Genomic DNA, 144,179 nt, shown 5'->3' on the forward strand with positions numbered 1-144,179 from the left:
TAAAAATTCCAGGAACCTTGGAGTTTCTTGAGGGCAAAAAACATGTTTTACTAAATTCTTCGCACTGAATTATTGAAGAAATTCTTGTCTCCAAAAATATTTCTTGAGTGGTTACTATGTGGAAAAAAGAGCTAGCTTAATTCTGAGCATCTCCAGAAAGCAAAATTTGGAAGAATTATAGAGAAGTAGATCTTGGTTCAATGTCAAATGGTAGAAGGGCAAGTGCTTCCAAATAGGCCATGTACAGCTTCAAATTCCATTTTGGGCATTAGCTAGGCATATGAACTAAACACAAACAAAAGTGTTCCAAACCCTTGTTTTCTTCTCTGTGCAGTGGAAACAATACCAACCTCATCAAGGTGCTGCAGAAAAATTATTTCCGAAAATATATGGAAAGCATGTCGCACAGTGTCTTTCACATAGTAGACACTCAATTAAAAAAGTGAATTAGTAGATAACTCAGTAACAGGGATGCCCACTCATGTGCTAGGCTGTTGCAAGCAGAGGTTTAATGGAGAATGAGTGATTTGGGCAGAAGGACCCATATCATCCACGCTGGAGCTTTGTCTACCCCATGATTGCTCCATTTTCACCCCCTATCATGGATAATTGAGAGGCCCGGAAGTTTCCGCAGAGGGACATCTGGCCTGTATCCCCATTTATTCTGTGGTCCTGACATATAATCGCTTTCCCTGCAGGGATCAGGCATCCTTCCCCTCCCCACTACCCCTAGCCTCCTCTCCCCTCATCCCCTAGCCAAGGAGCTTCAGCTGAGGTCAGCATACTCACAAGTCAACACTACAGAATCCCTTTGAGTTCTGGGACAAACAAAAAGGATGCCTGTGTACCTGAAATGAACCTGCCGCAGTATCTGGCAGATTTTATATTCATATTAGAAAAAAGGAGTGAAATCACCTCACCTTTCTATAATAATAACATAATTTGCATTTATCTGCAACCCACACTACTAAAGGTTAAAAGCTAAAACTTTAAAAATCACTTGGCTGGGCACTGTGGCTCACGCCTGTAATTTCAGCACTTTGGCAGTCCAAGGCGGGTGGATCACAAGGTCAGGAGTTTGGACCAGCCTGACCAATATGGTGAAACTCTATCTGTACTAAAAAATACAAAAATTAGCAGGGCATGGTAGCAGGCATCTGCATTCCCAGCTACTTCGGAGGCTGAAGCAGGAGAATCACTTGAACTTGGGAGGCGGAGGTTGCAGTGAGCCGATATCGCGCCACTGCACTCCAGCCTGGGCAACAGAGCGCGACTTTGTCTCAGGAAAAAAAAAAAAAATCACCCAAATAAATGTAAGTTACCATTGCTGTCAGCATTTCATCATTCTTCTCCCCACCTGTGTAACCCTCATGATGCTTTTACAAAGGGCTTCCAGATCCATCATCTCATTTGACCTTCAAATTAATAGGAATGAGGGAGGTCAGGCATCATTTGTTGTTTTTCTAATAAAAGGAAATAGAGACTCAGAGAAGGGAAGTGAGCTGTCAGTTGTCAGTGGCCTCACAGCCTGCCGAGCAGGGGTCTCCTCCCTGTACCACAAGATTTTGAGCATTGAAGCAGGAATTCACTAACCTGCAGCTGGACTGAGACAGGGAGTCTGTTAGTTATCAAGATATCAGGCATGGTTTATTTCTTTCTTCTTTTGTAATGCAGCGGAGCTGCTTTTCAAAGAAAAATTTTGTTGAATTCAGCTACCTATTCTGTTTGCTGTAGAGTGTGGGGCCTGTTGATTCAGCTTTTTCTGGCATTGTAGGCCCTGATCCCTCGGTTTTCTAACGTATTCCAAAGATTGTGTCTGGAGAGCCACTCAGGTTACCCAGCCTTTCATTTCACAGACAGGAGAACTAGATTATTGGACATTACACAGTGAGTCAGTGGCAGGTCTTTGAATACCCAGTGCTGTGTTCTTTGCACACCTTCTTTCACTGAAGAGATGTTTTATGCTTCTGATGAGGGTTTTTAGTACCTGAGACCAACATTAACCAATAGAACTTTTTGCAATGATTGAAATGGCCCTTGAGAATTTGAAACGGGATTAGTACTTTGAATAATTACATTTTTAATTTAATTTAAATTTTAAAAGCCACATGTGCCTACTTGCTATCATGTTGGATAATGTAGCTCTAAACCAGTGGTTCTTTACTTTGGATGTACAATGGAATCACGTAGAGAACTTCAAAAATACTGATTCCTGCCTTTAAATTGGTTTAGAGTAAGGCCCGGGCAATTAGATGTTTAAGGTTTTTTGGTTAATTCTAATGTGCAGTCGAGTTTGAGGGACACTAGTCTAAATTTTGAAACTCCCTGAGGGCAGAAACCATGCCGTCTTTGTATTCTGTTGACTCCTGTGACAAGGAATTCAGTGAGGAGTTAGCTGTTGTCCAGAATTTCAGGGAACTTAATATATCCTGAGGAAGAGGAAGGCAACCAGGGGCAAAGAACCCTTATCAAATTTCACAAAAGGACAGTGTGGTCTAAAGGAAAGGCAATGTTTACTTCTACCTGAGAGGGGAAAGAGCAGAGTGGTCTTCTTGCTGTAATGATTCTGTCAGAGGCATTCCAATCAGAGTCATTCCATCTTGGACGGGACTGGGTAAACTGAGTCTGAGACCTGCTGGGCTGCGTTCTCTGGAGTTCGGGCATCCTTAGTCACAGGATGAGAAAGTGGATCAGGTAAGACTCGTTTCACAAGGTACAGTTCACAAAGACCCTGCTGATGAAGGGAGATGGAATAAAAAGAAGCTAGACAAAATCTACGGAAACCAAAATGCTGATGAAAGCAAACTCGTCATCCTCACTGCTCATTATTTGCTAATTGTAACGCATTCCAATGCTAAAAGACATTCCCACCAGTTTACAAATGGCATAACAACTGTCCCAAAACTACCATATATGGTCTAAAAGGGAGTGAAACCCTCAGTTCCAAGAACTCCCCACCCGTTTCCTAGAAAACCCTTGTTTAGCATAAGATGAAGAAATGACATGTATACTCAGTCAATTAGCCCATGCCACTGCTCTGCCGAAGGAGTAGCCACTCTTTTTTTCTTTACTTTCTTAGTAAACTTGTTTTCACTTTACTCTGTGGACTTGCTCTTAAACTTCTTTCTACAAGAAACCAGGAACCCATGTGACCTCCCAGGCTGAACCTCAATTTTGGGATTGACCCTGTGACATCTTTTCTGGCCACCAATGAAGGGGCAATGTAGACCTCCCATCTGGACGCCAAATTAAGACTCATGGGTACCATACAGACCTGAATGATGGGTGGCTGAGTCTCCCTTTGTCCAAATTAAACTCACTACTTTTATTTCCCTTCGCTTTGGGCACCTCTGTCCTTTTCTGTCTTCTTTATTTTGGACAGACAGGTAAGTGTCTATGAGGCCTTTGGCTTGCTAGACTGATGCAGTCTTCTGTTTTCTGGGTGTCCTGGACAGAGGCACACCTGGCTGGTCACAGCCTTTGTAAACCATGTTGTTGCCCTTCTCTCAGATCTTTTTTTCTTTAATTATTAACAACTGGCCATTTTACTTTTTTTCTCTTAATGCCGAAATGCATGCTTATTCTTACTTTTTGGTCACATTTGTAATCTTTGCTTTGACTCTTTGGGCAATTGTTTACGGAAGGACCTTTGGCTGTATGAGGTCCTCTGTTGTGTTGATCCTGAGACACCAGAGTCATGTTGTTCCGTGGCTCCAGTTGTGTTAGGTCTTGTGTTTTGGGGGTTCACTGTTGGCTGCCCTTGATGCATTTGTTGTGGGGACCCTCGCTGGCCAATACTTGGGGACTCTGTTTTTTTTTTTTTTTTTTTCCGCATTTGGTGCTGTTGGCCACATCCTAACACCACCCAGGATGCCCAAAGGAGTTTGGAATTGGCATTCCCTTTAGGATTGTGGGTTAGAGGTTCACCCAAGGGGAACCTTAGCCTTACCTTTTCTTGTTATGCCCTGAAATTATCATTTTCTGTAACCCCATTTTCTTTCCTTATTGTCACTTTAACACTTTGCTACAGGAGGTGAGAATTTGCAGGGGAAGATAACTGGGCTTTCACTAGACTTAGAAAAACTTGTGTTGAGTGGAGATCCTTGCGAGACATGAGGACAATGGTGAGTCCTGAAGGACCCACTGCTAGGGCGTCTTTGAAGCAACTGGAGCAAATGCAGACTAGCAAAATTTAGCCACATGAACAAGTCCCGATTTTGTCAAAGAGGATCTTTTATAAAATAGAGAACTGTGTTACTGTTTTGTAGCTAGAGTTCCAAAGTAAAAGCTATTCGACCATCTAAGTTTAGGTTCCCTACGTTAAAACACGTTTGTTTGCTTGCTTTTAAATTGATTTTCTTTCAGTAAGATTGCAAGAAATATTGGCTATTCATTCTAAAATATTTTTTCCTTTTAAGACTTCTCATATTTGTCCTTTTAAGTTTTCTCAGATTTATTTGTATCCCTTTTCCTGTGAAAAGGTGTATCCTTTGCAAGCTCAAAAATGTCTGTTCTAAACTCCTTCTGGGGAAAGCAGCATGGTGCTTTCCTCACACTATAGCTTAGTAAGTAAAGCTTTGCTCTTTCATGTTGGAGGCCTGGGTTCGATTTCTGCCTTAGAGAATGAGATTTTTTCTAATTTGACACTTGCGGGACTTTTGCAATTTATTTAAACATTTCCCTTCCGTGGACAGTTTCTGACTTCCTGACTTGAATGTTTCCTTTTTTTTTTTTGTCTCTGAGTTACTTTCATGGTGATTCTAGATCTTGTAAAAAAAACCACTTGCAATCTATTTGGAGACACCTCATGGGTCCATGGTTAAGCCATAACCTTAGTTAAAGCTTATTGGTTTTACTTGTGAAAATAATTTTGCAGAAAAACAAAAAACAAAACAAAAACAATAAATAGCTTAAAAGCCAGAGGAGTTAGCTATTTGTCCTGCCTAGAGTCTGGTGTTAAGAGATTTAAAAAGATTTTTTTTTTTAAAGAGCTCTATTGTTGAGAGTCAGCTTAATTAAACATAGATATATTATATATAATACATGTATATATCAGATAAATTAATTAAACATGGATATCAGATATATATATATATATATATGTACACATATATGGTATTTATGCTTGTTTTTCTCTTCTTGAATTTTGTTTTTCTGAAATTAAAAAAGCTTTTTTTGCTTCTCAGTTGACTGAATTGTTTTTCTCTGTTTTGTCTTCTTAACATTCTTGAGACCCATATGAGAGGATGTGAGATAATTTCTAACATTCTGGAAGTCCTTGGGAAAACGGAGGAGGACCCCCCGACCCCCATTTTGGGGAAAACCTCTGTTTTCCTTATGGAACCCTAGGAATTGAAAATGGATAGATCCTCCCAAAATCTAAGGCCCTGTTCTGTTTTGCATTGAGTTTCCAGTGTTTTTTTACTTTTGCAGGTATCAGAAATTACTTTGCATTGTGAGAGAGCTTTGGTGTGTAATAACTAGGTAGGGAATATACTTTTAGAGATGGCTAATGGTAGTTATGGAGGATGCACTCTGCTCTTGGATCAGAGAAGCATGTTCTCGGTCACCTAGAAAGTATAAAAATGTCCCCACCTTCCACTGAAGGGTAAGACTCCTAGGGGGAACAGGCTGATTCCCTTTTTGGGGATCCAGGATTTGGTTAAAAAAATGAGATTATTGATTTTTGGTGTTTTGCCTTCCAGCTGTGCCTGCTTGTTTGGTCCTAGAAACTGCATGCTCTCCTGTCCATGCTTCTGAAAGGGCTCCACCCTGAAGCCAGTAATTCAATTAAGAAAAAACTAAAAACTGGCAAATGAAAAATTTTACAACTGCTACATCTTCTCCTCTCTATTTATAAGTGTTGTGTGTGTGTGCTATTTATATAAAAGAGCTCTGATTGACTTAAAGAAAAATAAGCCCTTAAATATTTTATCAAAAAAATGAAAACTTTAATACCATTCAGTTCACATGACTTTAGTAATCTTTTGGAAATAAAAATAGTTTTAAAGATTATTAGCTGGATGCAGTGGCTCACGCTTGTAATCTCAGCACTTTCAGAGGCCAAGGTGGGCACATCATTTGACGTTGGGAGTTCGAGACCAGCCTGATCAACATGGAGAAACCCCATCTCTACTAAAAATACAAAATTAGCCAGGCATGGTGGCACATGCCTATAATCCCAGCTACTCAGGAGGCTGAGGCAGGAAAATCACTTGAACCTGGGAAGCAGAGGTTGTGGTGAGCCAAGATTGTGCAATTGCACTCCAGCCTGGGCAACAAGAGCAAAATTTTGTCAAAAAAACAAACAAAACAAACAAACAAAAAAACAACCCATAGTTTTAAAGATTATTGTGGCTGGGCATGGTGGGTCATGCCTGTAATTCCAGCGCTTTGAGAGACCAAGGTGGGCAGATCACTTGAGGTCAAGAGTTCAGGATCAGCCTGGTCAAAATGGCAAAACCCCCTCTCTATTAAAAATACAAAAATTATCTGGGTGTGGTCCTGTAATCCCAGCTACTTGAGAGGCTGAGGCAGGAGAATTGCTTAAACTCAGTAGGTGGAGGTTGCAGTGAGCTGAGATCATGCCACTGCATTTCAGCCTGGGCAATATAGTGAGACTCCATCTAAAAAAAAAAAAAAAAAAAAAAGATTTCTGATAAAATAAAAATTTCTTCAAAATTTATACATTTGTTCTAAATTAGGCAAGTCAGATATTATGTTTACTAAATTACATAAACTGCTTCATTGTCTTTTGATAATTATTTGACTTACCTGCTTTGGAGCAATTAGATTCTACATAAGTCCTGAGGATGGAAATATGTTATTAGCCCTGTCCACGTCTTTGCTAGAAAGAGTCAGACCTTACTTGCACTTCTGTCTGGTGTTCTAGGCTCTGCATCTGGCATGTAATTAACATCACTTATCAGGTTTTTAACCAAAAATAAAAATTGCTAATAGTTAACATTGTAACATATATAATTGAAACTACTGTAGGAAGAGTTCTACATTCAAGCTATGTAAAGGAAGTGGGCTGTGTTTTTGGTAAAAGATTATAAGAAGGCATGGGAAACTGGATTTTATGCCTAGTTTAAAGAATTGAAAAATTGTTTTAAGTGAGATAGGCTGAAGCTGAAGTTTTGAGCAATTTGTGGAAGGTTCATGGAAAATTAACCTTGTAAAGTTTAAAAACTAACCTTGTAAAGAATTCCGTGCATAAGTTGACTAAAATTAAAAGGATATTATTCAACATCTTCATAAATTAAATATTAAAATAAAAGCACACTGATACAAAATCGGGGCCCATGTATCAGAATAATGGGGCATTTTGGAACATTAATATGCTCCTTAACAGAAAATAATAAAGAGTTATAAAAGGTTTATGGAAATTTTACCTATGGTCAAATAAACTAAATTTGAATAAATTTGTTTATAATGTTTTATTTAAAATTAGACTTAATGATGCACTAATGCAAAAGTGAAATTTGGCTTTCTCTTTTGAACAAAATTTTCATCTAATATTAAAAGATACTGAAAGACTTTTATTTGTCTTTTGAATAAGCAATGGGAAAAGAAAGGAGAGAAAGGAGACAGATTGTTTGGAAAATTAAGTATCCCATTTATCAATGAGTAAGGTTATTGCAGTTTTGAAATTTTGAGTTATTATTTTGGATAAATAAATGATTTATGACGACGTGGAATTCTATCTTACAATATCAAATGTTTTACACCGTTGTTATTTGACAAAATTTCCAAAATCAAATTGTAAATTATTTTCTGGTCTTATTAATCCTTTTAAATACTTAGTTCCCTAAAGTCCAAAAATGACATATTTGGGTTATCTGTTATATTAAAATCACACAGGAAACACTGTATAATATAAAATGGTGTTTGGCTTTCTTTGGATTTTGTTTATATAACTGTGTTATTGGTATATGTTTCCAAATTATATAAAACTACTATAATTCTTACATGAATTAGTGTATGTTATCAATAATGTTCATAACTGGTATGTTAAATTGTTGTATACCACAGAGGTTACTGCATTTTCTTGTCAATAGCATCTTTGACTGTGGCTACTGTAAGACTTTTTGTCCTCAACAGACAATGAATGGTGTGTTGCTTGGGTTCTCTTGAAATCATGGTTTATAGTCAGTTATAGGACTCTGATAAGTACTTTTAAATGCAGGTCTTTAATAAGTTGGGAAAGTGTACCAGTAAAACAGAGATGAAAAATACTTCCAAGACACTCTTGGAAAACTGTGTTCATACATATCGAGCAAAACAGGAATTAATTGCATAGACCAAAGTAATAAAAGACTGAACTAATTCTTTCATGACTTTTTCCTTAAAACATTGCTGATCCTTTCTGTTTTTTATTCAGAGCTGAGAAAACTTTCTTCTTAGTTATTTATGGTTTCTAGCAATTGAGAAAAGTATATTATTATGAGCAAATTTGGAGCACATTTGTTTCTCTCTCCCCCATTTTTCCAGAATTTGGAAACTGTATGAGTATTCTTACTTTATAGCAATATAATTATTTGCATAAGAGCAGTGAGAGTCTGTTTTCTTTTGTAACCAGGCAGGCAAAATTGAAAAACACTATTTTTCCAAGGCTTTGGCTGGAATGCTGTGCTTTTAGATTCAAACAGACTGCTTTAAGAAATCAAAGCTGACGTAGAGAGCCAATAAAAGCCACTTGGGTAAATTGGCCTCATACCTTGTCTATGGAGTCCCTGTACAGGGTTCCTAACCTGTGGAAAATAAAGAAAGTGACTTTCTGACAGGCCCAGAAGCCCCAAGTTATCTTGGGTTCTTCAGTGGAGAGGGTTTCCAGTACTTGTAGCCACAAATAAATCCATGACTGAGCTTAAGGCTTTAAAAAGTCTAATTTAAGATTCCTTATTGAACAAAATTCCATCAAAACCAATTTTAAAAATGCCACTATATGGCAAATAATTATTCTTGCTGTACTTTATACAGATAATTAAGCCAAGTATAATAAGACTAAAACTTATTTTGCAAACAAATCAATTCTACCATGATTTGTTTGTAATAGAAGTGGGAACCAGAGAAAAAAATTGTTTCAAAAAGTATAATATACCTGTTATTAGGTTCTGGTCTGGTGTATTGTTTTTGAGTATTTTCTGCAATTTAGACTGACTCTGTTTATTCCTTGAACAAATTAGTGACCTCTGGCTGCTGATCAGAAGAAATAAGAGGAATGGATAATGTAAAGATCTAGTGGCGTATTCTAATTCTGGGCACATATTGGAATCAGCTGACTACTCCATATTAACTTAGTATGAACAACTGTCCAGTTCATGGAAAGCCTTCTTATTTAGTTTACTTGGGATAATTTTATTTTGTGTTACTGTTGTGGAAAATATTTCTGTAATCCTCTTTGTGTAGGAATACAAGATACACATACTCAACATTTTCTTAAATTGAACACTTACTAATCTTTCATATTTCCATTTTTCTCAAGATTCAGTTATGAATGGCCCTCACCATATTGACATTGTCTGACTGAGCTATGATCTACCCTGAATGAAAGAGACCCTAATAGTTAGACAGGAATATCATTGCTTCTATTCAGCCTGAAGAAGTTATGAAAGATGGATCTTTATCCCTCTACAACCCTCAGAATTAAGCATTCCTTTGCAAAAAAGGAGGGGGGAAATACATCAGAGGCATTTGAACAGGAGTGACTCCATCTTAAATAGGTGATAGGTAAAATAAGAATAGATATGCTAGGGTGCTTTGCCAGGAGGTTAGGCATTCTTCACCACAAGATGAGACAGGAGGTCAACAGGACTGATTTCACAAGATACAGGTCACAAAAACCCTCCTGATAAGGGAGATGCAGTAAAGAAGGTAGCCAAAGCCCAATAAAACCAAGATGGCAATAAAAGCGACCTCTGATTATCCTCATTGCTAATTATTTGCTAATTATAATGCATTTCCATGCTAGAAGACACTCCCACTAGCACCATGACAGTTTACAGATGCCATGGCAACATCTGGAAGCTACTCTATATGATCTAAAAAGGGGAATAACCTTCAGTTCTGGAAACTCCTTAGCCTTTTCCTAGAAAACCATGAATACCATCCCCTTTGTTTAGCAAATAATCAAGAAATAACCATTTGTATACTTAGTATACTTGTATGCTGCTGCTCTACCTATGGGGTAGCCACTGTTTGATTCATTTACTTCTTAATAAGCTCACTTTCACTTTACTTTCTGGGATTGCTCTTGAATTCCTTCCTGTGTGAAGTCAAGAACCTAGGTGGCCTCCCAGCCTGAATCCCATTTTTGGGTTTTCCCTGTGAACCTTCTGGTAATAATTTATAAATAAAGCATTATTTTTTCCAGAAATGCATTTGTAGCAGTAGGTATTTCTGTCAGGCAAGTCAAAATTCATGTCTGTAATTCACAATAGGATTACCTGGAATTATGGAAAATCTAATTAAGTGAGCCACATTATCTGAGACCCACAAAAGATGCTTAATGTTGCCTTTGAAAGTCCTGCCTGTCTAAGAGGTGTTCCGCATATGCTTCAGAAAATGCTCTGCGTTCGTACTAAGCACTTGACTAGTTTGCTGTATCCCATTACTTTTCTTTTATCCTTAACTTGAAAAACTCCCATTACTTTTGATAAATGACACTAATACACCTGAAAAGAAAGAAATAGGCTTCAAAGATTGGATTATTTGAAACAACAATGAGATCATTATGAGGCTATTGTTGATGTCTGCTTTCTTAAAATAAGGGGAGGTGGAAACACTCTGGTATATATAGATATACAAAAAGAAAAAAAAAGCCATTTAAAAATGTGGCAAAGTTTAGTCTAATCTTAGTGTGATGGAGTGGTTTGGTGAGGTACGTTAGAAAGGAGTCCTTCAGAGCAGCCCACCCACATGCTGGCGAAAGCCAAATATCTGATAATTGGAAGCAGTGTGACTTTCTGCATTCCTCCTTGCTGTTCAGCGGCATCCATCCACACAATCTGATTAAACTGCATGGATGCATGGGGACCCTGGTGGATTATGAGCACAGGATGGATATCTCAGAATTCTAAAGGCTCTTGGCAGTGGTGATTTAAGGCACTGTCTTCCCTGGCTTTAGCAATTATTTTGAAAGACCACATCAAGCCCTTTTCTGTTATTAAGGCCACTTTGGGACAATTCTTCCTCTCATTTTTTATACTTTACAAACCAGACTGTGGAGAGTGGTTCTCTGCAGGACATTAGATTCCAGGGAGAATATGCAGATTGTTATTCTTAGTTCAGTTCTCCACTGAAAATCTTTAAAGAGCTCTCTCAGTTCATTACTTATGAATGTTTTTTTTTTTTTTCCTTCCCCCTTATAGAACCTGCACTGATTGTTTCCACAGAAATAGTTTAAAAGGGAGGACTGTTTTTAAACCAGGTTTTTGGGAGAGAGGGCAAGGTAGATGCTATAAGAGTAAGCTTTTCCCTCTTGATGCTTCCCCAACCTCTGTGCTTTTTTCTCTAGGTTTTCAGGGTTGTTGTTTTTTTTTCCACTTTTTATTTTATTTTGAATGAGTTAGTTATCATCTCTGTAACTCAGTTTTCCCATTGGTCTATAGAAGTAAAGGACCAATAGCTCAGTGTCTCTAGAGTGTCATTCAACTCTGGGATTCTAGAATTTAATAATGCAGTGAAATTACCAAACTTGAAAAGACATGATATCATTGATAATGCCTACTCTTGAAAGAACAGAGGAACCTAATTGAACTCTGAACTTTTCCCCTCCATGTCTTTCCACTGTCTTCTGAAAGCCTTAAATGTTTAAAACCAAATGTTCTTTATTCCCCAAACAGCCCCTTCTCCTGGTGAGGCCAGGAACAGCACCACTGTCTTTTCACTGTCCCCTCATTGACGCCTCATTCTCTAACCTCAATCTTTTCAATTCCTAAAGCCATCTATATCTGCATGGTTTCAAGAATGGCCCCTTTTCCTCAACCCAAGCCTTATGTTTTTCTGGTTCAGAACCAAATTACCTCTCACCTCAACTATTGCAATGCTTCCAGAAAGTCTTCCTTGACTGCACGCCCTACTCTCTCAAGGAATTTTAAGTATCCTCCTGTGCTGCCCATATGGTAGTCACTAGCCCCATGTGGCTAGTAAGCTCTTGCAATGTGGCCGGTCCCAACAGAGATGTACTTTAAATATAAAATATACATTAGGTTTTGAAGGCTTAGGACAAAAAAATGTAAAATATCTTGAGAATGTATATATTGATTCCATGTTAAAATGATACAATTTGGGGCATACTGGGTTAAATAAAATACATCGTAAAAATTCACAGATTTTTCGAACTTATTAAAAATATGGTTTCTAGAAAATTTAAAATGACACGTGACTCACATTATGTTTCTATTGAACAACACTGGTCTACTTTCTCTCATCTCCTCACATATACCTATCATTGCATTTAGCAACCTCTATCATAATACTGGTTTCTTGTTTCCCTTTAATAGACGGTGGACTCCTAGAGCCCCTTTATAAGGCTTATTCTTTATTGGATTAGTTCATGGTGTCCAGGGGTTACGATATGTATGTATGAATTCTTGATGAATAAACAAAACTCTTAACTCATCTTCTTAGTCACCTTCTGAGGACCAGACTGTGTTCTGTGTTAGAGCAGTGAGCAGCTAAGGAAAGGTCCCTGCCTTCATAGACTTTACATTTTGTCAATGATTACCATATGACAGGTACTGTCTAAAGTACACGCATCGTCTCTTTTGCTCTTGGCACTCCCCCTTAGAGACTGGTCCTAGGGTTTTTCTATTTTCTTTTTCTTTTTTTTTTCTCTCTCTCTCTTTTTTTTTTTTTTTTTTTTTTTTTTTTTTTTTTTTTGAGATGGAACCTTGCTCTGTCATCCAGGCTGGAGTGCAGTGGCATGATCTCAGTTCACTGCAACCTTCTCCTTCCGGGTTCAGGCAATTCTGCCTCAGCCTCCCAAGTAGCTGGGATTACAGGCACACACCACCATGCCTGGCTAATTTTTGTATTTTTTTTTTTTTTAAGTAGAGTTGGGGTTTCACCATGTTTGCCAGGTTGGTCTCGAACTCCTGACCTTGTGATCCACCCACCTCAACCTCCCAAAGTACTGGGATTACAGGCGTGAGCCACCATGCTTGGACAGGTTTTTCCCATTTTCAACAGGGTAGTGAGTAAACTGCAGAGGCTGACTTCCACCTCTATTTTAATGAGTTGTAGCTGTTGAACTCTGACCTTCCAACTCCTTCTGACTCCTGAACTCATCCTTTTAACTGATTTCTAAGAACTGCTACTTCTCACCTCCATTTCTCCTGCACATCTCTGACAGCTCAGCTCTTATCAACCTCCTGACCAGAAATCGTGAATGGATTCCCATTATCTATCCAGTAAAGTCCTGATTCTTTCTTTCTTTCTTTTCTTTTTTTTTTTTTTTTTTTAGACAGAGTCTTGCTCTCTTGCCAGGCTGGAGTTCAGTGGTACGATCTCGGCTCACTGCAACTTCCATCTCCCAGGTTCAAGCAATTCTCCTGCCTCAGCCTCCGGAGTAGCTGGGACTACAGGTGTGTGCAACCACGCCCAGCTAATTTTTTTGTATTTTAGTAGAGGCAGGGTTTCACCATGGCCAGGATGGTCTCCATCTCCTGACCTTGTGATCCACCCACCTACGTCTCCCAAAGTGCTGGGATTACTGGCATGAGCCACCGGGCCTGGCCCAAAGTCCTGATTCTTAATACTGGGATTTAAGGACCTGTCATAGTAGCTGGGCCTCTGCATTGCCTAGCCTGAGAAGGCACGATTCCCATGATATTCTAGGTCACTAGGGCCTCAAGTTGTATACAGAGAAGCCCTGCCAACTGTGACCTAGACCTTCAAAATGAGATGAAAACTTCTATCTAGGCAAGGTCACTTATTCTCAGCACAGCACAGACTCACGAGCCCCTGCAGATATGCATGGCAGACTTTTATAGGCTATTTCCCAGCCTCCTATTTTATAGAAGGAGAAACTTAACTCACAGAGAAAAGAAGTTTTTCTAAGTTTGCACAATGGTTCAATGGCAGAACCTAGGCTAGATCACTGTAATCCTGACTTTTGGTCTAGAGATTCTTTTTCTTGTTTCAGTCTTCTTAGAAATTCAGAGAAGGCATTGTCTGTATCTGAACAAGTGATTCGTACAGCTACATTATTTTAGTCTCAACTAGAAGAATCACCAAACTTTTTTTCCTCTTGATTATAATAGTTTACTGGATTTGCTGTTTTGATAATGAAAGAAATCACACAAGTGAGTTTACATACAGGAAGCTTGGTGTTATTCAAGGGCATTGCAAGTGATCTCACAGAAATTCAGGAACAAATCAGTAGGGTGGGCTCCATGAAGACAGCTGCTGAGGGCGTCCTTAATTGCCAACCTCTTCAGACGCCATGTGTTCTGCTATTTACATGACTCAGAGACAGATGTCACGTTTGTTTCTCTTTAGTCTGTAACTTGCTCTAAGCCTTGATTTCATTGAAACATTGGTCATCAGATGTCACTTAGTAGCCACTTGGTAGCTATGCCGTTTCTCAAGTACTATGTAACCTTCCTATTTTAGTTCCCTCACTGACTGCAAAAGGTTCTTATTTTCTTTAATTGAAGTTCCCAAAGGTATGTGATTCACCCACAATATTGTTTTGAAGGAGGCTGAAATAATCAATGATTGGTTCATGATTTAGCTGTCACTGAACTGGGTATGATTTAATAAGCCAGGGCCCAAAGTGGGAATGGAAGCTCCAGGCACTGGAAGTTGTGGATGTGGGAGTTTACTTGCAAGAGGTTTTAGTAGGCAAGTATAGAAACACAGACTGATACTTTACAAATTTGTCTGCAGAAGTGTAGTCATTGATTCCTTTGTGCTCTTGTACATAGTCCTATCTGTACTGAACACATCATATCATCATTCATCTGCTTAGACAGCAGTCTCACTATTGTTTGAGAAAAGTCTACAGATTGGTGGTACATTGATGCCTGTGCATCCTCAGAGTTCAACCTAGGCCTAGAACTGTTGAAAAGTTATTACCAAGTGAAGACACACACAAATAAAAAAAGCTTGATGCATATTTACTGCTTGGAGACAAAGGGAGGTTTACATATAGGCCTTTGCTATCACAGATGACATTACGTTATGTTAAGCATCTGTTTCTCATCACCACTTTGCTCTAATCTTCCCTCAGGTATCTTAGCTCATCCAAAAGAAAAATTGAAAATAAAATCTATCTCTCTTTCCACACACTCATATAGTTATTCATAGTCAGAAATGACACCGAAGTCAGTGTTATCCTGCGTGTGCTGCTATATTTTATTCATCTTAATGATCGACATTTAAAAATACAACAGTAAGAAAAAGGCTGTCTTATGGACTGAGTAGAGTACCAATAATAATTTATTCATTGCACACGTTGTATTTAACATGTTGTTATTTGAAGATGATATAGTTACTTAAAGAGATACATAGTTACTGAGTGAATATGCAAGTGTTATGTCTGGGGCCTTACATTGGATTCCTATAATACTTTGTGGCCATGAGACCCTAAGAATATAAAGCCCGATTGTATTTACTGAAAAAATAAGCGGAAGTCACATCTAACAAAGATTATTTTAAATAGAAAATAAAATTTTTGGAGCTGAGATGATCTTTGGAGTTGGTCATGCAATATTATTGTATTGAACATTGGGAACCTGGACTTTGAGACACCAGTAGCCAGGTAAAAGAGTCCAAAGTCAAGCCTGGCTTTTGCAGTCCTATAAACTTGCACTGGAATTACAGCATTGTCAATGATTCAGGATGTACTTAGGTGAGTTACATAAGGACACTGAGCCTCACTTTCCTCCTAGATAAAGTCTGAGTGATATTTATATGCAGTTATGGTGAAAATGTAATAAAATAATGTGTACCAAGCCATGAGCATACTGTCCAGCACTAGAAAACTCAAGCACCTAACCAAGGATAGTACCTACTTTTATGACAATTTAATGTAAATCATGAATGACGGAACATGGATTTGAACCCAGGTTTGCCGGACACATAGGTAGTGAATGTTCTTTCCACTTTCAAAGCTGAAGCTGAACTTCTGTCATTCTCTATTTCTCTAGAAGCAGAAACTCAGACCTTCATTGAAGCAGTTTTAAATTTTCCACTCACCTTTGCAGAGTGCTGGGGTCTTTGATAAGGGACCTTATTTGCTGCCTACTTTATCATTTGAATTTGGTATTAGAAATTGGAGCAGCATATACAATAACCTTTTTGCAGTCTCTACTGTGTATTTTGCACCTAAGAAGAAGTGATTACCCCAAGCTTATGCCTTGCTGCAAGTCTAGAAATCAGGGGAGAAGAATTATTGAGAAGTGTGACTCAATAATTCTTGTAACACTTCTCCCTATTCTCTATGATTTCCACAGACGTGGCATAATTCCTGTGATTTGATTTGAAATGAGAGACCAGCTCAGTGCTGAGTGATGAAATCTGAACAGGGAATAAAATATGCTTGAATTAATTTGCATAATAGAATTGGATTGGTTACAAAGCTGTGTTTGTTGAAAGGGATGCCAGAGCCCCTGAGCTCACCAACAAGGGGACTTTGCAGATACAGAATCGGGGTTTGAGCTCTGGTGTGGGCCTTCATAATAGTCTTGATGTAATAATAACCTGTGTCTAACTGTAAATTAGCTACCTGAAAATGAAAAAAACAGGTCAGCCAGTCTGATCCTTCCAGCTCTGTGGGGAGGGGACAGCTGAAAAACCAAATTTGCTTGCTTTCTGCTAAGCGCTTTCGTCTTTCATTCTCCACCCAATAACAATTTCCAGCAGGAGTCCAAATATACTTAAACACTCATATATGTCATTTTCTTTTACGGAGACAAAAGCAGGCACAGCAAGGGAGTTTTATGCTCAAGGCACGGTAGCTTATGACAGGCTATCTGCTCTCAAGATAGAGGGGTGAGCCTTCCCTTTAGAGCTGGTGGCTTTGCACATCTATTTTCCTGTCATGTTATTACTGCTGTGACTTTCAACAACATTTATTTTTCCCTCCAAGCAATATGCTCCCATCGTAAAATAAAGTTCTCCTATATGTTTTAGTAGAACCCCAATGGTTAGGCATCCTGGCATACTGCTAAAAAATGTTTTAATGGAAGGATTCTTCAGGAACTGCCTTGGGTGTCTTTATTAAAACCAATTAGAACATTGATATATTTCCCTAATTATTACCAACATCAAGGTCTTCTTAGGAGGGCAGCGTCCTGTTAATTTTCATGGGAGATTCCTACTAAGTCCCTACCACTGAATGCATCAATCAGTTCACTAAATTCTAGAAGCATTCTATAAAACAAAACAAAACAAAAAACAAAAACCACTCTGAATACACCTTTTCTAACCTGCACATTTAGAAATTCAGAAATAGGAATTTACAATAAAAAGCAAAGGTCAAATTTTGAGTAATATGTTGCTTAAGGACATGATTATACTATGTTATTGATGGTTATTGATGTGCTTTTGTAATTACCTCATGTTCATTTTCTCTTTGGCCATTGATATAGAATGCTTTCTCTTTCTTTCTGGTTTGGATTTTTCTTCCTTTCTTTCTTTCTTTCTTTCTTTCTTTCTTTCTTTCTTTCTTTCTTTCTTCCTTCCTTTCTTTCTTTCTTTCTTTGTTTTTTTGCAGTCTACTTCTCAATGCTACCAAAATTTAAATATTCATGTTAAGGCTATTGTGTCTATTTGTATATGTGTGCCTAAATTTGGCTTGCAGCCTTCTCTTAGGTAAAATTATAGAGAGTAAGAATGAAAGTCCTCCAACCAAACATTCAGGGTTCAATCCCAGCTCCTTCACTGGCTGACTCTGTAACCTTGGACAAATTACTTAATTTTGGTGTGCCTCAGAACACCTACCTGTAAAATGGGAATAGCAATAATGCTACTTTTTAGGGTTTTTGTTAAGGTGTGATGACTAACTCATGGAAAACACATCCAAGAATGTTAGGTAGATAACACCTGACAAATATTACCTATTATTAGTATTTTCATTCTAATCCTGTTATTAGTATATACTGAGTTCCAATAGTAATTTACTTCCCACATTTAGTTGGCTTCTAAGTTATTGCCTTTCATCACAATGTCCATATAATTTTCTTATGAAATTCAAACCCAAATAAATGACAAGAGTTAGGACTGTTCACTGGTTAAGAACATGGACTCTAGGGCCTGATGCCATGGGTTCAAATCTCAGGTCTGCTATTTACCATAAGTGTAAGTCTGAGTAAGTTGTTTAATGTGTCTGGGACTCAGTTTTCTCATCCTTTAAGAGAAGAACATACATGACACCTATTCATAGGATTGTTACAGAAATTAATAGGTGCATTACTATTTGTAAAGCTTTTAGAACAGTAGTTAAGAAAAATAACTTGCTAGATAAATTTTCATTCTGAAAGTGAATTTTTTTAAAAAGATTATGTCTTAAAATTCGTCTTATACATACCTAAGATTAACCATTAAATGACTTTCTGTATTACATACAGTCATATAAGCATTTAAAATAGTGGGCCATTTCTCTTAAAAGCAAGTTGATTCAGTATCTATTCCAAAAGAACAAAAGAGATAATTTCAGCTTTTTAACAGATTGAATGTTATTGTTTATTGATCATGTGGAACCCCTTAAATTCATTAGTATTAAGCTAGACATTTTTTATAAAAGGAAAAAAGTTGTCATTTTGTTTCAACCCTTCTAGTGTTAGAAATAATTGTGCTTTACAGCAAAATGGCAGCCAGAAGAAAGAGATGCAGAAATATCAACTTTAATTAAACCCTTTCTTTCAAATACACTTCACGGCTTATATGCAAGAATAATTTATCACTGTGTGAATGAGTGTTTAATACTTGGCATGGTGCAAGATGGGCAGGGATCGTGCCTCAGCATATGTTGTTTCCTTTTTCTTTCTTCTTCTGGAGTTCCCACAGAGACAATGTCAAGTTTGGAGTTGAAATGTGAGATTCAAATCATATATTCAAATTTTATGGATGGCCTGCTTTGCACTCAGGAGCCAGACATGTAAATGTGAATAAGATATAATCCCATTCATTCAGAAGCTTCCAGTCTAGTAAAGAGACAGTGTATGAATCAGAAGAAACGCCCTCTCAGTAGCTCATTGAAACTCTTAACTGTGAATATGAAGCTGGGAACCCCTTGTAGAAAACTTTACACAGGTTTCATTTTACGGAATGAGAGAGGCTGGGCGTGGTGGTTCACGCCTGTAATCCCAGATCTTTGGGAGACCGAGGTGGGCAGATCACTTCAGATTAGGAGTTTGAGTTTGACACCAGCCTAACCAACATGGAGAAACCTCATCTCTACTAAAAATGCAAAATTAGCAGGCATGGTGGTGCATGCCTGTAATCCCAGCTACTCAGGAGGCTGAGGCAGGAGAATCACTTGAACCCAGGAGGCAGAGGTTGTGCTAAGCCAAGATCACGCCACTGCACTCCAGCCTGGGCAACAAGAGTGAAACTCTGTCTCAAAAAATAAATCAATAAATAAATAAATAAAAGTGAGACAGAACCTGTAAGAGTAGAATCAATGAGTTCCCATGGCAAGTTAGTGCCCCATTCTCCACCAAATCTCAAGTTTCCTGACTTCGGCCCAGAAATCTTCCTGTTGTTTCATATTGCCTCATTTTAGCATCCAACCCCTCCTGGGGCCTTCTCTGTGCTCTTACCACACAGTCAGTTTGGCTTTCTAGAAACAGCATGTGATGTATTTTATTAAAGTGCCTGAGTCTGTGGATGAAACTGCTAAATAATGACACTGCCTTTTCCATTTTTCTCTCTCTCCCACATAGCCTTTCACATATCCCCAAGTGTCTGTCGTACTACCAATATTAAATGTTTCAATTCCCCTATTCCTTGAATGAAGACTAACATAATATCATCCCAAAGTGTTATTGAGAACAGTGACAGTCGCCAGGCATTAACTGCGCATCTGTGGCCCCCCCAGATACCACTTTGCCATGTTACAAAGGAATCAGAAAGGCTTGGGTTGGTAAAGTCAAAGGCCATCAGAAGGGAATGGATTTGTATCTACAAATTACAATTTCATCAATTCTTTTATTTTCTAGGTTGCTGAGGTCAGATGGCTATGGTATCCCAAGTAACTAATTTTTTTTCTTAATTCCTATCTTGGAGAAAGCACCTCATCACCCTCTTTGGGGCATCTCCATGTGCGAGGCATGGGTACCCTTACAGTTCTACATGGTTAGAGAAGCCTCACAATTAAGGTGGAAGGCAAGGAGGAGCAAGTCACATCCTACATGGATGGCAGCAGGCAAAAAGAGAGAGTTTGTGCAGGGAAACTGCTCCTTATAAAACTGTCAGATCTTTTGAGATTTATTCCCTATCACGAGAACAGCATGGGAAAGACCTGCAACTATGATTCAGTTACCTCCCACCAGGTCCATCCCATAACACATGTTGAATTCAAGATGAGATTTGGGTGGGGGCACAGCCAAACTCTATCAGACCTTGTCCCATTAATTCTTCTGTAAATATTTCAGTAACCATCAGTATTTTCTTGAGATCTTCTCCTATGTTGTGACACTCTAGGGAAAGAAGAAGGAATCTAGTGTGTGCCCAGTTCCCAACTCTGTGTTCAGGCCTATATAGGTACAAGAATTCTTGTCATCTTCATTGTTCATATGAAATCATGGAGCTTCCGAGTGATTGATTGGCATTCCCAATGTAACTCAGATTGTAGAATATGGAAATGATATTCTCATCCAGGTGTACCTGATTTCCAAGTCTATGTACCTTCCACTATGCCAAGATCCATGCTGTTTCCTTCTTGTTCCCTTCTTCCTTGAACCATTTCACCCAAACCAGGCAGCAAAAAAGTTGATGATGACAGTGATTCCTACAATCCTCAGTGAGTTTTACAGTTTCATTTAGACCCAGATGCTGAAACAGAGTATTATCCTCAATATTAATGTGTCATCCCCCTGCACAAGAACTTTCTGAGATTCCCTCACATTTGTGGTGAAGTAATCTGATTCTCTGGAATCTGGGTGGCACACCAGAGAGGGAAGTTGATTCTCCAGAAAACAAGAGTATGGTTCTAAGAGAGGAGAACAAGCAAGGAGAATTCCTTAGAGAAGAATTAAGTTTTCAGCATGAGAAAGTCCAGTGAAGAATTCTAGAACCTGAGGCAGAACTTAAGGACTGCTGATGAGAACCAGAGTGCTGGAAAGAGGATAGGAGTGACTATGGGTCAGAAATCTGTGAGGAGTGTAGAGAGGTGAAAGGCATTACTGGCTTATCCTTACTGGTGTTGAGTAGCTGAGTAATGACTGGGTGCCGGGAACATGACCATGGGCTGGTTGGTAGGGCATACTGGCATACTGTTTTGCTTTATTTTCCTTCTTCTGGTTATTGAAAGCTTATATAATATCCTTTCTGAAACTTCCAGGCTAAGCAAGGTAGGATCTTTGGCTTCGTGGATGGGTCTTTGCCAGACGAGAACAAATCTTCCTCCTTGAATTGACATTATACCCTTAACTGATTTACCAAAGAGACCTTGACACATTATTTCTCTGGTAAATATTTCAGCAACTATCAGTGTTTTCTCAGGATCTTCCCCTACATCCCTTCTCTAGCAGGATCCATTGCCTGCCTGCATTCCTCATTACTACCTCCAGGCATGCTGAACGTCTTGGAGCACACTGTGCTTTTGGATGTGCTGCTACTTTGCATGGAATCCTACAGCACTTTCCTTTCTTATTACAGCAACCTCACCAAAGGATTGAGTCCAGCAGTCCATCCTCTCCCTGAACTGAATCCCCCCGAGGTCTACATGTTCCTCATGTGGGCTCCTTTAATTCCCTGTTTCCTGTTACAAAATTATGTCTAAGAAATATTTTGGTCAATTATAATATTAGATAAATATGGAGTGCTTACTATGTACCAGGCATTGTGCTAAGAGACTTATATGCATTACTCATTGAATCCCTGTGACAGCTTTGTAGTGGGTACATTCTTATCCCCACTTCATAAATGAGGAAGCTGAGCTCACATCAGTCAGTGAGCTTCCCCAAAGCCCATAGCTCCCACCTGATAAAACTGATGCCCAGTCCTCTGTAAGAAGGCTTACAGAGTGGAATGGAAATGAAGTGGGGATTTGGCCTGCAGCTAATCCAACCTCTCTCTGATTGCAGAAGCTGACTGGGGATGTGGGCAGGCCTGACGTGATGAGCTCAGCCAGCGGAGACATTCCATTCCAAGAGAGGTCTGCGTGACGCATCCGGGAGGCCACCTCGGCACGACCACCCCACGGTTGGTGGAAGGGGTGACAGCTGCATTCTCCTGTGCCTACCACGTAACCAAAAATGAAGGAGAACTACTGTTTACAAGCCGCCCTGGTGTGCCTGGGCATGCTGTGCCACAGCCAGGCCTTTGCCTCGGAGCGGCGGGGCCACCTGCGGCCCTCCTTCCATGGGCACCATGAGAAGGGCAAGGAGGGGCAGGTGCTACAGCGCTCCAAGCGTGGCTGGGTCTGGAACCAGTTCTTCGTGATAGAGGAGTACACTGGGCCTGACCCCGTGCTTGTGGGCAGGGTAAGGATGCTTTCCCTCAATCCCCAGCTCTCCATCCTACCTCTGGAATAGTCATCTGTGTCGAGAAAGAAACAAAAGGCCCACAGGCATCTAGGAGAGAAAACGCCAATGGCCTGAACAGCCAGTAAAACTCCCCAAACATTGTACATAGTATGTCCTTCCAGATTTTTTTTAAAAAAAATAATAGACTTACCCATGTTAAGAATACTTCTTAGGTTATTCCATTTAGTTTAATGGAGTTACATCCTAAAACTCCATTTTAAATTTATCATTATTATTTAGATATGGGGTCTCTCTCTGATGCCCAGATGGACATGCAGTAGTGTGATCATAGCTCTCAAACTCCTGGGCTCAAGGGATCCTTCTGCTTTAGCCTCCTGAGTATCTGGGATTACATGCTCATGCAACCTGGTTAATTTTCATTTTATTTTATTTTTTGTAGAGACAAGATCTTGCTACATTGCCCAGGTTGGTCACAAACTCCTGACCTCGAGTGATCCTCCCTCATCAGCCTCCCAAAATGTTGGGATTACAGGTCTGAGCCACCACACCAGGCTCAAACTCCACTTTAAATGGCTGCTTAATAGCCCATTAAATGGACATAGCCATAAATTATTTAACCATTTTCCAATTGGAGGCATTTCCCGGACCACACCATAACCCCAACTTAAATGTCCCTCCTTTAGACCCTTCATCATAGCTTTCCTTTTTGTATTCAATGTATCTACTTATGAATCTGTCTGCTTCATTAGACTTCAAGCTACTTTGTGTCAGGGACAGTGTCTTCCTTGTGTACTTAGGTCCTCAAGCTAGACCCAGAGATGAATGATTATGTATCAGAAGGTTGGTGTGATTTTATCCCTGTTTCCACAGGAATGGCAAAACCCAGTGAGATGTCTTCAGATTCCAGGCTCTGTGGTCTCTGTGTGTCCGTTCCAGAAAAGTGCAAGTGCAGAAAGAGAGTCCAAAATACAAATTCAAGAGAGTTTGGAAAATTACCTACCCACTAGAATTTGTAGTAAAATATACAGTTATCTTTCAGATGATAGTGACATTAAAACTGCAAATAGATAGATGTGGCCAGCACAGGGGCTCACACCTGTAATCCCAGCACTTTGGGAGGCTGAGGCAGGAGGATCACTGGAAGTCAGGAGTTCAAAACCAGCCTGGACAGCATGGTGAAACCTCATCTCTACTAAAAATACAAATATTAGCCAGGTGTAGTGGCAGATGCCTCTAATCCTCACTACTCCAGAGGTTGAGGCAAGAGAATCACTGGAACCCAGGAGGAGGAGGTTGCAGTAAGCTGAGACGTACTACTGCACTCTAGCTTGGGAAACAGTAAGACTTCGTCCCAACAAATAAATAAACAAACAAACAAATATAATAAAAAAGATGATTATCAGTGTCATTTAATATTAACAATATTAATAGTGTTATTTATTACTAAAGTCATTTCTTATTTTTGTTAAAGTATTTTTTATTATTTCAGTTTAAATTATTATTATGAGATAAAGGCCTCCATCTCAAAAAAAAGATTAAAAGAAAAAAATGGATGCTTAGATACATAAGAACTAAAACCCTACCATGTGCAGCTGCTGTGCTAGGCAAAATGTAAACTAGATTAAGATAGCTCCTGACCTCAAAGAGGTCTAATGGAAAAGAGACAGTTACTTAAGCAATTTAAAAAAAGGAAAATGAACAGTTGAATAATGAGGAAATTCAGTGTAAATGATTGTGAATTTACATGGTAATATTTGGGAGGGATGTCAAAGGAAGGTTGCAAAGAGAACATGGTAATGACTGTAACCTAAAAGATGAACAAGAATTATCCAGTGAAAGGGCAAAAGGAAAGAGAGTAGGTATGAGGGGTTTCTGAACAGTACTGATTTCTACAAAGTTATCTTAATGATTCTTTTACCTGAGAAGAGCACTTCATATTCACATAACTGACTTACTTGAAGGAACTTCATGTTAGAATCTCAATTCCAAACATTGTGTTAGTTTGGAAAAATTCTTCTTGAAGAGACATACCAAAGGAATTTCATTCATTTTTATCCCAAATGGAAAGATGTGGAAGTCGATGTGAGAAATGGAAACAGAAATAATTGGCATATGGAATTCCCTAAGTAGAGGGGATGGGCTGTGTGCCCAGAGAGGAAAAAGATATCTCAGCCATGGCAAGGAATATGGAGCTTGAATGATGTGAAGGGCTGTGCATGAATCATTCTGAGATATGAATAGAGCCTTCTGCCTTGGGGACTTTCTCAATGGGAAGCAGTGTGTGTGTTCAGGATGGGGGTTGCAGAAGAAACAGGATCTGGAGAGTCATTTCGGCATTTCTGTGGAGCAAGCAATTGCCATGCCTCCTAGAAGAAAACATAGGGATAAAAAAGAGGGAAAAGGAAAACTCTAGTATCATTCATGCTGTGACTTTCAAAAGCTAAGCATATGAGAGTGAAGCTGATGTCGGGTTGGCTAGGGGAAAGACAAAGTGGTTGGTCCTGTGGATCTTTCTTTTGAAATATGCTGAGACAGTTCTCTAGAAATAGGAAGGATGGAGTATATGGTTTGTTTCCTAACAACCTTTGATTTGATGACATTCAAGGTTAAACGCTTAAGATGCCCTGAAAAAGTGAAATTTGGCAAACCATGGACTTTAAAATTTCTTGTAGAAATACAGCCTGTGTCACGCTGTGCTATGCAGAGAGGGAAGCCATTCGTCTTTGGAGTTAAGAACTGGCTGTGTATGCCTCAGTAACTGGATTCCTTGATAGCACTGAATGGCTTCTGAAACTGGTGTGTGTGTGTGTGTGTGTGTGTGTGTGTGTGTGTGTGTGTGTCTGTCTGTCTGTCTGTTTGTGGGTGTAGTCTAGTAATTATTCATGTCAGTTGTATAAATCATCTTTGTTAGAGACAAAAAAGGGAAGTTATATCCAACTTTCCAACCTGAAGACAAAGTAGGAAAATAATAGGAAATGTTTTAAGTTTTTAGTTATTTGGCTGATCATGGAATAGGTCTGTTTAATTTCCAAGAAGCTTGCCAAATTCATATGTAACGTATGAAGGCCTCTAGAAAGATCCAGTGTCTGGATACGCCCATTAAAGTAAGCATTTCGTTTCTATTTTCTTGTTCTCAGTTGCTCATCTTTGCCCTTAAGTTTGCCAGGTCTGCAGCAGGGTAAATAGAGGAACAAACAGAAGCCTCCCCTGGAATTGGGGTGGGGACAGGAACCTTGCCTTCATTAAGGAAACTTGAACGAAGGTTGGGGCAATTCTGTTCATCCGTCATAGGGCATCAAACAGCTTTGTAGTTTACCCTCAAATGGACTTTATTCATCAGAAATGTGTTAGCAATAATTTCATGATAATGCATAATTTGTTCTGAATAACAAATTCTGCAGGAAAGTATGTTTATTTATCCCCTGAGAAACAGAGGGGACTAAAAACAAAATGGTTTTTGTAATTCGTACCTACAGGTAATCCCTTGAGCTGAAATAATTAAGGTTTCACTGAAGCACTGCAAATCAATTAGATGTCTTTGGGAAAATTGAAACAATACAAAAAATTTTAAATTCAATGTATTCAATCTTCCTTTATAAGCCAGGTCTCTAGGCCTCAGTCTCATAATAATAATCATGAAGTAAGTTCTCCAGGCCTTAGTCTCAATAGTAATTTAAATTGAAATAATAAAATACTTTAATTTTAACAAAAATATAAAAATGGCATTAGTAATAAATACTATTAATATTGCTAATATTAAATGGCATTGATAATCATTATATTTTTTATTTTATTGTTTGAGTCAGAGTCTCACTGCCTCCCAGGCTGGAGTGCAGTGGCAAGATCTTGGCTTGCTACAACCTCCACCTCCTGGGTTCAACGGATTCTCCTGTTACAGCCTCCCGAGTAGGTGGGATTACAGGCGCACCCTACCACGCCTGGTTAGTTTTTGTATTTTTGGTAGAGATGGGGTTTCATCATGTTGGTCAGACTAGTCTCGAACCCCTGACCTCAAGTGATCTGCCTGTCTTGACCTCACAAAGGGCTGGGATTACAGGCTTGAGCCGATGTTCCTGGCCTCTTTTTTTTTTTTTTTTTTTTTGACAGAGTTTCACTCTTGTTGTCCAGGCTGGGGTGCAATGGTGCAATCTCAGCTCACTGCAACCTTGCCTCCAGGGTTCAAGTGATTCTCCTGCCTCAGCCTCCTGAGTAGCTGGGATTACAGGCACATGCCACCATACCCAGCTAATTTTCTTTTTTATTTTTAGTAGAGACAGGTTTCACAATCTTGGCCAAGTAGGCAGATCATCTGAGGTCAGGCGTTCGAGACCAGCCTGGCCAACATGGTGAAACCCTGTCTCTACTAAAAATACAAAAATGAGATGGGTGTGGTAGCATGTGCCTGTAATCCCAGCTACTTGGGAGGCTGATTTAGGAGAAATGGCTTAAACTTGGGAGGTGGAGGCTGTAGTGAGCCAAGATCATGCCATTGCACTCCAGCCTGGGTGACAGAGTGAGACTGTCCCTCAACAAAATGCCCCAGAACAGAAAAAATTTAAAAAGATAATAGACTCCATACAGTGGATGAGGAAGATCTAGAGTTATAAATGTGGAATGGTCATCTGAATTTATTGTTAGAGGAAAATGACGAGGTGAAGAATGATGTGTATACTCTGGCACTTTGTTGTAAAACAATAAACTAGAGCACATATGTATCTGTGTAGATTTTCTTGCATATGCATAGAATAAAATATCTCTTGTAGGATTCACAAGGAACCAGTAACAGTGATAGTCTCTTAGCACAAAAGAAAAGAAAGGAATGGGAAAGAACTGAGAGGAAGACTTACTTATTGCATAAATGTTTGCTTATATGTTTTTAAATAAACATATATTTACTTCAAACTATTGACAGATATGTTTAGGTATTTATATTTTGTATCTGTGCATATATATGGAGAGAGGTAAAGGGAGATCATGAATCGTAGAATTAAAAAATCTATCTATCTATCTATATATATGTATTTGCACTCTGGCTTCACTGTTCTGCAGTGTGGCCTTGGCGAAGGCTGTGATCTTCTCTGAGGTTGCCTTTCTCCTGTCGTAAAATGAGGATGAACATCTCCCTCTCATGACATGTGTATGTGCAGCAGGTTGTTGCAATCGCTTGTAAGCAAGTTACTATGCCACCACTGCATTCCTCACGGAATTGCAAATCTCAATTTCTCTTTTTTCCAGCTTCATTCGGATATTGACTCTGGTGATGGGAACATTAAATACATTCTCTCAGGTGAAGGAGCTGGAACCATTTTTGTGATTGATGACAAATCAGGGAACATTCATGCCACCAAGAAGTTGGATCGAGAAGAGAGAGCCCAGTACACATTGATGGCTCAGGCGGTGGACAGGGACACCAACCGGCCACTGGAGCCACCGTCAGAATTCATTGTCAAGGTCCAGGACATTAACGACAACCCTCCAGAGTTTCTGCACGAGACCTATCACGCCAATGTGCCTGAGAGGTCCAATGTGGGTGCGTACAGTAGGGGAGGCCTGCTCTGCTTCCAAGCCTGCTGTCTCTGTGGCGGGTGGGCTGAAGTCCCTTCTCCCAAATCAGGAAGTAGAGCTGCTTCTGTATCTTCTATGACAAAATAACAAAATGAACGAATATTCTTATGTTCCTCTGTAAAATGGAAGTAACAATTTCTGGTCTTGCAGGAATAGAGATAATATACACCCAGACACTAGGGCATACTGATAATGTCTAATAGGTAATGACAATGGTCATATCTGTTGCATGTAGGCACTGTGCTAATTAATAATGACTTACATGCACTATTTTATTTAGTTTTTGCAATGATTAATCTTTACCATGAGGTAATTCCAACTCACCCTATTTCTCAGATAAGAAACCCACACCAGAAACAAGATAACTAATTTCTGTAGGGACATTTGAGCTATTAAATGTATCTAGAATACACATTTAACCACAGCAGTATGTCACCATGTATTCAGAAGTAGGTATAGCTTTTCAACAAGATTGAAGACACATTAAATTGCTAAAGGATAATTTTTCTGAAGGATTTCTTTAAAGAATTAGCCATTTCTGGCAATAACTTTCTTTATATCATGCACATAATGAAACATTTATATAATGTTTCTTTTGAGAAACATTCCTCATATTAAGAAAGTTTTGTCATGCAGACAGAGAGTAGAACTGTTCTATCAGGGAGTAAGTCTGCTTAAAAGAGATTTATAGCTCAAATGAATTTGGGATCATTTTACAAATGAGAAAATTCAGCACCAATATAGGAATCGACTTACTTAAGAAAGGTAGATGTGACTCTAGAACCCCAAGATCCTTTCACTGTGCATACAGAGCTTTTTATGCCAGAAAATGGTGTATTCCTTCTCCACCAGGAAAAGTCAAGTACTTATCAAAAGCCAGCCTGAACCATTTTCCATCTTCATCTCATCCATTTTCCCTGCCCAGTCCTTCAGCCTCTTGATGTTTAGCATGTGTATTACAATGAGAAACAACAAATATCATATAAACCCATATAAAGGAGACATCAATGTCAGCAACTGAGTGGCAGGCAAAGGGATGGGGTGGAAAGGCAAGTCATCAAAAGATATAATCCAGGGAAATTTTTATTATTCTCACCTTTGCAGGCTCACTGATGTTTAGGGCTAAACATTCAGGCTTTTTTTTTATGGAGACTTCCTCTGTTGCCAGCCTAGAGTGCAGTGGCAGGATCTCGGCTCACTACGATCTCTGCCTCCTGAGTTCAAGCAATTCTTCTGCCTCAGCCTCCCAAGTAGGTGGGACTACAGGTGCACGGCCCCACGCCCAGCTAATTTTTGTATTTTTAGTAGAGACGGGGTTTCACCATGTTGGCCAGGATGATCTCGATTTCTTGACCTTGTGATCTGCCCATCTTGGCCTCTGGAAGTGCTGGGATTACAGGCATGAGTCAGCACACCTGACCCATATATATACATATTTTTTTTTAGTTTCAACTTTTATTTTAGATTCAGGGGGTACATGTGCAGATTTATTTATTTATTTAAATATTTTATTTTATTTTGAGACAGAGTCACCCAGCCTCTGTCACCCAGGATGGAGTACAGTGACACCATCTCGGCTCACTGCAACCCCTATCTCTCAGGTTCAAGCAATTCTCTTGCCTCAGCCTCCCAAGTAGTTGGGATTACAAGCACATGCCACCATGCGTGGCAAATTTTTTATGTTTTTCGTACACAGAGGGTTTCACCAGGTTGGCCAGGCTGGTCTTGAACTCTTGACCTCAAGTGATCTGCCCACCTCAGCCTCCCAAACTTCTGGGATCACAGATGAGAGCCACCATGCCTGGCCCAAGCACAGGTTTATTACATGAATATACTGTGTAACACTGAGGTTTGCGATATGAATGATCCCATCACTCAGGCAGTGAGCAGAGTACCCAGTAGATTTCAGCACTTGCCCTCTCGCCCCACTCTAGTAATCTCATGTTTATTATTCCCACTGGGTAAATGTTCGGTCCATTTATATCCAATGCTTAGCCTCCAGTTATGAAAGAAAGCATGTGGAATTTGGTTTTCTGTTCCTATGTTAATTTGCTTGGGATAATGACCTCCAGTTGCATCTGCGTTGCTGCAAAGGCGTGATATTATTCATGCCACCATGCACAGTATCCTATGGTATATATGTACCACATATTGTTTATCCAATCCACTGTTGATGGGTACCTCGGTTGACTCCATGTCTTAGCTATTGTGAATAGTGCTGCAATAAACATACAAGTGCAGGTGCTTTTCTTGCAGAACAATTTATTTTCCTTTGGGTCTAAAGAATAATGGGATTGCTGGGTTGAATTGTAAATCTGTTTTCGTTCGTTTGTTTCTTTGTTTGTTTTCCTGAGACAGAGCCTCACTCTTTCTCCTAGGCTTGAGTGCAGTGGCGTGATCTTGGCTCACGACAATCTCTGCCTCCTGGGTTCAAGTGATTCTCCTGTCTCAGCCTCTCATTTAGCTGGGATTATAGGCACCTACCACCAGGCCTGGCTAATTTTTTTGTAATTTTAGTATACACAGGGTTTTGCTATATTGGCCAGGCTGATCTGTAACTCCTGATTTCAGGTGATCCACCAACCCTGGCTTCCAAAGTGCTAGGATTCTAGGAGTGAGCCTCCGCACCCAGCCTTGAATTGTAACTGTTTTATTTGAGACTTCTCAAAATTGTTTCTCACTGTGAACTAATGTACATTACAGCCAACAGTCTGTATGTGTTCCCTTTTCTCCACAGCCCCACCAGCATGTTATTTTTTGACTTTTTAATCACAGCTATTCTAATTAGTGTGAGATGGTATCTCATTATGGGTTTCACTTACATTTCTCTGATGTTTATTGAAGAACAATTTTTTTTATATGTTTGTTAGCCATTTGCATATCTTCTTTTGGTAAGTGTCCATTCATGTCTTTTGCCCACTTTTTAATGACATTATTTGTTTTTTCGCTTGTTGAATTGTTTAACTACTTTATAGATTCTGGTTACTAGACCTTTGTTGGATGTGTAGTTTGTGAATATTTTCTCCCAATCTGTAGGTTGTCTCTTTATCCTTTTGATAGTTTTCTTTGTTGTGTAGAAGTTCTTCAGTGTAATTAGGTCCTACTTGTCAACTTCCACTTTTTTTTTTTTTTTTTTTTTTTTTGCAATTTCTTTTGAGAACCTAGTCATAAATTGTCTCCCAAGGCCAATGTCCAGAAGGGTGTTTCCTAGGTTTTTCCTAAGATTTTTATAGTTTGAGGCCTTACGTTTAAATCTTTAATTCACCTTGAATTAATTTTTCTATATGGGGAAAGATAAGGATCAAGTTTCATTCTTCTGCGTAAGGCAAGCCAGCTACCCTAGCATTATTTACTGATTAAGGAATACATTCCTTATTGCTTAATTTTGTTAATTTATTAATGATCAGATGGCTGTACATATGTGGCTTTATTTCTGGGCTCTCTATTCTGCTCCATTAGTCTATGTGTCTGTTTTTGTACCAGCACCATGCTGTTTTGGTTACTGCAGCCTTGTAATATAGTTTGAAGTTGGGTAAGGTGATGCCTCCAATTTTGTTATTTTTGCTTAGGATTCTTTTGACTATTCAGGCACTTTTTTATTCCATAGATGTTTTAGAACAATTTTTTTTTTCTAATTCTGTGAAAAATGACGTTGGCAGTTTAAAAGAAAAAGCATTGAATCTGTAGATTGCTTTGAGCAGTGTAGCCATTTTAATGATATAGAATGGGAAAACATGCTATGTTCATAGGTTGAAAGAATCAATATCATTGAAAGGATTGATATTCTATTTGTTTGTGTCATCTATGATTTCTTTCAGCAGTGTTTTGAAATTCTCCTTGTAGAGATCATTCACCTCCTTGGTTAGACGTATTCCTAGATATTTTATTGCTTTGTGGCTATTGTGAATGGCACTGGATTCTTGATTTGGCCCTCGGCTTGAGTGTTATTGGTACATAGGAATGTTGTTGATTTTTGTACCTTGATTTTGTATTCTGAAGCTTTACTGAAGTTGTTGATCAGTTCTAGGAGCCTTTCAGTGGAGCCTTTAGAGTTTTCTAGGTATAGAATCATATCATTATTTCCTATTTGGATGCCTTTTATTTCTGTCTCTTGCCTGATTGCTCTGGTGAGGATTTCCAGTACTATGTTAAACAGGACTGGTGAGAGTAGGCATCCTTGTCTTATTCTTGCTTGAAAAAGAAATGCTTCCAGCTTTTGCCCATTCAGTGTGATGTGGGATGTGGTGTCATGGATGGCTCTTATTATTTTGAGCACTCGTATACTGTATTATGGTATACGACAGTATAGTCTTTCTTGTCAGACAGTACTATGAAGTATGGCTGTACTCCTAACCAGACATGCGAACCCAGGCAACCCATTATACCTTTCTAAGTTTTTATTTTGCCATCTATAAAATGAGAATAATATAAACTATGTTGAGGGTTAAATAAGATAGATGTGAAATACAAAAGCATTGTAAAGGATGTAGCGAGTTCTAGAAGGAAATTAAGCATTAAAAATTAATGATTTCCCTAGCCACACCATGAAGACATTTTCTTTTATAAATCTGCCCTGCCTAGAGTAGGGACTGACAAATGGGAAGAAATCCAAAGAGGATTTTTATTCTATGAAATAATGAATTATAGAAGAGTAACTAGAAAAAAGTGAGATGTACACCACACAAAAATCACTGACAACCTTATAAATTAAAGGTAGTGAGAAGCTGTGCAAACTGGCTCCCTTGCCTTTCACATAGAACCTTGCCCCTCTCCTCTGCTAAAAATGTTACAGAAAGAACTTGAGTTTTGCTGCGTGCTAGATCGGGGTCAGACTGGCAATTACCAACTTTGTGAAATAGATTATAAAGCTTCATATCTCTCATACTCAATTTCTTACAAATACAGTGGATGTAAAAAATGCCCAACAGAGTAATGCTGGTAAAATACATGGAATGTGCCCCAAGACCATGCTGGCACAGAGAAATTCGATAATTACTGCTTTTCTTCTTCCAGCTCCTTTCTCCCCACCCTGACGTCCAATACGTCATGCCCTAGATACTTGCTATTTGTGACCAGCCAGAAACAAAGCTTGTTTTTAGAAAAATCAGAACCCCATCTTTCTTCAATTTCCTGGTTTCCCTTCAATCTGACCCATGAAAGCTCCCCTTACCTCTTGCCAGATGTCTACTGGTGATTTCTATGGCTACCAGACCAGCTACAGGTGGGAAGATGCAATTTTCATGCCAGTAGGCAACAACATTCTGCTCAATATTTATGGCCATAAATTAATTAAATCGTAGTATTATCAGCAATTTTATTACATGGAAAGCAACAATAAAATGATGTATTTATTGTTCTGCTACAGGTGGAAGATTGTACTCTGTCCTTTCATGAAAAGCAATTTATTGTTAATTATCATTTATTATACTCTTTGGGAGGATTTTAATGTAATTATTTGATATAGTGAACATTTGAAGTGCATGAGTTTTAAGATATTTTTGCAATAATGTCTATAATATTATTTTAATTACCAACCAATGCAGGATATACTATTATATACAAAAAGCTCATTTTTAAACTGTGGGCATTTTTATAGAAAAGGAAGGAAGGGAGGAAGGTTGGTTGTTTTGTACCTCAACTCCAGGAAAATGAGAGCATATTGAATAATTGTAGTGCCCTCTTCAGGGTTAATTTTAAAATGAAACTTTGTAAACAAGAACATAATTTGAAAAGCTGAAGGGATGTTTCTAATTAATTTATTTCACTTTTCAGGAACATCAGTAATCCAAGTGACAGCTTCAGATGCAGATGACCCCACCTACGGAAATAGCGCCAAGTTAGTGTATAGTATCCTCGAAGGACAACCCTACTTTTCTGTGGAAGCACAGACAGGTACTGTGGAATGTCACTGTGATTTGTGACACATGGTGAATAGGAGGTCCCAGTCATGATAAAGTAAAGCTATTTATTTCTCTGTTTTCTCAAATATAAAAAAAGAATAAAGAGGGGCTGCTTTACAGGGATAATGTGAGGATTAGACTCTTGGCCTGTGCCTGGCATGTAGTTAGCACACTATGAAACATTTATTATTGTTTTTCCCATATTTCACGATGACCAAAAACAAATGTCATCTTAAAATTAAACTTTAATGTCAGAAGGAGGAGAACAATAAGGACTAAGGCTTCCACAATGCTCTCTATATTTCTCACATAAATGTTGTCATATCTACAGAGAGAAAAAGCTTTCAAATGTCTCCTAAAGATTTAAGTCATCATGCCAGTCATGGGTCAATATCCAGCAATCATGTAGAATTCAGTTATTACCATTGTTTTCACTGACAGGTGATAATGGACAGCACATGCTTGTGTAGGCATCATACATATTTTAACCCATTGGTTCATTCTTTTAAAAATTAACATTTACATTTTAATGTATTGCAGGAAATATGAACCTCTTACTTTAAACTTAATATGCACCATCAAAACATTTCTATAAATTGTATGCAGCAATAGACTTACAAAAGATTGTGCTGGAAGTCAAAAAATATGAGTTTAGTCATGGGTATCCATGTAATCACCACACAAATATTTCAGTCTTTAGGGTATTTATGTCTGAGAAGAATAAGGTTATTATTTGCATGTACAACAAAACATAAATACAAGTGTTGTATAGTAATTTTTATGATTTGCTTGAAAAGACATAACGATGCTTCCGTATGGCTGCCTTTGGTCATAATTATCATTTTGAAATGATTCTTGCTGAGGGCATGGGCTATTTTATTCAGCATTGCTTCCTCAGTGCTCAGAACTTTCTTGTTGTCATAATGTTGTTATAAACGAATATCTGTGATGTTTTCTGCTCTCCTGTCCAGGTATCATCAGAACAGCCCTGCCCAACATGGACAGGGAGGCCAAGGAGGAGTACCACGTGGTGATACAGGCCAAGGACATGGGTGGACACATGGGAGGACTCTCAGGGACAACCAAAGTGACGATCACACTGACCGATGTCAATGACAACCCACCAAAGTTTCCGCAGAGTAAGTAGGTGGGCTTGGCTTTCACTTTTCCATGGTGTCACAGCCAGCTCTCCGCCTCCTCTAACCCATTCCTGCTTTACTCAGATATCAAAAGGAAAATCTAGAAAACTAGAGGCAATGCATGTCATTCTTACAGAAACAAAACAGAAAAACAAGACGACAAAAACAACAAAAATGCCTGTGGAGTAGAGGTAGCAGGAGAAAGGAAAGACAAAAGTTCTACAACCCTGGAAATAAAGTATTATTTTTGCTAAGTATTTTGCTAGGTACTAGTGATGCAGTCTAGTAATTAATTAACCTTTTTACTGTCTCAGTGTCCTCATTTCTAACCTGGATAATAACAATAACAGTACCTGCATCAGTTATCAATTGCTGTGTAACAAATTCCGGGAAAACTTAGTGTTTTAAAACAATAATAATAATAATTTGTTTTTATCATGAGTCTGCAATTTGGGCAAGGCTTGGAGGAGACAGCATGCCTCTGTTCCCCACAGCATCGCCTGGGACAGCTCCGCTGGGGTTGGAGGATCCACTTCCAAAAGAGCTTACTTGCATGGCTGGCAAGCTTGTGTTGATTGCTGCTTCCTTTCTGTGTGGGCTGGTTTCTGAAAGTGTGATCCCCAAGGACACCAGGCAGAAACTGTGTTGTTTTCTGTTAACTAGCTTCAGAAGTCGCATCACATTGTTTCCACTGGAGTCATAAGGCTGCTCAGATCTAAGTGGAGTTCATGTAGACCCCCCCCCCACTTTCAATGGAAGACCTGTCAAAGTCATGTTGAAGGAAAAGCATGTGAGATGGGGGAAATTGTTTTGGCCATGTTTTGGAAAATGCAGTCTTCCATAGTACTTAATTCATAGGATTACTGTTTGTACTAAAGGAGCTAGTGTAGAATATTATAATGACAACTGGCTATACGTTGTCAACAAATTCTAGCCATTGTTATCTGGAGGATTATGGCTGTTCTACAATATTTATAAAATTGCTGTGGGAATTAAATTTTAAAAATGATTTTGAAAGGTTGTGATTAATAATTGTAATTACAGCAACTATCAGCATTTAATAATAGTCACTACTATTGTAGATCTCTGCAAGAGCCTATATTTTACAGATAAAACTTGCTTCTGTGAAAAGTGCATAAGATGCCTGAGAGATGTGGGAAAATCAGAGTTTGAACACAAGTCTGTCCATGTACATATAGATGTATACGAAAGGACAGTATGACTGTGGTGCTGCTGGTGCTGTTGGTGCATGGCAGGAGTGGGTCATCACGGAAGTGTCTTTTTCATTTAGAGCCTATGAGCTTACTATCAGAGAGATGGATCTTTTTGCAAATGAGATAACAAGAAAGGCAACTAAATGTGGCCCCAGAAAGGCACTGTGGTTACTCAAAGGAATTAGAAAGGAAAGAATCGACCCAAGACCTCTGCCTGGCCAGGCACAAGTTCAGCATCCTCAATAAGCCTGAGGCTCATATAACATTGTAAAACTGCATGCTCCATTATCCACACTGTACAATTGTCTGGTGTGCTGGAAAAGAAAGGTCAAGCAGAATTATTAGCAGGCAGCCTTTACTGCCCTTGGTCATAGACAATCATATAGTAAAGTTGCATTGCTACTGTACTGGTTGTCTTAGTTTCACAGCCATGAACTTGAATGAGATTTGTAGAAAATCCATATAAGACAGTTTTTCCCCCCAAAACCTTCAGAGTAATTGGTAATTGTCTACAAGGGACTCCCGCTTCTTACTTATCCTTTAATATGGAGGGTATGGTGAGATTAAAAAATATGAGTCCAAAAGAAAGTTGCAAAGCAAAGTACTATTGGTAAATATAGACAAAGTTTTGGAACTGATGAAATCTCTGTAAGGGAAATTAAAATATAATGAGCTTAAGTAACTTGCCCAAGACCACTTTGCTTGGAAGTGATAGAGGCACGATTTTCAACCCTGGATTCTCTATATTGTATCTTACACAGAGCATTAGATGTGTAAAGCAAATAAGATAATGTTGAATCTTAACTCCTTACTGAAAACCTTCCAATGATTTACCCAAGTTAAAACAAAACCTGAAGTCTTTTCCATCACCCACAATGATGTTTTACACAATTTGGCCTCCACTTCCCTACATGCCCTTATCTCTCACCAGAAGGCTGTAGTCACTATCCTCCTCTTATTCCTCTCTAGGTATTCAGGATCTTCTCATCTTGGGGGCTTTGTCATTTGCTAATCACCTGGCCTGTCGTTTTTATACTGCAGATACTCACATAATTGTCTTGCTCAGTCTTTTTAGATTCCTTTTTCTAAAGAATGTCTTGTCCTACAACGCTACTGAAAACCAGTCTCTCTTTCTGGTTTTCAGCTTCTCACCCACACATGCATTCAATCACACTCATGTACATACACAAATTCACACAAATAGCTCACACACTCATACACTTACACTCTTGTACAACATATTCATACTCACACAATTACAACCACTCACACATTTACACCTTCACCCTCACACGCAATCATGCACTTACACAACCACATACTCCTTCTCTCAGAATCTTAACCGTTTTACTCTATTTTATTTTCCTTTTTCATTGCAATGACATCAGAATGTGTTCACATTTGTTTTTATATTTTCTTTTTAGACTGCTTCATTGAGAGGAATCCTGACTGTTTTGTTTAGTAATAAACAAAACAACTAAATAAAACAGTGTCCTGACACTAGGACAGCACCTCCATGTACAGTATTAAGCTCCCAGTAAACATTAAATAAATGTATAAAAGAGTCACACTGCAGGAAAGCTTTCTGGAGAACGTAATACCTGACCAAGTTGTAAAGGAGGTGAAAAAAGGGAAGTGTCCAATGTAGAGTTAGATAGGGAATGATGTTAAAGTTTGCATTTTTAAAGTAAATATGGAGCTGTTGAAGGACAGCTTTTAAATAGAGATATTTTTTTTTTTTCTGGGCACTTGGCAATACCATAAGTGAGCCTTGGAATTAGTTCATGGACCATCCTGAAGACATGAAAAGAAGCCTCAGCTGTTTTAATAGATGAAGACATGTTTCCTGTTCCCCATTACCTGATGGGAAATATAACAGGGCATTGTTTTCCTCCCTTACATGTGGCAGGTGACCCCAGCATTTCACCTGGACCCAGATGTTGTTTTATCATCCTTTGTAGAACACATCCTTTTGACAAGCAGGCCATGTGGGATCTTCCTCTACACATCCATTCATTTCTTTCATGTTTTCAATCAATGGAAAGTTCCATTTCAGATCCTTTGAGAAATGTATCGGTATTCAATGAAATCTATAGTCTTACAGCTGCCAAATAAAAGGGAAAATAAAAACAGATGTCTTCTTCTTCTAGGCGTATACCAGATGTCTGTGTCAGAAGCAAGTGTCCCCGGGGAGGAGGTGGGAAGAGTGAAAGCTAAAGACCCAGACATTGGAGAGAATGGCTTAGTCACATACAGTATTGTTGATGGAGATGGTATGGAATTGTTTGAAATCACAACGGACTATGAAACACAGGAGGGCGTGATAAAGCTGAAAAAGGTGAGTTAGGGTAAGGAATCAGACGTGTCAGTGGTATGGTCAGCTCTGCCAAAGCAACACTGCAAGAAACAAGGAGGCAATGGTTAAAACAATCAGAATTTGTGAAACTGGGGGATAACTCAACTTTGTAGTTGAGCCCTGAGCTCTGGAAGATCACAGAATTGTATTCCTTTCTGTTACTGCAGAGAAACTGACAAAAGGGGTTGGTGATACCTGCCTGAGATTTCTAGTTAGTTCTTAAATATTTTCCCACAGAGGGAAGGACAATGAGATAAATCTAGATTTTGAAGAAGCCCTGAGCATGCATGGAATTCCTCTCCCCCACCCCCTGCCACCCTTTAGCCCTGCCAAGCTGAATCTCTTAAGTAGGCTGTTCAGAACTTTTCCTGTTTCAACATCCAAGGTTCACTGCATTGCTGGACCCTCTGTGAAACTTAAGCCAATTCTCTGCTCGTTTTTATCTCAAGTGAACCTGGAGAAGCAGCAATGATGGACCTCCCCCCATAGTCAGTCATTAAAAACGTGTCTCTGGGATTATTTCATTACAAAGAGAAGTCTAGTGTTTCTTCTTTTTTATGTTTACTCAATACTAACTACTGGCCAGACATAGCACCAGATTCTTACAAACATCATTTTATCTACTTTTCACACACACAAAAATAGTCATACAAAGTAGGTGGCATTGTCGCAATGGGCAAAGAGACTTCCACTTAATTTTGAGGAGAACTGTCACACAGCTCAGGCATGCAGACCTAGAATTCAGACCTGGGTTATTCTAGAACATCTTCCCTCTCAAGACATTTTGAAAACAGCTGGGCCAGAAAGCATTTGTAAAAAGAACCAGGTAAGATTCACTTCCAAGTGACGAAATAGTTCCAGTATCTTCTAACATGATTTCCCCCTGTGATTTACCACTTGAGAAATCAACACCTCTCCATCATTAGAGTGTATGGAGCATTAAATCGAAATTGAAGGATGGAATTACCTTGGTTTTAATCAAGCATTCATTTTCAACTTGGTTTTGTAACATGAATATTAAACTCCTTGGTGTGATGGAAAAGATTGGACTGTAACACTGATAGAAAATTAATTTGAAAAATCAATAAAGAGGCCAGTAGCTAAAGAGGCACCAAGGACTAGTGGGCGAAGACTGGTCCTGAAAGGAATCTTTCAGGTAGTGAGCAAGGAGTGACCTGTGCTAAGAAGCTGACCTTTCACAGCATTTTAAAGTATGTTGGGGTTGGGGAAAATATTATGGGGCACAAACCAAAGAGAAGGTAGGGGGTGACTCTGTTATAAGAAAAATAAAATGAAGGATATGGAAGTTGGGGTGAAATTTGTATACTCGGAAAAGTCTACATTAGTGGATGAATGGTAGGAATAAAGAAGCCTAACTATCAACCACGGGGAGCCAGTGTAGTCACTAATTCAGGTTTCTCCTCTGGAAAAGTAGCTGTGTGAATTGTGTGTTGCCTAGAGCTGTCAACTTACTTCGTTAATTAATACTACTATCTCTTCTGCTTGACACTGACATACGAACATTGACATCAGCAATTCCTGCCTCCCATCCTTTGCTGTTCCTGTAATTGAGTAGTTGGTTATGCTAAGGTTGTCACCTGTTTTCAGTGTATTCAGGGAGTAAACACACACTTTATCTCTGAAATCTTGAAACATTTAAGTGACCCCAATGGAACTTACACATTGCAAATGAGCTCTCTGCATGTGATTAATTTGCACATTTCCCCCCAATTTGGTGTGTTTATTCTAGGCAAAAGAATAATCTTCTATAAAGCACTGACATTTAGGTTTTAAACAGTGCAAGATGTTATTTCATTTGTAAAAGAACATTTGCTTAAACTTGTAGCACAAAATTCCAAATGTCCACCAAGGGAAAAGAAAAGAAAAATTAGCGATGGATTTAACAGAGTAAAAATATGACTCCTTGTAAAAGTCATTATACTCAATTTAATACCATAAAAGCCTACAGGGACATTATAGCAATATTTTTGCGTTTTAAAGCATTTTTTAACTTAGTATTTTTGTTTATTTCTAACTCATTCACCCATTTTTCCTCCAAGAGTTATTGAGTTCTTATTATTTGTCAGGCAGACCCTTTGCCAGAGACTGGAAATCTAAAATTGAAGAGATTAAGTCCTGACCACAGGGAGTTCACAATTTAACAGGACAGTGAAGTGAAACAATAATTAAAACCAAGTGCGTTTTCTCAGCCTTGGCAGTGTTGATGTCTTGGGCTGGATAATTGTTGCAGGAGGCTGTTCTGTGTATTGTAGGATATTTGGTAGCATTCTAGGCTTCCCCTCACTAGAGATCAGTAAGCACATGCTCTACCCACCCCCAACAGTCCTGATAATAGTAATAAAAATAATTATCCTAGACATTGTCTAATATTCCTGGAGTAACTGGGAGCAAAATCACTCCCCAGTTGAAAATGGACCGTAATAGTATGATAAGACCTATGAACATGGGTCGTGACTGACTTCTTAGGGGGCGGTTCTCAAGCTGAGTCTTGATAGATGAGGAGGAATTTGCTGGATAGTTAAGGACAGAAAAGGCAGAAAAAAAAATAGCTCATAAAGGGCTAGTATCAATGGAAACAGGACACATTTAAGAAACTTCAATCTTGAGTCTTAAGATAGATACAGTAAAATCAATGGACAAACTAATTCAAGGGCAATATTACAAAGAATTGAAGAAGGTAGAAGAGGCAGTGAGATGGTAATGAAGGAGAAAAAGTCAAGAAATAATTACTAGATAGAGTCATTCATTTATTGAGTATTTTAGAAAACAAATACTGCTTGAGTTCTGACTCTGTGTCTTAGTTTAAGGTGGACAGGGGAGAGAGAAACTACCCTTAGAGTATTTAGACAATCTCTATGTGGTTAGCTGAGGAAGAGCCAGGTTTTAGAATGAGAATACTTGGGCACAGGGAAGGGAACAACACTCACTGGGCTAGGTGTAGTGGGGGGTGGAGAGGAGGGGAGCGGAGGGACAGCGGTGGGGGGAGGGGAAGCACGAAGAATGGGAAGGGATAACACCTGGAGAAATACCTTATGTAGGCTATGGAGGTCAGGGGATGGAGACAGCAAACCACCATGGCATGTATGTACCTATGCAACAATCCTGCAGGATGTGGAATGTGCACATGTTCCCCAGAGCCCAAAGTACAATAAAATAAATAAGTAAATAAATAAATAAAAATTAAATTAAAACAAAGTGAGGTTTTAGAGAGCTTAGTGGGCTTCGAGAGGAAAATCCAATCTGTTCACGTAGCACCTTTGACTAAATGGGAATCCTATCTATATCAGAGAAATCTCAGCACAGTGTCTGAGCTATTTATTTTCAACCAAATAAACTCCTTGTAAAGCAGTGTGAGAGCAGAATTGTAAGGCATTTTTAATATTCCCTATTTTAATAAAACTCTTTTTATGTCTGATTTTTCTTTATATTCTTTTTCCGCATGTATATAGATGTGGATACATCACATTTAACACGGTTGCAATCAGAGGGTGATCTGATTTGTTAACTTAATGTCACATCATAAACATTTTACATGCTGTTATATAATATGTGTAATCATTTTTAATGGCTACATAACATCCCATCCTATTGACAAATCATTATTTCCTTAATAAAATCTCACAGTTGGATTTGGTGTTTTGTGTGTACATTTCCACAGTTTAGATATAACCTTCTATTGTATCTAACACATATCATGCATTTTTGAATATTGTTTGTTTTGGTTTTCTGTTGAATTAATCCCTCAGGGAAGATTTTCAGAGGTGGGATTAGTAAACTAGGGGGTATTAAGATTTTTATGGCTTATGCAATGTGTTGCCTCATTTAGCTTTATTTCAACTACTCATAACATGGACATAAATGTTCACATAGGAAACTACCTCGCATCTTTTTTTGGAGGGAGGAAGGGAAGGAATTGTAAGAAAATGTCTAAATGTTATGCATCTATCAGCCGTACTCCAGTCAAAATGATGGATGCATATTATCACTTGGTACAGTCATTCTTGCATACTGTGGGACAAAGATAAGCAAAGAGCAATAAGACTCTATAGACTGCTTAGGGATGCTCTTCTCCATCTCACTCCATCCTTGCCTCACTGGGGAGAGAAATGAAGGGCTGCCAGCAGGCCACTAGGAGACCACACAAATCTACCTGGGCCTATTGAGGAGGACTTCACAAGGCAATGAGGCTTAAACTGACTACCAGACTTGGAATCTTGCCAAACTGGGAAAGGCCATCCCACGCAAACCTTTGCAAAGACCTGGAGAGCCTAGCTTGGGATGTGAAATGTATCAGCCACACTGCAGCGTGAGGATAGTATCCTCAACACCAACAGGGCTTTCTGTGGGAAAATGGCTCCAGGTCCTTAGGCATATGCCTAAACCACGTACAAAAGATTCTGGCTGTACCAACATCAACAGAATATCTGTTATCAGAAATTTTCTACTTTTCTGATTATAAATTACCCAGTCTCAGAACTATCATATTCCAGTGTTTGATGCTAACAATTGAAGGGATTTTTGAAAAGTTGCAGTAATCTTGTATGTTCAGCCTATAAATATCATTCCTTTTTCACTGCTCTGTAACCTGGCCAAGAACAGCTGGGCCGCAGGTTGATGGAAAGGCTGGGGGCAGATTTAGATTTAGGAAAGGTTGTGTTTCCTGACTGGGAAGATGGAGGTGAGAAGATGATGGAAAAAGTGTCAAGGATATCCAACGTGTTTAACCCTGCTGAAACTGCTATCGGCCTTAATTTAGAGTACTGCAAAATTAGGTCAGGAATAAGCCACATGCCCATTCAGAATAATGTTTACCGGGGAAATGACAACAGCAGGGCAGGCAGATGCTCACCTTAAAAGGTGAAACTCTTTCCAAATATCTGGTAGTTCAGCAACATCCAGAGTGCTAATGAGAAAGCTGTTTTCTAGGCATCAGGGCTTGTTTCTCTGCTACAATGTTACTTTCCACCCTTTGCTGACTGATTCACTGTAACTCCTCTCATTCAGAATTAGGGAGTGTTTACCATCAATTTTTCCATAACTGCAGCCATTCAAATGCTACTACTCCCTTTTTTCTTTCATATCTGTGTAAAATTTTACTGCTTACATTTGTTTTTCTTTAAATAGACCATCTTTAATATATATGCATTCTTTTTAGAAAAAAAAAGGAAGCATTTCCCTTATTATCTTGTCACTTGCCAAAAATAGAAGGTAACTTAAAAATAAATGCAATCAAACCAAAACGATGCCATTGCATTCTAACTAGAGTTGTAATCTCTCACAAAAGAGATTGCGAAACAGAGCAGATATGTTAAAGTGGAGGTGTCCTACTTGGTGTGTTAAGGATTTAAAGATTTGGAAAAGAAATAATTATCTCAATAGGTAAGTTAATGTCATTTGACAACCTCACCTATCAAAATTACCTGTAAACCACCCTAAGTCATCTTCTGGGCCGCTGCTGCTAAGAGTCCCAGACACTGGGAAACACAGTGTCACCAGGAAGTTTAAACATGAAGCCTTCCATCTGATCAAGCTGCATGGTTGGGTTTAGGAGAGGTATAAGGCAATCAACAAACAAGACATGCTTTTTGGCTGAAATTCAGCAGCTATTTTTGTTACCAAGATACTTAATACTTTTCACAATGAGCTACCAAATGTGCTCTTGTAGTGTTTTAATTCCCTTCCTTAGATAATTCTTAGTGATTGATTTGGGCAACATTAGTGTTGCTATATAAAATAAAGTTCATTTTAGATGACGTGGTCTTTCTGTGTCTGTCATGCACTTAGAATGACTCACTAAGCACATTCTAAGTTTCAGCAGTTGATTTGTCTGATTTTCTGACCAAATGGCTCAGGTAATTTGATACTGAATAGATTTTTATTTCTCTCACTTTGAAGAACTATTCACTCTGCCCTATAAAACAATCAGGTCTTTCTCTTCCATTATTCTTTCAAGGAATTGGTTGTCAATCTTCTCTTCCTTCTTGCCAGCCTGTAGATTTTGAAACCAAAAGAGCCTATAGCTTGAAGGTAGAGGCAGCCAATATGCACATTGACCAGAAGTTTATCAGCAATGGGCCTTTCAAGGATACTGTGACCGTCAAGATTGCAGTGGAAGATGCTGACGAGCCCCCTATGTTCTTGGCCCCAAGTTACATCCACGAAGTCCAAGAAAATGCAGCTGCTGGCACTGTGGTTGGGAGAGTGCATGCCAAAGACCCTGATGCTGCCAACAGCCAGATAAGGTACAGAAGGATTTATTTTAAGGGAATGGATGGGGAATTTTAGAGTCAAGAGGTTCTGGGAAAGCCCTGTAGGAAACACATTCTTCAGTTTCGAAAAGAGTCCATGTTTATCAGGTTCAACAGAATGTAAACAAGATTAAGATTTAGAAGACATGAGCTTAACTTGACCTCAGTTCCCGACTTTTTGGATAGGGTTGTTCAGGCTACATGACTTTTCTCTGGAGCAGATTTTTTTCAGGCATACTAGGTGATATAGCTCTGAGCTGGGCCTGTCTGCCTCAGGGGACTGGTGAAATATAATGCTTGTGAAATAATTAGAGTAATTGCAATTTGTTGACTACCTTCCCATCCTCCAGTTACTCTATGAAGAGGTTAGATATGTGATCTAATCTATCCCGTCAATGTAAGTGATGCATGAATTGTTATCCCTTAAAATGAGAGGAAATTGGAAGCGATGCAAGACAAAATGACTTGCTTGGAATGACACAGCCACTGAGCAGGAGGCAAGGAAAACCAGCTCTGTCTAAGTGATGCTGAATACTTTGTGAAAGTAACAAAGTGTCTAAATAAATTCCAGGTGCTGTTCTTATTATGAATACGTTTGTGTGTTTGTGTGTGTGTGTGACCAAAATATGTGATCCAGAACTGTGGCCAGCACAGTGGCTCACACCTGTAATCCCAGCACTTTGGGAAAGCCAAGGTGGGTAGATCACCTTAGGTCAGGAGTTCAAGCCCAGCCTTGACAACATAATGAAATCCTGTCTCTACTAAAAATTTGAAAATTAGCTGGGAATGGTGGTGCATACCTGTAATTCCAGCTCCTTAGGAATCTGGGGCAGGAGAATTGCTTGAACCTGGGAAATCGAGGTTGCAGTGAGAGTTGAGATCAAGCCACTGCATTACAGCCTGGGCGTGAGATCCGATCTCAAAAAACAACAACAAAATAAATAAAGAAAAAGAAAAAAGGAAAAGTGATCCAGAACTCCACTCCTCCACTCATGAGAAGGTGATGAGAAGGAGGCTGAGAAGGGGTTGAATCACAGATTCAACATTTTTTTTTTTTTTTTTTTTTTTTTAGACAGAGTCTCGAACTGTCACCCAGGCTGTAATGCAGTGGTGGGATCTCGGCTCACTGCAGTCTCCGCTTACTAGGTTCAAGCAATTCTCCAGAGGAGCTGGGACTACAGGAGCATGCCACCACACCCAGTTAATCTTTTTTAATAGAGAGGGTTTTTGCCATGTTGTCCACACTGGTCTCAAATTCCTGGCCTCAAGTAATCCACCTGCCTCTGCCTTCCAAAGTGCTGGGGTTATAGACATTAGCCATTGCACCTGGCCTGAGCATCTTTTTATATGCTTATTAACCATTTGTATATCTTCTTGGGAGAAATATCTATTCAAATATTTTGCCCATTTCATAATTGGATTATTTATCTTTCTGTTGTTGAGCTGTAAGAGTTCTTTATGTATTCTGAATGGTAGGGCCTTATCGGATATATGATTTGCAAATATTTTTTTCTCATTCCATGAGATATCTTTTCAGTTTTTTAAAAGTGTCCTTCGAGGTGTAAAAGATTTTGATTTTGATAAGTTCCAATGGATCTATTTTTTTTAATGTCTATAATGAAATAATTGTCTAAGGTCATGATGATTTACACATTAAGTTTTATGGTTTTAGCTTTCACATTTAACGTTTTTAAATCAGTTTTGAGTATACTTTTATATATGTTCTCAGGAAGGGGAGAACATATTATTCTGCATATGCATATCCAATTATGCCAGCACTATTTGTTGAAAAGACTATTCTTTCTTAAGTGAATGGTCTTGTCATTAATGTTGGAAATTGATGACGGTCATAGAATCTCGGTTTGTTTCTGTACTCTTGATTACATTCTATCGATTATATGTCTGTCCGTTCGGCAGTACCACATAGTCTTCCTCACCATACCTTTGTAATATGTTTTGAAATCAGGAACTGTGAGTTCTTCACCTTTTTCCCCACCACCTATTTTTGTAGATAATGTTATATGGCAGGACAGTCACACCATTTGTTTGCGTATTCCCTATGTCTCTTGTCCTGCTACAAGGGCAGAGTTGAGTAGTTGAGACAGATATTCTAATTTCTGCATGAGCTAAAACATTTGCTGACTAGCCCTTTGCAGAACATGTTTTCTGGCCCCTGTTATAGCTCATCATTGCACCTACCACTAAACAGAGTACACGGCCCAAAGTCAATATCTAACAAATATTTATAGAACAAATAAGTAAAATAACTCCCGATTTGGCTTAGAACGTCAAGCTCACAGTTTCTGAGGGTAAAATAGGAAGTGTAATAGAAGTGATGACATCTTATTCACACATTTATTTGACAAATCTTCATTGAGCACACACTGGGGATTCCCAATGTACTTAGGGAGGCAGACACTTACTAAAAAGTAAATGGATCTAAGTATAAAAAGTAATTACATGGACTATGGAGTTTGTCCATTTCTATCAAAGAAAACAGTGGCAGGGAAGAAAAAATTCCCAACTATCAGTGTTGTTGTGTTGCTTTTGGATCTTTGAACATTGATTCTTCTGAGGAAAAGAGAGATAATTAACATTTACTGAACGTCTTCTCAGCCTCATACAACAGGTTTTACAAGGTTATTTCAGTCAATTCTCAGTGACATCCTTTGTGGCTATGACTGCTCTTGAATTGAATAGGTGGGAAGACTAAGGCTCGGAGCAATGATGGGACTATTTTAAAGTCACATGGACAGTCAGTGTTGAACACTGGATTTTAACCCAGATCTGTCTTGAGTTCATTCTGAGATTTTTACTTTAACCCAGCAGCCTCTAATGGAAAGATTTCCCGAGAAGATTTGATTACTGTATTCCCTCTGTGCAGAATGATACATTACATAATGACTATGGACTCTTCTAACACCTTTAGACTACTCAAAAATGTCCATGGTATGAATTTTAAATATCTTTGGCCTAGAATATCGAGGTGCATTAGAAACTTTTTAGAAGAGCAGTGACTGTGATGTAGAAACACTCACTCATTTCCTCTGCACCTCATTGTCTTCAAGGATTCACGTCTGCAGTTGATTATTTGGGTCATGTTTATTTCATGCCTACATGTGGCTCTTCTGCACATGTAGGCAATTTCCATGTCTATAATTATCCAAGGATGCTCAATATCACACTGGAACCAACCCCCCACTCCCACCTACTTGGGTCTTTGTTCTTTAGAAATGCCAGACGAATTATAAGAGAATAGTCAAAGCTTTTCGTTTGTTTGTTTTTGAGACAGGATTTCCGTCTGTCAACCAGCCTAGAGTGCAGTGGTATCATCATGGCTTACTGCAGACTTGAGCTCCCTGGGCTCAGGTGATCCTCCCATATCAGCCTCCCAAGTAACTGGGACTACAGGTGCATGCCACCATGCCTGTCTAATTTTGTTTTTGTTTTTGTTTTTTTGTTTTTGTAGAGAAGGGGTCTTACTATGTTGCTCATGCTGGTCTCAAACTTCTGGGCTTAAGTCATCGTCCTGGCTCAACCTCCCAATATGCTGGGATTTCAGGCATGAACCACTGCACCTAGTCTATTCAAAGCATTTTTTCTGATGGGTCTTTTATTCTCCCTACCTAATTTCCTGGTTGCTTCTCTTCACCTCTGAGGAAATTCGTGTCCTTGGACATATAATAGAGGCCTTGAAATATCACCCTAACTCAGCTTCTTGGAAATTTCACAGATTTTTTTTTCTTAGACTGTAGCATTAGACACATTTTTGTTTATGATTTTCTTTCTAAAATATTCTCTCCCTTTAGTTTTCTTGGCATTAATCTCATATGCCTCTGATAACACTGTACCTGGTACCTGATGTCTTCACTAGTCTTTAATCCCTGTCCAGGCACTGACTTGGTTCTTTCTCTCTCTGTGTCCAACCACCTATCAGGCTTTTACCTATGCCGTAATTGACCTGAGTTGCTGCTTCAGATTTCCTGCTCCTTGGCTGATCTTTCTCCCCGATTCTAATTCTGCATTTACAATGTTGTCTGTTGTGCATTTTCACCCGTTTGCTTTTTCTTTCACTGGCTCACTTATTTATCCAAGACATATTTTTGATCTTATAATGATTGTGGCATACTTTAAAACAGAAGCAGCTGTTTCCAGCCTGACTTCCTGAAGCCTACAATCGAGTTGAGTCTTTGCTCTCTGAGCATTTTGACATATCCCTAATTAAATGCCAACCTGTCCTTCCTGGTAATTGACTTTTTTTTCTTTTTCTTTTTTATTATTTTTAATTTTTTAAGTAATTTTAACTTTCGTTTTTGATTCAGAGAGTACATGTGTAGGCTTATTACATGGTTATATTGCATAGTGCTGAGGTTGGAGGTATGATTGATCCTGTCTCATTATAGGGCATATATCCAAAGGAAAATCAATTTTATAAAAATTTATTTTACAATTTTATCCAAAAGAAAACACAAAGACATAAGCACCTAGATGTTCATCACAGCACTATTCACAATAGCAAAGACTTTCTTTTTCAGTGTCCTCAAGTCTCCCTGTCTCAGACACGCAGGTGAGAAACGCCCTTCTCTCAGCCTTCCCTAGATGTCCCAATGTCCACTAAATCCTACTGGGGCTTTTGTCATCATCTAGGATTCCATTTCCTCTGTCACCCCTGTACTTCTCTCTCATCACCTCGTGTATTTAAAACGACATCAAATCCTTAAGTTTCCTCTGCTCCTTCTTCTACTCTATTCTACTCAGACCATCTTGCCTATCATATGGTATTGATCTCCTTGAGAGCTTGCTGCCATTTATTTGTTCTTCTGCTCAAAGCCTTCCATGATTTCTCTCTGGCTATGGGATGAAGGTCACACTCTTACATTTGAGAGCTTCCACAATCTGTTCTCAGTGTGTAATAGCAGCATCAACAACAAAAATAATAGCACTTACTGTTGGTTACAATGCTTACTATGTGTGAGTCACTACATTATGTATCTTAAACCTTTATTATTTTATTGAATTCTCACAGATAACATAAAAGTTAGGCACTATTAATATTCCAGTTCAGACAGGTTCCTGCCATTCCAGCTACCCAGGAGGCTGAGGCAGGAGGATGACGTAAGCAGGAGGTCAAGACCAGTGGGGGTAACATAGTGAGATTCTATTAGAAAAAAAAAAAAAAGAAATATATATATATATATATATATATATATCACATACACACACACACACATATGTGTGCGTGTGTGCATTTTAAAAGATAGATATGCTAAGGTTCAAGGAACTTAAGTGGCTTTTCCAATATCATCCAGCTTATATGTAGCAGATCATGAAGTTGTACTTAGCACTCTAAAACCCCAAAACTCATGCCCTTTATTTCTATAGAATAATGATTGAATTTGTAGTGATCTTTCTTTCTATGTGTGTGTTGTCGTGTCAACTAAATAGTGAGCTCCCTCATGGAAGGAGAAAAGTCTTTGATTATTTTTTTGATTCCTTTCCACTTAATGTTATCCACTGATGGCTCAGTTGCTGAGCCTCTCCTGACGTTGAAGAGATGTGTGAATATCTTTGGTTTGGTCACTGTGCAAGGGAACTCATCTCATTCCATTTTTATGGGGACCTGTGAACTTAAGTGGCATAATGAATGAGCTCATGTTTGTATACTGTGAAGAGCCACTCAGTGTGGGTCCCTCTTTCCTGAGAAGAACATGATATGAAATTAGAAGATCTGGGTTCCAATATTGTCTCTTCCAGAAACTAGACATAGGACATTTGTAAATTTCATCTTTTGTAAATCTAAGTGATTAAACCTTCTGATATTCCTGGTCTCTGCTATCTCTCACAGCCTTTGGTTTTCGACCATCACTGAATGCCTTCTGACATACTCATTTTGTAAATTTTTGAAAATCATAACTTAGACCTCTAAGAGCAGAAAACCACCCACTTGTGAAGCTCAGAATATTACCTGAATTAACATAACCAATTTTTGTTCTTTTCTATTTTGAAGTTAGTAAAAGAGAGTAGAAAGGGAAAGATCTTTGGAGCTCAACAGACCCATTAAAACAACATTGTATCCTGGGCAAGTTATTTTACAACTCAGTAAAACCATTCTTCCCCCATCTCCCACCTCACGTTGCCATAAATGCAGCCCAATAAAATTATGATTTTTTTTGTTATTTATTAGTAAAAAGTTAATTTAGTGGATGGGAGCAGCTAAAATCTTCAAGCTATGCTGTTATGCACAGCCTGGAGTCACTAAAATATGGGGGAAAATTCCCTGCAAATAAATGGCCAAGCTTACTTTGGACATTGCACACTGGAATTCAGATGCAAGCAAACTGAACCAAATAAAACCTTAAAACCAAATAAACTAAACAGATTTACTGAAATATAGTTATTTTTTTTCTTTTTTGAGACACAGCCTCGCTCTGTCACCCAGGATGGAGTGCAGTGGCATCATCTCACCAACTGCAGCCTCCACTTCCCATGTTCAAGTGATTCTCATGCCTCAACCTCTTGAGTAACTGGGATTATAGGGTGTGCCACCACTCCCAGCTAATTTTTGTATTTTTTAGCAGAGAGGGGATTTTGCCATATAGGCCAGGCTGGCCTTGAACTCCTGGCCTCAAATGATCCATGCACCTCAGCCTCCCAAAGTGCGGAGATCACAGAAGTGAGCCACCACACCAGGCTACAGTTTTCTTTAAATAAAGACAAATGGATTTTTAGGTCTATACAGGATCTTGATAAGTTTTAGTACACTTGAAAGTATTTAGTATTTCATATGCAAAAATCTGGCAAAGGTTTGATACATATGTGACTTTCTGAGTAGTTTGGGAGCAAGGCAAACTCACTTCCCAGATGCAGTTTCATAAATATTAAGAGGATGGGTGATTGTAGTAAATATGGAGAAATATGCACCATGTTATTATACTTCTCAATCAAATATGCTAAACAACTCTTTCATTCATTGTACTGAATAAGGAATTCCAGTGTGGCAAAATTATTTCTATAAAAGATTCATGTATGAAGTTTCAAAAGTAAATTTGATTAGAAAAAAAATCTAGCTTAAGCAATTCATTGAGAAGCTTGCTTTAAATATAGCAAGGAGGAAATATTCAAATATTAAGCTGCTCCAAATGTCTTGGTCTAATTGCTTCATTTGCATTCTGCTTAGGTATTCCATCGATCGTCACACTGACCTCGACAGATTTTTCACTATTAATCCAGAGGATGGTTTTATTAAAACTACAAAACCTCTGGATAGAGAGGAAACAGCCTGGCTCAACATCACTGTCTTTGCAGCAGAAATTCGTAAGTTTTCTCCTCAGGGTTTTGATTTTACTTTACCAAGTATTAATAGTTCAGACTTTATATTCTGGACAATAAAATAGCTGAGATAGCCTAACTTTTTTGGTCTTAAACAGATTTTTCAGTCTTTAACATGCAATTTTGGTTATCTCTCTAGGAAGACACATAGGCAAAGGGAGATGTTTTTGTTTTCTCTGACAGAACTGGGTATAGACTTGGCAAGAGAGTTCATAGCTCTCAGGAGTTTGAAACTCATAACCATCACTGAAAGATTTCCCACTCCATCCAGTCACCAGTCTTTGCTGAACCCAGAAAAGAAAAGTGCTTAGGCCCAAGGTTTGTGGGTTCTTGTTCGTGTATAGACAACAACTCAAACTTGATCATGCATCAAGTTGATCCGTCATTAAGCCTGATTTCTGGACCGTGTCCCAGAATCCCTGATTCAGTAGGTCTGGGATAGAGTTCGAGAATTTTTGTTTCCAACAAGTCCCCAGGTGGTTTTAATACTTCTCTGCATACTCCCACATTTAAGAAGTGCTTTGATAGATTACTCTCTGGGGAACAGGGTCCATAATAAGCCTTTAGAATTAAAGCTCAGCATCATAATCAGTAGACGTGGAAAAGTGGTTTAGTTCTTACTGATCTAACATTGACATTTATTCTAGGATATGCTCTTCCCACTGTACTTAGCACCCTTCAGCTCTTACATAGATTCTGTGACAAGAACATCTTTTCCTGCACTGCCTAAATGGGTGGCTGGAGCTTACTCTTTTCCAAGAGTATGCTGGGACCATTGTGTATTTCTTCCTGACTTTTCTTGACTGTCTGCATTCTCTCTTCCCAGACAATCGACATCAGGAAGCCAAAGTCCCAGTGGCCATTAGGGTCCTTGACGTCAACGATAATGCTCCCAAATTTGCTGCCCCTTATGAAGGTTTCATCTGTGAGAGTGATCAGACCAAGCCACTTTCCAACCAGGTAATGCCGCTTTCCCTAACCCCGGCTAGGAGCAACACACTTGAAAATAGAGTGTCTTTTAAAGCATCACCTAGAGATACCAACCACTGCCCAAAAAGGTTTCAGAGCCATGGTTTTGCTCTGAAGCTATGTTCTCTAATTAAAGTCAGGGTTTCTAGCCAGCCAGGAATTTTTGAATAAATGATGTGCCAATGTCAGCATGATTTATTTATGGGCCACCTTTCTCTTTCAGCCAATTGTTACAATTAGTGCAGATGACAAGGATGACACGGCCAATGGACCAAGATTTATCTTCAGCCTACCCCCTGAAATCATTCACAATCCAAATTTCACAGTCAGAGACAACCGAGGTTTGTACTAAGGTTCCTATGCGTTCAGAGAAGTAGAACTGGAAAACAAATGGCGTTTACATCGCACAGCACAAGTATTTTAACTAATCTTTATAATGTCTTCCTGTTGAAGAACACACCAGAAATAATAATGTCACCTCTTTTCTGAAACATGGGTTCATGTGATGCATGTGAATAAGTGAGTCTAATTTTATTTTACTTTTTTTGGCTTTGATATTCATGAAGCAGTCGGAAAACTAAGTGGGGGAACTTACAGGGTCAATATGCAAACAACTCCATTTATCTTTTTTTTCAGGAGGTTGATAAACCCTTGGGGGAAGATGGCTTTATGAATATTGATATCAAGTAAAGCATTAAAAGAGATTAGTTCAACTTTGTAAGGCAATTTAATCTTTCAGCTGGCCTTCCCTTCCAAGCATAGTTTTAATGCAATGCGGCTGGGTACAGAGCTTGTTATCTAAAAGTAGTTGCAGAATGGTTGCCTGAAGGGCATGAAACAAAGCATTGTTTGTCCATTATAAAAATGGCAAAATTTAATATAATTCCTGCTTCTCCTTTCATCAGTTAAGGAGGTTTCAGACTTGCAGATTATTAGAAATAGATGTATCCGTTTACATAATCCCAGACCTGACGCAGTCCCCAGATAAAGTTGGTGGCAGAGCCAGCAACAATGAATATGTATGTATGTTTTTTACTCACAGCCACACTGCTTTGCTCTGTGCATTCCTTGGTAGTGAAAATGCCCATTTAAGTTTGTGACGGTGCAGGCCTGTGAAAACAGGGAAACAAATGCCATCATTTAACATGGGAGCAAAAGGAGGAATAATGATTGCTATATTCCTGCAATCCATGCTAGCCATCTACTAGGCCATAGGCTGATTGCTTGCCCAGTGATTGAGAACAAGCTTAGAGGTTCCTAAACTTTCTAGCAAATATTATTACTTTCCCCATTACTGTTACCACTATCATCAGTACCATAAATACCAGTTGCTGTGTTCCATGACCCATGCCAAGATCCCTTCTACATTCTGTCCACTTAGTTTTTTTTAACAACATCCTAGGCAGGCATTATTATCATCCATATTCCACAGATGAGCAAGACAAGGCACAGAATCATTGAATAACTTGTTTCAAATCAATCAACCAAATAGAAGTTATGGCTGGGTTTAAACCTAGGCTCTCAGAGGCCGGATGCTATAACCTTAACCTCTGAATCCATCTGCTCTGATGATTAAAGCAGACAGGTGCTCGCCATTCTGCTTGGGCTTTAAGAGTACATGATTTGATTTATTTTGTTATTTCTTGAACTCATGTGAGTATTTAATTATGGGCCTTATAAATCAAGCACACACCAAATTAGATGATGGGATAAAATGCACTAGGTGTTATGACAGCCTTTTCTCTCCCAATGCCTTGCTTTCTACAATGAACTTGCTCTTAAGAAGTGAAGTGTGAAGGAAGTTATATGTAAAAAAAAAATGTGTTTTAAAGAAGTCTATAAAACAACCCCTGATTCACTTTGTAAATGATTCCATCATTTTAAAACAGAAACATTACCTGACACTCTGATTTTGTATTTACACTAGGATTTTTCTTTCTCCTTTTGGCTTTGGTGAATGTGCACTTTTAAGTCTCTGAAAGAGATAATTCTGCAAAGCACTAAGGTAAATGGATAGTTCTTAACCAGAAACACACCCAGACATGTAATATAGGAATTCATTTTGTAATGATAGTTTTTCTCCAAAACAGGGAAACTCAGGCACATAGTGAACATTTAAAAATGTGTACTGAACTGAATTGAACAGGGTGGGACAGTGTTTGCATAATGCTTTCTAAGATATGTATACATCTGTACATGAATTTATGAAAATCCCTATGTTTACTCTTGGAATTTTCTGCATTCTCAAATTTGTTTCCAGTTTCACCTTGAATTCACAGACTGCTATGTTTTTTCAGCTTAGGCTTATATCAGTTTTCTGACAAAGAAATGTTTGTAACAATATATTGCATAATGGATTTAGTTTTAACACTAGTGAAGAGATTGATTCAGTTGTCCAGAAAACTCAGATGTTCTCATGTGCCTCTTAGCCACCATCTTTTGTCTAGCTTCTCAAATATTTGGGGTCAGTCATTCACCTGTGTTGATGCAATTCTCAACTTACACTGGAGATCTAATTCCTGGGGCTGTATTCCTTAGCAATATTCCTGTTTAGCATGGGACACCTACAAAAAGGATCTTTACTAAACTTCCCCCACTGTGATGACTGCCTCCATCACCTGCCTGTACATTTTCTTTTTATATATGCAATCATATTTAGTTGCTCTTAACCTCTGAAAACATTATACTAAGACATATTGTTCTCCAGGAAGTTATAAGTATTTTACTTTGTCATAATACTTCATGGATACCATCCATATTTTCAAGGAGATTATATAACCCTAAATAAGTGCATCTGCTGAACAATTAATCTCCCCTGTCCTCTCTTATAAGAGACTGATACCATTGTTGAGCTACCATTTTTGCAGAAAATCGCTACTTTTTAAGAAAAATTACTTTATTAACTATGGCAAACAGTTAATGAAAACTCCCATGTTTAAAGCTATTACAAAACCTTAAAGCAAATAGAGTCCTATAATTATCATTTAATAGAGTTTCTTTCTACTAGCTCCTAAAAGTAATTACATATTGAAGTAATCCAAAAGGAGTAATCACATTCCACATCCTATTAATAGCCTACTGAGTTACCAAATTTCTCAGCTGAGCCTGCTTTCCACAGAAAACATGAGATAATGGTTTATATCATGCTGAGTAAAAGCATCAAGTTTCTTTCTCCTTGACTGTTTACTTCCATTATGCCATGTAAATAATCAGTATTGTGTTTGCCTAAACTCCGGCATAAGCGTTCGGCATATTTAGGAATATAAGAAGAAAAGCCATCTTAATATACACAAGCCTTTTATTTCATTTCATCTTATTCCACTCCACAGCCCAAGCTTCAAAGCCAACTCAGCAGGCAGCAGGAAAGTAGAACACTGGGTGATTCTTCAACATTTAAGTCCATCTTGGGCTATTGATATCAGGAATAGGGCTGTTTGGGTAGGTGAAGAGCTAGTCTGCCCAGGTTTTGAGATGCATTTACTTTGAAAATATCAGGCATGTGGCATCTCTTAAATCACAAGAAATATGTAATGGATGAGAAAAGTGCAAAGAAAAAAAAAACCTGAGATAATATTTCTCCTCTACGTAGCTCTTAACTGGTTTATAAAGCCTTCTCATGCCATTGATTCACCCAGATCTTCAAGCAGCCACATAGGGCAGGCATATGTTATATTTATCCAATTTTCAGATAAGGGAAGAATATGAGACATCAGAAGGATCGGTGATTTGCTCAAGGTCACACAGCAATAAGTGCAAACACTAAATCTGAATATTTGGAGGACCCTGTCTGTTGCACATGGCACACTGTAAAATGAATATAAAGCTTGTGTCTCTTCTAAGTTAGTCATTTTTAAAAGTCTTTGTTTATCCCATTGTCAGTTAATAATCCTCAGATGAAGCACAATCTGAAATTTAACTTATGGATTAATCTAGGATTCTAGGGAGTGCGTGAACAGAGGAGGAAGAAGAACTTCAATTTTCACTTTAATCACAGCCATAATAATTCTAGCAAAATACATTTGCAAAGAAGTTTATAATTTGCTTCTATTACATAATTAATACCTATTTCTTGTAGGAAAATTGGAAAATACAAACCAGCAAAAATAATATTAAAACAGTAAAATAACTTGATAATAGACTACCCAGAAATAATCACTGCTATTTGTATATCCTTTCTTTGCATACATTTCTTTTTTAAGAAAGAAAAAGAAAAGAAAAAAAAAAAGAACAGCTATTGTAAAATACATGTCCACTTATTTTCCCACTTTTCTCCCCACTTATTGGCCATTTCCTAAATATTATTTATGAAACATTTAGTCATGCCCAAATGCTTTGTAACACTTTCTTTGTTGTCTTCTACATTTTTTATGATCAGATTTTTTTGACTTTCTATTCTTCCCATTCTGTCTATTTACTCTGGTATCATATTTTTCTTAAAATAGTTTTATACAAATATGTGTTAAAACTGACAGATACTTTCTCTGCATTATTTTTATTACTATTTTACAAATCTTGCTTTTTTATTCCTTCAGATATAATTTAGAATTATTTTTCAGGTGTCTGGCAAGTACTTTTGTGCATCTTACTGAGTTTATCTTAAATTTATGGATCAATTTAAGAAGAAATAAAATTTTTTAACTATTCCTCTCATCCAAAACCATGGTCTGACTTTCCATTGAATCAATTCTCCTTTTATGACCATCAGGAAGTCTTGTAGTTTTCTTTGTTTTTGTACCATGTATTTCTTATTAGGTTTATGGTTAGCTACTTTAGATTTTGGAAGATATTATAAAGTAAATTTTAAATGTTTTCTATTATTTTTCTGGCTTTTGAGGTTTCAATTTAGTATTTTATGGGATTCTACTTTTTGTCCTTTTTAAGATATACCACTGTCACTGTACTACTTTTTTTTTCTTTTTACTTTTCAATGGGTTGCCCTAGAGTTTAAACCATATATTTACAATTAATCCATGTCTGTTATCAAATAACACTACGTTACTTCACAGGTAGTACAAGTACCTTATAATACGAAATTAATCCTAATTTCTCCCTCCTGTGCCTTATATCATTGCTGTCACTTATTTCACTCATAAATAAGCTTGTGCATGTGTGTGTGTGTGTTTCTTGTGTGTGTGTGTTTCGTGTGTGTGTGTTTCGTGTGTGTGTGTGTTTCGTGTGTGTGTGTGTGTGTTTCATGCACTGCATAACAAGGACAGCAGCAGACGACATATACAAAGGTGATCCAATAAGATTATAGTTGTGGTGAAAATTTCCTATCACCTAGTATTAACTGTAACTGCATTTTCAAACATTATTTTAGAGAGTACTCATTTCTATTTATCAAAAATAAAGTTCACTTTAAAACAGCTTCAGGCCAGTCCATCAGGAGGTATTCCAGAATAAGGCATTGTTATCGTAGAAGACAATAGCTCCATGTGCATTACTATCCCTGAAAACCCTACAGTGAGACGAGATGTGGAGGTGGAAGACAGTGATATTAATAATCCTGATCCTGTGTAGGCATAGGCTAATGTGTGGGTTTATGTCTTAGTTTTGAACTAAAAGGTTTCTTTTTTTTTTTTTGAGATGGAGTCTCGCTCTGTTGCCTAGGCTGCAATGAGGCAGCATCATTTCGGCTCTCTGCAGCCTCTACCTCCCAGGCTCCAGCAATTTTCCTGCCTCACCATCCCAGGTAGCTGGGATTACAGGTGCCCATCACCACACCCAGCTAATTTTTTTTTTTTTAATTTTTTGTATTTTTAGTAGAGACAGGTTTTCACCATGTTGACCAGGCTGGTCTCAAACTCCTCACATCAGGTGATCCACCTGTGTTGGCCTCCCAAAATTAGGATTACAGGGGTCAGTCACCACACCCAGCCAAAAAAAATGTTTAAAAGGTAAAAAAAAAAAATTAAAATAATTTTAAAAATAAAAAAATAAAATCAAGGTTGATTTATTATTGAAAAAATAAATTTTTGTAAGTTAAGTGTAGGCTAAGTGTACAGTGTTTATAAAGTCTACAGTAGGGTACAGTAATGTCCTAGGCCTTCACATTCACTCACTCGGTGACTCACCCACTTCGTGTCCTGAACACACCATTCATCCGAAGTCCCCTATACAGGCATACCATTTTTTATCTTTTATGCCATATTTTTACTGTACCTTTTCTAAGTTTAAACACACAAATATTTACCCTTCGTGTTATAATTGCCTACAGTATTCAATATAGTAACATGATGTACAGGTTTGTAGCCTAAGAGCAATGGGCTATGCCATGTAGGGTGGGTGTGTCGTAAACTAAGCCATCTATGTTTGTGTAGGTACCCTCTGTTTACAGGAGGAAATCTCCTAACAATGCATTTCTCAGGATGTTTCCCTGTCACTAAGAGATTCATGACTGTATATATGAATAAGCACAAGTAATCAAATACATTGTTGCAATTCTTATTGTGAACAAATTATTATGTGTTAGGTCAATGAAACAATAAGAAAAGTATTCTCGGTCTTGTGACTGCGTCTCAGAGTTTATTAAGCTTGTGCCTCTGAACTGTGAACTTCACAAGTGCTCCTCAGTTTTGTTTTTGTCTCTCTGCTTTGCTGGGACCGGATACCTGGGGTGGCCTTTGGTTGGATGTTTCTTTTCTCCAGGTCAGTTAGTCTCTCATAAAATCCCGGAAAATTAGGCTTCCTTTAAAAGTTTTTTCTAAGATCAGACCTCGTTAAAAACAGAATGCTCTGGTGTATTTCAAAATGGTTCCTTTTTGCCTCCTCCTGCTGAGAGCAGGAGGTAATTTTTCTCTATTATTCACTGTAAGAATCATGTAGAGTTCCTGGAGTCTCTGTATCTACCTGTATGTTTCCAATTTTGGGACAGCTATTTGCCCTGTAAACTCATTTCTCTTAGGAATATAGGAAAAGATGTTAAATTTCTAGTTTTTTTTTTTTTTTTTTTTTTTTTTTTTGGATGGGGAGGTGACTTCCAAGCTTTTCATGTATCAGACTGTACTAAAGCTGGTCTAATTTTATTTTCTTAGTCACTATATTTAGTATTAATTACAGCTATTTTAATTTATTTATTATTGGCATTATTACAAAGTGATATAACTTAGCTGATTTTCCTGGGTTTTCTAGAGTGATAACTATATAAAAATTAATGGCAATTTGTTTCACCTTTTAAAATATTTGTTTTTCATCTAATTGCATAGATTTATACTTTTCAAATATGTCTTATATCATAGCAATGGTAATGGCCATTCTTGATTTACTTATTACTTTAAGAGTAAAATTAGTTTTTGAGTTTCATCAATAAACATGATATTGATTGTTACATTAAAATTAGAATTTGTGTTTCGGGGTGTGAGTGTCTATGAAAGAGAGAGAGAGAAAAAAAGAGAGAGAGAACTTCTTTTACACTGTTGTTACTAAAAAATAAATGTTTGATGTTTATCACAATTTTTTGATTCTAACAACAAGATAGTATAGTTTTGTCTGCTGACCTAATAACTTGGTAATTATAATTATAATATTCTAATATTAACTTCATAATTTTAATTTTCAAACCTCTTATTCTGACCAATGATCATTTGATAAGGTACAGAGGGAAAAGCAAGGCCTAGAGATTAAAAGCTTGGCTTTGCTCTTCACAGCTAAAGGGAGAACAATTTTAATATTAATATCTGAATATTTGATATATAATTAATCCTAATAATGCCTCATAAAACATTTTTCAATTATTATACTATATGAATTGAGCTGCCAGTTTGAGAGATAAAAGCACTGACATACTAAAAACTAGTACTGAAATAGGAATATATCCCAGGATCTCAGAACCCCAGGGCTACACCCTTTATAATGGGCCATCTAAACTAGAATTGAAGGTTTTATCAGATCATGGGGTTACATGGCTATGAGAACGTTCTGCTGTTGGCTAGAGCAGCAAAGGAAAATTTTAGGAATTTGCAATGAGTTTTTATTGTAATAACAATAAAAATACTTGGGATTTTCAAGTAAATCAATTTTACGAGCAGTCCATTGCAAACCGTGAAGAGCCTTCCCTATTTGATTTGGCCTTCTCCATCCTTGATGCCGCTTCTGTAGTTAGTGTCAGTTTGGCTTTAATAAAATTCTAGATATTTCTTAGGTTCCCTATGACAGCCTCTTCTTTCCGTCCTTCTATAATCATATAAAGCTGAGGTGTTCTCATGTACTAAGTGCCAGAAAGTGTCCTAAAAGAAGACTTTCACGGTGAATAAGACATAACCTTTTTGATGTCAGGGAATCCCCAAAAGCACATTCGGCAAAGTTAGTTATATTGTGAAAGCACAACTAATTTTGATAGTGACCATGAGTGGAGTTACCCACAGAGAAGCTGTAACTACATGGTGACCTCCAAACAGGTCTGTCTGACTCCAGCCTTGACCCCACTTCACTCAGTCCTCAAAAATAAACCTGACGATGTGTCTCTCTTTCAAAAATTCTTCCCTGCCTCTCTATTTCCTATATATTTAACTGAAACTCCATAGCTTAGTGAGCAAGACATCCCATGATTTACTCCTTGTACACTTTGCCTATACCATCTCCTTTCTCTTGCTACCTTAAATCTTAAGATTCAGAAATGTAAAACCATGTCCAGATTTTTCAAATATGCCATGCTCTCACATGTCCAGGTGCAGGGAATTTACTCCCCCATCTACACTTCCTCCTTTAAGTCTCACTGTACATGAAGTCATCTCTCAAGTGAAGTCTGGCCCAACATCTCAGATCATTTTGGCTGCTTCTTCCTAGTGCTTCAGGAATACTGCCCTAAGCTTAATTTTTCTTGTCAGTATAAATTCTAATAATATAAAACATTTCCCCATCTCCCACTAGAATATGTACTCTGTGAAGGCAATATCCAAACATTTAGGAAAAGTAGGTTGACTAAAGGCATAAATTAAAAGTAAAGAAGTAGATGAGAAAACACTTTATGACATATAATCTTCTTCAGAAATTTTAGGAATTAGTTATTATTATGGAAAGAATGAATCTGTCATGAAATAAGCTTCGGTATGTAAAAGACAACACATCATTTGATGCCAGAATATTCTAAAGAAGTCAGTGCCCTGTCACCCAGCCCTTCCATTCTTTCATCCATTCATTCATTTACTTGTCCACAAAATTATGTTGGAGACCTAAGGTTAGGGACCAACATGAGATGACCTTCTAATATATTCATTTGACAAGTGTAATATCCAAGATGGGCCATGTGGCAGATCAATGAGTACTGATACATTCAGAGTTGAGTTTGCACTGCTTAAAAAATTTAAAAAAATAAAAAATGTTTACATGTAAAGCAGTGTTAATTTAGTAAGGATAGCCCAGATAGATTCACTGAGATTGAACTAATTGGCAAATAAATACTTTACTTTATCTGCCCCCCTCCACCAAACTGAGGACATTTTTTATGAGCAGTACAAAATAGCATCCAAATATGCTTCTGATTTTTCACTTTCATAGTTTAAAGATAACCAAACAGATTTTTGTAGAATGTATTTTTCTCCCTTAATTGCTCCAATATGGAAGATGCTCTGTTGGCAGATCAAAATGGCAGATGTCTTTTAATGCCCTGCCATTTTCACTTGTGTAAATAATCATGTTTCTTTTCTGCCTAAAATTCATTGCTGCAGTTTGCCTCACACAGAATAGAGTTTATCTGGGAACGTGCTGTCTCCCCAGTCCAACAACAACAACAACAACAACAACAAAATAAATAGATCTTCTTGATAGATCAGACATCATTCTTTCAAGGTTGTTTGTGGTCACTGACTTAACTAGTTAGCTTAAAGACCCCAAATGTCAATATCCCCCTGAATCTCTTGGTAATTTTCTTTGTCTTAAACTAAGAAATACGTGGGCAGTATGTTCTTTTTTCTCTATTTACCCTACCAACAAGGAGACATTTGTTTTCAAACATAAGTGGAAGCAGAGTTGATTATAAGAAATGTGATAAAATGTAACAATGAAAAGTCTCTTAATGCTAACAAACTGCATACTTCGATACCTCATACACACATGCTTGAATTTCACATGTACATGGATGATTATTCCTACCCTGTTACTCTTTATTGTACTTCTTATTTTGCAGATTACTCAGTCTGAAAGACAATCACTGGAAGAACAGTAGTGTGTAGCTCCCTAATTCAGAAAGAAGACATTATAGCCATCAGAGTCTTGGTCAATTATGTTCATTAGTATGTTAAGGCTCATCATTTATAGAATTTACATCATTGTAGCATTTCCTTTATTCCAAAATATTGGGAAAGTAATAGGCTTCTTCTTATCTCTTTCACATTAATTTGTTTGTGAAGGGTGTGTGTTGGTGTGTGTATGTGTGTGTCTAGAAATGCCATGGGAAAAGCTGTTGAACAAGGACCTCTGATTTTTTTCTGGGTCCCATTGCCACAAAATTCTTAGGTTTCTAAGAACTGTTCTTTTTTCTAGAAACTGAGTCTAGAAACAGGTTTTTTTTTGTTTTGTTTTTTGTTTTGTTTTTTTTTTTTTTGTTTTTGAGTCCAACTATAAGCTGCAATGGAGTTCAACTAATTTAACAATAGGTTCAACTAATTGAACAATAGGTTGTGGATATTAAAAAAGAAACTAGTTTAATTGGAATGCAATAATGTCAGTGTTCCAGGATCAATTGTGTGCTTATAAAATTCAATGAAACCTAGAGGACTTTGGATTCTAGTTCTATTATTTTCCATGTGCTTCTGAGAATTGCTTCTCTCTTCCTTCATTTTGTTTCCTATGAATCATTATACTCTTTGCACAGTTTGAAAAATTATTTGGGATAAGATATGTAAAAGTAACAAAGAACAGGATTTGCCCATATTAGCAGTTCAATCAATGTTACTTAATTAAATCTGCTTCAATTTAACTAATAGTAGTAACAGAATAAAAAGATAGCAAAATGAAGATATTTAGCAAAAGCAAAATCCACAATATAAATATAAGCAACATTGGTGAGGAGTTGAAGAAGATGGAAACTAGAAATGGACGGTGAGATAATGAATCAGTAAAATCTGACTGTGTGAAAAAGCCAAATTGATATGACATGCATTGGAAAGAATAGCATCCAGCCATTTATTCTGTCAACACACACAACACTGCTAAATGCCTAAATGCATAAAGATGAGTGAAAAGCTAAATAAGACAAGGCCCCTGCCCTCAAGGAGGTTACTGTCTGGTGAAGAGGTCAGACGTTCAATCACCGTGGGCTGTGAAATGTGCAAAATATGCAGTGATGACAGGTAGGTAGAGAGCTTATAGGGTGTTCAGCAAGGCAAGAAAATAGAGGTGTACACACGAGTTACTAAGTTAATCTAAGTTCATCATTGAACATTAGCAACACCAGGGGTATATTGCCACAAACTTTTAAAAATGTTCTACAAAATTTCTATGATTTCCGACTCTTGGATTGAAGATGGCAAACATTGACATCAAAACTTGAAATTAATTTTTCAAAATTCAAAAATGTAAATGAGTATAAAAGAAATCTAAATAATTAAATGCTCAAATGATGCCTTTTGTAATTGTATGCCCTATATACGTCTGAAATTATTAACGCTTACAACTGCTAAGACTTTTTAGACACACACTATGTATACATTTTATGTATGTGCTTATATATGCATATCTATCTATCTATCGATAGATAGATAGATAGATAGATAGATAGATAGATAGATAGATATGTGTGTGTGTGCACACATGGGCTCAGGAATATCTTTTCCATTATGTTGACAGAGCTATTGCCACATTTCTAAGGAAAGTGGCGTGGGCTAGAGCAAAGTATTCTGCTAGTGACCGAATACCTGTCCTCAAGTGTGTGGGAGCTTTTCATGTGGTAGATAGATCTATTTACTCTTGAGATTTGAGCAGAAATGTAGAGTAGGCAGATTTGGGTCAGCAGTGAACAAAATATCTCCCTGGGAGCAAGACTTGGCCTACATTCTTGGCTTCCCATCAGTCTCCAGAGAGGATCCCCAGACTGAAGCGCCCTGTGGCCTTTTTTTGTAGGATAGAATGTCTCTGATCAGGTCAAGCTGTGAGGATTCTTTAACTTCAGAGAAGAGATGGGCTGAGGAAAAGGACTGGTAAGGAAGAGCATCTGCAGAGCCTTAGGGAAGCTGCTGGGCTGCTGATGCTATTCCCTCAGATAAGTCTCTCTCCTGACCCCACAGTGAAGGCAGAGGGTCCTGGCCCTTTGCTTTGGTGCTTCCTGTTTTCAGGTTTTCGATGTATAGGAGCTAGGCCCAAATATTGCCCACTTTGATCTGCTCCAAATTTTTTCCTTTTTCTTCCCCCTAATTGCAGGGTTGTCACCCAGTGCAGTCTGTCTATCAGGGACTTTTTTTTTTTCTCTCTCCATTCTAATGTTCCCCTTGAATGCCAGGCTTATGTATTTCTCCACTGGGCTATATCATCATCATAACCCTATAGATATCCTTTTTTTTCTCTCTCCATTCTAATGTTCCCATTGAATGCCAGGCTTATGTATTTCTCCACTGGGTTATATCATCATCATAACCAATACAGGGAATACCTATATTGGTATTCCCCTGTTGGTACTATGGAGATCATCATTATCAGGAACTTTTATATTTTATTAGTATAATTAAAATGTGTACAGGTAAAAGCAGCATGCAATTAGGAGTCCAGGTTAAACTAAAACTTAGAAGCCTGAATTTACTTTTCCATGAGTAGAAACACTACAATTTGTGCATTATATATTCTAGTAATTAATGGCCCCATTTGCAAGTTTTGTCCTAAGTAGGGGAAAACATAAAACTGGTTACATATCTGTGGCCAGGGATGAGAACACTGGTATCAAGATGAAAAACCAAGATGCCTGAAAAACATTTTCTTGTCATAGGAAATAACTTGCCCAGGACTGAAGAATATGAAATATTTTCTTACCTTTGAATGAAGAGTCCTTCTGCATAGGCAATTACATTCAAAGCTACAATGACATTTCCAAGAATTCACTTTCTTCTCTTTGCCAATAAGTTCTTCTTCCTCATTAGTGTACTGCTCAAAGAGAAGAACTTCCCAGAAAAGAATTAATATTTACTGAGCCTCTCCAATAGACTGGCAACTGTACTAAGTAGCATTATGAATGGAATGAAATTTAACCTGAAAGTATTAGTTTCACAGATAAGAATATGGAACACCAAGACACCTCTTTAATATGTTTAAAGTCAGGCAATTAATATGTACAAGATTCAAGATTCAAACCCACTTCTGTTTGACCCCAAAAACTGAGTTTTTTACTTCTTAGAATCCTTATGTAAGAAAAAGATCTGAGAAATCTCTATGAAAATGTTAAAATTGATGGAATATTTGTCTTTCATCTTATTTGTTTCATCTTATTAACCTGGAGCCAATCTGACACTTTTATGGAAATACATCCTCACTGAACATCTTTTTATCTTGTGTTATCCATAAACCTCAGTAATGCATATGTCCAATGGAAGGGGGCCCACTACAAGATGGAGACGGAGTTTAAAGCTAGTATGTAGTCAAACAGAATTAAAAATTGGTTTCTATTCAAGAGATTCTGTTATTGTCAGTTTGTTTCCATTTCTATTTCTGTGTCCCTGCTTGTTTTTCATGAAGTTCCTGACCATAGTGGCTATTTTTTTTCTTCTTTTTAGAGACAGGGTCTCATTCTGTCAGCCACGGTGTAGTGCAGTGGTGCAATCATAGCTCACTGTAGTCTTGGACTCCTGGGCTCAGATACTGACTCTGGTGTCAGTATCCTAAGTAGATAGGGCTATAGATGCTGGTCACCCTGCCTAGATAATTGTTTAACTTCTTATTTTTTGTAGAGACAAGGTCTCGCTATGTTGCCCAGGCTGGTCTAAAACTCCTAGCTTCAAGAGATTCTCCCACCTCAGCCTCCCAAAGTGTCAAGATTACAGGTGTGAACTGCTATACCAACCCATAGTGGATTTTTTTTTTTTTTGATTCAGAGTCTCATTCTGTCTCCCAGGTTGGAGTGCAGTGGCACAGTCTTAGCTCACTGCAATCTCCACCTCCCAGGTTCAAGAGATTCTCTTGCTTCAGCCTCCTGAGTAACTGGAGTTACAGGCATGCCCCATCATACCCAGCTATTTTTTGTATTTTTTTTAATATTGAGAGGGTTTTGCTATGTTGGTCAGGCTAGTCTCAAACTCATGGCCTCAAGGGATCTGCCTGCCTTGTTCTCCCAAGTGCTGGGATTACAGGCATAAGCCACCACACCAGGCCATAGTGACTATTTTAATCAGTGATCAGAGTGGTCACAAGAAAGGCAGGCCATGATACTGAAATGCCACTCAGAAGTGCCACTTCTAAGAGCAGGCTGACACTCCCATTGGTGGGAGTGGAGCAACTGCTCCCATTGGTGGAGCAACCTGGATCTAAAGGGGGAATATTTTATTGACTCAAGTGACATAGACCACTTAAGTGCCAAACCAGGCTGCTAGACACGTCTCCTGCCCACCGTGTTCACCTTTGCCAGCTCACCAGCCCTGGAGGTTTTCAATAATGGTTGTTCAGTTTTCTGGTAGAAGGATTCCCTGAGCCTTCTGGGAGCACAGCGCAGAGGATAAACACTGGTTTCTATCATGTTATTTAGTTCCGTAACAACCCCATGAGGCGTGCTTGCTATCAAAGATTCTCCTAATTTTAAAGATGAACAAATGAGACTCTAGATGAGGAAAATTACCCAATCAAAAGCAGATAATTAGTATTTGCCCACAAACCCTTAGCTCATTTATTTCCCACTTCTTCAACTGTTCTTAAAATCCATTTGTAAAGCATGTTTTAATAGCAGAAAATTTAAAAGTTCTTATGATTCTACTGATCTAACACTCAAGGACTGTAAATAAATGGTTTGGTCAGCTGGGTACTTTGATGAGCTTTTATGTAGTGGTTTCTATGTGTCTGAGAGGATTCAGTCATTCAGAATATGAAACATTTTGAATTCACATGCCAATATCATGCCCAGATCGATGTTTGCCATTGGTGTTTGAGGTTCAAGTACCTTCTTCTATAAGCCAAGCTGCTGTGATCTGGAAGTGCAGGTCTGCATGGATGGCACACTGAAGCATAGATTTTAAATTATGACTTCTACAAGTGTATGAAAACAAAAGTACTCTGTTCCCATATTCTCCAGCCATGGCACCATGGGTAACAGAGTAGGACCCAGTATATAAACCAAGCAAGTCATCTGCTGGGCATGTCACAAATATCAGACACTTAGCTTTAACCTAGCAATTCAGTTAAATTTTTAACATTCATTTTTATTCATTTCAGATCATTAAAATGGAGTAGATAGTGTAACTTTCAATTTGTGAGAGTCTAATTTGACTGTAAAAACATACGAGAAGAGAAAATATATTTTGAATTAATTTATTATAGATATGTAATTGTTGTTGTGATTGGTAAGTATGGAACAATGGTATGTACTGCCTAGAGCAGGAAAGAACCTCAGGTGACTGAATTTTCACTTGCCATTTTACTTGATTAGCTTACTTTTGTTTTTTTCATTCTATTTCATAGTATGTACATTTTTTTGTATAATTTTCCCCAGTAATAAGAGGAATGTATACCAAACATACAAAATTCAGAAAATACAGAATTGAGGGCTTGTTCCATGTTGTTTTGGATGAAATGTTGGCAGTGAAGGACAGAGAATTGGTCGTTATAGGGTCTACTAGAGCCAGAGAGTACCAAACCTCACCATCTGCAATTCTCAGAATTTCTGCTCATCCCTAAATAAGACTGAATCTGCCGTGTGTGTGTGTGTGTGTGTGTGTGTGTGTGTGTGTGTGTGTAAAATCAACAGAAAATAAATCATAATAGGCCTTCCATATTCATGGGCTCCACATTTGTGAATTCAGCCAACCAAACATCGAATATATTTAGGGGGAAAAAAAACAGAAAACAACAAAAAATTGCAATACAACAATAAAAAATAATACAAAATTTGAAACTACAGCATATAATAACTACATAGCACTTGTATTGGGTATTATAAAAAATCTAGAGATCATTTAACACATATGGGAGTATGTGTGTATGTTATATGCAAATACTATGCCATTGTATATAAGGGATTTGAGCATCCCTGGATTTTGGTATAAAGGGGAGGATCCTAGAACTAATCCCCTGCAGATATCAAGGGAAAATTATACATTTTTTTAACCCAAAATATATTAAATAATTTAGAAAGTCTGAGATTTTTTTTACCTACTACAGGAGCTAATTCAGGATCCTGTCAATTTAAAGTCTACCAGCTATTGGGCTGTGATGCTAGTCACAGCATTCATATTGCTGTAAACTCTGATTCTTAACCCACAAACAGAGGAAGACCATACAAGGAGTTCACTGTATGTCTGTATGCATGTATGTGTAATTTGATGGAACATACTAAAAATTTCTACTGTTTTTTAATAGCAATGATTTCCCACTAGAAAGTACATCTTAGAAATAGTTTCAGCTAACAGATAAAACATGATGAGGAAGCATTTTGGAGACAGAGGCTACACAAGATTGGGAAATACAGAAAGCCAACATCTGGAATTTTGGTTAAACCCTTCCCAGAATACAGTTTTGCCATTTGTTCAACAAATATTTATTGAATGTCTGCTCTGTTTCTGGCCCTGGAGAGACTGAGATGAATCAGATAAAAATCCCCTATTCTCAAGAAGTTCACAGTCTCACGGAGGTCAAAGTGGTTATGTCAACAAATCATGACAGAAGAGTAGGCTATGTATTTCTTGAAGAATAGACAGCGTGATGGGTCACACAGGAGATGACGGGAGAGGTCTTGGATGGCTTCCCTGAAGAGGTAACTTTTGAATTCTATTTTGAGGCCTGAGAAGTTCAACTGTTATAAAAACGAAGAGGTATTTTGAGCAAGAGAGCAATGGATAAAAAGACCAGGTACAGGGAAGAATGTGGCATTCTTGGGGGACAAAACTGAATTCTTCATGTCAGGCTGAACTGGTCCATATGGAAAAACGTAGGATGTGAGCCTGGAAGGCAAGGTGAAGTCCAGGTTAGGGAAATAATCGCTGATAGTCCACTATGCAGGCAGAGGTGCACTGTGGTATGTGAGCAACAAACTTCAAAACATTCTAAGCAGGAGGAGTGAGCTACATGTTTAATTGGGTAGCTGATGGTGTTGGGGTCTTAAAGAAACCGTGAATCTCCTGCAAGGGTTATAAAAATAGTTGCTCTCTTTAAATCATGTCTATTTCCATGACTAATGAGTGGATTCATAGTTTGGGTAAGATTTGAAGGTGGACTTGGGATTTCTTTTTCAAAAATACACAAACAAAAATTGGCTAAATGCTTGTCATAAAGTAGGAAGTTTGCACAAGAGAAAGAAGCTTTGTTCTTTTTTTTCTCGTACTCACTTGAATATTTAATGATTAACATTTCCTGTGCTAACACAGAGTAGATTGCTGAAGCTCATGCTTTCTTGTGGCATTTGAAGAAGGGACAATACCCAATCAGGGAATTTCCTTCAATAGCAAGCCTGCCACACCGTTTTCTGTGGGAAAACATAGGATGTGAGCCTAGAAAGCGAAGTGAAGTCTGGGTTAGGGAAATAATATCTAATTGTACACCAGGCAGTCAGAGGTGTGCTGAGTCATGGGAGCAACAAACTTCAAATCATTCTAAGCAGGAGGAGTGACATGTTTAACTGGCTGGCGGCAGGTGGTGGGGGAATTCCCTTCGCTGGCAAGCCTGACACATCATTTTCTCCTCGGCTTTTCCCCTTTCTTCCGTGGCAATTCCCCACCAAATCCCAAAGAGTCTATTTCTGAGATTTGTTCCAAAATGCAGATAGTTTGTTTTGTGATCCTGTCATGCCAAATGACGGTGGCTTCTGCAGATACTTAGATGAAAGAATAAGTAAGAACGATTCTGGTGGTTCACCTCTATGATAAGAGAGTGCCCTCAGACCTGCAGAGGAGAGAGCCTCTGTGATTCCAACGGTCTTGACCGGGTGCCCGGCCTGTCTCCCCTCTTTCTGCAGATAACACAGCAGGCGTGTACGCCCGGCGTGGAGGCTTCAGTCGGCAGAAGCAGGACTTGTATCTCCTGCCCATAGTCATCAGCGATGGTGGCATCCCGCCCATGAGTAGCACCAACACTCTCACCATCAAAGTCTGCGGGTGCGACGTGAACGGGGCGCTGCTCTCCTGCAATGCAGAGGCCTACATCCTGAACGCCGGCCTGAGCACGGGCGCGCTGATCGCCATCCTCGCCTGCATCGTCATTCTGCTGGGTAAGGGCGCTTCCTGGTCCCCTGCAGGAAGAGCCTGGTAACCGGATGCCCCTCCTTGAAACATGCTTCTCAAGTACAGGCTGGTAACCAGGACCCTGCTATGAGTGTCGACACAGTTTAAGACAAGAAGTGGGGTAGAGGGCTGGGGTGGGTTTGCGGGGGCGTGGTCGGGGACGTCTGCTTCATGCATTTGATGGAGTACTGGGGGGAGCAGGCAACCGAACCAGCAGGTTCCAGCAGAGAACAGGGAAGGAAGGTCATGATGAACGTTTTGCCTGGCCGTCACAGGGCTGTATAGCAGGAGTCAGCAGGGGACTTCAGGGACATGGGAGAAGGTTTGGCATAAGAGGAATTTGGGCAGAAACCTGCTGTATTAGCAATGGTTTTGTGTCACAAGGAAAAAGAAGAAGGCTTACGGACATTAGGCACACAAGGAGGAACAAAAGACAGCATAGGAAGGACTTGGGAACTGCAAGAAGGAAGAAGCAGGACTCTAACCCCTCCACTAATGATCGTACATAACATCTGTGCTAACACCTCAGCTCATGGGGACCCCTTGGAAGCTTTTCCTGCACCTGCTTTCTGGGTTCGGCGCCTCTCTTCTGCACTTGTGTCTTATCTGTGGCTTATTCTGTTAAAAAAAAAATAACTATTTGCTGGTGCTCATAACATCTGTCATTGCTGGACCTCAGGAAGATCATTTTGTCCCAGAGTCTCAGAACTCTGAGACAAAATCAGGATTCAAACTCATACATGCCTGACACCAAACCTACACTTTTCCCATGGTGTTTGGTTCTACCTCCAATGAATTCACGGAGCTTTACTCCATAGGAAAGAGGCAGTGAGTTCAGTTCAGCAAATAGTTATTGGGTATTATCTGGGCAACAGACCCTATGTTAGATCCTGAGGGCTAAAAAGAAATGTGATCTCTGTGCTCAGCAGGTTCACAGTATGTCAAGGTAAGTATGCTTGAAGAGATAAACTCTTTACTCCATAGGAAAGAGCCAGTGAGTTCAGTTTACCAAATAGTTATTGGGTATTCTCTGGGCAACAGGCCCTGTGTTAGGTCCTGAGGGATAAGGAGAAGAACTCTGTGAGATCTCTGTGCTCCACAGGTTCACAGTATGTCAAGGAAAGTATGCATGAAGAAACAAACTGAGGCACACGGTGGGTGCTATAATAGGGATATGAACACAAGCTGGTTGGGGCACAGAGTAGAAAGCACCTGACATTGCCTGGGAAGGTCAGAGAAATCTTTCTGGGGGATGTGACACACAGGTTGGCTGCTGAAAGAGTTGCCCAGCTGAGGACAGAGGCTTGGATAGATGAATATTTCAAACAGAGGAAGTAAAATACAAAAACCCCTAAAAAAATTCATGGCGGAGGAAATGGATGTGTGAACCATGTGATACATGTTACAATGAGGGTAAGAACAGGACCAGGCTGGTGCATGAAGAAGGTACCAGTAGTCCTGTCTGGTGTCAGGATGGGAGGCCAGGAAATACATCCATGATGAAAGGAAAAATGAGTCCACCAAGCAGAGAAAGTGAAAAGGAGTGGTCTGTGTGAGTGGAAGTGCCCACGAGAACAAGGCACAGAGCTTTGGGATCCATATGAAGTCCAGGGAAAAAACAATCTCTCATCCCTGCTTCTCAGAGCAATGGTGGAGCCAGAGGGGGCACACTTGGCATGCCAAATTCAGCCGCAAACATTTTCTTCAACCTTCCCAGGTGTGTGGGAGAGCCTTTTAATGGAACATGGTAGAGGCCTCTTGGGGAACAGAGGGAATCAATGAAGAATTAAACTGTGGCTGAACTTTTCTTACCCCTCCTAAGTTGCCCAAACTTAATGGAATCACCTCTCCCAGGGAAGACAGATTGCTTTACCTGGGGTTCCAGCTGATGCTCTTTTCCTATGCTGAAATAAACAGAAGGTTTTGTCTTCTGGGGCTTTATAAACTTCCTTTCCTCTCTGTGGTGGCTACAAAGAATCCAGCCACACTTATGATAAGATTTCCCATTAAGTTAGCATAGGATCAATGTTCTTTCTCAGACATTGGCAGGAGCTAGCCATCACCCCCTATAAGAGGCAGGCTCTGAGGTCTCTGCATGTCCTCATTTTTAAACCTTGGAAAAACAGCTACCATTTTTTTGCAAAGAGAAATTGACATTACCCACTTTCAAGAGACTACAGACCAACATATGCAGAATTGTCCTAGTTCTTAGGAAGATGACTTCTAAGTGGTATCTGGATTCATTTGTTAAAAGTTCAAAATAGTCCCAACCTCCCAATTTGTTGGGTGTAATGTGTTCATGGCAGCATTTGTAGAAGAAGAGCCAGATGGGGGTCAGTTTTATGCATCATTGGGAATTGCAGGCAAAGCTTTCATTTCCTATGCTGTTTCCAGTTCTCAGCATTTGTATCCCATGGTTTGCGGTAAGCAGAGTTCCTCTGGTAGAAGAATCCAGGAATACTGGACTTCACAAATGCTTACTTTCTTTTTCTGTCCCTGCAGTCATCGTAGTATTGTTCGTGACCCTGAGAAGGCAAAAGAAAGAACCACTCATTGTCTTTGAGGAAGAAGATGTCCGTGAGAACATCATTACTTATGATGATGAAGGGGGTGGGGAAGAAGACACAGAAGCCTTTGATATTGCCACCCTCCAGAATCCTGATGGTATCAATGGATTTATCCCCCGCAAAGACATCAAACCTGAGTATCAGTACATGCCTAGACCTGGTCTCCGGCCAGCACCCAGCAGCGTGGATGTCGATGACTTCATCAATACAAGAATACAAGAGGCAGACAATGACCCCACGGCCCCTCCTTATGACTCCATTCAAATCTATGGTTATGAAGGCAGGGGCTCAGTGGCCGGGTCCCTGAGCTCCCTAGAGTCAGCCACCACAGATTCAGACTTGGACTATGATTATCTACAGAACTGGGGACCTCGTTTTAAGAAACTAGCAGACTTATATGGTTCCAAAGACACTTTTGATGATGATTCTTAACAATAACAATACAAATTTGGCCTTAAGAACTGTGTCTGGCGTTCTCAAGAATCTAGAAGATGTGTAAACAGGTATTTTTTTAAAACAAGGAAAGGCTCATTTAAAACAGGCAAAGTTTTACAGAGAGGACACATTTAATAAAACTGCGAGGACATCAAAGTGGTAAATACTGTGAAATACCTTTTCTCACAAAAAGGCAAATATTGAAGTTGTTTATCAACTTCACTAGGAAAAAAAAACACTTGGCATACAAAATATTTAAGTGAAGGAGAAGTCTAATGGTGAACTGACAATGAAGGGAAATTGTTTATGTGTTATGAACATCTAAGTCTTTCTTCTTTTTTAAGTTGTCAAAGAAGCTTCCACAAAATTAGAAAGGACAACAGTTCTGAGCTGTAATTTCGCCTTAAACTCTGGACACTCTATATGTAGTGCATTTTTAAACTTGAAATATATAATATTCAGCCAGCTTAAACCCATACAATGTATGTACAATACAATGTACAATTATGTCTCTTGAGCATCAATCTTGTTACTGCTGATTCTTGTAAATCTTTTTGCTTCTACTTTCATCTTAAACTAATACGTGCCAGATATAACTGTCTTGTTTCAGTGAGAGACGCCCTATTTCTATGTCATTTTTAATGTATCTATTTGTACAATTTTAAAGTTCTTATTTTAGTATACATACAAATATCAGTATTCTGACATTTAAGAAAATGTTACGGCATCACACTTATATTTTATGAACATTGTACTGTTGCTTTAATATGAGCTTCAATATAAGAAGCAACCTTTGAAATAAAAAAAGATTCTTTTTTAATTCTGGGTTTGATTCTTAACATTGAAAAAAACGTTAAGTATTTCTAATGATCCATTTATATTTCTAATTTAATTGTGATCTTTTAATAACCCTATTTATGATCTGTTGTAGTCTGTCTACTGCTTTTATTGTTTATTTAAAATCAAGTATGTTTTACAAATGTTTTTTCAGATAAGATTCTGTAACGTCATGTAAAGCTTTTTTGTGCATTCTTGGTGTTAACCTCCTGGCTTCTCTTCACACACATCTTCTGAAAAGAAGGATGTGAAAGAATTAGTTCAGTCTATGACTTTGCAATATGTCTTATATAATATGCATTTATCTTGTATATCAATAATTTGATGGCCATGAGAGATGAATCCATGAGGGAATGGAGCAATCAGAACTCTCATGTTCCAGGTATACATTCTGTATCCCACACTGAGCATTGGGGGCCTGGGGGACTAGAGTCAAAATATAAATTTTCCCCAGACTCAAATGTTATTCTATTTTTTCTTTTGTTGAACCTACCAGGCTATTGTAAGACTCTGACAGTTGAAACTGGGTATTTTTCCTACTGTAATTTTAACTAATTGTAAAATGATGTGGCATTTTAAGTTTTAATAAGAGAAAGGGCGATTCATTTCAAAATTCATTCATTTGTTTAGAATATGCTTAGGACCGTAAGCTCAGAATGAAGGCAGGGACCATGTGGGATTCTGAGAGTCAATGCCTTTTGGTCCGGGAGTTTGTCTATAGCACCCTGCCTCCCAGCTAGTTTCTAGTTTCTTGAGGGATTGAAACTTACCTGAAGGGCATTTCACCTGTTCAGTTGGGCCAAAGGTCAAAACGTAGCAATACTTGGGGAAAGACCACACAAAGTCACACTACAAGTACTTTCCCTCTTTCCCCCTAAACACAGGGCACATGCTTTTTCTTGGATTGCAGACAATTTTTTTACAGTTTTTTTTTTCTGACTTTATTGTGAAAGTTTGTGTTTCAAGCATTTCTTGATACCATGTTTTGTACTATTTTTATGATTTAATCAGCATGCATACAAAGAAATGTTTTTTATGAAGTGCTCACTTCCATTTTACTTTGCATTTAAATCAAATTGGTCTGAACATTTCAATGGAATAAATTCTGTGGACAACGTCACTTTAGAAACTTTCATCTCAGTGAAGGATTACGCATTCTCAATACTTCCATAATTGCAGGTTGTGTTCATTTTTTATATAGTTTTTGTAATCCAAAGAATATTTTGCTAGATTTGCACAGATCTCCGATTGAATTTACAATGAAGAAATAACTCAAAAGGAATATGAATAGCATTTAAATAAGTATACAGCTGTAAGTAACCCTGTCACCATGGATGATCCTTTTCTCTAGGAATGTGTTTGGATTAGAGATGACAACTACATTTTTGCATTTTTATGTTGAAGTCTTTTTTAAAAAGGCTGTTTACCTTTCAGTAGTTAAGAATACTTGTTTTTCTTTTTCTTTTTACCTTTTATTTTTTCTTTAAGCCTCTATTGTTTGTAGAACACTCTTAGAAACTTGGAAATAAAATGTCTTTCCCAACTAGTGGAGTCATTTTTCATTTGGAACACATTGCCTTAAAAGCAGTCTTAATTTAAATAGTCCTTCCTTATTTCGAAAGTAATCACTGATTTATACCATCTATGCAGCGGAAAGAAGGAATATGTCTCTGTTTTTTTCCTCAAGTAATGGGTATAGTTTGTATTCATCATTTATTCATTGATTCATTTATTGATTCATCTTATTTTGTAAACCCCTTTCTATTTACTTCAGGATGCAGAATGAATCTAACTACCTTTCCTGACATCTTTTGCTTATTCAACCCTGTACCAAAGTATCCACCTTGTTATCTTGTTATCACCTATTTACCCGCTTGCCCTCTTAGACAATGCAAGAAGATATTTTCTCTCTTTCCAGGTTGAAGGAAGAACATGAAAGATGTAACAGAAAGGAGACAGTGAGATGTAGAGTACGAGCAGAGAGTAGGCCAGCTGTGGCAATTCTGGACACACCTAGGGTTTAACTAAGTTATCTCTTTTAGGCCTGGGTTTCTGGGGGTGACAGGGAAGATAAAAGAGTAGTCTACTTACACCTCTTGGAGAATTGGTTAAAAATACAGAGAGCATGTCTTTGTGTGCCAGGTGGAACCAGGTCAGGGTATTTGAAACTGCTCCTGGGTCATTGTGACATATCCTTCACCTCTTTTTGAGAAACTTTATAAGACAATAAGAGTGAAGGGCGGCTGTACAGTTGGGGGTCTCTGAGCAGAATAGGGGCAAAATTTATGTGGCAGGCAGGCAGACAGTGTGGAGAACAGATTAGGAGCATACAAACCTAGAGGTGTGCCCCAGGAGGGCTTTTGCAAAGGTCGACATGAGATAGAATGAGGGCCTGAAATAATTCAGTAATTTGGGGATGGAGAAGAGGAAAGAATTCTCTGCTCCTGCACTGCCATCAGCCTGGTCTGGGCCAGGGTCATCTCTGACCCGGATGATGGACACTATCTCTTGGCTGATCCTCTGCCTCCCAAACTCTTCTCCACAAAGAAGCCAGAGGGATACTTTTAACACACAACCCAGATCACATGATCTCATAGCTTAAAATTCTTCAGTGGTTTCCCAAAGACTTAGAATGAATTCTGATGCCTTTACTTTATTGCTTTACATGAACAGGGCCCTGAGAACCTCTCCAGTGTCATTCCATTCCATCCTCCTTTAGTGAGCCATGCTTCAGCCACACTGGCCATCTTTTGGTTCCTCATACAAACAAAACATGTTCCCTTTTCCATGGAAAGCAGGTCACCCTTTCTTGATTTTTCTTTTTTGTATTGATGACAACTCTTTAAACTTATTTTACTTTTTGGCTTTATGTATGTGTTTGGGTGGGTGAGTCTGACTGCCCCACTAGAATGTAAGCTCCATGAGGGCAGGGAATCTTGCTTTCTTGTTTATCATTGTATACCCAGTTCTTTACACTGTGCCTGAAACATAACAGGTACACAATAAATATCTATTGAATGAAAGCAAATATACTGATGAGGCAGATTTATCAGGATTTGATGACTGATTAGAGATTGCCAGTGTGATTTTTAAGCATCCTTATCTGAAAAATTGTGTCAACCATGATCTTAGTACCTAGGATTGGTAAATTGAAAAGAAGTGAGTTTGGGGAAAATAAGTCGAATTGAGTTTGGGTGGGACTGTAAATGGGAGATGTTTGTGTGACAGCTGGATGGACTGTCAAGTAAGTCATCGAAAGTATGGATTTTCAGTTTTCTCACTGCAGAAGTAAGTCCTGGACATGGAGTACAAGAGTCATCAAATGAGGGGCTGAAGCCTCAGGAGTGACAGCTTTTTTCCTAATTGGGTTTTCAATATTCTCTTTCAAATTTAAAAGAGTATTTTAATAGTAAAATCCCTCTGGCGTTGAAGAGGAATGCTGATTTTAGTTTTATTAATAACGGTAATTAGTAAGCATAAACCTTATCCGTGTATGTCAAATGCTTTGAAAAATAGGAAGGGAGTATTAATTAATTCAATCATTCTTCTCTTTAATTAGTGAGCCTTTCTTGAGCTCATACTGTATGGGTGTCATGTCCTAAACATGTGTAACACATCCTGCTCCTATGAGAAGACAAAGTATGTGCCACGATCCCTTCATTACACTGAAGGCAGTTGTGGACCAGAGAGGTTAAGCATTTCTCCAAAGCTACACAGGAAATGATATCAAAGCTGGATGGGAGAAAATCCCATTTCTACCACTTTGGGTCAGGAGACATACCCTTTAAATTTCGGATAAGAAGCCAACAGCAAAGGCTATCCCTCACGATCACTAACTTAGCTAAGCCATTGGCAGTGAGAACTTGGAAGGGGATGGAAGCTCCTCAGCCTCCAGGTGTTCAGGCTACTACTTTGAGCAGTCATCACCACATAGTTTGATGAGAGATTTTAATCGTATCTCTAAATGCTCAGACTGTTACAAGTCTAAAATGGCACAAGGATAAGAATTGTGAATTTTTCTGCTAGGATTTACATCATTTTACATTAAGAATTTTGGAAATCAAATATAAAAGAAAGAAATTAGGCATTGTTCAGCCATTTGTTCCATAGAGAAGTTTGATATTTCATCCTCTTCACGGGATTTAAAATAGGGGGCAGCAAGGGGGATTCCATTTCTGGATCTTGGTATAAGAATTGGGTATAAGAACTGAATTTTTATCTTGGAAATTAACTCATCTAGTCATTTTCCGTGATTAGAGGCTACCGTCCCCCTAGTGTTTGCTTCATCCTCATGACTTACATATGATTTCCTTGTTCTTTGCCTCTTTAAGAAACTAATAGTGAGAGCCTGGTCATCTTTCCCAAGTTCACAGAGACAATTCTGGCTTAACATTCAGTTTGCACAGAGCTCAAATATTCAGTTGAAAAGTAAAAGCAATATATGGCATATTGGGCATGGCATTTAAATACTCCTGTATATAAAGCCTAGCTCTGACTCTTACTAGCTGTGTGACTTCAGATAGGTATCTTGACCTCTCCGAACTTCATTTTCCACAAATGTGCAATGGAAGCAGTAAGTCCTACATTGCCAGCCCTTGTGATGAATCTATGGATTCACATTTATACAGCCACTAACCATCCCTAAAACAGGAAAAACCCTAGAAGGTAGCAATTCTATTATTACTGTCTGTATTATTTTCCTAATTCCAGCCTTCAGAATAATATAAGGGAAGAATTTACCACTTCATGCCTTCTGTTTTATCTGACTCATCTCTTCAGAAATCAATCCACTGTTTCATTTTCCTCTCTCCTGAGCCAACAATAGAATATAGATGTCTTCACACACTATAGAGTAGGCAGAGAACTGCTTGACAATTTACCTATCTCCAAATATTAAAAAAAACAACAACTAATTATCTGTCTAGTGAATTTACTTATATTTGACTAAAGTTTGCAGCATAATATTAGCAAAGCAACAGATAAAATAGCTTTTAATTTTTTAGAAGACAAGTTTACATAATTATCAATTATATATAATTGGATAGAAGATATTATGGAATAATTTTGAAATGGGATGAGCTTGTCAAGACCTGCACAAACTTGGACTCTTCCAATATAAGGAACTTCATATTTGATATATTTTTGCTCATTTGTTCAATCAATGGTGCTTCTTTTGTTTCAGAGACATCTCTTTTCTGAAAATATTGAGATTTAAAGGCATATAATTTTATTAGAATACTCCTTTTTACATAACAACTAGAATGAGCTTAGTTCAATCACTATTTTTAAATCAGTAAGAACTCAGGAAATTGGAAATTATTTTATGCTATGATAATGCTCTCCTTCCCTCTCCCTGGCCCCCAACATTAGGCAGGATATGAAATAAATAGTGGGGTTTAGAAATATAATTTTCAAATGACTTACATTTATGAATTAGTAAAGAGGTGGTCCATTTAATACTGCTTAGCTAACTAACTATTCCAGGATCTCTAGAATTACAAATGGTCTTTTCCCAAAGACACCAATCTCTTCTCTTTTTTAACTTTAGTTTCCCAGCCAAAAACAGGTATGGAAGTAAAATGTTAGGGGCAAGAAAACAGGGTTGGATGAGTAAAAGGAAATTCATGTCCTAGGCATTATAGCTTTCTAAACTACTAGAAATCTCTAAGTCAGAATTCCTCTGGGCACCTTCCATCCCTCCACCTCCCAATGCTTTGATAAGACCATGATAATGCATCAGATTTAGATTTGACATAATTGGATATCCTACCTTGATAGTCAGCCAGCACACCTTCAGATCAAATTGGGCCCCAATGCACTAAGCAAATCATACAAGGGGGTTAGGGGAGGGATAGCATTAGGAGAATTACCTAACCTAGATGACAGGGTGATGGATGCAGCAAACCATCATGGCACGTGTATACCTATAGACCAAACCTGCAGTTCTGCACATGTGCCCCAGAACTTAAAGTATAGTAATAGTAACAATAAAGTGGCTCACTTTAATAAATAAACTTATCAGAAAGTCTATATGAGTTGCTAGCACTGGAAAGGTCATCTATTTTTTGTGTCTCATTTTCTTTATCCATATGGTGGAGATATGTAATCTCTGATTGGAATACTAGAAATGATTGACCTAGAAGAGAAAAATAAAAGTAAATACATAACCAGCTGCACAAATCAGTGAGGTTATTGTTGCTGTTTTTGCTTTTACTTATACTTTTCCTACTGTAAACTGAATCTGCAAATGACTCAGAAGGCAGCCTCATATCCAAAAGTGAAATTAAGGCACTCTTTGGCTTCTCCTTTGAAGACTTTGATCTAGTAGCCCCAGGGCAGGCTTTAAACAACCCCTAAAAGATAAACATTGTATCTGTGTTGTGTAAGGACTGTGACCCCAGGGATCCTCCCAGCCTAGCCTGGGGATTTCACTGCATTATCATCACCAGCTTGGATGAGGAAACTTGAGCCTTATAGGCTAGTGTTTTCCAAGTTTGAAATACAAATTTCTGCATCTCTGGTGGTTAGAAGACATAGTTTTAAGTGACATTGAATAAGAATACATTTTAAAGGGAGAAAGGTATTGTCTTTGAAATTACTAAGAGCATAATGTACACAGAGATATTCTGTGTGAAATTCACTTCCCTATTAGCTAACTCTCTGATCATCCAATTTAAAGCAGCTCCCCAATCCCTGTCTGCCTTTTCCCTTGAATGTACCATTGCTCTAGTTAAATGTCACCTCCCAAGAAAGGCCTTTGTTGATCACCTTCAGTAACACCTTTTCTTCCTGAGATCTTTCTAACCCTTTGTCTCATTTATTTTATTTCATCTACCTGATGTTACAATTGAGACCTATGTATTTGCTTATCATATGCATGTCCTTGCACATATTATAACAAAACATTCATGAGGACAGTGAGGCTTTCTGTTGTTGACTTCTGTACTCTCAGAAACTAGAAGAGCACCTGCAGGATATTAGGGTCCAATAAACAATTTTTGATCAAACGAATGGATAACAATAAGTATTATCAACATCAGATTTTTAATTTATGATTTTAATTGAGTGAGAATTTTCTTTCAATTGTTTCTTTCAATCCTATTTATTAATAGGAAAGATATTGTGAACCAAATGAAGTTGCAGTATTACTGCATTCTCTCCCAGAACAATCACAAACATTTCAGATTCAAGTGTGTGGTTGATCAGGGTTTTCCCTCTTGCTTTTCCAGCCTGCAGACAGCTGGAGCACAAAAAAATCAAGGCATCCTCTGAGCTCAAGGAGAAGCTCGAGATCAATGGAATATAGACCTTAGGTGAGTTGCATGAAGAACTGTTATAAACATTTTGTTTGGAGGTCCAATGTTTAAATGAAAGAAAGCTTCAAACTCCTACTCTAGTAATCTCCAAGGATGTGGAGAGCATTGCCATGAGGTGAAGTTTTAGTTAATAAAATAAATATGATGGATTATTCAACCCAAATTAGTAGATAGAAAGAAAACTAAAATAGTTCTAGTTATTCTGCTGTGCATTAACCAACTGTTCTTTTCTGTAATCGTTGTAACATACACATGATTCCTACCCAAAAAGATCAAGTGGAACATTTATTAATTTTCTACTTTATTCAAAAACTGGCCCCATTTAATATTAATGGTGATCTTCCATTAATTGTTTGCTATTATGGATAAACTTAATGAATATAATCAAAATGCAACTGACCATGGGGAAATTATTTCTTTTGTGATTTTTTTTTTCTGGCAAGATGATTGAAGCCCTGAGAATCTAAATATGCCATAACCATGCCATATTTTTGGTGGTGGTGTTTATTTACTTAATAGAAATAAGTAGGTACAGGGCACTTTTCATGGGTATGGTCAATAACCTTGGTGACTGCGTGTCCTGGCTTTCCCCAAGACAGCCCCAGGTTTTGTTTGTAGTTTTAGAGTAATTTTTAATAATGCCCACTTTTTTATCGTCTAATTTGACCCTTATAGATTACAATGCATATGGTCATTCTACAAATGATTTTATCCCACACTGCATTGACAGTGTAATAGGTTTTCAGTGGCCCATAGAAACTTTCCCCACAAGGGCAGAAAGGTAATTAGAATACTCTAGGAAGGAAGAAAAATGGTGGGGGAAAAAGAAAATCTTAATTCACCTTACCTATCTCACTAATCTGAGATAAATATTATAACATATTAAACCTCTACCCTTTTTGCAGGTTTAAATTTTAAGACTAATTTTTAAAAATAACACTTTCTTCAAGATATATAAGTATCAAACAAAATGCATAGTAGATTTATATTGTTTTGCAATTTAATGTTCTGTGTGTTTCACTTAACATAGAAGTATGTTCAATATGAAAACAGATTTTTTAACCATTACTAGAATTGCTATTCGGTATTACATTATGTGGATGAATCACCACTTATTTGATCACTAAATTACCAAATATTAAAGAAATATCTATTATAAGGCAGACACTCATCAGAGCCCAAAGAAAACACTTGTAGTAAAATGGACGAAGTCCCCGTCTTCATATGAATTAAGTTCTAGTGTGAGTGTTCAGGTGGTAATTAAGTACTGACACAGGTATATAACTCAAACCTGTAATTACAAAGGACATTGAAGCAAACAGTTATAATTATAATGGGAAATAGATTGTTTCCTCATAATGTTATACATAATTTAAAAATTAACATACCTGTGCATAAAGCAATGTGCATAGCTCTGATTACTTCCTTCCAGCCAGGCAAGGTGGCTCGTGCCTGTAATCCCAGCAGTTTGGGAGGCCGAGGAGGGTGAATCACCTGAGGCCAGAAGTTTGAGATCAACCTGACCAACATGGTGAAACCCTGTCTTTACTAAAAATACAAAAATTAGCCCAACATGGTGATGGGCTCCTATAATCCCAGCTACTCAGGAGGCTGAGGCAGGAGAATTGTTTGAACCTGGAAGGCGGAGGTTACAGAGCCACTGCACTCCAGGCTGGGCGACAGAGCGAGACTGTCTAAAAAAAAGAAAGAAAGAAAGGGAAAGGAGAAGATTCTGAATCATGATGTTTAACATTTGCTGAAATTTTTTTCCCATTTGCTATTATATTTATATCCTCTTAATAATATATACCAGAAAATTATGCCATTGAATCATTTGTGGTAGTTTCCTTTTTTGATTTTTCCCATTGGTTTTATGTCAAAAACTTCAAATTATTTCTGTAGGTAGTGAGAGATGAGGGTCAGAATATATTCATACAGATATTCAACTGATACAACGCTTTATTGAAAACACTATTCTTCATAGATATCTTTATGTATCCTTTAAAAAGTCATCCTTAATAAGGATTGCATTAAAAACAATATCCTTTTCTTAGTGAGTTACCATGGTATCTTTGCAAATATATATATATACACACATATATCAACCATGTAAGAATGGGTCTATGTGTTGATTTCCTTTTCTGTGTCCTGGATTTATATGCCTATCCTGACACCAACACAATATTGCCTTAATTACTATAGCTTTATATAAAATTTTGAAGTCAGGCAGTACAAATTTTAATCGCCTGATTTTCAAATTTCAACCAAATTTGCATTCTTGAGACAAACCCCATGTACTCATTATATATATGTGTGTGTGTCATTATATATAATGTGTATATATACACATACATTATAGATAATGTGTATACACAGTCATTATATATAATGTATACACACACACACACACACACACACACACACACATAGACCCATTCTTACATGGTTGATATATATATATATATATATATATATATATATATATATATATAGGCAAAGATAGCATGGTAACCCACTAAGAAAAGGATATTGTTTTTAATGTAATTCTTACTAAGGATGACTTTTAAAAGGATACATAAAGATACATATGAAGAATAGTGTTTTCGAGAAAGAGTTGCATCAGTGTGTGTGTGTACACATTAATCTTTGTAACGATGTGTTTCTGTACTTGATCAGCTAAAATTGCATTGAAGATATTTGCATTTATATTAATGAAGTGTATTGGGCTGTCCTTTTCATTTATCGAAATGCCTTGTTTCAGGGTGATTCTGTTCTCTTAAGATTACTTGAGAAGTAGTCCCTCCTATTCTATTTTCTGGTAGAGCTCAAGTAGCATTTGTATTCTTTCCACTTAAATTTTCTGTGAGTATTCACCAAGGAAGCCATCTGGTTCTGGAGTTTGCTTTGTGGGATGGCTTTTTTACTACAAATTCAATTTATTTACTAGATATGAAGCTATTCAGGTTACTGGTTTCTTTTTGAGTAAGTTTCAATACTGTATGTCCTTCAAGGAATTTGTCTATGTTATCCATGTTATTTAATTAATGGTATGAAGCTGTTGACAATATCCACTTATTTTCCATTTAGTGTTTAGAGGACATCCAAAGGATTTATGTCTTATATTTTGTTAGTATTTTGTGCTTTTTATGTATTTGTTTTCTTTGTCTATTTGTCTAGAAATGTCTCCTTTTTTATGTTTTTGAAAGAGCAGCTTTTGATTTCTCGTTTCCCACTCTGCACTTAATTTGGTGTTTGTTGTCTGGTTTCTTAAAGCCTTAGCTCAGACTATTAATTGTAAACCTCTCCGTCTTACTGGTATAAACATTTAATGCTAAAACTTTTCTTCCAAGATCTGGGTCTGTTTTACCTGCATCTAGAACTTTGATATGCTGCTTTGTCATTTTCATTTAGTCCAAAATATTTTATAATTTTCCTTGAGATTTCTTTTTTTTTTTTTTTTTTTTGAGACGGAGATTTGCTCTTGTCACCCAGGCTGGAGTGCAATGGCGCGATCTCGGCTCACCGCAACCTCCGTCTCCTGGGTTCAGGCAATTCTCCTGCCTCAGCCTCCTGAGTAGCTGGGATTACAGGCACGTGCCACCATGCTCAGCTAATTTTTTTTATTTTTGGTAGAGACGTGGTTTCACCATGTTGACCAGGATGGTCTCGATATCTTGACCTCGTGATCCACCCGCCTCGGCCTCCCAAAGTGCTGGGATTACAGGCGTGAGCCACCGCGCCCGGCTCCTTGAGATTTCTTCATTGACTCATTTCAAATATTTAAAGATTTTCTATATGCCTTTATGTTTTTGATTTTTGGTTTAATTCCATTACGATCAGGAGAAACACTCTGATTTCGATGTTTGTGATTTTTTTTGTGACTTGTATTATGGGACCAATGTTTGACCTATCTTGGTAAATATTCTGTGAGTGCTTGGGAGTATGTTTATTGGATGAACTTTGTACAAATGTTAACTAGTTAAAATTGGTAGAGAATTTTCAAGTCTGCTATATTCTTATCAATTTTATCTTTAATAATCTATGAATGACTGAGAGAGAACTGTTGAAATGCCTAACTGTAATTGTGGATTCTTCCATTTCTTCTTTCAGTCCTATTTATTTTTACCTCATGCATTTTGAAACTCTTTTACAAGGTGAATATACTTAGGACAGTCATAGTAGCTTATCTCTGGTAATGTTCTTTGCTCTGAAGATAATTTTTCTAATATTCATTTAGCCAATTTTTTCTTAGTATTTATATGAGACATTATTTTGCATATCCCATTCTTTTGCTTTTAAATTATGTATATCTTTTACTTGAAAGCAGGTTACTTATAGATAGCATGATTACTATGTTTTTAAAAAATGTTTGTTTTTTTCTTTTTATCTTTTTATTTTTCTTTCCTTCTCTTTATTTTTTATTTTTATTTTTTATTTTTTTTTTGTTTTTGAGACAGCGTCTAACTCCATTGCCCAGGTTAGAGTGCAGTGGTACAATTGCGGTTCACTATAACCTTCACCTCCTGGGCTCAGGCCACCTCAGTTTCCTGAGTAGCTGGGGCTATAGGCATGAACCACCACACCCAACTATTTTTTGTATACTTTATAAAGATGGGGTCTCATTATTTTGCCCAAGCTGATCTCTTGCTCCTAGGCTCAAGTGATCTGTCCACTTTGATCTCCCACAGTGCTGAGATTACAGGCATAAGCCACCATGCCTGGCCAGTTACTGTGTTTTTTAAGCCAACCTGAAAATGTCAAGCTTTTAATCAGATCGTGAAAACCAATAATTCTCAATTTTTTTGTCTTACAATTCCTTTACACACTCTAATGAGAACCCCAAAGAAATTTTGTATCTGTTTGTTACATGTATTTATTTGTATTTGCTTTTATCATTTACAGTTGAAAAAATTAAATATGTATTTATTAATTCCTTTTAAAGTAACAATAATAAGCCTATTAGAGTTGACAGATAAAACATTTTTCATTTGGAGATGATTAAAGAGCCTTAGTTTATTATCCCATTCAAATATTTCCTTCATGTCCCCAGTCAAGCCTAACACATTTAGATGAAGTAGTTCCTTCTTTTCTGGGGTTGGCTGTCAGTGGACAGAGTTCTGCCTTGGCTCCGCACCACCTCCTTCCATCTCCTCTGACAGGTGCCTTATTCCTTGGGGTTCTGCCAATGAGCCAACCCATGGACATCACATCCTCTGTCTTAGTTGCAAAAGGAAGTCTAGCATTAAACGTTTCCCCTCTCACAGCTATTAGCTTTTCATTGGGTTTAATCTTTTATAAAAGACATTGAACTATTTGACTTGAGGCTATGTCTGCTTTCTGCAGGGCAAATATCCTTGAGGCAAGAAATACAAAACACTCTAGCATCCATTTTGAAATGGAAGATAGTGGAACTCAAAATATAAAGCAAATCAGCTCCAGTTAGTATTGAATGATAATATTCTGCTATATCATTCTGGTGGAGGGTGTCATAAAAAGGGGCAGAAAATAGGCTTTTTACAATAAATCAGTTAAAAAAATCTATCTACATACACACATACATATATAGTTATAGTTAAGATATATGTAGTTATATAGTGATGAATATTAAGGAGAGAAAAAGAGTGGAAAGAGATCATCAGTTTGGGGAGAAGGTGCTCGTGTTTTATACAGTCTGGCCAGGAGGGGCCTCTGTGAAAAGGTGATATTTAAGTAAAGTCCTGAAGAGGTTAAGCAGCTAATCACACAGACATCTGGTGCAAGAACGTTTCCAGCAATGGGAATACCGAGAGCAAAGGGAACTGAACTATAAAGGCGAAATAAAGAGAAAGGAAAATGTTTGTGTAAAATATGGCAAGAAAAGGGATCATATCTTTAACGTCCAGATGGCTCATATAAATGAATAAGGGACTAACAGATTATGAACAAACTACAGAAGAGTAAGTGCAACAGACTAGAAACAACCCAGAAAACTTATATCTCCACTAACCATGTGTAATCAAATAAATATGTTCTAGACTAAGGTAGTGTTTCAACTGCTGCATTTCAAAGAAACCGCGATAATAACAAAATGGTTACAATTATAATATTAGTACTGGCAAGAATTCAGAGAAACAAACATTAATGTTTTGATGGCTGAAGTGTAAATTGGTATTCTTTTTTGGAAAACCAACTTGGCAATGTGAATCTAAGCCCAATGGCCTCAAGAGCAGCCATTCGACCTCTGAGAATTTATCTACCTGTATTTGGAGATAATTCAAATATGGAAATATATCCAAATATGTGGATATAATCCAAATATGGGAAAAGTACTTGTATATGTGCATTCACAAGAGCAGTCAGTAGTATCAGAAGCAAATTAAGTGTTCAGCAACATGGACAACATGGCAAAATCCTGTCTCTACTAAAAATACAAAAATTCACCAGCTGTGGTGGCAGGTGCCTGTAATTCCAGCTACTCAGGAGGCTGAGGCAGGAGAATAGCTTGAACTCACGAGGCGGAGGTTGTAGTGAGCCAAGATCACACCATTGCACTCTAGCTTGGATGGCAAGTGAAACTTAGTCTCGAAGAAAAAAAATCACAGGCTTTCACTTAAATGTGGGAGGTGAAGAATGTTTAAATTGATCACATGGAGATAGAGTAGAAGGATAGGTACTAGAGTTTCAGAAAGCGGTGAGTAAAGTGAGGAGGGTCAAGAGGTACAGAAACAAAGTTAGAAAGAACAAATAAGATCTAGAATTTGGTAGCACAGAGGGTGACAATAGTGAACAATAATTTATGGCATATTTCATAACAACTAGTAGAGTGGAATTGAAATGTTCCTAACACAAATAAATGATAAATGAAGTGACAGATACTCCATTTACCCTCATTTGATCATTACCCATTGTTTGCCTGTATCAAAACATCCCATGTACCTCATAAATATATACTACTCTTAGGTACCCATCATAATAAAAATTAAGCAATGATTTTTAAAAATTAAAAAAAAACAAAGTAATTATTCAAAAATGATTTACTAACATGATGACAAAGAAAATGTTTGTGACGTGTTTAAATGGAAGTGGGTGAAATCCTGTAGAGCATTAGGTGTATATCTTGATTACAGTTTAAGTTTATCAACTGCTTTCACATGTATACATATGTATATTCCCGAGTTTGCATGTGTGTTTATTCTCCATTCCTGTGGAGGAAAGATTGACCTGCAGTAGTAGGGTTCTTCAGAGAAACAGGACCAACATGAGAGAAAGAGAGTGAGAGATGAGTTCACCAGATTGTGGCAGCTGGAAGGGAAGAATGGCCCTGTGAGTTCAAAGGCAGTCAGCGGGAAGAATTCTTTCTTCTATGATTGAGCTTAGTCTTTTTCTATTAGAGACTTCAACGGATTGGATGAAGCCCACCCACGATTTGGAGTAATCTGTTTTACTCAGAGTTAACTAATTTAGATTTTTTTTTCTTGTTTTAAATGTTATTATTGAACATAATTGAGGTTTACCATAGGATATTTTGATATATACATATATACAGTGAAATGATTCCTGTAAATTTATCATCTTTCATAGTCACCATGTGTATGTGATAAGAGCACCTCAAAGCTATTCTTTCAGCAAAATTTCACTATATAATATAATATTATGAACTATAATTCTCAGGCTCTACATTATATTGATAAACTTATTCATTGTACCTTACTGCAAATGTGTATCCTTCAATCTATTTATCCCCATTTCTTTCCATTTCCGCCCTGATGATGTGGTTTGGCTCTGTGGCTCTGTGTTGCCATCCAAAATCCCATCTTGAGTTGTACTTCTATAATTCCCATGTGTTGTGGGAGGGACCTGGTGGGAGATAATTGAATTGTGGGGACAGTTTCCCTCATACTGCTCTCATGGCAGTGAATAATTCTCACAAGTTCTGATGGTTTTCTAGGAGACTTTGGCAGAATCTTTAGGATAATCTAGGTCTAGAATCATATCATCAGTAAAGAGAAAGTGTGAATTCTCATTTTCTTATTTGGATACATTTTATTTCTTTTTCTTATCTGATTGCTCTGGCTTGGATTTTCAGAACCATATGGAATAGGAGTGGTGAAAATGGGCCTCCTTGTCTTGTACAAGCTCTCAAGGCAAATGATTTGAGCTTCTGCCCATTCAGTGTGATGCTGACTATGCGTTTGTCTCAGATGCTGTTATTATTTTGATGCATGCTCCTTCAATGCCTAGCCTGTTGAGGTCTTTTATTCTGAAGAGATGTTGGAATTTATTGAAAGCTTTTCTGCATCTATTGAGATGGTTGTGTGATTTCTGTTTTTGATTCTGTGTACATTCATTGTTTTGCCCATGTTGAAACCACCTTGTATCCCAGGAATAATGCCTAGTGGATTGGGAGTTGCTATTACTACATAAGATAAAACAGACTTTATTCATTTATTTAATTTTTTTAGACAGGGTCTTACTCTGTCACCCAAGCTTGAATGCAGTGTCACTTGGCACAGATATGACTCACTGCAGCTGCAACCTCCTGAGCTTAAGTGATTCTCTTGCTTCAGCCTCCTGCGAACTTATGACCACAAGCACGTACCACCATTTCTGAGCATTTTTTAAATTTTATTTTGCTATTGTATTGTTGTTGTTTGTTTGTTTGTTTGTTTGTTTGCAGAAACAGGGTCTCACTTTGTTTTCCAGCCTGGTTTCGAGATTCTGGGCTCAAGCAGTCCCCTCTTCTTGGCCTCTCAAAGTGCTGGGATTATAGGCATGAGCCACCATACCTGGTCAAACAGATTTTAAAGTAATAAAATTTAAGTAGAACAATGAAGGATACTATATAATGATAAGGAGAACAATCTGGCAAGCAGGCTTAACTATCCTAAATATATACACACTCAACATTCAAGCACCCAGATTCATAAAATAACTTCTTCTTGGCTTATACATAGACTTAAACAACCACGCAATAACGGTAGAGACCAACACTCCACTGATAGTATTAGATTATACAGGCAAAACTCTAACAAAGAAACTCTAGACTTAAGAGGACTTAATAGACATCTACAGAACACTCCAACCAACAACCACAAAATGTGGATTATTCTCATCTGTACATAGAATATATTCTAAGATCAACCACATATTCAGTTATAATGCAAGACTCAATAAATTTTAAAAATAAGAAATTGCATCAAGTACACTCTCATACCACAGAGCAATAAAAATAGAAATCGATCCCAAGAAAGCTCTCAAAACTACACAAATAAAAGGAAATTAAACAACTTACTTCTGAGTAACCTCTGGGTGTAAAGTGATGTTAAAGCAGATATAAAAAGCTCTTTTGAAATTAATGAAAATAGGGACACAACTTCCTAAAATCTCTCTGTGATTCAGCCAAAACAGTATTAAGAGCAAAGTTTATAGCCCTAAATATTTTCATCAGGAAGTTAGCAGATCTCAAATTAACACTATAACTCTGTATCTAAAGGAATTAGAAAAAAAGAACAAATTAACCCCAAAGCTGGCATAAGGAAAGAAACAACTAAAATTAGAGAATAGCATAATGAAATCGAGATGCAAAAATCCATGCAAAAGGTAGATGAAATAAAAAGTTGTATTTTCGAAAAAAAATTTTAAGATTGACACACTTCTATCTAAATTAACAAGGGAAAATAAAGAAAAGATCCAAATAAGCACAATCATAAACGACCAAGGTAATATTACAACTGATTGCACAGAAATGCGAAAGATCCTCAAGACTACTATGAACAACTCTATGCATACAAATTAGAAAATCTAGAGGAAATAGATAAATTCCTGGAAGCTCACAATCTCCCAAGATTAAACAAGGTAGAGATCGAAACCCCGAATAGACCAATATCAACTTCTGAAAATGAATTATCAATAAATAACCCTCCAACCATTGTGGAAGACAGTATGGTGATTCCTCAAGGGTCTAGAACCAGAGATGCCATTTGACCCAGCAATCCCATTGCTGGGCATATACCCAAAGGAATATAAATCATTCCATCATAAAGATACATGCATATGTGTGTTTATTGAAAAGGAATACAAATCATTCCATTATAAATATACATTAGTATGTATGTTTATTGTAGCACTACACGTGATAGCAAAGACATGGAACCAGCCCAAATGCTCATCAATGATAGACCAGTTAATGAAAATGTGGTACATATGCACAAGGGAGTACTATGCAGCTACAAAAAAGAATGAGATCAGGTCCTTTGCAGGGACATGGATGAAGCTGGAAACCATCATTCTCAGGAAACTAACACAGGAACAGAAAAACAGACACCGCATGTTCTCACTCATAAATAGGAGTTGCACAATAAGAACACCGTAAGAACAGGGAGGGGAACAACACACACGAGGCCTGTCTGAGTGGCGGGGAGAGAGGAGGGAAAGCATTAAGACAAATAGCTAATAGAGGCGGAGCTTAAAACCTGTGTGACAGGAAGTGCAGCAAACCACCACGGCACATATATCTATGTAATAAAGCTGCACGTTCTGCACATGCATCCTGGAGCACAGTTAAAAAATTAATTAATTAATTAAAATAAAAGAACCTACCAACCCAAACAAAGCCCTGAGCCAGGTGGATTGACAGCTGAATTCTACCAGACATACAAGGAATAACTGATACCAATCCTACTGAAAGTATTCCAGAAAATCAAGGAGGCCCTCGCTCGTTCGATGAAGCCTGCATCGCCTCTATACCAAAATCAGGCAGAGACCCAACAAAAAAAGAAAAATGCAAACCAGTATCCCTCTCTAACATAGAAGCAAAACCTTCAACAAAATACTAGCAAATCAAATCTAGCAGCACATCTCTGTTTATTTAAAGACTGTCCTTTCCCTATTGTGTCTTTTTAGTGCAGTTCTTGAAAATTAGTTCATCATATACGCATGTGTTTATTTTTGGACTTTCTATTCTGTTCCATTGGTCTATGTGTCTATTTTTATTTCAGTACTATACTGGGTTTTTAAAAAGTGAATTCATGTCACTTTGACTTTTATCATTAAGATTTAATTTTGTCTATATTACATAAATAATATACGTGATTTCAAAGTCAAAGCTGCCTAATAAGATTTATGCTAAGAAGTCTAGCTTCCATCTTTTTCTTTCACGTCATTTTCTTTTTCTCCCTGGGGTTAATCATTCTTATTAGTATTCCTGTACTGTTTTGATTACTACTATACTGTAGATTTATGACATCTTTGTAATATAATTTGTCATCAGAAAGTGTAATGCCTCTAACTTTTCTTTTCTTTTTTTTTTTTTTTTGAGACAGAGTTTCGCTCTTGTTACCCAGGCTGGAGTGCAATGGCGCGATCTCGGCTCACTGCAACCTCCGCCTCCTGGGTTCAGGCAATTCTCCTGCCTCAGCCTCCTGAGTAGCTGGGATTACAGGCACGTGCCACCATGCCCAGCTAATTTTTTGTATTTATAGTAGAGACGGGGTTTCACCGTGTTGACCAGGATGGTCTCGATCTCTTGACCTTGTGATCCACCCGCCTCGGCCTCCCAAAGTGCTGGGATTACAAGCTTGAGCCACCGCGCCCGGCCTAACTTTTCTTTTTCTCAAAATTGTTACAGCTTTCAGAGCCTTTTGTGGTTATATACAAGTCTCAGAATTTTTTTATGTTTTGTAAACAGTGCCATTGAAAGTTTGCTAGGGATTGTATTAAGTTTGTATATCACTTTAGATAGTATGGACATAATTCCTCCAGTCCATGAAAATGGACTATTTTTCTGTTTATTTGTTTCATCTTCAATTCCTTTGATTGATGTTTTATAATTTTCAATATACATATCTTTTACTTCCTTAAATTTATTCGTAAGTATTAGATTCATTTTGGTGCTATTATAAGTAGGATTTATTTATCAGAAAGATTGTTTTGTGTGAAAAATTAAATGTTAGGCTCATCTAAGACATACTTTCCCAGAAACATTTAGAATAATCTTGATCAAATATCTGGATTTCATGGCTTAGCCCAGTTGACACATAAAACTAACTATCACAGTCTCCAATGGCTCCAGATTTACACGATTCTTCAGTTTCATAATGGTATGAGACGAAAAGAGCACCTCTTCCTTGGTGGTTCTAACAAAGCCTGAGAGAGGGTTGGCCTGCCTTGATGTACTTGGCAATCTCTAATCCCAGTGGCTAGAGATTGGCATATTAGTGTTTCACATTCCTGGGTCACACAGAGTGAGATAGAAAGTGCAGCCCAAATTGTACCAGTTGAATGGGTATCTTAAAGAAAAGGCATAGAGAAAAAGGAGGCTAAAACAGGAATGTTGAGCAACTAGAAGTTCTTACTATGTGTTTCTCCAGACATTATCCTAGCCACCTGAGCAGAGCTTTCAACGTTGCACTAATGTACTCTCCCTAATGTTATTTTTTATTTTCCAAGTACATTTCTTTATTTGTTCAAAAGGATGAAAGAGGAGATAATTTCTGTCTTCCCTGATTGCACCATAACTTTAGAATTGTTTACAGATACGAATACACCTGTTTTCCAAAAGCACTGACAAATTCACATCTATCTTAGTGGTAAAGGATTTTAAAATCTTTTCTCAAGGTTAAGAGTCAAACATCGGGATGTTGATATACCAGAAAATAGACTATTTGAATATATGTGCAGCTAACAACAATCCCAAAGACTTCCTGTGGGATGGAGTTAGGCTATATCCAAGTGGTCCCAGATGTCTAGGGTGTGGGAGTAATAATAAGAAAAAAAAAATCAGTGTAAAGGAAAACTATGAGATTTATGCCCTTGGAAGATAATAAGCTCCCCATAAATGATGACATTAGGAAGATGCTATAGAATTACTGATCAGGGAAATTGCTTATACATAACACAGGGAGTAAGAATAGAATCTAAGGATTCATCATTTTTTTCTTTCAAGTTCTAAATACTCGTAGCAAACCCAGGAGTGTTAGGGTTGGGTGGAATAGTGAAGACCTACATACTTCCATTTCTTAATGTATCAATAAATATGTCAATGGAGACCCATTTTAGAAAAAAACAGCTTATTTTCTCTGCTAAATGTTGGATTTTAATATCAAAATACTTAATACTTTGACTTTTTTGCTTCTCTTGCAGAACATATTTGATTATTTAACCTTGCATTTTCAAGAGGTAGTGCTCATTTTTACAAATTGATAAAAAAGGAGGAAATTTAAAAGCTAATTTGAAATTGTTTTGCCATAAGGCCTTGAACTATAGCTGCTCAATGTCTTCATCTTCTAACAATTTTTGGGCAGAAGTGACATAGAAATTTTATTGACCTAAATGATAGTTTCTCATGAATGCAATTCTAATATAGTCATTCAAAAGATATGCCTTAAAGTCTTCACATTTAAATGCTGAAATCCTATTTATATTTCAGAATGAGAACTGGGAGGCAAACAAGTAATTGAAGTAAAAATGAAACAAAAAAATCAATTTATAACATGCATGAAGAATTGTTAAAAATTAATTTAACAAAAAAGGACCTCCCACCTTAAAAATTTCTAGTTGTATAGGTCAAAATAACCAAGCATTAATAATTTCAGTATAATAATGATAATAATCATAAATAATAATGAGACAAATAAAGAAAAAAGAAAAAAATTATAAGATCAAACATTAAATATTAAAGTAATAAATATTTTTAAATGAGTAAAGCAGTAAACAAACTGAATTAAAACTAGATCAAAATAGTCATATGCAAAACCACAATTCATACTTCATACCTTTTACAAAAATTAACTCAAAAGGTATAATAAACTTAAAGTCAAACCTGAGACTACAAAATATCACAAAGAAAATAAATGAATTAATACTTGTCACCTTGGATTAAGCAGAGATTTTTAGCCAGCTATATAAAGGGAAAAACTTGATCAATTGTACTTTATCAAAATGAAGAACTTCTAAAAAGAAATTCTAAAAATACTGCACTCATCAACCCCAGAATACATATTATCCTCATCTGTACCCAGAAGTTACTCCAAGACTGACCACATTGTCAGCCGTAAAGCAAGTCTCAATAAATTTAAAAAAGAAAAAATCAGAATCATAGAAACTCATACTCTCAGACCACAATAGAATAAAAACAGAAATCAATACCAAAAAGATCTCTGAAAACCACACAATTACATGGAAATTAAACAACTTGCTCCTGAATAACTTTTGAACAACAATGAAATCAAGACAAAAATAAACATTCCCTTGAAATAAATAAAAACAGATTCACAAAATACTCAAATCTCTGGAAAATCAAAAACATGTTAAGACAAAAGTTTATAGCACTGAATGTCTACCTCGAAATGTTAGGAAGAACTCAAATTAATTATCTAACATCACGTGTAGATGAAATAGAAAAGCAAGAATAAACTAATTCCAAAACTAGCAGAAATAAAGAAATAACTAAAATCGCTGTGGAATTAAGTGAAATTGAGACCCAAAATGTTTCAAATAAATATTCAAAAATCTTTGTTTGAAAGAAATAAACATTCTTTCAAATATTTATTATTTGAAAGATTAAACAAGATTGATAGACTCCTAGAAGCTGAGTGCAGGCAGCTCATGCCTGTAATCCTAGCACTTGAAATGGCTGTGGTGGGAGAATCACTTGACCCCAGAAGTTTGAGATCAGCTTGTGCTACATAGTGAGATCCTGTCTTTAGAAAAAATATAAAAATTAGCAGGTGTGGTGGCACACAGCTATCATTCCAGCTGCTGTGCAGGTTGAGATGGGAGGATTGTGTGTGCCCAGGAGTCTGAGGCTACAGTGAACTATGATTCACTGCATTCAGGCTGGGCACCAGAGTGGGACTGTTTCTAATAATAAAAAAGGAATTGATTTTTGTCTCTAATAATAAGAGAAGAAGAAGAAGAAAAGAATGAAAAGACCACTAGCTAGATTAACAAAGAAAAAAAAAATAAGAGAAGATTCAGACAAGCACAATTAGAAACAATGAAGGTACCAACATCACAATTGATCCCACAAAAAATGTGAAAAATACACTTATTAAGTCCTCTCTTCACAGAACTAGAAAATGTAAAGGAAATTGATAAATTTCTGGAAACACACAATCTCCCAAGATTGAATCAGGAAGAAATTCAAGCACTGAATAGATCAATATGTGGTTCTGAAATTGATTCAGTAATAAGAAACCCACCAACCATAAAAAGCCCTGGACCAGATGGATTCATAGACAAATTCAACCAGACATACGAAGAAGAGCTGGTGCCAATTCTAACAAAAATATTCAAAAAATTGAGGAGGAAGGACTCCCCCACTAACTCATTCTACAAAGCCAGCATCACCCTGATACTACAAGTCAATATCTCTGAGGAACATAGTTGCAAAAATCATCAACACAATTCTAGCAAACTGAATTCAACAGCACATCAAGGAGTTAATTCATCATGATTAAGTAGGCTTTATTCCTGAGATGCAAGTTTGTTTCAACATTAGCAAGGCAATAAATGTGATTTACAACATAAACAGAATTAAAAACAAAAACCATATGATCATCTCAACAAACGCAGAAAAAGCTTTCAATAAAATCCTAACATCACTTTATGATAAAATCCCCTAAGAAACTAGGCATTGAAGAAACATACCTACAATAATATGGGCCAGCTATGACAAACCCATAGTCAACCTCATACAGGGCAGCAAAAAACTGGAAGCATTCCCCTTGAGTTCTTGAACAGGACAAGGATGCCAAATCTCATCATTCCTATTTAATATACTTCTGGAAGTGCTAGCCAGCGCAATCAGGCAAGAGGAAGAAATGAAAAGCATCCAGATAGGAAAATAAGAAATCAAACTGTATGTCTTTGCAAATGATATGGTTTTATACTTAGAAAACAATAAAAACTCCACCAAAGTGCTGCTGGAACTGATAAGAAACTTCAGTAAAGTTTCAAGATACAAAATCAATTTATGAAAGTAAGATCTCTATACACCAATAATACTCTAGCTGAAGGGAAAATAAAGAATGTAATCCCATTTTATACTAGCCACATGAAAAAACACTTAGGAATACATCTAACTCAGGAGGTGAAAGATCTCTATGAGGATAACCTACAAAACACTGCTAAAAGAAATCAGACATAACAAAAATAAATGGGAGAACATTTTATGCTCATGGATTAAAAGAATCAATATCACTAAAATGACCATACTACCCAAAGCAATTTATAGATTTAGTGCTATTTCTGTCAAACTATCAATGTCGTTTTTCACAAAATTGGAAATATCTTCTGAAGTTTATATTAAACCTAAGGAGCCTGAATAGGCAAAGCAATCCTACAAAAAAGGAAGAAATTTGGAGGCATCACATTGCCTAACTTCAAACAATATTATAAGGCTACAGTAAACAAAACAGCATGATACTGGTACAAAAACAGACATATAGACCAATGAAACAAAATAGAGAACCTAGAAATGAACCTGCACACCTAACAGTCATCTAATGGTTGGGAAAGTCAACAAACATAAATCATGGGAAAAAAAATACCTATTCAGTAAATGGTGCTGGGATAGCTGGCTAGCCATTCACAGAAGAATGAAACTGTAGCCTTACCTTTCACCATACAAAACTTATCTCAAGATGAATCAAAGATAAGACCTCAAATTGTAAGAATCCTAGAAGAAAACCTAGGAAAACCCATTCTGGACATCAGCCTTGAAAAAGAATTTATGACTAAGTTATCAAAAGCAATTGCAACACAAACCAAAATAGACAAGTGGGGCCTAATTAAGCTAAAGAACTTCTACACAACAAAAGAAACTATCAACAGAATAAACAGACAGCCAACAGAATGGGAGCAAATGTGTGCCCACTATGCATTCAACAAAGATCTAATTTCCAGAATCCATAAGGAATTAAACAACTGAGCAAGCAAAAACAAATAACCCTGTTAGAAATGAGCAAAATACATGAACAGATACAGGTGAGGGGACCTATGAAAAAAATGCTCATTATCTTGGTCATCAGAGAAATGCAAATCAAAACCATAATGACAACCATCTTACGCCAGTCAGTATAGCTAGTATTAGAAGGCAGAAAACAACAGATGTTGGTAAGGTTGCAGAGTAAAGATAATGCTTATATACTGTTCACAGAAGCTTAAGTTAGCTCAGCCACTGTTGAAAGCAGTGTGGAGATTTCTCAAAGGACTTAAAAGAGAATCATTTTAGCCAGCAATCCCATTCATGAATAAATATTCAAAATAAAAGAAATTATTCTACCAGAAAGACACATGCACTTGCATGTCCATTGCAGCACTACTCACAATAGCAAATTCACAGAATCAACCTAGATGCCCATCAATGTTGTACTGAATAAAGAATATGTAGTACATATACACCATGGATGATTACACAAATATAAAAAAGAAATCATGCCTTTTGCAGCCACCTGGATGCAGCTGGAAGCCATTAACCTAAGTGAATTAGCACAGGAACAAAAAAAAAGCAAACACCATAAGTATCACATGTTCTCACTTATAAGTGGTAGCTGAACACTGGATATTCATGGACATAAAGACGGCAACAATAGCCACTTGGGATTACTACTAGAGTTGGGAAGAAGGGGAGCAAGGGTTGACAAAGTACCTGCTGGGTACTATGCTCAGTACTTGGGTGACAGCATCATTCATACCCCAAACTTCAGTATCACACCTTATGTCCAGGTAACAAACCTGCACAAGTAACCCCTGAATCTAAAGTAAAAGTTGGAAAAAAGATAAAATAAAGGCTTGTAAGGGGGGAAAAAATAAAAAGAACAAGTCACGGACTGCAATGAAATCCTTCAATCACCTATTTGGGAAAGGACTTGTGTCCAGAAAACCTAAAGAAGTCTTAAAATTAAGTAATTCAAAGAAACAAACTACTTTATTAAAAATGAAGAAAATATCTGAACAGATATATCACTAAAGAAAATATATTGATATGAAATAAACAAATGAAGAGATACTTAACACTTTTAGTCATTAGGAAAATGGAAATTAAAGCCACAATGGAAACGACTGCACACTTGTTAGAATAGGCAACAAAATAATAAAGACAACAACAAAAATATTAAGTGTTGATAAGAATATGGAACAACTGGAATTCTCATACATTCCTGATTGTGTGCAAAACATTACAACTGATTTGTAAAAACTTTTGGCAGTTTCTCATGCAGTTTTACATACTCACTCTAGGCTGTTTAACCAAGTGAAATGAAATTTTATGTTCACACAAACCTCTGTATGTATATTATTATAGTGGCTTTATTGATAATCACTAAAAACTAGAAACAACTTAAAATGTTCATCAACTAGGGAATGGATAAACAAAGAGAACCAAGTATTGTAACACTTAACAACATGGATAAGTTGCAAATGAATTTGTGCTCAATGAAAGAAGTCAGGTTTAAAAGACTGCATACTCATGCTTCCATTTATATGACCCTTTTGCAAAGACAAAACTATTAATATAAGGACAGTAAACAAACCAGCGTTTGCCATGGTTTGACGGTGGCAGGAAAAAAGAATGTGAGGGAATTTTCTTCTATATCTTGACGATGGTAGTAACTCTTTGACAATATTTGTCGAGACTAGCAGAACTGGGCACTAAAAAAAAATGTGAATTTTACTGTATATAACTTATAGTATAATTCAATAAAATAAATATAAAACAGTACTCAGTCAAACAAGTTTTGGCTTTAATAAACAAGAGCATTGCTGTCCTGTGTCATCCTCTCTGTAGTCTTCCTGGTCTAGATTCGAAATCCCAGAAGGTGGGATTTGGCAACCAGGCATACCTATGTGTACTTAACATAGGATGGGCCTCATGCCAAAGACAGGCAACTTCTCAAGCTGCCAGGATGTATTCCTCAACTCCCATTAATCCCATTAAGAACGTGCCAATGACTTTAATTTGGATTCCTGATTGAACTATAAATTGTACTCCATCTGCCTTATAGTCTAAGCAACAGATAGGCCAATACTTCCTGGAGAGGAATTTGCTTAAATGCTCAAATTGAGGAAATGGGTAGCCGAAGATATTGGTGCCAAAGCTCCGGTCATTAGAGAAATCTCCTTCAGACTGAGTGTGAGAGGTAACATTTTCCTGATGCATCCGTTTGTCACTCCTAGGCCCATCTGGCATTTGTGGTGATACAGAAAAGTATGCTAACGTGGCTGATTAAAGTATCAAATACTCCCATCTTTTCTTTGGGAAAAATGTTCCAAGACCCCTATTATATGCCTCAAACTGCAGATAGTATTAAATCCTATAAATACTATGTTTTTTCTCAACCCTGACATATCTATGATAAAGTTTAATTTCTAAATTAGGCATAGTTAACTATAATAACTAACAATAAAGTAGAGAAATTATAACAATACACTGCAATAAAAAGTTATGTGAATATGGTCTTTCTCTCTAAATATCTTATTGTACTTTCCTTATTGATTTTTGGACCTCAGTTGACTTTATGTAACTGAAACCATGGAACACCAAACCTTAGGTAGGAAGAGACTGCTGTATTTTATTTCTGTTTTTTTTTTTTATTGCATTTTAGGTTTTGGGGCACATGTGAAGAACATGCAAGATTGTTGCATAGGTACACACATAACAGTGTGGTTTGCTGCCTTCCTTCCCCTCACCTGTATCTGTCATTTCTCCCCATGCTATCTCTTCCCACCTCCCCACACCCTGTCCCTCCCCCATTTCCCCCCAACGGACCCCAGTGTGTAGTGCTCCCCTCCCTGTGTCCATGTGCTCTCATTGTTCAACACCCGCCTATGAGTGAGAACATGTGGTGTTTGATTTTCTGCTCTTGTGTCAGTTTGCTGAGAATGATGGTTTTCAGGTTCATCCATGTCCCTACAAAGGACACAAACTCATCGTTTTTGATGGCTGCGTAATAGTCTATGGTGTATATGTACCACATTTTCCCTATCCAGTCTATCATTGATGGGCATTTGGGTTGGTTCCAGGTCTTTGCTATTGTAAACAGTGCTGCAATAAACATTTGTGTGCATGTGTCCTTATAGTAGAATGATTTATAATCCTTTGGATATATACCCAGTAATGGGATTGCTGGGTCAAATGGGAATTCTATTTTTAGGTCCTTAAGGAATCGCCACACTGTCTTCCACAATGGTTGAACTAATTTACACTCCCACCGACAGTGTAAAAGTGTTCCTATTTCTCCACATCCTCTCCAGCATCTGTTGTCTCCAGATTTTTAATGATCGCCATTCTAACTGGTGTGAGATGGTATCTCAATGTGGTTTTGATTTGCATTTCTCTAATGACCAGCGATGATGAGCATTTTTTCATATGTTTGTTGGTCTCCTGTATGTCTTCTTTTGTAAAGCGTCTGTTCATATCCTTCACCCACTTTTGAATGGGCTTGTTTGTTTTTTTCTTTAGATCGGTTTAAGTTCTTTGTAAATTCTAGATATCAGTCCCTTGTCAGATGGGTAGACTGCAAAAATTTTTTCCCATTCTGTTGGCTGCCAATTGACTCTACTGTCTGTTTCTTTTGCCGTGCAGAAGCTGTGGAGTTTGATTAGGTCCCATTTGTCTATTTTGGCTTTTGTTGCCATTGCTTTTGGCATTTTGGTCATGAAGTCCTTGCCTATGCCTATGTCCTGAATGGTTTTGCCTAGATTTTCTTCTAGGGTTTTTATGGTGTTAGGTCTGATGTTTAAGTCTTTAATCCATCTGGAGTTAATTTTGGTGTAAGGTGTCAGGAAGGGGTCCTGTTTCTGCTTTCTGCACATGGCTAGCCAGTTTTCCCAACACCATTTATGAAACAGGGAATCCTTTCCCCATTGCTTGTTTTTGTCAGGTTTGTTGAAGATTGGGTGGTTGTAGATATATTGTATTTCCTCTGAGGCCTCTGTTCTGTTCCATTGGTCTATATCTCTGTTTTGGTACCAGTACCATGTTGTTTTGATTACTGTAGCCTTGTAGTATACTTTGAAGTCCAGTAGAGTGATGCCTCCTGCTTTGTTCTTTCCCTTTGAAATCTGGCACTAGACAAGGATGCCCTCTCTCACCACTCCTATTCAATATAGTACTGGAAGTTCTATCCAGAGCAATCAGGCAAGAAAAAGAAATAAAGGGTATTCAAATAGGAAAGGAGGAAATCAAATTGTCTCTATTTGCAGATGACATGATTGTATATCTAGAAGACCCCATTGTCTCAGCCCAAAATCTCCTGAAACTGATAAACAACTTCAGCAAAGTCTCAAGATACAAAATCAACATGCAAAAATCACAAGCATTCCTATACACCAGTAACAGACTTAAAGAGAGCCAAATCAAGAACGAACTGCCATTCACAATTGCTACAAAGAGAATAAAATACCTAGGAATACAACTAACAAGGAACGTAAAGGACCTCTTTAAGGAGAACTACAAGCCATTGCTCAACGAAATAAGAGAGGATACAAACAGATGGAGAAACATTCCATGTTCATGGTTAGGAAGAATCAACATCGTGAAAATGGCCATACTGCCCAAAGTAATTTACAGATTCAACGCTATTCCCATCAAGCTACCAATGACCTTCTTCACAGAACTGGAAAAAAACACCTTAAACTTCATATGGAACCAAAAGAGAGCCCGCATAGCCAAGTCAATTCTAAGCAAAAAGAGACCACTGTATTTTCATCATCTGTGCAGTTCCACTCCAGGCTGTCAGACTGCCCTAAGTGCTCCTTACTTGAGGAGCGTTTCTGATGTGGGCTTCTAAGGTATTTTCAAATTGTTGCCCCTGCTGTTACATCGTAGTTGGTACTTTTCTTTAAGAAAATGCATTATTCCAGTAGGGCTGGATATGTTGTTCTGCAATCAGAGCAGGGGGAGTTTCAGAGCCTAATAGTACTGAACATTTCCAAAGCAGAGGAGATAGCTGAAATCTGAAGTCTAGAAACGTGTGTGGTGAAACAAATTATCGAAGTGACTGTTTCTAAGTAAATCCACTCTGTGTTTGCCTACTCAGTCTCTTCACCTCTTCCACCCTTCAAAGAAGAGCCTTCTTAGCCAACTTGGTTCTTTGGAATTCCTGGGGTGCAAAATAAGGAAGAGAGTTGAAGGCTGAAAAGAAATGAGGCTGTTGGGTTGAAACAAGAGAAAATTTTCCAAGAGTTTTGAGGTAGGTGATGGAGCAGTTACACTGCGTAAAGAAAATGAGTGGAAGAGAACATAATATTTTTTGTTGAATTGCTATGATGTACATTCAAAATATGCCCCCAACCTATAGAAATAAAACATTTAAAAATTATAATAGAAATATTAAAAAAAATTAAAAAAAGATATGCCGAAAAGAACCTGCCGTAGTTTACGTTTAATTTGGATGACTCATCGTTTGTAATTTTTAGTTGTTTTCCTTGTTCTGCTCTGAATTTTACCAGATGGCTGCACCTGGGTTGTGACTGTGGTAAACTTTTGCTTTAGACCTGGGTGTTACTTGTCTTTCTCCTATTACTCACTCCTGTATGTGATTCCTCCCAAAATATTGGTTCTATCTTAGGATTGTGCCTTGATTCCTCTTCATGACAACAGCAAATCATTTTCTTACATGAAGACATTTTTAAGACATCCTCTTCAACTCTGTCTACAGCTAATCTATCCTCATTAATTCTTTTTCTATAATATAACAAGAAAAATCTTTCTAAAATGCAAATGGTTGCCTCTTGCTTTATACTCTCAGTAATTGTCCACTGCTCATGAGATAAGATCCAAACCCTTATCAGGGTATTAGAGATCATCCATGGTTTCAATCCAACCTCTTTCAACCTCCTTTCCAACCAGATTCCAAGAAACACATATCTATTAGAAGTACTCAGACAGGGACAAACTCCATTTACTGCATTTCAATGCCTTTGAGTGTAATGTCTTCATTTGGAATGTTCTTCCTAAGTGTCTACCTTGTTTTCAAATTTCTGTTCCTTCTTTAATGCTGACCTAGAGGCATATTCTCTTTTCTGGAATCTCCTCCTCTGTACTTTCTCAGCATCCCGTATTTCTGACCACTTTGTCTCCCATCACATATAAATGGGAGAACCTTGAGATAAATTAAAATTAGAAAAAGACCAGGTGCAGTGGCTCATACCTCTAATCCCAGCACTTTAAGAGGCCAACGTAGGCTAAATACCTGTGTGACATTGCGAAATCCTGTCTCTAGTCTCAAAATAAAATAAAATAAAAACTAAAATAGCTGGGCGTGACATGTGCCTGTGTCTCAGCTGCTGGGGGGATGGGGGTTGGGGGATCACCTAAGCCCCAGAGGTTGAGGCTGCAGTGAGGAAAGAAGGAAGAAGGAGAGAGAGAGAGAGAGAGAGAGAGAGAGAAGAAAGAAAGAAAATATCCTAAGATGAATGTATTGATTACATGGAGTACATCAACCCCCTGATTCCAGAATGAGATTTTTAGCCCTAGTGAAAGGTCATTAAATAGTTGTACTTGATTTTATTTTTACTTACTTCTGTGTAAAAACAATGTCTTTCTTCCTACCCCAGTGAATTATGTGGCAACCTTATACTGCAACCAAGACAAATTGTAGGCAGCTTTAAAAAAAAAAACTTTATAAATACATAATTCACATATCATACACTGTATCCATCTAAATTGTACAATTCAATATTTTAAAATATATTAACGGGTTTTGTGGGCATCAAAACTATATAATTCTAGAATATTTTCATCTCTCTTAAAAAGTACTATGTTATCAACAGGTACTACGTTATCATCAGGCCTATTGTCCCTGACTCTCCCCCTACCCCTGGCAGCCACTAATCTACTTTCTGTCTCTATAAATTTTCCCAATCTGAACATTTCATATGAATGGACTCATACAAGATGTGGTCTTCGATCACTATTTCTTACCTTTTTTTTTGTTAAAAACAATACATTTAGATAACTTATTCTAATATATGGTTACTTTTATGTCTTTTAATATTTTGTTTAAAACTGGACATTTTAGGTGATACAATGGAGCAGCTTTGGATATTGACCTCCCTGCGGGGTTATGTCATTGGTTATTTGCTTGGTCATTTGTGTCGTGTCTTGGCTGAAATAGTTCTATGAAATCTATTTCCCTGGTAATTTGTGGCCTCTGATGTCCTCAGATTGTGTTTTCCCAGATGGTGTTTACCTTTAGACTAGCTGCTAGGGCTCATCCCTGGGTCATCAGAAGGAACTTACTTGTCAAAAGTTGTGCTTAACTCCCCTGGGTCAGTTTTATTTTAACCCATTACCACTGGGTGCATTTGTACATGGCTCAAATGTGGCTATCACAGGTTAAAGAGTTTATAGTGTTTTGCCCATTTCCCTTCAGGCCCTAGCAGATGAGAGATTTCCTTTCTGATTTCTCCTGGAAGGGTGCAGCCTTGGGCACATACAGTCTTCCAGACTGACAGGGGAGAATATGACTTTAGGCACAAGCCCAGCTTCCTAGGAGTTGCCTCTGCATCCAAATAGTCAGTGTTTGGTCAGCGGTTCTATTTCAGCCTCCTGGCATTGTGGCTTCTGCCCTGTGTTCCTGTGCCGTGACTTAGAGACTGCCTGGCCCCTCCTGGTCTCTGCCTGTGCCTGAGTGGATTTAGCCTACCACATTAACACAGCCTTCCTGATCCCCAGAACTAACCATGGTCCCAGGAGGACTCTCCGAATTTGCCTGCTTCCTGCTTCCTTGGTTCTCTCTGTTGAACTTCTGTGGGCTCTGTTAGTTTGCTTGTGTCAGGGATCTTCAGCTTCCTCTCCAGATCTTTCTCGTCTCCCACAACACTCACAGGCATGGAGTTCTCCAAGCATTTTGCATATAAAATTGGTTTCCTGAGGGAGAGATGCAGGCGCTCTTGTCCAAATGCCCTGCCTTGCCCAGTGGAGAGCAGCCCTTCATGACTAAGATGGAACTGGGCATGGGACCTGCTTTATTTGTAGTAAGACATGGCAGTGGATCCTTCATAAATGACTTGGTGCTCTCCCATAGTAATGAATGAGTTATCGCTTTACTGGTTCACAGGAGAACTGGTTGTTAAAAAGGAACTGGCACTCTTCCCTTCTTCCTTTCCTGCTTAGTATGTGACATGCTGGCTCCCCTTCTTCCCCTTTCACCATGATTTAAAGCTTCCTGAAGTTCTTGCAAGAAGCAGATGCTGGAGCCATGCTTCTTGTACAGAGTACAGATCCCTGTGCCAAATAAACCATTTTTCTTTCTTTATAAAGTACCCAGTCTCAGATATTCCTTGATAGCATGCAAAATAGACTAAGACTAATACAGGGTCCAGAACTCTTTGCCTATCCTACCTGAAATAGAGCTTCCCCTCTAGGAGTGAGGGCTGGGTGTGTGAAAAGAACTACACGCAGCACTCAAGTGTTGACTGGAATAAACTCTTTGTGGCACAGGCTTTGGGAAGGCAGGTTATGAAAAACATAGGCAGCCTGCTCCTTCAGGTAAAGCCATAACCCCAGACTGTGATTGGGGAATTCGAATCCTCGATTTTCTTGGTTGCTTCTGCCCAGAGTTGGTAGTGCTTCATGTGCCATGGACTCTCACTTTTCTTATTAAAATTTTGTAAATTTTCTTAAATAATTTATTTATTTGAATATGTCTTGGGAGACTTTCCAGACACTTTAAATAATTGCTTTGTTTTGTCGTGTTTATTATTTTCACCAGTTAGATTGTTCTTTTGCTAGGAAAATGATCCACTGAGCTTCTTACTCTGTCATTTCTGAAGTTCTGGAATTATTTTCTTCCCACAACAAGTACATAATATTCTGAATCAGGGAATAAATGAATGCTTTCTTTTCCATCTGTGACCTCTATTTGCTTACCTTATCACTTTTATTACATTCGTATAAACTTCTATTTCTTAAGCTTAGAGTTTTGGAACTCTGCTCCAAATTCACCCCTTCTCACACACAGTTTCCATTTATCTTCCTGAACTTTTTATGAAAATAAATACGGTTGAGAGCATTTATTAAGTTCTTTCAAGTATTCGGCTTTATTTCTCTATAGCAGACTTTTATATGCTCAGCATAAAGTAGGGGCTTAATAAATGTTGGTTCCTTTCCTCCCTTTCTTTCTTTGTGTCACATAACATCCTATGCCTTTCATTTAAATGCTAAGCAAAACCATCTTTTCTCTCTCACTAGACTGTTCAATCTCTGAGAACAAGGATGTCCATTTTGTTCCTCTGAATTTCTCATGGTTCTGGCACTATACTTTTTATGTGGTAGGCACTCAACACATGTCTGTTGATTGCTTATGTGTGTAAAGTAAAATTGACCCTCCTGAAGTTCTTTCAGAAGGAGGACAAGTAGAGAGAAGGAGACAAAAAAGAGCCCAGCATCAGATTATTTGAGCAGCATCCTGAACTGTGGAAGAGACTTCGGGGCAATCTCACTTAATAACAGATTAAATCTCATGCTGGCTGGTCAGGGGTAAAAGAGAGGTATTGGCAGTGGAAGACCTAGAGAAGCAATCATTGTAAAAGATGACCAAGAGAGGCCATCTGATATGGTTGGGCTGTGTCTCCACCCAAATCTTGTCTTGAGTTGTAGTTTTCATAATCCCCATGTGTTGTGGGAGGGACCCAGTGGGAGGTAATTGAATCATGGGGGTAGTTAGCCCCATGCTGCTGTTCTCATGATAATGATGAGTTCTCACAAGATCTGATGGCTTTATAAGGGGTTTTTAGCCCTTTTGCTCTGCATTTGTGCTTGCTGCCATGATTTGAAGAAGGACATGGTGGCTTCCCCTTCTGCCATCACTGTAAGTTTCCTGAGGCCTCCTCAGCCTTGTCAAACTGTAAGTCAATTAAACCTTTCCTTTATAAATTACTGTCTCAGGTATGTCTTTATTAGCATCATGAGAATGGACTAATATACCATATGCAGTGGAAAAAATGCACTGGCATTGCTACATAAGGATTATAGGAGTTTATGGACATCTTGCTGCAAAACTTTGCTGGGATAACAGCGGCTTGAAGTGCATGGTACAGAGAGCTTTCAAAAAGTGCTGATATTAGTGCTTGTGCAACACTAAACCACCAGGCATGCCAGAAGAGAGAGGCAGATAGGATATAAGTGACAGCTGGAGTAATAATAAAATTTTATTGAGCAAACTGGAATTTTCTTTTTAGCCCAATGCAGATCAAGAACACCAGACAAGTGACGGAAATATGCATGTTTATTATATGTTAAAATAGCCAGACTCTCTGTGCTCTGTGGGTGGGCTGGGTGGAAATGACCCTGAAGAGGGTGGGAGGAAATACGTGGACCTCTGTGACTGAGGCTGCATGTGTGGGCTGAAAAGCCTCAAATGTGAAATTTCTTAGGGTAGAAGTCCGATGATGAAGGAAAGCAAATGGAGAGATCTGAGCTGGATTCCTTTGCATAATATATCACCTTGGGGAGGAGGAAGATGCACTTTTAGATTACAAGGCACTGTCAAAAAATTTCTTCAAATATTATACTTTAAAAGGAAACCTGTCTGTTCAAGAGTGTCTAGAATATTTAGTGAAGTGGAAATAAAGGGAGAAAACAAGCCACACAGAATCCTGCTGTGACACTTTCTCCTCCCATTCTACTTCTTTTTGCTTGTAACCTTTTTGACATGCAAGTTCTGCATGACCATGATCATATTCTGTGCATAATTTCACGCCTTACATTTTTCTTCTAACAATATATTATGTGTATTTTTTGTGTTACCAGTTCTCCATAAGCACCATTTTAATGGCTACCTAACAGTCTATCAAATGGATATGTTATCATTTAATCATTTCTTTTATTGTAAATTTAGTTTTTTTAATCACATCAACAAAGTGAGAAGCTATGGTGTGATAAACATATTCCTGCAAATATAATTATACATATTTATTTCCCCCTATGTCTTATGTTATTTCATTTGGATAGATTTCTGGGAGTGAAATTGCTGGCTCATAATAACCTGGTATGAACATTTTTAAGGCTCTGGATCCATTAATACCAAATTGCTTTGTAAGACATTCACATCAATTTACATTCCCATGTGGTAGGTGGGAGTTCTTAAAAAGATAAATACTAAGGCAGGGAGAAAGAAGGTATGCCAGATTCTCTAGGTAAGAATTAATGGAATGAGCTGCAGGGTATCACCGAAGAGATGAAAGGAAATAAAATTGCATCAGTGTTGTACACACAGAGACTATTCTTTGCATATACCTGAATAAGAAATGTTCGTTTAGTCTCAGGTTATCACCATTGTTCAAGATCTGACTTTCATAATACCACCACCATGATGTTTTCTCACATCTGTCCAGTCAAAATGTGCCACCTTTTTCTCTTGTATCTTCCTTCGGAACCCTTTCTCTCACTCATCTTTTTAAAGTCAGTTCTGTTCATAAAGCCTTCTCAGGTCCAGGCTCAGCACAGGTGCTTACACTATGATGACTGGATGATACTTGCATGTCCCAAGGCCATGAGGCTATAGAAAGAAAGAAATCAAGAGGAAAGATGAGCTGGGAGGATCATGGAAGGAGAGGGTGGAGTTAATGCATCAGTTTACTGTGGAAGTTTTGCTTTCTCTTTGGTCATGATAAAGACACGGTTGACCTGGAGATTTTCTGAAGCCATTAATGAGAAGAGAGCAAGGATAACTGTTGTAGCCAAATGTAGATGAGGCTCAAGTTTTCCCACATGTGGGGAGATGAGATTGAGCAACTGATTTTTGAGAAGTGAGCTGGTGTCTGTGTATGTGATAGTGTCTACTGAGGGTTCTAGCCAGACCACTCTCCTGCAGAGGTGCTGGGGTTGTGGGAGAGTGTTTCTGAAAGGGAATGAGCACTCCAGCTGCTGCTCATCTTGGGATGACATCATCTTGAGCAGGAAAGAACTGAGGTGAGGAACCTGGCTTATTTCTGTAGAGGAGAGTTAGTGTCGCCTATGTCTCCAGGAGGAGAAACATAGGTAGTATTCTCTTCTACAGTAATTAGATTTTTGGCACAATCTTCCTAAATATTGAGGGGTATATCTCAGTGAGCCTTTGTAGATTTCAGAAAAGGGCGCATTCCAGGAAAGGAAGAAAGGAAGGCAGAGGAGACCAGAGGACTGGCATGCATGAGGTTACCATCCTGACATGGCTGCCTCCTTAAGAGTCACTGCTGGAGAGTGAGCAGAGGTCTTTAAAATGAGGAGGTATGGGAAAGGGTATGTGATCTCTTCCTGCACATACCTGACACACCATCTTGGGGACCACTCAGGAAGAGCTGGTGATTCCATTAGACATGGTAAATTTCTAAACATAAAGGATGGAACAAACAGTTGCCACTGTAACTTATGTTTCATAGCAATGCAATAAGGATAAAATGAATTGCTTTATTCAGGTTTTTCTCCTCCTGCTGCTACAGGATTTTTATATATGTAGATTTAGTACTTTCTCACATTTACCTTACAGATTAAATCTATATTCATATATATTATCATGTAAAGAGATTGTTTATATATAATTTATATAAACATAAGTATTAAATCCTAGGTCAGGAAAGGCAGAACTGGCTGATATGGTTTGGCTGTGTCTCCACCCAAATCTCATCTTGAATTGTTGCTCCCATAATTCCCATGTGTTGTGGGAGGGACCTGGTGGGAGATAATTGAATCATGGGGATGGTTTTCCCCTGTTCTGTTCTCATGGTAGTGATATGATGGTTTTATAAGGGGAAACCCCTTTCACTTGGCTCTCATTCTTTCCTTGCCTGCTACCACATAAGACATAGCTTTGCTCCTCCATGCCTTCCACCATGATTGTGAGGCCTCCCAGCCAAGTAGAACTGTGGGTTCAGTAAGTCTCTTTTTCTCTATAAATTACCCAGTGTCAGGTATGTCTTTTTGAGAAGCAGGACAATAGACTAATAGACTGGCAATCTATAAAAAAAAAGTTTAAAGAAAATAAAAAGCTTAAAGAAATAGAAATTAATGTCTCATCTCTTGCAATAAAATTTTAAAAAGTAAAACATAAATTATGTAAAATAAATAAATAAGAAGCTAAGGATGTAGAAATGCTAGTGATCTGAACATATTCACAAAGTAAAGGGAAAGCATTTTGTTAAAAGGTTTATACATAGCCGTTGGATGTGGCTGATGTGATTATAGGTGATTGAATCATGTTATTTAATGTTGACTTGATATATTCACTGCTAATTAAATATGTTTAAAATTAAGGCAAGTTATTTTGAAGTGGAGGGACAAAGGCAGACTTGAAGAACAAAGACTTTTCAAAACATCAGAAAGACTGACAGGATTTAAGTGTGTGTTGGGGAGAGAGTGTGATCCATTTAGGGGGCAAAAATGCACCTTATGGGAATAAGAAGGAGAATACTTGAAGGGAAAAATAACTCCAATAATAGGAGGTTCATAAAAATTAATAACACCTTTATTACAGCTCGTGTTAGGAGAATAAACATAAATACATAACATAAAAATAAACCTTTTAAATGAAAACGTTATCACGATGCAATTAAATGCCATGAAAGTTCACAAAATGTATAGCATGCATTTGAGAAGTTGCTATAATTAATTACATACATAATTTAGGTAAACTTACTACCAGATGGACTGTTCCCTCTATCAGGAGAGTATTTTCTATCTCTGCATGAACAAATGCCACCAATTTCTGTTTTGTTCCAAATCATAGACTCCCTCCCTGATCAGCAGTACTTGATATTTCTATGTTGCTTGGCATATAATTACATTTTTTTTTAATTTAGAGTCAGCATCTCCTCTGGAGGCTCTACTTTAGTGTTTTTGCATTTAGTGAGCGTTTGGTAAACACAGGCCAAATGAAAGCAGGAAAAAACCTTGTCATTTCAAAGAGTTCCTCATGAATTTTAGCTTCAGTAATGTATTAGTTGTGAAAGTTTCATTTGCAAATTTATACTGAAGTAGAATTACCTTGATTCCCTTCAGTTTCAATATTTGATAGCCCTGTGAATCAAACTGAAAATAAATAGGCCCACTGGTGAGCTTTGATTGACACAGCCCATCTATTCTGGGCAAAGTTCTGTGCTCAGCATGGAGATGGCTGAATCAATAGAACACTAAAGCCTCAAGCCCATCTTGGAGATGTTTGAATGCCCAGATGGAAATGTTGACCTTTTCTTGCTGGAAACTCAGTCCTCCATTTAATGAAGTTGCAGCTGCAAAGAAAAGTGCATGGTCAGGTGGATTCTGATAATAATTTTGTACGGATTGAGTGTTGATAGTTCCTGATATCAAATCCCTTACCCTGATGCTGTTATTCCAGGCCATGATTAGAGGGCAGACCTTGAATGGCCTGGTCTCTAGCTCCTATTTCAAGCAGTGGCAAGAGAAATAAGATTTCTGGAAGACCGCCTAAGAGGCACATCCTCATTTCATTCTCCAGGGGACTCAAAGCTGTATCAAACAAGACAGAAAAGCTCTAACCGAGAGGTTGCGAAGGAGATTAAAAAAAACAACCTTCTGGTTTCCCTCCACTCTCCAGGAAACTTGTTCCTAGAACCCACTGATGTTAGAAATGGATGTGGAGGGCATCACTTTCCCTGGGATAAGTGTGAAGTCCGAGGATTGTTTTCATGAAAGCTTTGACATTTAGGGGAACACCAGATTTTCTTGATATTTATAGTCATGAAGAACATGATGCCTTGAAAACCAGACCCTTCACTTTGGGTTCCTAACTGTTGTAGTGCCAGGGCTGGTGGCAGTTTCTCCATCTCATGAAATGTGGAGTTTGTCACTCAGTAGGAATAAGCCCCTCTATTTCCTTTGGGCTGTTTCTGGGCAAAGAGAGAGGCCTTTTTCTCTGACTTCAGAAGACTAAAGTAGAGCTTAAGGTCAGAAATTGTAAGGAAATGGGATCTAGTTTGATATAAAGACTGTTATTTCTGTTTGTTTGTTTTTAAATTGTTAGGTCAGAGGCATCCAATAATGGAATGAACTACTTTTAGAGGGAAAGACATGCACCTTCAGAGGCATTTCAGACCTAAGTGTTCAGAAAGAATTGCTAGAACTTTATCAAGATATTAGAGATGTCAGTGAGCAGGGAATGGTGAAGGCAGTGGCCTGAGAGTCCCTTAAAGCCCACTTCAATCCCCAGAAGCTAAAACTTAATTTCATCACCTGTAAAATGAGTATTTAGACACATCCCTCCCTCACAGAGCATCTATGAGGTCCAATATGTGCAGTGCCCAGCACAGTCCCACTCCTACCGTAGGAACTCGAGTAAAGTTTGTGTTCTTCCTCTCAACAATTCAGCTCTAACAGAAGGATTGCTGTGCCTGCAGTTCTGATTAAAACTTAAATATGTACTGTGCTCCAAGAGGTCTACCTGAAATGTCTTAGGAAAGAGAAGTTTTAATAAATACAGATGCTTACAATGGTTATATGCTGACATTTAAAAGCAATAATATGTGAACTGAGCAAGGAAAAAGGCTGGCACCCTGACGTGACTGCCCTGCAGAATCACCTCGGCCCCTTTCTGGTTCACAAGGCAAGATTATGCACCCGAGCTCAGCATGGCACTGCCTGCTTTGTTTGCAGGTGAAATCTAAATCCAATGCCAGCCATTGATTTCTTATTGCTCTGTTTGTTTAATATCATTGTCAGAAACTAGAAATAAAAATCTCAGTATTTTCTCTATAACTCTCAAACCTAGACCTCTGGTAGGCAGGAAATTCAGTCCTAAGGGGACAGTATCAAAATTAAGTCCTGAGTAGAGACACAAGGTAATCACCCTTTGCTTTGATCCCAAAGGGATGGCAATTACAAAATTTCAATATGTCCAAAAAAGGCATATGCTTAACATATCTTTTGTCCACAAATTAATGCATACATTTTATCTAATCCTAAATAAATCGTCAAAAGGAAATGCCCTGCAACAGATTAAAATTTTTCTAAAACATGTTTAAATATATGCAAGTCAAGTAATATTTCAAAGAATTAGAGGATGCTAGCTCTTTTAGTTATAAAAAGACATTATACAGTAGCAAAAATTAACATAGTGTGGTACTTACATGAAATTAGATGGCTGGGTCAATGAGAGAGGGAAAACCCATATGTGCACTTACCCATATGACTTCAAACTATCATTGTGTAATTGAATGGAAGGGGCCATTTTATAAATGGCGTTTGTAAAATTAGCTAATCTTTGAGGGAATGAAAATTGCAATAAATCCTTTGCCTTTATCTACCAGTATAAATCCCTGATGGATAAGGGGCTTATAATAAAATAATCTAAGCATAAAAAGTTAGAATAGAATGAACACTTTATGAGATCTTTAGAAGAAAAAAGTGCTTGTAAGTTTAAAAGTGATAAAAAAAAAAACAAAAAAACAAAACAACAACAACAAAAAACTTAAAGAAAAAATCCAAGAGTTTTTCTCTCATAAAATAAAAATTTTCTCTACGGGAAAATAAAACAAAACAAAATTTGAAAGTTGAATTCAGAATAAAATGATTAAAAATCATCAGTGAAGGTGATGATATTTGATACTGGTAGAAGTTGTACATATTTATAACAAAAATTATGTCAGATTTTAATAGATACATTAGTCGAAAAAAATCCTGAGTAAGGAAGAACAAAAAGTAATAAGAAATGAGGAAAGAAATGGAATGTTTTCACCCCCTGTAATAACCAAAACCAAAGAGATGGATTAATTGGATGTATTAAATTTGTGGTGAATTGGTAAACTGCTATGTATTGGGGATGATGGAAATCAGTAGAAACACTTCAGAAAGTAACATATAAAGCATCAAGAGCCATAAAAATTTCCAAGTCCTTTTAAGCACTAGCCAAATAATTAACATTAAGGAAATTATTTAATGGATTAAAATGGTAACATCTCCAGTTGTCCTTCAGAGCATTGTTTGAAACTTGCAAAGCAGAATAAGCAGGGAAATGCATGCACATTTACAATAGTGTCCAGTTTAGAAGAAGGCTCAGCTAAAACCATTGAATGTATACGTATGGGGCAGGTTTCAAGAGGAAGACTTTCTAACACTGATGCTCTGAGACATTTGCCACTGATTCTGGAGGGAGCCTTTGGAATTTAAATGACATAACCTAATTATTTTCAGCCCTGGCTACACATCAGTAGCAACAAGAAAGTTTCTTTCCTTTGTTTACCTTAAAAAAAAAATACTGGTGCTTGGGTTCTACTTATAACAAATTAAATTAGAATTTCTTGGGAATGACGCTCAGAATTCTAAAATTCCCCCAGGTGATTTTAATGTGCAGCCAAGACTGAGATTCTATGTCAATTAAGCATGTAAATATCAGTAGGTCTCTTTCTATAAAATCCCAGGAATATAGGGCTCTGCCACCCCTTCCCTCTTTCTCTTATAAACCAGAGACAAAACCAGACTACCTTGAGCCTCAGTAAAATTGAATCAGATAAAATATTTACTTTTGTATTTATTTATTTACACACTTGTCTGTTTATACTCTTAAAATTAATACTATATGGCTTATCACATTTTCTCATCATAAATCTTTCTGAATACAAAATGAACTTATGCTCATATAAGTTTAAAAGAACGTGAATGTAAAACTAAAAATCATCTGAAATTTCTCAGCTTGCAGAAACATCTATAAATCTTTTGGTGGTTTGCTTTCCCCCCAATCTCTTTTTGTGTGTGAGTTTGTATGTACTTTTTCCACAATTAATATTTTGCTACGTATAAAGTTTTCATAGTATGTTTACTTCATCAGATCTTTTATCTTTCCCTATATTAAGAAAAAATTCTAACAAATCATTTAAATTCCTTTTTGTTGGTTGCTAGATTTTTTTATTTTAAATTATTTAATTGTGTGATGTGAAATAATGAAATTGCCTGCCTTGTATACAGTTACATGTAAATAAAAATAATAGTGTTGAATCATACTTACTCTCAGGAAGACTATGAGGTTCAGGTATGATTAAACATTATTATTCATCTATATTTATTAATACAGAGAGATATTAATAATGTATTACACAGCAGAAAAGGAGTATAAAACATGTTTAATCTATTTCATTCACAGAAAATATGCATAATATATTCATATAACTGCATAGGAAAATTCTGAAAAGATATACAACAGAAATATACTGCATTCTGAATGATGTTGAATTACAGGTAATTTTTTAAAAATGCTTTTCGATATGTTTTAGAATTTGAAATAAATGTCTTATTTATATAACATAAATAAAAGTATGACTAATAAAATAAAAAGAAAAAGAATATTTTATTGAGAAAAGGAGGTAAATGGAAACAACCATTTATTTACCTGCTACAAAATTTCAGAGATCTATTAATAAATGCAGATGGATCTTCATTGTCACTGTAAGGTCTGAATAATGTTACATTTTAGAAATGTACCATTATTAACCTAAAGTTTCTTTTTCAACATTTTCAGTATTTGAAAAGATTCTAAGATAATACAAATTGCACATTTCTATATATTTATCCAAGGATTGATGGATGAGTGGATGGATGAACTGACTGATTGATAGATGTTTTTGAGATAGGATCTCACTCAGTTACCCAGTCTGGAGTGCTGTGGGATGACCTCAACTCACAGCAGTCTTGACCTCCCAGGCTCAGTGATTCTTCCTTATCAGACTCCCAAGTAGCTGGGACCACAGGGACATACCACCATACATAGCTACTTTGATTTTTTTTAGAGGTGGGGTTTTGCTATGTTGCCCAGCCTGGTCTCGAACTCCTGAGCCAAGTGATCTGCCTACCTTGGCCTCCCAAAATGCTGGGATTAAGGGTGTGTGTCACAACAGATGGCATATTACTATTCATTTAATATAAATATTATTCTTTAATATAAATCCCTAGGGGCTGGTATAGGCACTCTGTGCATTTTTAAATTTTTCAACCATGTCATTAACATACTTGAGTGGAATAATTTTTGCTTCTATATGGTACATGAGAGTACCTGTTTCCCTCACACTCTTACCAGCACAGGGTGTTATGTTTCTTCTGCATGCATGCATTCTTTCATTCATTCACTTATTCATGCATTCATTTATTCATTCCTATTTGCCAACTGAGAATCAGGTAATATCTTATTTTGATTTTCATGCATTTGATTACTAAGGAAGCTGAGAATAATATCATAACTTGCTAGCCAATGTATTTTTCGTTTTGTGCTCAGAGTGTCTATGCATCATGCAACCATACCACATTACTCCTCAAAAGCTTAATTCTGCATTTCTATCTGTTTTGCTACTAGAATCTCAGACGTTCTGTTCATTACAATAAAAACTGAAGCCTCTCAGTGGTACCTTTAGAAATAATCAGAAATTGTCTAAATATATTGTAAGGCAGTAAGGGAGCCTGAGGCAGCCAAATGTCTGATCCTTGTCTCTGCGTTTTTTTGCCTGAGAATCCTGCCGCTGGTGAGCCAAATTCCCTTGGGAAGAGAGAGCTTGTCTGGTGTGTTTCCTGTCGAGCAGCTGTGTGGGTGTTGGCTCAGCTCCCCCAGAGCTCTCCTGGGATCAGGATTTCTTCTTTGTTAGCTGGTTCCTACTGCTAGGGGAGGAGAGGCTGGGAAGGGAGGACTGGGCTGTCTCCTGCTTCAGCCAACAAGGTGAGTCAGATAGGGATGAGGCTGGAGTTTCACGACTCATCAAGGGTACGTGGGAGAAAGCATCATCAAGGTCTATCTTTTAAATCACACAGGGTAAGACACCATCCTTATGGAGAGAAAGCTGGGCTACTGGTTTCGAAACCTCTATTCATTTCATTATATGATGGTGGGCTTTCCATCTGCCATTCCACCTTTGCAACCGACAGGCAAGAGGGGCGTATTGCTGTGGCCACTCACAGATCCTGAAACAGCCTGAAGCTCAGCTCTTTGTTCTTCCCATGATTCTGATTCCTTCTGGCTTCTAGCTGTACTGTTTCCATGAACCCTAATAGGTTAGGGACCTCCAGGAGGAATTCACTGGTGTCTTCCGCTTATGTGTGAGATGGCACCTGTCTCCTCACACTTTCACCCCATGAGGTTGGGAGCCAGGGGATCTTTTCAAGCCAGAAGCAGCAGGTTGACAGAATGACGTGGTTGCTGTGTCCTGCATGGCTTTCCTCGCTTCTTCTATGGGAGTCATCAGAAGTGAGCCTTGCCTTTCCCCTCAGGTGGGGCTTGTTGGTAAAGTACAAATGATCAATTTGTTCCTCCTTAGTCTTTATACTCCCTGTTGTGTGTTCTTAAGAGGTTTTCTTACCTCTGTGTCTCTGGATAGGGAAGCTCAGAACACACAAATGGTCGATAGCTAAGCTACCTTCACAAGCTGGTCAAGAACTAATTTCTCTTCTCACCTTTCCAAATCCTGGACCAAACAGCCAAAGGGAAAAAAAAAAAATTCAAAAGCAAAATCAAAACACACTCAGTTGTTTGGCTTCAACTTTCTGCTGCTGTCGTGTTTTTTTTTTGTTTGTTTTTGTTTTTGTTTTTGTTTTGCTGAGGGCCTGTTTTCTTTGAGCAAAACAACTCCCTAAAATCAGACTTTGCTTTTTCATATCCCATGTGGCACATATAAAAGAGTATTTTTTTTTCGGGGGGATATCATAATAAGTATCCTGAGCACTCCTCTGCTATAAAAATTATCCCCTTGTATTGAAATTTGCCTGTCCCATTGCCTGTATCTTCCAATACACTGGGAACTTCTCAGAGAAGATACTACCTTATTTTGATCATGAAACGCCAACACTCACAGGGTGCCTAACCTGAATAAAGGGAGCAGCAGCTAAAGTCACACAATGCGACAGAGTAATAGGATAGATAGATACTATATTTATATATTTCTATCAATACACATATAACTTATTAACAAACATATCATGTACTTTCATTCTTACATGTGTAAGTGTGCATATAACAGTTTTTTTAAAAAAACCTGTTCACATGAATTTAAAGAATATTCATTGAGTACTATCCTTTCTCCACTTCTTACTGTCACCCTCCATACTTTGTTAACCTTTGAGAATCACTGATTTTAGAAACTAGGATAGATGTCAGGGAGGCCAATCAGAGGCCCTTATGATCATCCAAGATGAAAGTGCCAAAGCCTAGGCTAAGGAAGTGTGGAGAGACATTCCAGGATGTGAAAACAAAGAGACATTCTTATTCCTCTCTTGGAGACGATTATCAATTATGATTATCGATTATAGCACTGTACCTGGATTGAGGTATACTCTTTATGAAAAAGCCTAGAAAGACCCTCCTTGGTAAGGATACAGTATCCTGGAGAGTATTGTTTCCAGCTGTTGAAAACATAAGACTTCAATGTATCAAAAAGCTCTGTAATTTTAGGTACTCCTGCATTGACTAGATGACCCCCCCACACACACACACCTACACACAAGTGAGAAGAACCGAAGGCTGGTGACGCAAAACAGTCCTTCTGATAAATGGAATAATGCATTTCAGAACAAATCCCCAAGTCCCTTCTGTCCTAGCTATCTGTGGTTCTTTCTCTTGTCTCTGGTGTCCCCTTTAACACGATCTTTCTTGTCTCTTGTTTGTCTTACAGTACTACAAAATGAACTTTCACTCTCTTCCTGGCCTTAGCCAGCCAGCTCACTGCCCCCAGAGGAGAGTCTGTGCCTTGTGTTTTTTTCAGTGGATTTCCCTCATGCTTCTGAACTTGACCTCATTCTTCTAAAGCAAGCCTTTCTGGCAGCCTTGGCTAGGCTCTTATCTCTCCCATCCCTGCAAGGGTGTCAGAATATCCTAGGGAATCATCAATCAACTGCCCGGACCTGACATCAGCTCTTTAGAAGCTCTTTGGGTGCCTTGAGTGCATCTGGAGGTCTGTGCAGACCGCACTGGGTAGCTTTTATACACAGACCCTTCCCAGAGCAGTGAGCTGATTGATGGCAAAATGGAGAATTAAACATTTATGCATGGAAGACCAGAAAGACGCAGGAAGAAAGGCGTTTAAGTGCATGATGTGCTTGCAGGACGAACGTTATCCTTACCAGTGCTGTGGTTAGTCTGAACGCCCATTAGTCTCATCACTATAGACCTTCAAGGTCCATGAATCCTTTTAGGTATTTGAGCTGCTTCTCCCTGCAAACAATTTCAAAGGACCTGTGCTTACTTTTTCTCCCTTTAAGGTCTGTTGAGTCAGCTGGGCATGATGGCTCATGCCTGTAATCTCAGTACTTTGGGAGGTCAAGGTGGGCGGATCACGAGGTCAGGAGTTTGAGACTACCCTGGCCACCATAGTGAAACCCCACTGCATATTTTTAAAATAATGACTGGTTACTTCCTAAGTGTGACAATAACTTTTATGATGACATGGTAGCATTCTCAGCCTGTTGGTAAAGAGTGGGGGCATCTTTGAATCCTTCTGTGCCTCCACTCCTGCCTCTGTTTCTCTTTATCTCTTTTTCTATTTCTCTTGCTTTATCTCTTTCTATTAAACTGATTCATCCTCCTAAATGTATGACACAAGGGCAGATGCCTGGATACCTTATGTAGCCTAGGATGATATGGGAAGAACCAACCAGAGAACAGACAAGTGATTGGAAAAGCATTTGGGACTTAGAGCCACAAGAGTCAGCACAAGGTGTGAGCACAGGCTTTGAGGTCTGTTGCAAATAAATTTTAATTCTGCTTTTACCTCTATATCTCTGAATCTGTTACCTCATCAATAGAGGTAATTATAAAATTTTAAAATAATACCAATAGATACTAGTAGATCCTACAACAATACCTATGGATAAATGAGACAGGCTGGATAATTATTAATATATTATGTTATCTCTGTAACATAATGTATTAATATTTACCTAGCCTATCTCAGTTATCCATAGGTATTGGGTAATTGGTCCATTTGAGCTGCCATAATGAAATACCACAGAGTGGGTTCTTTATAAAAATAATTATTTTTCACAGTTCTTTTCTGTTTGTTTGATACAGAGTGTTGCTTTGTCACCCAGGCTGGAGTGCAGTGGTGCGATCTCTGCACACTACAACCTCCACTTCCCAGGTTCAAGGGATTTTCCTGCCTCAGTCTCCTGAGTAGCTGAGATTGCAGGCATGCACCACCATGTCCAGCTAATTTTTGTATTTTTAGCAGAGACAGGGTTTCACCATGTTGGTCAGGCTTGTCTCGAACTCCTGACCTCAGGTGATTGCCCACCTTGGCCTCCCAAAGTGCTGGAATTACAGGTATAAGGCACCATGCCTGACCTATTTCTCGCAGGCTGGGAAACCAATTAAGGTGATGACAAATTTGGTGTCCATTGAGGGCCATCTTGTGGTTCATAGAAGACACCTTTCTGCTGCTTTCTCACACTGTGGAAGGAGAAAACAAACTTCTATAGAAAACAAGCTCCTAATGCCTCCCTTATAAGGGCACTAATCCTATTCACAAGGGCTCCACCCTTAGTGCGTTCCTCTTGTGGCTCTAAATTCCAAATGCTTCTCCAATAATGACCTCCATGGGTCTCACCTCTTAATACTATGACATTGGGGTTAGGTTTCAAAATATGAATTTTGAGGACAGCACAAATAGTCTACAGCACTCTCTTAAAAAGAAAAACTGCAGATGATTTTTTTTTTTTTTTTTTTTTTTTTTGCTAAAGGCCCATTAGTGTCATACATTTTATAGAATGGTGAGTCATTACAAAAGAAGTGAGCTTATAGAACCACCATGTAGGAAATTGAAAGATGCTTACATTTTCAGAAAGAGTGGTTTTCTGGAGCTCAGCAATTCTCTGGGTGGGCATCATGAATTGGTGACATAGGCAGACCTAGAATATGAGGTTGGGAAGGATTTCTTGGTGGTGGAATTTGACTTTTACATAAAAGAAGAGCTTAGCTGTCTTTGGAGAAAAATGCATCTTTACAAACTTGAAGCCAAGTAAGTGCCCCCGTAGGTTAAGAGCCCTGGGCAGGCAGGTGAAGTAAAACATATTAGTGCTGGATACACATCAGGCCCTCTGATGGGGTCTTAGACATGTCTTCTTGTGTCTTCACAATTCTAAGAAGTAGGTGCTATTTTTAATTAAGATTTCTCTATTTTCAGGAAGTATCATGGTTAATTTCATTTTAGTTTTTAAAATTATTATTATTTTTTGAGAATGGGTCTTGCTTTGTCACCCAGGCTGGAGTGCAGTGGTACAATCATAGCTCACTGAAGTCTTAAACTCCTGTGCTCAAACTGTCTTCCCATCTCAGCCCCCAAACATGCTGGGATTACAGAAATGAGCCACTGAGCCTGGGTCACAACATATTTTAGAGCAAACGATTTTCTCAAAATGACTAGTGGTTTTGTGCCATATGCTTTCCTTTTATCCACCCTAAAAATACTTCCATTGAGTTCCCCTGTCTTGATGTACTGCAGTTTAGTTCATTCTAACCTGAACTTTGTAGTGTGTGGCCTTACCTCCTTTTATCCTTTGCTTTTTAAGATAAACTTTGTCATTCTTCTCAGATATGTGCACACACCCATGCACACACACACACTCCTTATAGAACTAACCACATTGCGTCATAACTGTCAGTTTGTCTTTCCACTTCTTGAGGGTATGAACAAGATCTAATCATATTTGTACACTCAGCTGTTAGCATAGTTGCTACATAGGGGACATATTCAAATTGTGGAATGAATGAATAAACAACTGAGTTTATAAATAAATTCTATAACAACTTCTCTTTTTGGATCTTGTCGGCAATGATGATCACCTCTGGTGTCAGGCATAGACAATACTGGGTGTGGAATAACAGGATTACGAACTCCACCATTCCATACCAGAGTGAGATGATCTGTTTTATCTTTCTTAGAATATTTTTACAAGGAAGCAATTTTAGATGAATGGGATGCTTTCCTGCCAGCTACATATGTCCTTTAAAAAATAATAATTTATCAAATTTTCATCCCAGTGCTAGCCAAGCATCTTAAAACACAATCACATATGAAGGCATCTCTTGATGATAATGAGGGTGGGTGAAGTGGGAAAATGGTGTTTCTGTAACTTAGGCTGTCTCCAGGATAAAGTATTCTCACCCTTCTCGGAAGCCACATCAACAGCATTACCATGGGGTCCCCGTGAGACATCTACCCTACTCATGCACATGCATTATGAAGGGTCTGTGCCATTCCGCTGTCAGATGGGCTGGTGGTTAGCCAGTCCAGTCTTAGTGAAAATAACTCTGTGGTGTGTGATCTCATATACAAATAGCTATTTATGTTGGGCTTTCCTCTACCTCAGCCCATCAAACCACACTCCTTAGAGATTTCTCAATGGGTTTTAATGTATTATCAAAGCAGAAGATACCACGTGGCAAAGGAATTTTCTACCTTAGGCTGCCATCTGTCATAATATATGTCTTTCCCTTATTATATGTATCAAGCTACTCAGATACACATGACTACATTATATTGACATTTGTTTTTCTTGAAGAGTTTGAAGACAAGTGATACATTTGGAAGATACCTTTATTATTATTTTTTTTTGAAAAAGTGTGTGAATTCAAAGACAGAGATGAGTATAGCAGTAATGACCAGGGGTTTTGTTTCTCCTCTTCTCTTCCTGAAATTTCCAATTTAAAAGACCGCAATTGACATTCCTTTTTCAGAATTACACAGGTAGTTCTTGTAGGGCTAATTCAGAGGGGTGATGAGCTTTGCAATCCTGATCAGTCCTGGTATTCAATCTTATCTTTCTTTCCAACTCTAACAGTGCCTAGTGTACATGTTCAAGGAATAATAAATGGTGTTATCACTATTGCCAGGTCACTTTGAAGCTGTGTCTCAGCCATCTCACACCCCACTTGACTTACATGTTCATCTCACTTTGGATGACTATATGCTAGTGGGTCAAGTTGTCTGCTGTAGCTGAGCTCTTTGAACTCATGTTTCATATTGAAATATAAAATGTGGTTTACATGCTTCCTCTCTTGCTTGCCTCTGTAGTCTCAACTATGTCTCCCTTTTCCTAGTGTCTGTACACCATCACAAAGAACCATCTACAGGCAGGGTGATCTTAGGGACTTTACTTAATTTCTCTGAGCTTCATTACCTGTATGATGATAGTGATCATGGTACCCGCCCAAAGGCTGTTAGAAGACTAGTTGAATGCATTCATACAAAGTTCTTATTAGCATTTTATTAACAAGTTGTTCTTTAGTGAAGATAAACTGATTGGGCAAAGAAGAAAGACCAAGTAGGAGGGAGGGAATTATAATATAGATGTTGAGAGTGCAGATGGAGAAGTGACAGAAATGAACACATCTAATGTGTAGTGGCAGCTTACCACAAGGTGCAGAACTAAACATTTTACCTGAACTGATGTCCCTAATATATGAGAGAACCTTGAAATGTAGGTAGCCCCATTTTGAAAATGAAGAGACTATATTTTAGAGAGATAAAAGCAAAACAGTAAGTGTATTTGATTGGTAGAGCCAGAATTTGTCCAAGATTTGTGTGAGGCAGAAATATTGGTCTGTATTTGAACCAGAAAAAATAACACCATGTTTGTAGATTACCATATGGTCTCATACATTCTGTCTAGCTTGCTTTCAAATAATACAGTAAAATCACAAAGAGCCGTCTTCAGTTTGAAATAAATAGAAATATTATTATTTAAGGAGACAAGGAACTTAAAACCAGGCAAAATCGTTCATTCATGTAATGGAGTACCATGCAGCCATTTTAAAAAAAATGACACAAAGCCTATTTTGACATTGAAAAATATTGTCTGCATCTCATTGATTGACATAAGCAGGTTAGAGAGACATACGTGATATGATCAAATATTTATGAATAAGCATGCATTGCTTCCATAATCAGAAAAATAGTTATGCAATTTGAATTTTGAAAACAAAAATAAACTCGTTCCCCTTTTTAGGCAAAACAAAAACAAAACCTCTGATTGGATTAGCAACTATCTTTTTTTCAAATTTGAATTTAAGCCCGTAATGTCTTTTTTTTGGAGGGGAGGGGGCAGAGGGTATTAGCAGCTATGTATGATTGCTCCTCCTACTAACCTGTAAGCTCCATGAAGTCAGTGGTCATGTCTTTCTCTTTGCTCCCAGCACCTAGCACACAGGCTAGCCCAGAGGACATTCTCAAAAGAAAAAGTTTTCTTTGTGTGTTTGTGTTAACACTGGATCTGTATATATGTATAATGTAATGTGTATTGGAAGGCTTGTCATTCAGACTTATCTGTCCTCAGTTTTCTCAGCTGTAAAGCACCAGAAAAGTCTTTTTTATTCTTTCATCTGTAGTCCATGGAAAACTTTAGCTCATATCATAATGTTTTACTTTTGAAGGTTCCACTTAAAATGAATAAATGATAGAAATTGACCACAGTCCTTAGTTTCCCTCTCCCTACCACTACAGAAAAGAAGCTTTGCTGCCACTGTGACAATGCAGATGACAGAGCTGGATGTCCCATCATTCTGGGAGTAAGGGGATCACATTCTCCCTATGTTTCCAGCTTGTGATGAGAGGTTCCCTGGAGCCCCCAACATCAGATTTCGGAGCCAACATCTCTCTTGCTCAACTGAACCCACCCTTGGCTGTTTGCTAAGCCTGTTCTCCTTACTCATTAAGTTGATGCATCTTCCCTGTGCTTCCAAAGTTAGTGCAAATGAACATTGTTTTCACTATTCTTGTGCAGCTTTATTCTCATATTAACAAACCAGAAAAGTCATTTTAAAGAGATGTGCAAAGACAGAAGCGAAACATAGGTAGGGCTTTTCACCCAGCGCAGCTAAAGTTAATGGAACTGGGGGGGAGAATATCAATCTTAGTTTAGAGCAAAGCAAGAGATTGTATCTTACCAACAAATTATTAGCAGGACCACACAGACACAAAGACACAGACACACACACAGGCGCACACACACACACACACACACACACACACACACACACAGGCACACACAATCCAATGAGAGGAAGAATGTGACACCCTTATAAATACAGTGTGGATTATGCCAAGAGGAATCAGTTAATAGAAAGGCTGGACAAAATGTAGAGCATCAGAGGAAGTCTTTCATTAGATGCTATCAGGAACCGGCCTGATAATTCAACAGATTCAGAATAAACAGGAAAAGTTAAGGGCAGGCCAAGCTGTTTCTAGTAAGTGTATAGCAGAAGACACATCCTTTTCTCCCACATTTATTTCAGGTATATGAAGCTTCCTAATGCAGAGACTTAAATATTGGTGTTGAACTCTCATATCTTATTTTATCCTTCACCAGATGACAGGGAAAAAAACAATAAGTCGTCTAGGGGGAGGTGCAGAAAAATTCTGGATTAGCATGTTTCTAAGATATTTTCAGATCTCTTTTGTCTTTGCAGTTCACTCTAACAGCCACATAATTTTTGCTCTTAAGTTCCAAGTTTTACGGGGACGGTAAATACACTAGTATTCTGCGTTTTTCTTTGACTTACTTGGTGTTCGACTTTGCTAAACTTGCAGATGCCAGTTTGGGGAATATTCAGCAGGAATACAAACAGCCACTGGGATTTTTATTGATCAAAAGAAATGTGTTTGAACAATCCTCAATAGATTTAAACATGAGAGAACCCCAATGTTAGAATTTTACTCCAGGAGCATTTCCTTCTCTTTAATTGCCAGCTCGCTCCTTCATTACACCGACGCTCTCCTTCAGTGTTTAAATACCACAGCTGTTTTTCCTCCCTGTTTATCTCTTGTAAACCATTATCTTGCCATTTCAATCTTCTAAAACAATGCTTATGATTGACAAAACTTTATGAGATAGTGCCAAATTAGAAAAAAATTTGTGCCACAAACAAGGAACAGGTAAGTGATATACAGAGAGAAATTTGTCATTGTGGGCTAACAGTGTAATTGGCTGATTAAATATATTATACACAGGTTTGGTTCTCTGCCCTACCCTTCTCTTTTCTTTTAATTCCCACAAGACTTAAAATTGTACAATTTCAGGTTGTTCAGCTTTGAAAGGATTTTCATTTATTTGGTTCATTTTAAAGTAAATGCTATGAATACAGAAAGTACTATACGATAAAAATCTTTCTAAAGATAAAGTAGCAGAAAACCTTTAATTTTCTGTTGTTGTTTTCACTAGTGATGAGTGGCTCTCTTCTTCTTTTCTTTTTCTTTTTCTTTTTTTTTTTTTTTTTTTTTTTTTTCCTTGAGATGCAATTTCGCTCTTGTTGCCCAGGCTTGAGTGCAATGGCGCCATCTCGGCTCACCGAATCCTCCACCTCCTGGGTTCAAGAGATTCTCCTGCCGGGATTACCGGCATTAGCCATCATGCCCAGCTAATTTTGTATTTTTAGTAGAGTGGGGTTTCTCCATGTTGGTCAGGCTGGTCTTGAGCTCCCAACCTCAGATGATCCGCCTGGTTCAGCCTCCCAAAGTGCTGGGATTACAGGGATGAGTCATGGCGCCCAGCCCAGTGGCTCTCTTAATCAGCCTTCCTTTCACTTTGGGTAATAAGATATTAAAATAGTCAAGGAAGACAGAGTTCTAAGTAAACTGGACTTTTTTTTTACTTCCCTTAATACTTATTTCTTTTTAATGAGGGCATAGCTTACATATAATAAATACACACATTTAACATTTTAATGTGGAGTTGGGTGACTTCTGACAAGTATATATTGCTATAATTGTCATCCAAATTGAAAGAAATAAGATTTTTTACAAGTAAACTTTGAAGCACATTTTTATAGGTTTTCTGATCCTGTTCCCCCAAAAATGATAGAGAAAACTTCCTTATGAAGCATGCTCCTTTAATTTTTTGTAAAGAACTCATGATTCAAAGTCCAAAATAAACTTTGTCCGAAGACCTTATTTTTGAAGCAGCAGCTGGGTAAATGAATGAAGGAAATTCAATGGGGTATAATAAGTAGGGTAACAAATCAGCCAGTTTTTCCCGGACTGAAATTTGTCATATGAGAGGTGCTGTTTTTAGTCTTTCTCTAACTACCTCTTGAGCCCCAGATCACAACTCTATGTTCAGAAATAGAACACTGATATCAGATAGAAATGGCAAGTCGTCTATATACTTATTTATTCATTTATTTATTTATTTTCACAGTGTCTACAGCAGCTCAACTGCTAAATGCCTGTATAATGGCTAATTAAAATAGCTTTTAGACATTATATTTTTCAATTAAAATGTGATTCACTAAACCAATCAATTATAGGCTATGATAAAATTTCAAAGGTGACTTCAAATGCAATAGCATGGAATTAAGAAATCACAATTTGCTTGAAAGGGCCACCTTCATTTTGAAGTCAACCAATAAACTGTATATAATTCTCCAAAAACTGTGGCAATTTTGCCCACTTCCTCCCCATGTCTAGCTAATGTATTAAAGTAAATTAAGAGGCCAATCTAGAAACATGCCTCTGAAGTTGCCCCCACACAATTGCATCAGGAACAAAAAGTCAGAATCATATTTTTCCTAACAACCAGCCAATGATATATTCTACCTTTGAGACAAATGCAAAAGTGGGAACAGCTAACATCCCTTTGTAGAGAGAAAGCACATGTCATTATGAATGTGTGTTCTTCTTTCAGCTTTGCTGCTACACCCTGGTATGAGTCCAGATGTGGACAGGTACATTTTTCTGGTGCACTCTTCTCCTGACAGAAGCTCATGGTGAGAACGTTTTCATTAGGGGCAGGAGCTGTAGTTGTCACTGAAAATGAACAAGCTTAGTATTGACTGTGGGAAGCAAAGGTCAGAGAAGATCCTGCCTTTCTGGTTAGTGTTCCTTTCCCTACGTATCTAATCATTTCCGGTCCCGATGAGCTCTTTGTGTGCAAGATTCCTGCTTTAAATGTTATAATACATCAACCCAATGTTCATCTCAAGAAATGTGCTTTATAGGCTGTTCCAATTTTGCTGCCATAAATATATTATTTAAAGAAAATGCTGTGACATACAATACGTTAGTAAAAATGCAAAAGGGCAAACAGAGGGCAAAGACGAGAAGGGGATGGACAATAACCTTCATCACTCATTGCAGCAGAACTTCCCAGTGTGTCTAGAGAGGTCAAAAGTGGTGGAGGGTCCAGAGATAACAGAGGAGAAGGCATTTTTGGTTGTTGGGTGTGCTCCCAGGGTGACTCCCAGGGTGGAGGCCCTGGGAGGCACTAGTGGCTTTACAAGCTTGATAAAGACACCTGATCACCCATTCCTCCTTAACGTGCCAGCACTGGCAGCATTAGCCTCTAAATATACCACCTCTTTCCCAGTTCTCTGTCTAGAAATGCATACCCAAGGGCCTCGGTCTATATCCTACACCCAGGTCCCTTTTGTCAGCACAGTAGAATGTGTCTGGTTATTGCTTCCAGACTCTTCTTAGATCCTCAATAAATTAAAAATAAATGCAGTCTACTGGGGCAAAGGCATGGAATGCTATGGCATCCCAGCCCTGAGCAGAAATCTATAGCCCCAAGGAGCATAATCCCTCTTGAGAACCTGGGCTTCCATATTCTTAGTCCTGCGCTCTGGGCAAATATTACACTCTCTGTGCTATGGTAGCCTCGTTTGTGAAAACATAGACTCTGCTTCGTGATGTTTGGACAAATTAACCCTGTAATGATGCAATATGCTTGGTATAGGGTTGGCACAAAGTGAGGACCTCAGCATATGTTAGTTTCTTCTTCTTCACCTCTTCTTCCAATGTTTCTTCCAGCTGCTTTTTTCTTGTCTACATTTTTATTGTTTTGCAGCCCCAGATAATTTGCTTCTGCCATCAAAGCAGTATTGGAGAAGGAGATTGGTTTCTTTTCCCTAAATCTTAAGTGTCCTGGTATAGGAGGGATGTGTCTCTGCACCACTGTCTAGGATCCAGTGTCTGATGCTGCTGGCTTTCTATTGGCCTCCCCTTGCAAGGTGGGGGGAGGGCAGGGAAGCCACCTCTTGTCCACTGAAGCCACCTAGCCACCTATAATGGAACACCTGCCATGACACTGTGACATTCTGAAACTCTTTCTTAAATGCAGTCATTTGTTTGCCCATTTATTAATTTAATTTTCATGTGTTTAATAGGCACTTACGGGAGTCTTTCTCTGTGTCCTCACCAGGGCACAGATACAGTCTTCTGCTCTCCAAGTCAGCATGGCCTTAATCAGCTTAGTCAGAGGAACAGAGGTTTTCTCTCACTTCTCATATTCCCTTTAACACTTGCAAACTTCCTTCTCTACAAGACAGTTTCTCTTTTATGTATGACACTCTTTATGGTTGCTGCTGACCTTGATGCAGACTATTGACAAGACAGATGTTTCTCCTGAGGATATAGGAATCAAGCGTAATATGTTTCTGCAAACATAAATGTAGCATCTTATGAAATCTTCCAGCTCTGCCTATGAAAAGCTGTGTGATCTTGGCAAGTTACTTGGCTTCTCTGAGGAGCATTTCCTCCCACCCCACCCCAAAGTTAAATCAGACCCAATATCACTCCTATTCTTCAGAATTCTGTGAAGTAATATCAAAGGAAGCTTTTGGCCATGGAAGCTCAAAGTGAGAATATTATCAAGGTTATCATTCTCCATTCATTTTTAAAGTTGATTGTTCTCAATTCAGTGTATCAGAGCATACAATATCACAGATATAGGACAGAGTTGAGTTTGTTTCTAGCTTTGACATTAACCAGCTGTGTGACAATGAGCAATCTGAGGAAGACTCAATTTTCTTTTCTACAAAATAGGTATGAAAACAATACCTTCCATTGAGGAATTGGGAGCTAATGGCTCTAAAACACTCATCAGTGTCTCCTGACAATAAAAACAATACATGAAAAGATTTTTATCATCATCAATTGCATCTTTGCAATTATTGTGAAAAAGGCAAGTCCTTCAATAACCTTGGTTAGTGACAGCTAAATGGAGTGAAGAAGTCCCCTTTTCACTAAAGAAAAGAGTACTGGAGAACCGTACAGTAAAGAATAATTTTCGTGGCTGGGTGTGGTGGCTCATGCCTATAATCCCAGCACTTTGGGAGGCTGAGGTGGGAGGATCACAAGGTCAGAAGTTCAAGACCAGCCTGGCCAACATGGTGAAACCCCGTCTCTACTAAAAATACAAAAAATTAGCCGGGTGTGATGGCGTGCACTTATAATACCAGCTACTCAGGAGGCTTAGGCAGAAGAATTACTTTAACCCGGGAGGTAGAGGTTGCAGTGAGCCAAGATCGTGCCACTTCTCCAGCCTGGGTGACAGAGTGAGACTCCATTTCAGGGGGTGGGGGGTGGGGGAAAAGAAGAGTAGTTTTCACAAGAAGACTGGAATAATTGGCAATGCAATTTTTTTAATGTGTCTCCTCACTTCTCATCCTCTGTTCTTTTTTTTTTTTTTTTTTTTTTTTTTGAGATGGAGTTTCGCTCTTGTTACCCAGGCTGGAGTGCAATGGCGCGATCTCGGCTCACCACAACCTCCGCCTCCTGGGTTCAGGCAATTCTCCTGCCTCAGCCTCCTGAGTAGCTGGGATTACAGGCACGCACCACCATGCCCAGCTAATTTTTTGTATTTTTAGTAGAGACGGGGTTTCACCATGTTGACCGGGTTGGTCTCGATCTCTCGACCTCGTGATCCACCCGCCTCGGCCTCCCAAAGTGCTGGGATTACAGGCTTGAGCCACCGCGCCCGGCTCATCCTCTGTTCTTTACTTAAATTTCCCAATGCTCAGTGATATGGGTTGGCTCTGTGTACCCACCGAAATCTCATCTCAAACTGTCATCCCCACTTTGGGGGAGGGGATTGGTGGGAGGTAATTGAATCATGGGGCGGACTCCCACCTTGCTGTTCTTGTGATGGTGAATGAGTTCTCAGGAGAGCTGATGGTTTAAAAGTGTCTCCCTCACCATCCACCACCCTCTAGACACCAAGGTAAGACATACTTGCATCTCCTTCACCTTCCACCATGATTGTAAGTTTCCTGAGCCTTTCCAGTTATGTTTTCTGGTTAAGCCTGCAAAACTATGAGTTACTTAAACCTCCTTTCTTCATAAATTACTTGGTCTCAGGTAGTTTTCTATAGCAATGTGAAGGCAGACTAATACAGCAACAACAAAAAACACCCATAGAAAATCTTCCTCCTACAAAAATGGTGTATGCATAAATTATTCTTCTGATCAGCTGTTTGGGTAGTAGTCAATTTAGACAGTCAGTGTCTGTAAGGAACACAAACTTATGGATCTCTGCCAAAGATGCATCAGACAGATGTTTTTCTCATGTGCACTCAGATATACCGACACTGAAAGCCAGTGCAAACCATCTAAGGACCACTTTTTGTGTGATTGCAGAGTGCTACAGAGAAGGAATTCTACATACATCATCCCCTTTAATGCCTAGAATGAAACTGTAAACTAGGTAATATTTCTATTTACAGATGAATAGATTGAGTTTTACAAAGGTTGATTAACTTGATGATTTCAGTTTACATCACTTTTATAGGAGGGATTTGGTTGTAGCTCTGTTTGAGGCTAATCCTTTCTCTACTCTGTTCTTCTTTCTCTAGGACAAGTCAGAAAATTTTGGGGAGAGATTTTCTGTTGAATGTCTGTATATTTCATAGTGAGTAGATGAACAGGAGTCTTTAAGTATAGATTTTTTTGGGAACTGAGAATTTAAAGTAAATTCTGCTCTTTCCATGTGATAGAGAAAGGGTTATATTCCCAGTGCTAGCTTTAAAGTTAATGGACTGGATCATACATGAATTAGACGGATGAATAACACAATAAAAAAATAAAAGGGCCACTCTCTAATATGTGGCATTATCCTAATCTTCCCCTCTCTGAAGGTATATGTAAAACACTCTGACATTTGAAAGAGTGATGTGCAGAAGCTTCAAGAATCTTGCAGTGTTTAAATACCTCTCTAACACATCTTATTATTCCCACATTATAGATGAGAAAATCGAGGCTGAGAAATGAGTTGCCTGAATGTCAGCCAGAAGGAAAGTGGGAGATCCAATGGGGGATTAGGGTGATCTTTCTGGAGCTCAGTGCATGTGACATTTCCTTTTCTAAACTCTCTTCACTCCATATGGCTTAGTGAGAGGCAAGACTATGAGCTTTCTTCTTACGTTGATAGGACCTTGCTAAGCCCTGTCCCCACACCCACCCTCTGGACTTGAGTTTTCCCGTCTGGAAATCAGAAATGACACTGTTTGTCCTATGAGGCTATTGTGACTATTAGATTTAGTAATAGCATTTGTGAAAGTGTATTTTGTCAGGTTGAGCATGTGCTTTATGCTTTTAACAAATACTTCACTTCTTTCCCTTGAATAGTCCTTTTGATAAATAAAATAAACCTTACTCCATTTCTCAGATTAGGATGCCCAAATCACAGCTCATGACAGCTTGCATAGCTTTCTGTTCAATAGCCAGGCACACAGAAGATTTATCATCCAGATGTGACAAATGAACCCTTTCCCTTTTCATTAACTTGTGGCCGGCCATATATTGAAATTACAATGTGTCATCGTTCTTGATGACCTTTGAGCTATCGATCTTTCTAATTTTCTTAAATGAATATTCCATCCATAGGATGTGTATCTGCCAATTTCAGAGATCAATACTACCTTTTGTGGTGGTCATTACAGGAACTTGTAACCTCCCAAACAGATGCTTGAGTCAGAAGGAAGCAATTCATTCTATCCAATATAAACAGACCTCAGCAATTTTGTTGGGAAATGCAACAATCTCCAACAATCACTGCCTCTAATGCACAATTCTTATTGGAAAGGATCCCACGCTCCAGGGTAATTTGAGTCAGTTATTTACACAGTCATTAAACACCTTTTTAATTATTTTTAAACACCAACAATGTATCATACTCAGCACTAAGCACAGTGTCTATAATAGGTACTACAGGATGTGCATACACAAACTTACACATTATGTACATTATGCACATATGTATATGGTAGAACCACTGATCTGCAGAGATGACATGAAAATAAATAACTATCAAATCACCAGATGTATTACATGTCAAAGGAGAGATAAAACTAAAAGTTTACAAGAGTTTAGGAGAAAAAAGGAGACACCAATTCCACAGTAGATATATCAGAGACAATGTCATAGATAGTGAAGTTTGAAGAGGATTGGACTAATATACATCAGAAAACAGAGGGTTTTGAAGACAGAAAAACAGTATAAACTGGAAGAGTGACTATGAAATAGTGAACACCATATACACCATGGAATATTATGCAGCCATCAAAAACGATGAGTTCACATCCTTTGTAGGGACATGGATGAACCTGGAAACCATCATTCTCAGCAAACTGACACAAGAGCAGAAAATCAAACACCGCATGTTCTCACTCATAGGCGGGTGTTGAACAATGAGAACACATGGACACAGGGAAGGGGGCACTACACTCTGGGGTCTGTTGGGGGGAAATGGGGGAGGGATGGGGGTGGAGAGGTGGGATGAGATAGCATGGGGAGAAATGACAGATACAGGTGAGGGGATGGAAGGCAGAAAACCACACTGCCATGTGTGTAACTATGCAACAATCTTGCATGATCTTCACATGTACCCCCAAACCTAAAATGCAATTAAAAAAAAAAAGAAATAGTGATCACACTATGTGAACGATCAATTAAGGGCAAGGACTGTTTCTCAGGAATCCTTGCTTTTGTGGCACCTGTGTCAGCACATAGTTGGTGAACATTGACAGTGTGTTGAATGAGAGTAGCTATGGATAAATGAAACAAGGCTGTGGACAATTAATTTTCTGTGGTAATGTAAATATTATAGAGCTGATCTCCAAAGTTTAGACCAAAGAGGGGAGATTATAAAAATACGAATATGGATATGGATATAGAGATGAATCACATACATATTTCTCCCCTAGTGCTAAAACATATGCTTGTCATCAATCATATGATGATTGGCCTTAGAAATGTATAGTATTTGAATAACAAATATTACTTCATTCCATTCAAAATATGGCTCAGAATTCATTCTTAGACTATGAAGGGGAAATTGCCAAGAAGGTCTACCAAAGCTCTGGAGAAAGAAGCCCATTTCTGAGCTGTGAATCTGACTTGTGGGGTCCACTGGCTTGGGAAAGGTTCAATTGTTTCTGGCTGCCCTTTGAATTAGTAAAGATCTCAGAGCTAAAAGGTGCTGGCATCCTCTGTCGCTGACCTCATCAGAATTCATCAGTGAGTACACAATGGACTCCTGAAACAATGTCCTCCCTGGTGTGCTAAGGATGTATGTGGACTGGAGGCAGGAGTAAAGGCCAACACCATTCATGGACTCTCACGTTTCACCTATAGTCTCATAAAACTGCACACTGATAGTAGTCTTGATCTTTGGAGCTGGGCATGTTTTACTGAAGAGATGTCAAGAATTTTAAAGAAAGCAAGAAGAAATCTGTCTTTAACTAATCCAAGTGAGTAACAGGTATTTACTTTTTCACATAATTAGAAAGTCTGAGCTTGGAACCAAGTATCTCCATTGACTTCAAGAATATCACATCCCTCTCTCTTCATCTACTTCCCTCTACCTTCTCCTTTCTTTCCCTTTCCCTTGTTTTAGTTGTGCTTCTCTCAATAAGTTGTCCTTGGCCTGTCTTCCTATAATAAGGCATCCTCCATGTAGCTAGCAAAAAGAGGCAGAAGCATATCCAGCTCTGGGCTTCTATTAGGTTAACTTTCTGAACATGAAATAAATAGAGAACTTACTTAGCCCACACACAATCCAGAGAAGATATCTAGTCTAGGTTGGTGACAGACTTATCATTGTGCAGTCACTGTGGCCAGACGGATGGAGTACTGAACAGGTGCCCACCCTTAGTGGGACAGAACACTATGATTGACAGCTGGTGTAAAACCACCTTATGTGGAGGAGGGGCAGACTCCCAATGAAATGTCTAGAGTGGGGAACCATGACAAAATAGGAGATGAGAAGTAGACTACCAGACCATTTTAGAAATGGGGGAAAGACTCTTCTTGGCAGTTCACTACGGTGAGCATTGGAGTGAAAAACAACTTTTGCAGAGTCTTCCTTAATGAGAGTAAAAGAATAGACACATTGTGGCACTGTTTACAATAGCAAAGACCTGGAACCAACCCAAATGCCCATCAATGATAGACTGGACAAGGAAAATGTGGCACATAGACACCATGGAATACTATGCAGCCATAAAAGACGGTGAGTTTGTGTCCTTTGTAGGGACACAGATGAATCTGGAAAGGATTCTCAGCAAACTGACACAAGATTAGAAAATCAAACACCGCATGTTCTCACTCGTAGGTGGGTGTTGAACAATGAGAACACATGGACACAGGGAGGAGAGCATCACACCCTGGAGTCTGTTGGGGGTGCCTAGGGGTGGGACAGAGGGGATGGTGAGGTTGGAGAGGGATAACATGGGGAGAAATGCCAGATATAGGTGACAGGAGATGAAGGCAGCAAACCACCTTGCCACGTAAGTACCTATGCAACAACCCTGCATGATCGGCACATGTACCCCAGAACCTAAAGTACAATAAAAAAAAAATAGACACAGTTAAAGTAAAGTAAAGCTTCGGGCATATCTACAATATTCTACCATTAAGTAGAGTGGCCCAATTCTGTAATTAAGTGGAAATGGGACCTTTTGAAATATTATAGCCTATCCTCTATATCAGCCTTAAAACAACAACAACAACAACAACAACAACAACAACAACAACAACAAAACTTCAAATAATAGATACAGTTTCTGCTGGACTCCTAGTCTTATTTTCATTACACAAGGAATAATAATGATGACAATGATATTCTTAGGTCAAAAATATGCCATGAGTCAGCTTGGTTTAGTGATTGAGAGACCTGTGCATTTTCTAATTATGTGGTGGCTCAGGGAAGGAAGTAACGGAATTCGGCTTGATACGCTCAGGGTGGAGGGCAGTTAATATGACTCTTAGAAGTGATGCACATAATAGAATTCTGAGGATCAACTCCATGTCAAACTTTCTCCATTGCTTTATTTTACTGCCTCATTCAATCCTTTAGCAAATTCCAGTAGGGAGAAGCAATTATATTTTTTCATTTAAAGAAGAGATTGAGGCTGGGTGCAGTGGCTCACACTTGTAATCCCAGCACTCTGGGAGGCCGAGGTGGGCAGATAACTGAGATCAAGAGTTTGAGACCAGCCTGACCAATATAATGAAACCCTGTCCCCACTAAAAAACAAAAAATCATCCAGGTGTAGTGGTGGGCCCCTGGTAGTCCCAGTTACTTGGGGGGCTGACACAGGAGAATTCCTTAAACCTGAGAGGTGGAGGTTGCAGTGAGCCAAGATCGTGCCACTGCACTCTAGCCTGGGTGACAGAGCAAGACTCCATCTCAAAAGAAAACAAGAAGGAGAAGGAGGAAGAAGAGGAAGAAAAGGAAGGAGAAGAAATTGAAACACAAAGGGGATTTTCTTGTACAAGGTCAGTGCCAAGGTGAAAATGTGTTTTTTGCTACAGGATCACAAACAGATCAACAAAAGCTAGCAGCAGCTGCAACACACTATGTCAAGATACTTCCTTCCAATGAAGTTAGAATTATTGGAAAAGGAAGACAAAGGAGTTTAGAATCACAAAATAATGAATAAGAAATGTGCTGGTCTTGAAGCCTATAAAATGTCAACCAGAACGAGCAGAGGATAGGAACCAGACATTGGAAATGACATTGCAAAGGACCAGGGCTTTTAAAGATTGAATATTTCCATTGTGAGCACTTGACACACAAAAAAACAGTCTTCCAGAAATGCACACTAAAAGAGTAAATAAATGATACACGAATGAATGAATGGATGCATGTTCATTCATTCAGCATTTTTTACTTATAAACTTTCATTATTAATTCCCATGATATATTATGTCTCCTTGAGTCTTTGTGGAATTGAACAAATCAATATGTTCCTCATCTCATTTCCACAAAGCTTTCCACAAGAATGAAGGTGAGAGGAGGTGTCTCTTCCCTGTTCCCTTCCTACTCACTCTCACTCCCAGATATCCTTTCTTAAAGCGTTTGTAAATCTCTGCCTTAGCAACAGACTGCACCAATATCTGACAAAGAAAAACTTCATGTGAATTACAATTTTTTAAAAAAATATAGGGCAGTGAAAATGAAGCTTTGTGGTGGCCGCTTAATTTGGAGGGCATTATTTTTAGCCTTGCAAAGGACCAGTGGCACGAAAACAATTAGGATCTTTTGTCAAGTTAATTAAATTTTACTAAGTGTAGTAATCTCAGTGGGCTTCATACACCAGAGGTAAAACTAATTAAAACGCAAATTCTTCCTAGCCTAATAAGGAGTTCGAACTTGGATAGCTGAGGAATGTTGTGCATACTGAGAGATATTCAAAACTAATTTATAATGAGATGAGGACAAACCCTTAAATGGCTCAGTTCTGTTGAAGGCTCACTTGAGAACACCAATAAGTTAAACTGGAGGCTGCCACTTATGGAAAGGGAAGCAGACTGACAAGCTTTGCTGGGTGCAGGAGAAAAGTGGATCCAGCTTAAACAAGTTAGGATGGGGAGGCCAGTGGAAATGAGATATCCACATTTTCTTTAAAAAGTGCTATTTTCTCCCCAGGTTTCTTCTCTTCATTAAATTCTCCAAGAACAGGCTGAGCTAATGGCAATTCCTTTTCTCATAGTATTCTTTTCTTAGAAAGCCACCTGGAGCAAGATTATTTAGTTCACAAAGACAGATCAGTAGTTAATCCACACCACATCTTCTGTGGCACTGACAGCCCCATTTTTAAGATAAAGCCATTGAAGGACTCTAAAAAATAAATAAATAAAACCCAACTCACTCTATCTAGAAATTAGCAGGGTGTTAAGATGACAATCCAAAATGGTTCAGTCTTAGCCCTTTCCTTAGAATGCACTGACACCAATTTCTACCACCTGTCAAATGTGTATGAGTATTTGCAGTTGAGAAACTTGAAATGATTGTTTAATTGCAATGGACAACCTTCCTATAAACTTGGGTGCACTTCAATTGACATGCTATTACTCTCCCATTTATTGAAAGTGGCATGTGCCTGCTGACATTTTCCCCATTTCTCTGTCTCATTTCACACCCTGTGGTCTGGCTCTGGCCCCTGATATCACACTGACTTTGGCAGGTGCTGCCAATCCCTTTCTAATCACCAAGCCAAATGGCTTTTCTTTACTTCTACTCTCTTCCACCAGATTGGATTATTTGTCACATTGTCCACCCAATCCTTCTAACCCATCACTCTGTTTCATTTTGTCCGATGATGTTAAAAATGCAGCAAGATCTACTGGGGGAAAAAAGGCAATATTAAAGTTTCCTTCTGAGAAGAAGGATTTCCTAGTTGTGCTTAGGAGGTGTACCAGGGTTCTCCTGGAAATGAAAGACAGATTCCTTCAAATTTGTGTACCTATAATAAAACTAGAATGTTCTCTTTTCCTATATTATGTCAATATCTGTGTTATATAAGTATTATATGCACATTGTAGAAAAACAAAAGGAAGTTCAGGTGCAGTGGCTCACGCCAGTAATCCCAGCACTGTGGAAGGCCGGGCAGGTGGATCACCTAAGGTCAGGAATTCGAGACTATTCTAGCCAACATGGTGAAACCCTGTCTCTACTAAAAATACAAAAATCAGCAGGTGTCATGGCACACGCCTGAATCCCTGCTATTCCAGAGGCTGAAACAGGAAAATTGCTTGAACCTGGGATGCAGAGTTTGCAGTGAGCCAAGATCATGCCACTGCACTGGGTGATAGAGCAAGACTCTGTTTCAAAAAAGAAAAAGAAAGAGAAAGAAAACAATGCATAGAATCAAATTGCAACTTGATTATTTTCTTTCTTCTTCTCCTCCTCTAGTTCCTTTTCCTCCTCCTTTTTCTATTTGCCCTTCAAGGTCTTAATATAATGCGTGCATCTACGATCACCTTTGTCACGTAACACTTTAGCCTGATCATTTTCTTATCTCACTAAAAGTATTCATAGGCTATTATATATAGTGGAAAGAACATGAACTTTTAAGTTTGTCACATCTGGCTTGAAGTCCAGCTCTTGTTAGCAGTGATGTGATATAAACAAGACTTTACATGTTCTTTTAGTCTAGATTCCTTGTCTGTAAAATAGGGCTGACAATAACTGTATTATATACATGGTAAAAGGATAAAACTGCTTACTCTTTAAAACTCGTCTAGCTGTGGCTTTTATTTTTGGTATTATTAGCAATATTATTATGAATTAATAAATACAATATATAGTATTTCCACAGTATTTCATCACGTAGATGTTCTATAATTTACTTAAGTTTGTCTCTATTGTTACATATTTAGTTCCTTCCTTAGCTTCCCAATTTCAATAATTGTAGAATGAACATCTTTATTAACAAAATTTTTAATACACACAGAAGTTACTTTCTAGAGAGTTTGCATCATGTCCTTGCCTTGTGACCTGTATGTGAGAAGGGGGTGTCTCCTAAGCTCCCCCAGCTGCTTTGGTAAGTTCATCAGGAAGATGGCTGACCACTCTCCCCCCACAGCCAACAGTAACACACCAATGGCCTCATGCGAAGGCTTCTATCTCAGCCTTCTGCCCAAGATTTGAAGATTCCTACATCCATCAGGGTGGATTTACCAGCTTATAATTTTGAGGAAACTCTAATTTCACCCAAAGCCCCTTTCTAAGATTCTGCAAGCAACTCTGATTAACTTTTCTCGGTTCTTCAGTATCCCTTCTCTCCTTTCACTCTTAGTGCTGAATTTATAAGAGAGAGAAAGAGAGATCATATGATTTCATCAGTGTGAAATGGTGCCTGAAATTATATATAGGTAAATAGAGAGATTTTAACACATTTGTGGTGTATTTAAGAAGATGTGGGCTCTTGGCTATGGAAGGATAAGAAGGCTCAACCTGAAAAGAGCGATAAAAAAAGAAAATACTTCAAGCACTGTTGAAATAGAAGGAGACCAAATTCTTTCTACTTTGTACTCCTAAGCTTTTCTTTTTATTGAACATTACGAAGCAGCTTTGTCCCAGGTGCCATATTAGTCTCTGGGAATACATGATAAATAATAAAAAGGTTTTGTTTGTTTGTTTAAGAACTCACTGTCTGATTGGGTGGAAATCCCCAGAAATGGGGTCACCAATAATGACTCTAAGCTGACAAATTTGTTTTTTGTTTTTTTGTATTTTTTTGAGATGGAGTCTCACACTGCTGCCCAGGCTGTAGTGCAGTGGCATGATCTTGCCTTATTGCAATCTCTGCCTTCTGGGTTCAAGCAATTCTCCTGCCTCAGCCTCCCAAGGAGCTGGGACTACAGGCATGCACTGCCACGCCCAGCTATTTTTTTTTTTTTTTTTTTTGTATTTTTAGTAGAAATGGGGTTTCACCATGTTGGCCCAGATGTTCTTGATCTCCTGACCTTGTGATCCAGCCCACTTGGCCTCCCTAAGTGCTGGGATCACAGGCATGAGCCACTGTGCCTGGCCTCGGTTGACAAGTTTTATGGTGGGGAACACTGGAACATGAGGAAAAGAGGTCAAAGCTGATGAAATAGAAATGCTTCTTACTTGAGCTAGGTCATCAACATGGAGTGTACATTCACCAAGTTGGCTAGAACAACCAAGTGCTGGAAATTGTTTGGATGACAAGACATGCTGAGGATTGGATAACCTACCGTTTGTGTGGCTAGATCAGACACGGTTTGGAGGAGAGACAATGGGAGACAAAAGCTGAACAAATGGGGAAACATCACAGGGAAAAATGCAAACATTATTCTAAGGACTCTTGATTCTGTCATGATGTGTGCAAGGATCATTGCAGATGTTGATGGAATTTGTTTTGCTGATCAATGCCCTTAATTTACCAATGTATTTCTCTGAATCATGGTGATTGTGGTGAAGCTAAGAGACTCAGTTCACACATCTAAAACTAAGAGGAGGGATGTTTTCAGAGAGTCATACAACTTACCATGAAATAAGTGAATGCAAAGCTAAGTATAAGGTAAGAATTCCTTCCAAGAGTGTTACCCAAGGGGGAGAAGCCTGTGGAGACTGCCATTGTAGCCTTTTAATAATTGCAGGGCAATAAGCTAATTATTGTGTTTCATCTTCTTCCTTTGTAGACTCTAAACCGAATGAATAAACTTGAAAAATTAATTTAGAACTATGAACAAAGAAAACCACTATCTCCCAGGAGAAAACTAATAGAAGAGACATATTACAGTGTTCAAACTTTGCATGTAAACTCTGCTTTCCCTCCACAAACCCAAAGCTGCTTCTGTTTGTCCATAGTTTGGATT

The 144,179-nt window shown here is 38.2% G+C and overlaps 1 protein-coding gene across 1 annotated transcript; it reads left to right on the plus strand.

The window, feature by feature from the left end:
* The first annotated feature begins 22,339 nt into the window (after nucleotides 1-22,339).
* Nucleotides 22,340-77,122, plus strand: CDH11 (cadherin 11). The gene is made up of 11 exons (XM_010346730.3): nucleotides 22,340-22,658; nucleotides 27,897-28,191; nucleotides 33,999-34,118; nucleotides 35,098-35,265; nucleotides 38,630-38,817; nucleotides 44,845-45,098; nucleotides 52,282-52,418; nucleotides 53,260-53,393; nucleotides 53,626-53,743; nucleotides 71,476-71,727; nucleotides 74,243-77,122. Exons 1-11 carry the CDS (start codon nucleotides 22,431-22,433, stop codon nucleotides 74,737-74,739), a joined length of 2,391 nt encoding a protein of 796 aa, XP_010345032.1. The 5' UTR covers nucleotides 22,340-22,430; the 3' UTR covers nucleotides 74,740-77,122.
* Nucleotides 77,123-144,179: the final 67,057 nt, after the last annotated feature.

This window comes from Saimiri boliviensis, chromosome 1, assembly GCF_048565385.1.
Source record: "Saimiri boliviensis isolate mSaiBol1 chromosome 1, mSaiBol1.pri, whole genome shotgun sequence".
NCBI lineage: Eukaryota > Metazoa > Chordata > Mammalia > Primates > Cebidae > Saimiri > Saimiri boliviensis.

Coding starts and splice junctions, on each gene's coding strand:
- CDH11 (XM_010346730.3), top strand. CDS start 22,431: ATGAAGGAGAACTACTGTTTACAAGCCGCCCTGGTGTGCCTGGGCATG. Junction 28,192..33,998: donor GCCTGAGAGGTCCAATGTGG/GTGCGTACAGTA, acceptor TTCACTTTTCAG/GAACATCAGTAATCCAAGTG. Junction 35,266..38,629: donor CCCACCAAAGTTTCCGCAGA/GTAAGTAGGTGG, acceptor TTCTTCTTCTAG/GCGTATACCAGATGTCTGTG.